This window comes from Tachypleus tridentatus, chromosome 13 (assembly GCF_004210375.1).
Source record: "Tachypleus tridentatus isolate NWPU-2018 chromosome 13, ASM421037v1, whole genome shotgun sequence".
Taxonomy (NCBI): Eukaryota; Metazoa; Arthropoda; class Merostomata; order Xiphosura; family Limulidae; genus Tachypleus; species Tachypleus tridentatus.
Genome location: NC_134837.1, coordinates 146,455,000 through 146,576,895, shown reverse-complemented (window position 1 = coordinate 146,576,895; position 121,896 = coordinate 146,455,000). Strand labels below are relative to the sequence as shown.

Sequence of the window (121,896 nt, the reverse complement as noted above, 5' to 3'; positions counted from 1 at the left end):
CTTAAAGTTAAGCTACATAAGAAAATTTAGGTTCAGTCAACCGAATCACGCACTCAGTATGGGGCACTGTCGTTTTTTATCTTATCAGAACGTGACCCAAATCTAAATATTACATATATTATACATAGTTACAAGAATGAAGACTTTTTAAATTTTCTACATATGTTTATTATAATCGCAATAATACATTGCACTGAGTTAATTTAATCGTAAATTTTTTCCCAATGCTTCTATATTTGCCCATAAAACTGAGTAATAAAACGTACACGGAAGCTAAAACTACAGTTACGTAGATACGAATATGCTACTTTCTTTGACCGTTATGACAATAAGGATATATTTTCTTGTTTGGAGATTCAGTGAATTACTTTTATTTCTGTGACCTTTTTTTTTGTTTTTGTTTTTTTCTTTCGTGTGCATCAGTCTCTTGCTGCGTTCGGGCGTGAAATTTCAGCGCTTGTACGACTCGATCTACCACGGTTCTTGAGTTTCCTCGACAGAATTACTGTTCCAAGAGTTGGACCAGAACTCGTGTGATGAGCCCCAACCGTGCCCAAATCCCACACTGATATGAGCCTCATCTGTCAAGCTCGGCAGGAGCGTGGAGCGAGTTCACGCGGTTCTCTCCGGGCGGACAGCCAAGGAATATGGTAGACGATCTATGGTAGCCCTCCTAACAACATAAACCCTCTTGAAAGACGGCAGAAAACCCCAGGTTTCGGCTCTGCCACGATAGTTCTGCATTCACTGTTAGAGGTTTTCCGATAACTACTAAAACCTTTTTCGTTTAGCTAAGACTGGCTATATAAACCATCTCCAAGCCATCTCTTGCTTACTTGAAATCACTGTGATAGATCGGTGTAGGTGGATGATGAAGTTGGGCGTTCTTTTGTAGGTGGAACGTCTGGACTATGTACAGCAACAGTCGACGCTATTTCTAGCAATATCACAAATTAGTGTTATTTAGTGAAAATATTAGCTACTTGACTTTACTGCAGAGTCATTCTAAATGACATAAAACAACAACTATGGTTACTGATAAGATATTGGACTGAAATAATGTGCAATGTAACTGAACAGAATTTATAAGATATATGTGCTAACAATACAATGTAGCACAATCGTGTAGTTATTTTCTTATCGTTTTACTCGTTGCATATGCTCTTAGTTTGTTTTTTTTCCTTTTATTACTCCACCATAAACCCTTTACACGTACATTTGTTCCACTATATCACTTACTACTTCCTTATTTTGTTCAACTTTTTTTCTTCTAATTCATTTCTCTACATCTTTAGTTCTGATGCTAAGTTCGTATCCAAAAATTATCCCATGTTCAAGAAACAAATTTCCGAAATTAAAGAGTTGTCTTGAAACATCTTTCGCTTTGACTACAGCACGGAAGCTAGTAAGAGCCTTTTACCAACCATCAAACAACTGGTTTGCCATGAGGGGTAAGTTACAGTTATATGCATATTTTCATAAATTTAAGTTATTATTCTAAGTTACATATATTTTCTACAATTACATACCTGTACTGTCACTTCAAAGGGTGTGAATAAAAATATTGTCTGTTACTTAAGTTTCCGCCAAGAAGAGTTGTATTTTTAAGCATTATATTAATGTATATGATGACTTTTGTTTTCAAATAAAACAGGTGTTATCTTCTTACTTCTTGTTTTTAATCTAAATGACATATTATAAATAACTTTATATATTTGGGATTCTTTTCGTTTCAAATGAGAAACTAGTAAATGCAGGACATTTAAACACATGTAATGAACAATCTCTTTGCATATTCCAGATATTAGATGAAGCATGTAGTTTGTTACTATTGTCAAATATTATAAACCCTAACATATGCTTAAGTTGTTTTTAACACTAACAAAAATGTATTTTTCTTTCATCAGTGTTAGTATATAATCTTATTTCATAAACTTAAAGATAAGATTTTCTTTGTGTGGTTCTTCATTTATTAATTATTATTTGTCACACAGCAAGAAATTTAAACGCTTAGATTTCAAATAACGTGTAAAATAGGTACAAGATATATTGCCTTAAAAAGGCGAAAAAACCTCAAGTTTTTTGTAATCACGAACACACATATTCCTTGTATGTGTTTCAAACCAAATTAATTCAATTGCGAAGCTTGGAGAATGAAAAGCCTTGATGAAACAGTATCTACAGGAAACTTTATGTATTATTTATCTCAAATTAGTATTATATTTTTCATTAAAAATATTAATACTTTGTAACAATGTCACTTGCTCAAAATTTCACACAAGCCAACATGCAGGATGTTCGAATGTCAAGACATTTTTCATAGAAATCCTAAGAATTAGTATGTTGAAACAAATGATAATTGTTTCAGTTATTCACATATCTGTGATCTCACAAAATAATGCAACAATGTCTTAAAAGTGATTTTGTAAAATAAACGAAATATTGCAAAAAGAGTCAAAATATTTTCTAATTTACTTTAATCACTATCATCAGATCTCGAAATTAACATTTTCAAATTCTTCGGTATGAAATAAGATTAATGTGCTAAAAGAAGCTAACAACCAAAACATTTTATTATAATTGTTATTACACAAAAACAGGAAGAATCAAACTTATATTTCATTACATAGTGTAAAAGGCATGGCATGGCTAAGCGGTTATAGGAGCACTCGACTCCCAATTTGAGTTGCGGGTCAAACCTCTTTACCGGAGATACCCTTTCAACTGGGGAGGAGCGTTGTAATTTTCGATCAATCCTACTTTCGTTGATAACGAATAGACTAAAATTTTATAGTGAGTGGAGCTGTCAAATTGCTTTTCTTCTAAACTATAATTTATAATTTAAAGACGACTAGTGTGGATATCTCAAGGACAGCTCTCACGAAATTCTACAAATTCTTGATGATGAGAAACCCACTTGAAATAAAAATGTATCTCAGAACAGGTGGTATAAGTATTAACTTTTTAATACCCATAGCACAAAGTTCAGGTATAAAACGTTCCAGAAAAGTTAAATATTGAATGTGAAACATTTTCCTGATGGGTATCTTACATTCCTTTAAAAGGCTCCGGCATGGCCACGTGGATAAGGCACTCAACTCGTAATCCGAGGGTCGTGGATTCGAATCCCCGTCTCACCAAACACACTCGCCCCTTTAGCCCTGAGGGTGTTATAATGTGATGGTCATTCCCACTATTTGTTGGTAAAAGAGCAACCCAAGAGTTGACCGTTGGTGGTGGTAACTAGTTGCCTTCCCACTAGTCTTGCACTGCTAAACTGGAAATAGCCCTTGTATAGCCTTGCGCGAAATTCAAAAACAAACAAACAAACTCTTTTATAGAGGCTGGTATAGCCTGGTGGGTATGGACGCTTGACTCACTACTAGAGAGTCACGAGTTCGAATCCCCATCATCGAACATGCTCCTTCTATATACGGTTGCCGACTGCGTCAGCCGAACGCGTCAAGGAATAGCCCAAGAGTTGGCTGTGGATAGTGATGAATAGCTGCCCTCCACCAAGTCTTACACTGGTAAATTAGGGACGGCTAGAACAGATAATTCTGGTGTAGCTTTACGCAAAAATTCAAAACAAACAAAATATTGTGATTGTATTAAGATAAATTTCAAGATTGATATATTCTAGAAGAAATCTCAACTTTTGAATCAATTAATTTGTCAAAGATTTACCGATAATCAGGCCAAGACACTCACAATTAACTAGGGCAGCTGTTCATTTTTTGGACCGGAAACAAACCCAAATATATACTCTCATTCCAAATAAACAATTCCTCTTTACTAAAATCCCTTTTGACGAAAATATTTCGCATATTTATGGCGCATATTTTGCACTTTACTACTTTGTGAAGATAACGAATTATTGAGGCTTCACTTTTTGTCATAAAAAAAGGGGTTTATCGTGCTTTATAAAAACTATTTACATATGGTAATACTGTGGTGGATATCGCTACAAATGCGATACATAGAACCACAAGTAATATTTTAGCACCTATTTATTTAGTTCACAGCAACTGTCTGACAATCCGATAGCACAATTCTGTCAAGAGTATACTTATGACCTGAGGATTATTTCACAGCCTTTTCCGAAGAAAGATATCCATATAATAAAATTATTAAAAGACGTAAAGGCATAAGATAGCACTTATAATAAAGAATTAAATATTCGAGATTCTCTATAGAAGTAGAAAAAAACTCCAACCGTATAGCGTTTACTATAGCAAAGGGCTTTGAAACTCACTCTAAGCAGATCCGAAGCAATATTCTCACCTGCAAAGCGAAGGTTATATTTATGATGAAGTTTCCGACTTAAAAATTTATTGTGATAAAACTGGACATATTTCTTTGTAGAGTTAACAACGCAATAAAGAAGGATATAAAGTTGAAGAAGGTTCCAGTTGAAGTAATTTGGAATCACACCAAACTCCCTTCTACCGCATATTAAGTTATTCAATAGAGCTCCAATGACTTTGTACCTTTGGTCTACTTATAATGGTCTTGTTAACCGAAGTGTATTTGCAGTAAAAGGTTTACAAAATGTTTTTCAAGATGTACAGTGTAAAATTACGTCGCTGCCCTTCGGAGAAACTTTTTAGAATAGATATTAGAGTATGTACTAGTGGGTATTATAGTGAAACATACAGAAAATAGTTTTATTTGTTGGTTTTTGAATTTCGCGCAAAGCTACAGGAAGGCTATCTGCGCTAGCCGTCCGTAATTTAGCAGTGTAAGACTAGAGGAAAGGCAGCTAATCATCACCACCCACCGCCAACTCTTGAGCTACTTTTTACCAACGAATACTGGGATTGATCATACATTATAACGCTCCCACAGCTGAAAGGGTAGGCATGTTTGGTGAGACGGGGATTCGAACCCGCAACCCTCAGATTATGAGTCAAGCGCCTTCACCGCCTGGCCATGCCGGGCCGTGAGAAAATAATTCTGGAGGGGATATGAGACCAGGAAGCTTTTTTTGTAAGTACGAACAAGCCTTATTTTCTACCAGTTATTATTAAATATTTATTATTCTTAGCATTTATACGTAAACTTTAAATGACATTAAAACTAAGAACATATTTCACAGTTGAAGTGTTTGTCAGTTTAACTACTCTCCTTAATGGATGGTGACAGAAATAAAAGTATCACCTATTTTAACAGTATTATATGTCGCTAAATAAACGTCATTAATGGAAGTAGTATTGTCGACTACGAAAATAGTGTAGAAAGTGTTGTTCAGTTTTTATATTGAACCACTGATAATTACTGTAACATTTAGGGGAAAGATTAATATTAGTCGTGGTTATCAAACATTAATCATTTCTGATGTGTAGGTTACAAAAAAGTTAAGTCCTTTCGTCCTTTGTTTTCTTCTTCGCTTTTTTCTAAATATCACCGAACATGGTAGTGTGTAGCATCTAGGGATGGATGCATATTATGTACTGCTCATTATAGTTTCAAATATTTCTTGTAACATTCTAAGAGGCTTTTGTAAACACATAACTTAGGTTTTAGAGGTTTTCAGAACCTATTAAGACCTCCAATTTAATCAAAACGCATTGTTAAGGTAAAAACTGGCGAGTAGTGTAACAGTCAAACGTTCTACTGATTATGGCATCAGAAGGGTTAGTTCACCAATTCTTAACGTTATTGTGATGATTTACACAACAAGATGTTGCATTTTAACTTGGGAAATGCAAAAGCAGTTTGGAGTTTTACTAGTTTCAACAAAAGGTGTCCATCTATCAAGACAACTCATTACACCAGGTTAAAACTATTACTTTCAGAGCGACTGCTATTCATTATAAAATATTCGTTAGACTATTTTACAAAACAGGGAAGAAAAATAAAAAAATAAAAAATAAGAATGATGTAGAAATGACAATGCTAGAAAGTACGAAAACAAGATATGGATGAATATACAACACCATAGAAAAATATCTACATAAGTAGCCACTGAGTTAGTGTTACAAACGTATGGGTATTACCCATTGCAAAACTTTATAGCATTATTCAGTTTTAAATGTTTTTATTCAAACCAAAACTTATTAAAATAAAAACAATTCAGTATTTAGTTTGTGGAATGATTTGGTTGCTTATGTGTGGATTTTTCTATGGTTTTGTTTATTTATTTCCAACTTATTTCTGTATGTTTTGGGATAGCCATCCCTACACTATCATTTTTTTTTTTTTTTTACAAATGAAATCCATTCGTAAAAAATAATTCCACAAACTTATTATAGTAAATAGATTTTGTTTTATTTACCTTTGAAATACAACCAAATTTCCAGTTTATTCTTAAATATCATATTCTATAGACATTTATTTGTTTATTAGAAACTGAGGCATTTAATATAATATAGGTTTGTCTTTCCATTCACTGAGACTAAAAACCAAGGTGAAAACATCTAGAATTACCAAAAATGTCATTATGGTTGATTTGCTATCTCAACATTACTTTTCCGAAATCTGCGAAACATTTGTGGTTAAATTAGTGTCTTTATTGCAACAGTAATTTGAATACAGGGTTTCTAGAATAATACAAAAGATATTGAAATTTATAAGTCCACTCGTCTTTGGTCTAGCTTTATTAACTACAGCCTGCATTTTATAAAATTGTTGTTTGGAATAAAGTTACACAGAAGGATATCACTCCCCTTACCACTACGGATATCGAACCCCGGCTTCTCATATTGTAAGTCACAAGCATACCGCTGTGTTACTGGGGAGTGTTTTATAAAGAACACAATAACGTGTATGCGTTTCTTTTACTTTAATTTAATTATGGCTAAACTTTACTGTACTTGATACTATCAATGAATAAACTTAACCTTATTCTGCTATATAACATTAGACATTTTGAAAAAAAACATGATAACCTTTTCATATGTTGCTGTACTAAATGTCTAGTGTATTTATATCTGCTGCTAGTTTACATCGAAATAAAATGTGCGCGGATACGTTTTTAGATAGTAAGATACGTGCGCACTTCCTGGATGAACAAAAAACTGAGTAATATTATAACAAATAAATATCTGGATTTGTTTATGTTTAAAGAGGCGTTGTATTACGCTCTGTTTTATTTTGTCAAATGTGCATCCGTACTTAATAACATAATCCCAGGAAATAACGGGTAACAGGTGTGTACTCGTAGTGTGGAACTGATGATTTTGGTAATAATTATTCGTAAAAAGATTCAACAAGATGTGAAAAATAAACAGTTAAAATTATGTAGCTGAAATAGTAAAGTAATGCACATTAAAAATGTTATATAAAATTAAGTGAGACCTTGGCTCAGAAACAAGGGCACAATTTTGCACAAAGACTCCAAACTACCAATAACTAAGAATTATTATAAATATATACAATTGAAAATCAAGACATATACATCATTACATAAAACAGCTGAAAGTAAACACAGTTATTCAGAGAACGTAGTATGAATGAGTGTTAGCATGTACGAAGTATAAATTACCTCTTAAAAAAACGATTTGCACGAGACTCGATGGGCAGTGATTGTAATATATTTAGACAAAGGCTAACAAAGTTTATCGTCTGATTTGTTCAAAATTATTACTAATTTGACGTTTTTTGTTCACTGTTGTATTATGCTTGTTTGGGGTAACCCACCTAAATTTATGAACATCCTTATTTTATTATGTTTTAGAAGTCAAATAGCGTTATCTTTTGAAGTTTACTGCCTCCTGTACAGACAAACATTTAAGTTGAGTTACACTAGGAAACATAGCGAGGTTTGAAAGACTGCTGTCATGTTGTGAAGCTGCTATCTTAGTTAGTTTGTTTGTTTTGGAATTTCGCACAAAGCTACTCGAGGGCTATCTGTGCTAGCCGTCCCTAATTTAGCAGCTAGTCATCACCACCCACCGCCAACTCTTGGGCTACTCTTTTACCAACGAATAGTGGGATTGACCGTCACATTATACACCCCCACGGCTGGGAGGGCGAGCATGTTTAGCGCGACGCGGGCGCGAACCCGCGACCCTCGGATTACGAGTCGCACGCCTTACGCGCTCGGCCATGCCGGGCCCGCTGCTATCTTAGAAATTATAACTTGTTTGTTTTTGAATTTCGCCCAAAGCTACATGAGGGCTATCTGTGCTAGCCGTCCCTAATTTAGCAGTGTAAGACTGGAGGGAAGGCAGCTACTCATTACTACTCACCGCCAACTCTTTTACCAACGAATAGTAGGATTGACCATCAAATTATAACGCCCCCACGGCTGAAAAGGCGAATATGTTTGGTGCAACGGGAATTCGAACCCGCGACTCTCAGATAACGAGTCGAGCGCCTAAACCGCTTGGCCATGCCGGGTCTAGAAGCTATAACCAAAGTAAGTAAAATTATTCACACGTATTTAAGCTAGTCTATGTTAACGTTACGATTTTCTCATCTTCTTCTCTTTCATTATATATAAAATGTATATAAGAGAAACTCTGGTAAATCATTAAGAAGTTTGAAGTCCTTTAAAAGATAATATATTACGCTATATTCGGATATCGCAATTTAAGTAGTAAATCAGCACACGGGTAAGGTTCTAATCAACCTCCATTGTGTAGAAGGAATGAAAAAGGAAAAGGAAAGAAACTTCAGTCAGCAGTTCCTGATCTGTGGAAATTGTTGTACTGCTGTTTAATTCATGGTTTGGTTATGACATCCTACAAAAAGACCATACATCATCTCCATTCATAACATTTCGCGCCTGAATTGGCAGAAGGGGGGAAAGCTAGCCTTCACTGAGAAAGGGTCGGGTGGTGGTGGGCTGGAGGTTTACTGGGTGACTTCCCGCTGTTTTCTTTATCTACCGCTAGACTTATGAAAACCTTTCATATACGGCCCCATCGTTTCCGTTGGAAATGAAGCCCATTTGCGACCCCGATAACTCTGCTCGATTTCTTCTTCATAATAGTGGCGAAACTCCCGCCTTGCCTTGGTTAAACATGTGCTTCACGACCCTTCCCCCGCAATATTTAGTCATAATTCGCTCTGAGCTAGTCTTTTTGAAACGCTGCACAGACATTCGTCGCGGAGCTCCTTGCTTATCTAACCATGTAGAAGAGAAAAAAAAAGTCATACACAATCAGAACACATCGCACACAAATAAGTCTTTTCACTGTCTATTCCTCTCTTCTCTGAATTAACAAATCCCGAATACCAGGTAAACAAAATAAAATTGAAGTCGTGATGCACCTTTGTGCAGACATATTGATTTTTCAATTTTTTTTACCCATTCTGGCAGGATGGTGAGGGAGCTATACTTGCAATCTCATGGTCGCGGGTTCGAATCCCCGTCACACTAAGCATGCTCGCCATTTAAGTCGTTGGAGCATTATTCGTTAGTCAAATAGTATCCCAAGAGATGGCAGTGGATTGTGATAACTAACTACCTTCCCTCTAGTCTTACACTGCTAAATTAGGGACGGCTATCGCAGATAGCTCTCAAGTAGCTCTGCTCGAAGTTAAAAAAACAAACCATTTTCTCCAGCTGTATTCATGAAACCTATTATAATGTAGTTTCACAAATATTATATATATTTAGGTTTACGTATATCAATCACTTCGCATGCTTAATATATCTATCTATGAAATCGATCCCATTTCTAATACTTAACTTAAAAATACGCAATGTTGTCAGCAGACTGTGCAGTAGTGTAATATTTTTATTACAACTGTATGTACTTATATTTTGTGTTCATGTCAGAGCTAAGGTTATCCGCCGCCATCTTTAATTTTGTATTACTGATGCAGCCGTCAGTAGCACCCTACCAACCACCTTTTACCTTGACTTTCACACTTATTTATACTGCTACACAGCTTACAGCTTAAATTGCAGGAAAAATTATGGCTTCGCACGGTTTTGAAATTCAGAGTTCAACTACAGGCCCACCTTGCATCCCAGTGCCACAAGTAAAATGTATAATTTAAATATATGTGCGTTTTGATGTGACTAATAGATGGATCTGACCAACACATTTTTCGTGTAATAAATAATTAAATTAAATGATTAACTTTTTCGCCCCATGTGACTCGCTGGAAAGTTAGAAAGTTCAGAACTCTAACTGCAGGAATTTATCTCTGAACATCCTTATATGTAGCTTTGCGCTTAACAACAAATAAACAGACAGAATATCCTTCTGCTTTCCTTTTTAGCCAGTTTTAAAGAGTTCATTAATACAATAAATAAATAAAATGAGTTTACATAATTTCTGTTTTTATATCTTCACAAAATATCTTAAGACAGGCGATTGTATGGAAATGTACGGTAAAATTTCAAACTGATTATGAGGTTTATCCAATGTTCGAATATTACATAGCTCTTATTAAAAAACTACCATTTTATTGTGATTATTTCATAGTTATAACATTTCGTATCTATGAGAATTAACATTCAGACAATAGAAACATAAAAGCATACAAGTGTTACGAAATGAAAGTATAAATATTTGATGTATTTCCAGACAAAATAGATGCATAATAAGTACAATAATAACATAAATTGCTATACCAGCTGAGATATACGGGATTTATTTCTCGCACAGTTCTAGTTAGAAAGTGGTTTTAACCAAGCTGAAACTACAACGTAAAGTAACAAGTAATTGACTGATATTAGTAGCAGAAGAAAGGTGGAAAACTTTTTTATTAACACATAGCCTGTTGTAAGACAGTTGTTTTAACTAAGCTGAAACTACTGCGTAAAGCCTTAATATAAATAATAGTAACAACTACCAGTTGAGAGGTTGGAAAAGTTCTTTCAAACATTGGCTGTAGTAAAATGGTCGCGTGGGACCCACTGGTTACTGTACCCGGACTGTGAATTCGACGATTCACCTCCTACTGTCCCAAAATTGCTTTCAGCATTTTGTACTGTGTGTGAATATAAGAATGATGTTCAAATTATACTGTTCAGTTTGACAAGAGAAGCCTAAAGAACTGGCACTGGGTGCTATTGACTTGCTACCTTCCCTCTAGTGCATCATTTCAAAGATAGGTACGCCTATGCACAGATAGTCTTTGTGTAGCTTTACGCAACATTATGAAAAAAAAAATACATAAACAAACCGTAGTAAAATAGTTGTTTTAACTGAAATAAAAATGTAACATAACGTACTTAAACAATAACAATGGAAAGTTTCTTTTACACGTAGACAGAGAAAGGACAAAACTGGGTTTTGTTAAAGTAACTATAAATGCTTAAAGAAATAGAAAATTAGACAATGATGAAATTTCACTGTGAAAATCTTTCACTGATCAATTAAAATTTGGTTAGTGGAACAGATGAAAACAAAAACAAAGTAAAGCTGTGGTCGCTTACTTTTAACTTAATGTGACTAATGACGATAGATATGGCATTTAAAAAAATTACACAATACATATGAAAATGTTTTTGAGAAAATAGTTCCAATCGCATGCAATGTTTAGTTAGTAGTGTCAAAATATTCTATTTAGGTTTTATAAGTATTTCCAAGAATGCATTAGTTATTAAAATCAGAACTTGTCTACTGTAAAAATTAGTGTTATTTTATTTCTGAATTAATTAAACTGTTTGTTTGTGTTAGAGTTTCGTGCAAACCTGAACGAAGTGCGTATTGTTCACCTACTTTTGAACTGAAAAGCTAGTGAAAAGGTAGGAAGTCAATAATATTAATCAACTTTTTACCATCTCATAGCTACCCGCATAACGTTACTCTTATAGCGCTCCACCCCAAAGTGCAGAACGCATTTTTGTTTGTTTCTTGACAAGCAATAAGCTACTCAGCGAGCTGTTTGCGTTGTAGCCATTGCGAGTATCGAATCGAGATTTGTAACACGATAAACCCTCATACCCGCTGAATCACGGGTACTGGAAGTAGCATGCGGCAATGGGATGCGAATCATAAACCCTTGGAATCACAGTTCGGAGACGTTAATCAGAAAGTCACGACCGCCCCACAAAAAGATAATAATAAAATAATAAGTGAAAACTGTCGAGTGGATTATACTGTCCTTCTATTACAGTTTTATTTTACAACATCGTTACTTTTAATTCTTGCATGAATGGTTTGTCCTGGCATGGCTAGGTTGTTAAGGCACTCGACTCTTCATCTGAGGGTCCCCGGTTCGAATCCCCATCGTACCAAATATGTTCGCCCTTTCAGACGTGAGAGCGTTATAATGTGACGGTCAATCCCACTATTCGTTCGTAAAAGAGTAACCCAAGAGTTGGCGGTGGATGATGATGGCTAGCTGCCTTCCCTCTAGTCTTACACTGCAAAATTACGAGGCTACTGTGAGCCCTCGTGTAGCTTTGCGTGAGATTCAAACCATGAATAATTCTCATTCACTTATCTAAATTTATGAAAACACACACAAGTAATTAACACAATTGTATAAAGTACAAAATATAATTTTAGTACGTTATTCAGTTTCTTCAACAAATACAGCTTAAAAGTATTATCTGACTACTAAAAAGGTACCACCCTTTCTGCTGAAATAATAAAAAACAAAAACTATCAAAACAATCCTGAGTCTTTCTCATGTAAATTTATTTTTGGTACATGATATATTTTAGAAAGAATTAATACTAATAAAACTAAATAAACAAAATAACAAGGAAGGACTGCGTTACAAACAGCAAATATAAACTTCTTACTTATTATATTAGTTTGTTATAACTTAAAAAAACCCTAAACAAAAATAAATTGAACAAAAACGCTGCACTAATTGAAAAGATCCCAGGGTACAAGCTATTATGTGGGATATAAAATGTACTCTAAGTTTTGGAGGTGACTATGGAAAAAGAACCAACATTGCGGCGGGGTTACACCGCACTCAGTCTTTACTTCCATTCGCCAGTGTCACATAAGAAATAAAGGAGTCGCAGTGGATATAGAAATTAGGAGAGTGAGATGTGGATGCTCAAGTCCACAACGTTCCATATTTATATCACCCTTTACTGCCTGCAGACAGTTGTGGAAAGGTGACTGCTCTCAAAACTAAAAAATTAATTGAAAGAAAAATTTGAGGGTAAGTTAAAACTTACCTCTTGAGGTTAGCATTCCAGCCCCTATTATGGTAGAAACGTACTAATTGGTAGTCCAAGAAACGAATTATACTAGTACGAAATGTCCCATCCAATTATTTAAATAAATTAGTATAACACCCAACCACCACCTATTTATTAAGTTTACTTTGACTATCATGCTCTAAACAAACCTTTATATGCGGCAAGGTGTACATCCGCATAAAGTAGTGCCAAGTTGTTAAATGACCTTATTTATAACTAAAAATAGTTATTAGAAATTTTAAGTAAAATTTCTTTAATTTTATTTCTTTACGTTTATTTAATACATTCTTATAGTTGTTGCGGAGCAATTTAATAATTTAATTTAAAGTTTCTTTATTAAATCTATTAACTATTAATTTTTGTATCCGTTTTTCGATATTACTGATAAAATATTCTAATTTATTACAAATTTTACAATATATGAATAATTGGGAAGTTATAATACTTATAAGAAAAATGTATGGTACAATACTATTAAAAGAAGGTTTGTTTTTGCGCAAAGTTACACGAAGGCTATCTGCCCTAGGCGTCCTTAATTTAACAGTGTAAGACTAGACGAAAGGCAGCTGGTCATCATCATCCACTGCCAATTCTTGGGCTACTCTTTTACCAACTAATAGTGGAATTGATCATAACATAATGCTCCCACGGTTGAAAGGGAAGCATGTTTGGTGTAGCGGGGATTCGATTCCATGACCCTCGGATTACGAGTTGAGTGTCTTAACCACCTGGCCATGCCGAGCTGTGGAAAGAGGGTAAACCGTAAATTGGAAAAGCAAAATATTTTCTTTTATCAAAAATATTTACATTAATATCCTTATCAATTATTGTAAAATCTAAATTTAAATAATGTACTCAAACTCTTTTGGAAAAAGACAATCTCAAACTGTATGAAAGCTATGAAAATTTTTAAAGAAATGTTAGGTGGTTTCTTTGAATCTACAGGGACTTATACAGCCTACGTAGTGCCGAGTAGAAAGTTTAACTGAGGCTTTATCTAAGGTCCTTAGATAAGAATAAGCAATTTTGGATATGTTGTTAGGGAGAATTAAGAAAGTTTCAATCAGATTATTACTCTCTTTTCCGCCGAGAAATGTAAGTTCAAAAACAGATCTAATGTTTAAAATATCATAAACATTTCACAAATGTTTACTTTAATAAAAAATAACTTGCATCTGAAAAATTCTATAGAACTTCAAACTTGTGTGATATATAGGAGAGAGCTTCAATTTCGGCAGCACATACCGTTAACTTCTGGGTTACCATGTATGACCGAGTAGTGGGACTTGACTGTCATTCTTATAACTTCCCCATAGAGCCACGAATAATTTGATTTAAAGTTTAGCAAAGTTAACTAAAGCCCGGCTCTATATAAAAGAAGCAAATTATCCCTTCTGTCAATAAGTTATTAAACGTTAAAAACGCTTCATTTATATTTTTGGTTAAAGTAAGTTTTTTCTTTTATGTTGACTTCCTTAGAGCTATTTTCATACTTTGAACTGTAAAACAGCAAATTATTTTCAAAGTTAAACAGTAACTGAATACTCATCTTAGGAAAGTGCATGTGTGAACTAGCGATATGATACTTGGAAACATCTTGACTGATAGTTTCTTCAAGTGCTCTTATCATAAGGACAACTTAAACTACAATTCATTCGACAAGAAGTAGATTTTTTTGTACAGAAAATCCTCAGCAAACAATATTTTTTGACCAAGTCCAAAACTCTATAACTTGAAATTAGCAAAGAAGGAGATGATCCCTTAAACTAGTGTAACTTACTTTTAAGATGACATTCCTCAAACCTGTTTTAGCCAAAGTTTCTAAGAACCGCACATTATTCCTTGAAACTAAGTTAATCCAACACTCACAGGCGAAGCTAGTACAGTCAAACATCGATATAAGGCGCTAGTTGGGGTCCAAAAAATTCGACCGCGTTGTATCTGATTGCGCCTTATACCGATTTGATTATACATTTTTTTGACCCTCGGGGTGAGCGATAATGCAAAATTTACGCGTTTTGTAGTGAAATAAAAAAAAACAAAAAACTACTTACACCAAAGATATAGCATTTTTTTATTTATTTTTATTTATTAAACTCAATTTTAAGACTGAAATTAAATGTAAAAAGCAGAATTCTAAAGAAATTTATCGAATTCATTACTTTGATGGGGGCTGATATTCTAAAAGTAGTTCCGTCAGAGCAATCATGTGATCGTTTTTACGATTAGACGCTGATTAAAATTAGTTCAATTTTAAAAGTTAATACATATAGTAATTAATTTTGATAATTTATTTACTAATTATTAAAATCTAAGTACAAACTGAAGTCAAATAATTACCAGATAAAAAAATGTCATGGCAAAGTTTAAAATACGAATTCAGTACTGAAACAAAAACGGATTTTTCAAAAAATTTAATAACAATAAAATATAGTAAGCACATAAAACAAGTTGAAATGCACAAATTTATAGTTACTCAGTAGTCTTCTTTCTTTCAAAAGCCTCCAAAAGTGTCTGTTGTCTTCCTCCTTGGTTCCGCATCCTCTTCGCAGTTCTCATTAGGTCCTGGATCTGTAGTATCTTGCAAATTCCTAGATTGTGGTGTTCTGCCCAATATAGAAGTTGTTCTGTGTACTGTACTGCCTGAGTTAAGGTAATGCAATTCCTGAGTTCTTCTGGAATGGGGTCATCTTCTTCTTCTTTATCTGGAGTGGTAAAATCTGTGGGTGCTGCCGCTGGGTTCTCTATTGCTTTCTGGATCTCTTCATCTGTGAGGGGTGGCTGGGTAACTGGTGCTACTTCGTCAATCTCGGCCCACTGCTTCACAAGGGTTGTCAAGGGGAGTCCATCCTGGTAGTCTACAAACTTCCTTTCTGCCTCTGCTACTTCTTCTGCTGTAAATCCATGGAAAATGTCATATTTTTCTTCTATTGGTTCTGGTTGTGGTTCTGGTGCTGCTTCTTTGAGTCCTTTATTCCAACAATTGATGATGGTGTTCTGGCTTATCTTGTTCCATGCTATGCTGCTCATGTAGATGGCGTCCTTGATGGTCATCTTCTTCAAGAACTCTGGTACGTTGCTAATATCATCGACTATGGTCTTGACCAGTTGAGCTCTGTATTCTCTCTTGAAGCTGGCGATGATCCCTTGGTCAAGTGGTTGAATCTTGCTGGTGGTGTTTTTGGGTAAGTAGAGTACGGTAATCTTTCCATATCTGCTGGTGAGGTTCTCTGCCGGCGGGTGTGCTGGGCAATTATCCAATAGTAGTACGGCCTTCTCTTCTTTCTTCTGTGTTCTGAGGTGCTTTCTGACCGCTGGGACGAATTCCTGATGAAACCATTCTTCAAAGATTGTTGCTGTCATCCATGCGTGTTTGCTGCTGTTGTAGTCAAGTGGTAGTGTCTTCATGTTGAGGTGAAGACCCGATCGCGCCCAACTGATTATCGCGCTTTATCGATGCGTTTTATATCGATGTTTTCATTTTTTATTTCCTAAACCGACTTAACTCTTCTTTTGAATAGAACTGTAAAGTACTTCGTAAGACAGATCTGTAGCTTAGTGGTTAGCGTTCCAAGAATTCGTAGTTTGCGATCTTTACAGCAAAAACCAAGATCAACAACAACAACAAAAACACTCTTTGGAACGTGGGCGTATTATGAGCATAATGATTACGTACAGGTATTACGTCCAAGAAGCCTAAAAGCAGATGGTAGGTGTTCTTGACCAGTTGCCTTCCGTCTAGTCTATCAGTAGTTTCAAATTACGGTCGGTTATGCTCATGTAATATAGTTTTGCGTGAACGTATCAAACACAAAGAGTCAGGTATAGTTTTCTTTCGAGCTGTAACGTTAGATATTGCAATATATGAATGTTTAAAGACAGAATATCCATACGTATATCTTACAATAAAAAATGATACATTACGTGTGAGTGTGTGTTAAGACATTACACGGAGTTGGCTGGCTCGATTACCGTAATGTTTTTGTTTGGTAACTTGAAACTCTATGATATACACGAACTATTTTGTTTTAACACTTCTGTCTGAGAATGGAATAAAACACTGCGAAATAGGGCGCATTGTTACATTTTAATATGCTGTTAGTTTTGAATGTAACAACACAAGTAATTAATCAGTTAAAGTAATTAATAATTACCTTCCATAAAACATCTAATGAGGCCTTTAGGGATTTAATGACAAAAAAAAGAAGGAAGGGAATGAAATATTATATAACATTGTTTTTTATGTAATTTTCGCTTCCAGGAAGAGTTGCCATCAAATAATTTCAATTAACGAGAGATGAATACGCTAGACATTGCATTTAACTATTTTCTTCTTTACTTAAATCGACATTGGAAACCATAATGATAAGTGTTTTAATTTACAAAGAATTATTTTCTGCTGAAGATGTCCTTGAGGAAGATAAGAATTGGGGATCACATTGGCTCAGTGGTGTCGTGCTTTGATCGCGTAGTTGGTTTGTTGCAAGTTCAAAGTAGATCCACATCATATTGATGTGTCTTTGAATATGACCATTTGCCTCACTTTTTCTAGTTTACACAGCTATATGATGAGTTTCAGTTGTTAGCTATAGGTGCACCTACGATCGACTGAAACTTGTCATCATTGTCGTTCTGCTGTGCCAATTAAGCTAGAGCTCAACACCGGATTCTATGCGCTATCTTGGAATAGGAGGGATTTAACTTCCCTAATGCTATGACTACAAAAAGTTCATGCCAGTATAACATTAAAAAAGAAACATGAAAACCAACTGATGAGAGATTTAATCATACATTAAACGTTTCATTTTATGGGCTTCTACCTTATTTATCAGTACCATCCTCACAGCTGTTTTTTATATTCTTTAAAAAAACATCTCTCTCTATATATATTCTTATGTGAAAATCTATAGCTTTAGATCATATCAGTTTGATTTTTGTCGGACATTTTATTTTAAATGCAGTATATTTAAGGGTTATTCATTTGTCTTTTTAGTGGTCCACTGCATTGATATTTAGATGAGTACCACATGAGTTCAAATGAAAAATGGCATACTGTATAGTATATATCTATAACATAATATGGTGTAATTGATAATCTATATTCATTCTATTGTCATTTATTTCCACTTAAATCTAAAGTTATAGCCTCGTAATTATGTTGAACGAGGAAGCATTTTGCCGTCTTTGAATTAAATGACATATTAGACACAGGTGACTGTTTTTCATATTATTTAGTACGGCCAAATGCTATACGTGAGTGATACCTACCATAGCTTTCCACTCTTTCTCAATGTCGAAAAGAAATATGACTGACAGTCTCCGGCTCTAGCTGCAACTTGGGCAAAGGAAGTATGTTGCGTGACAACCACGCCACCTGTAGGCTGGCAGGGGTTAGGAATTACTTAAAGATATTATGCTACGTGCTTCCGATCAGCGTAGAGGTTCGTTATAAACCCACGCATTTGGTTCTACCCGGGTGGAAAATTACCTTGAATTTTGTAATGTAACTCGACAGGGTGCTAATGGGATTGCTTCTATATTTTGAGTAAAAGTAAACTGCGCTTTATCCCTATTAATTAGCAAGAAAATAAAGTTATGCTAAAGAAAATCTTTAGAACATCCTAACCAACGTCATTCACCATAGGAATGAATGCAGTAATTTTCAAAGAATTAATTTTTTTTCGTTTAGCTTAGGAATATTAATTATAGAAAACGTTCGGAGTCGCAAATGGTAATGTATCCTGTCGTTTCTTGGTGATAAGTTCCACTTATTTAGTCATGTGTGTTACGGCGTGAAGATGTAGGAATTTGTACCTTAACGTATATTTAATTGCTTGCCTAAAGTTGATGTCTATCGAGATACAAAAAGGATGGAAACAATGATATGAAATACACGTTTTCCTCAATGAACGTCTAGTCAGTTGAGACCTTGATGGTGCAGGGATGACTGAAATTGTTAATACATGAAAGCATCTGCCCTTGTACAGCCATACAACGTTTGTTTTAATATTTTCCACAAACACTCCAAATACTATATATAAATAAAAATGTTATATAGAAAGCTTATCGATGAATAAATCCTGAAGTATATTTTACAACTATTCTCACTTGTTAAATATGTTTATAGTTAATTTCGATTTTCTTTGTAATAAACATTTACAACATTTAAACCCTCTAGTATTTTAAGAGATAATACAATTAATATGAAGTTTGAGGGAAAAAAGATTATGATAATGATGTGTTAAGAAAGATTAAATCTTTTGCTCAAAAATATACGGATCAAGTTAATAAAGTTGAAATAGATTATTTAATATTTTTTTCTCAGCTACAGATATATTTTGTGTTTTACCAAAAATACATAAATGACAAGAAATTATTATCTCTTGTTCTAATTTGAATGGTGATTACATAGAGCTTGCTGTAGATCTGACATGACTCGCAACCTGAGGGTCGCGGGTACGAATCCCCCATTCTAAACACGCTTGGCCTGTCAGCCATATGGGTTGTTATAATGTTACGGTCAATCGCACGATTCGTTGATAAAAGAGTAGCCCAAGATTTGGTGGTGAGTGATGATGACTAGCTGCCTACCATCTAATCAGTCACTGCTAAGTGAAGGAGAGCTGCGCGAAATTCAAAACAAACTTAGCTTGCTGAACCTTCCTGTTGCCCTGGAGACCTATTATAGAAAGTCAACGCTTCACGCCGTATTAGTTATTTTGTGAATGAACTGTTAAAATCGTTGATCACAAAAGTTAAAAGTTACGTGAAATATTATTTAGATTTGGTATCAAAATCTGTCGTAAATGTAGTCTAATTACACTAGATGTATTGCATCTTTATGCACTAATATTCAACATGAGTTTGGAACAGCAGCAGTTAAATATTTTAATGAATGTTATCTAGAACTTTTACATGAAAAAATTACTAAAAAGTTTTGAATTGAACTGTTTGTTTTTGAAGTTGAGCACACAGCTACACCATGGGCTACATGTACTCTGCCCATCACGGGTATCGAAACCTGGTTTATAGTGGAATAAGTTCACACACATGGCACTGTGCCACTGTTGGGGAGCTGTATTATTTTGATACAGTGACTGAAATATCTGATAATGGCTCTTTAGAAAATGATATTTGTTATAATCCGACAAATTCCCAAGATTATTTAGATTTTAAAAATAACCATCTTGAATATCGAGAATATGTTGCCCCGACATGGCCAAGTAGTTAAGGTGCTCGAGTCGTAATCTGAGGGTCGCGGGTTTGAATCCCCGTTGCACCAAACATGCTCGCCATTTTTGCCTTGGAGCGTTATAAAGTGACGGTTAATCCCACTATTCGTTAGTAAAAAAATAGCCTAAAATTTGGCCATGGGTGGTAATGACTATCTGCCTTCCCTTCTAGTCTCACACTTCCAAATTAGGGTCGGATAGCGCAGATAGCTCTCGTGTAGCTTTGCGCGAAATTCAAAACAAACCAAACCATATATGTTAGCGAAGAGAAATGCCCATATTGTTAGCAATGAAGAAAAAAATTAGTATAATTTTTTTTAAAAGTTTAATATAAATTATCCAGGGGGTCTAACTGACAGCTACATATTTTGCGCCAAATTATGTGGACCAAAAGCTATTTATATGACAGAAATGTAATCGGTCGTCACTATGTATACCCACTATGTTTAATTCTTGTACATTTATAGCCGTAAGCAATACCAATGATATTGTAGCTCATAGAGAGCCAAAATATTAGAACCGTTTACTTTATTATAAATGTAAAACTTAAAACAGACAAGATGTCATTTCTGTAATCCAGGCTTTTCTCATTAAGACCAATATTATTAAAAACATAGATAAAACCAATATTTTTAAAACCAAAAGTTTTTTTTCTTATAATTCTAAGAACTGTATTTATATGTTAAAATGTTCAATAAACTTTGAATGTTACATTCGCCAAGCTGAAAATTTAAAATATAAACTGAATCATGCGTATCATGTCAAAATTCCAAGAAAGAGTCAATTAAAATGCACTGAATTTTATTAAAATTGTATCTTATGTACACATGGTGTATTGTAAAGACCTTTGTTTTTCTGTTTCCCATTTTGGCAATTAACAAAAAAAAATATTACATGAAAATTATTTCATAAAAAACCTTTGAAGTAAATTGAATGTTACGTAAATAATTTGTGAATTTTAAAAATATTTAGTTTGTTGTATTTCTATATTATTTTATTAAAATACATCTGTAATTATTGAGAATACAACTACGCAACTTGCTAACTGTAGTCTGCCCACCATGAGTATCGAATCCCTATTTTTGGTAGGGGAAGTCCCGCAAACATACTGCTGGGGGTAGGAGTATTTATAATATTATCCTTCTTGAAATAACATAAAATTAATCTGTATTTTTGATAATATATATTTTTTACTAAGATGTATTTATTGTATAAGCATTTTGATTTTGTCAAAAGGTATTAAGTATTCTGTATAGTTAGGTTGGTTGAGGAGTAATGTAAGCTGTGAAAGCGTTTCCAACCAATTAAAGATATTCAAAAATACCCGCATTTCGAACCTGATAGTTCTTTTAATGTTTTTGATATGTTACGATGTTGGAGAAGATCACTCCTTTTATATCTATATTTACAGAAGTATATGTTCATTTTATGTTTTTGATAGATTTGAATAAATACATAATATCACCATAAGTCAATATTTCGTTTGGTTTGTTTGGTTTGTTTGGTTTGTTTTGCATTTCGCGCAAAGCTGCATGAGGGCTGTCTGCGCTAGCCGTCCCTAATTTAGCAGTGTAAGACCAGAGAGAAGGTAGCTGGTAATCAACACCCACCGCCAACTCTTGGGCTACTCTTTTACCAACGAATAGTGGGATTCAACGTCATATTATAACGTCTTCTCGGCTTAAAGGTCGAGCATTTTGGCGTGGGATTCAAACCCGCGACTCTCAGATTACGAGTCGAGTCCCTTAACCATCTGTTCATGCCGGACAAAGTCAATATTATTAAAACTATTTATAAAAAGTGATATTAAAATATTTCATACGATAAATTGATTGAACATTCCAACAGATGGCCTACTCCAATCAAAGAAAATCTAACAAATATTGTATTTTAAGATAATAATAAAAGTAACAACGCTTTTAGTCGCTACAGCGTAAGATATCATACAAAAGAGTATTATTTTCTGTAAAACGCACAGCGACCCACTGCTGAAAACTTGTTATGTTTTAGGTCATAAGTACAATTTAAGTGACTAATTGAAACTGGAAACAAATTCAGAAGCGAGTACTCCTTTGTTTCTATGTAACAGTGACGGCTATCTCTTTTCGATATGACTTTTCTTCAAATAAATTTTCTTCAGTTTAATTTATTTTCTCCAAGGTACTTTAAAGAAACCAATGCACACAAGTCATATTTCCATAAAAGTTTGTATAAAATATAAATTGTTTGTTTTGAAATTTCGCACAAAGCTACTCGAGGGCTATCTGTGCTAGTCGTCCCTAATTTAGCAGTGTAAGACTAGAGGGAAGGCAGCTAGTCATCACCACCCACCGTCGACTCTTGGGCTACTTTTTTACCAACGAATAGTGGGATTGACCGTAACATTATAACGCCCCCACGGCTGAAAGGGCGAGCATGTTTGGCGCGACCGAGATACGAACCCGCAACCCTCAGATTACGAGACGCACGCCTTAACACGCTTGGCCATGCCGGGCCCAAAAATATAAATAATAGCCTGAAACAAATTTGGTGGGTTTGTATTAACAGGACAGTAGAAACATTTTCCAAGACTAATAAATCTTTTTACATTTAAACGAAAATTGTTATGATGTGTTTTTAAACCTTGAGAAGTTCGGCTTACCAATAAAAATCTGTTGTTGAAGTCGTATATATATATATATATATATATAGAAAGCTGCTTATTTTCTAGTGTACTGAATTAATATTGTTTTTTGAAATAATTTATATACATAAGTTACTTATCTACTCTTCAATGTAGGAGCATGAATTTTCGGTTTGTTTGAAATTAAATAAAAAACGGAGCCGAAATATCTCTAGTAAAGATATTCTTCTTTATTATCCTATAGAAGGGACTGTCTGTGCTCTGTCTACCACGGGTATAGAAATCAAAACCTGGTTTACAGCAGTGTAATTGTTGTTGTTTTGAATTAAGCATAAAGCTACTCAATGGGCTATCTGTGCTCTGCCTAGCACGGGTATCGAAATCCGGTTTTTATTGTTGTAAGTCCACAGACATACCGCTGAGCCACTGGTGGGTACTGCAGTGTAAGTCCACAGACATACCGTTTGTGCCACTGGGAAGGAAGGGTAAGGCTAATTTTATTATTTTCAACCATACATAGTTACTTGGTATCGATAATTTCGTTGAACTTCATCTCAGAATTTGGATGTTAATAACATTTTAATATCCATAATTACGAGAGGATATGATTGCGTAATAGCTTTTGATTTAATGTGCATTCAAATTGGACTTCAACTGTATATCAGTTACATTTCCATTGTTTAAAATGCTTGTACATTGATGCCAGCTCTCCGAACTATGTAAAAATTATTATTCAAGTTGTACAGAGTACATTTCATCTAAATGTATTTGTTGTTTTCAGAAGTGTTATTTTTACACCATATAAAAGTGTATTTGCATGTTACGAGTCAGTTTTATAATCATTCATGTTTTATGATATTCTTTTATCTAAAATCTCAAGTAGCTTTGCAATATTCATCCTTTTTATATATATACATATTTATATACTTTCATGTAAGGTACAGGTTAATGGAAACTGAATGTCTTTTACCTACAAAAGACACCTGGCTCGGCAAGGCCAAGTTCGACTCGTAATCTGAGGGTCGCGGGTTCGAATCCCCGTCGCACCAAACATGTTCGCCGTTTCAGTCGTGGGGCGTTATAATGTGACGGTCAATTCCACTATTCGTTAGTAAAGGAGTAGCCTAAGAGTTGGCGGTGGGTGGTGATGACTAGCTGCCTTCTCTCTAGTCTTACACTGCTAAATTAGGGACGGCTAGAGCAGATAGCCCTTGAGTAGGTTTGCGCGAAATTCAAAACAAACAAACAAAAGACACCATTCACGTTCTTGTTTCATTACCATATACACAACAGTAGGTAAATGATGCTTCGATCACAAAATTTCACACGTTATTACTTGCGGGAAAATATTTGTAGAAGACGAATTAGATGGGTCTATAAAACTCATAATTCCGTATAACTTTAGAAACTATTGCATGTTGTTACACTTTTTTTTTTATAACTTGATGGGAAGTATAGCTATTTAGAAAGAAAAGCAATTAATATATATGATTAAACAGCACATGTTTGTAATAAGTTTTGTGATTTTGAAGTCTGTTTTAGTACTAACTTATATGTACAAGTTTTTCAACCTTAAATTAACTAGAATTTATCGTTGTTTACAACGCTGGTCGAGACAGGTTTTACTCTGAAGCGTGATATCACAGGTTAATTGACTCCAAGCTAATTGTTCGTGTAATTGGCTTCTAACTCATACTCAGATAATTTAGATTTAGAAACAATTATTATTATATTTACTTTATGAAAACAGTTTAATATAAGCGATTGTATATGTATCACAAAAGCGGAAAGGAACAAGACTGAAGAAAAATATGTAAATTATATATTGTTTGACGTATTACATGCATATTGTGTGATAATTATTACCCCCGCTGGTACACCGGTAAGTCTACAGATTTACAACACTAAAATAAGTTGTTCGATTCCCCTGGGTGGACTCAGCAGATAGCCTGATGTGGCTTTGCTATAAGAAAACACACACATTAATAAATTACTAATCAGAAGAAACTTAATCATAAGCTATGATTTCTTTAACTATTAATGTATTCAATTATCTTTGCATACTATCAGTTTAAGTGGTATGAGAACACATACCGTTTATCGTTAGCTCTTATTGCAGAACGAACAATTACAAATTTAATAATAAAATAATTACATTTTTTATTCTTTAACTTCCCATACATGCAAACTGTTATTATTTGTTTGTCTATTTGTTTTAGAGCAAAGCCACACTGGGCTATCTACTTGTGTCCATCGAACCCCGTATGTTAGTGTTGTAAGTTGTAAACTTACCGCTGACAGCCAGAGAATTGGTTTGGTTTCTTATGAATGTCGCACAAAGCTACACCACGGTTATCTGCGCTAGCCGCCCATAATTTAGCAGTATAAGACTAGAGGAAAGTCATCATCACCCACCACCAACTCTTGGGCTACTCTTTTACCAGCGAATAGTGGGATTGACCGTAGTATTATAACGCCCCCATGGATGAAATGGCGAGCATGTTTGTTTTGGTAGGAACTAGAACCCGCAACCCTGGGAGTACGAGTCGAGTGCCTTAACCACCTGTCCATGCCGGACCCAGCCATAGAAAGACGATTTTGTTATTTAGACAACGTGCAGTTCTTTGAAGTAATATACTTGAAATAATATCAAAATACTCAGTTTTAGCGAAAAACTCTTCTGCTTGTTTGTTGGCAGGTTTCAATTGGAATGGACCTTTATATTTATTGTAACCTGGATATTAATTACTGTTTCTTAGCTTGCGTTGATATAACATCTAAGGAAAATCTGAAAATTGAAGCGGGCACGTTAACCAAAGAAGTCTACAGAACTTAGTGACAAAATATTTTAATGAGCTTATATAAAGAACTGGTTATCTAACTTCAGAGGCCGGGTTTATCCTAGTTGTTTGCGTGCTGAGTTGTGGATCGCATGGTGGTAAAATTCGAGCCTGAGATATACCACTGAACACGCTCTGCATTTTCAGCTGTGGGCACCTCATAAAAGTGATAGACAATGACATTATTCGGTTAAGAGCAACCGTGTAGATGTTAGGAGCTACGATGTGGTTTCCCTCATTCTTGTAATGCCCCCCTCCCCAGTGACACAGTGGTATGTCTACAGACTTATACTGCTAAAACTGAGTTTCGATACCCATGGTTGGCAGAGCACAGATGTCCTTTTGTGTAGATTTGTGCATAATAAAACAAACAAACAAAAAGGCCTTCTGGTAAGCAGTTCTAAATTACTCATGTCGATGCCGAAATCTTAAGATCATTCGTCTGGTCATTCAGCTTATGTGTCGCATAAAATACTGTTCAGATTGAAGATAGCAGATACTGCTTAATTTTATAAAATATAGGCAATGAAAAAAAAATAGAGAAATTAAAACAGCACAATGGAAGATATACAAATTATTATTAGTATCTGCAAATTATCTTCATTATCATTATTGAAACGTCAGCTTTACGCACTTCATGGGTATTAAAAAAACGAAAAGAAGTAAATTATGTTACAGTTAATTAAAACTTCAGAAACAATTTGTGGTGATGTAAATATGCTGTAGGCAACATTAAATCAATTTGAAGTCGAATCACATGTATATCCTGCGCAAAATACTTTGATTTATGTATAAAAGGTAACATATACATAACAAAATAAAATATTTTGAGGAACATAGTACTTCAATGTGTTTATTAAGTACTATAGTTAGGGAAAATGGCACAAAAAAATCACGGTTACCCCACCCTAAAAGAGAAAACCAAACTGAAGACCACTGAATCTGGTTATTGTATTTGTTCAAAACTGGTCTATATTTTCGTTCTTGTATAATACTGATATCATCAAACTGAAGATTGACACCTGAAGAGATGTCATCATGAAGAATAATTCGGTTTCGTGGATTGGACAAGACACCGGACTCCTGGGGTTGCTTGCGCAGACTAAAGCTGGTTGTCAAGTCTATGGGGGACCACATATATGTATATATATTTAAATACATGCTAGAAATTACGTGCATACAAAAATGTATACATATTCAAACCATGACCACGTTTGGATAATCGTTTTTCTTCTGGTTTTTGTTTGACTGTTAACATTTTCTCAACTTTAAAGTTATTCTTTTGTCAACTTGTTTGAATATAATACATTATATATTTATATCAATGAACTCGTACATGCTTTTTATATCTGCGAATTCTGCTACTAAAACCACAGAAATTAAAAACTGTCAAAGGTTAAGTCAGAGTAAAAAAAAAAGTTAAGGATATGTACTTTACCTCATCCAGCTGTAGCTTCGACGTGTACTAATATTTACAAGTTTATCAGAGCTACAAATGTAACAGTAGAAGCACAATTGCGCAATAATCCATTCAAAGACTTCAGGTGTAGCTTGTTTTGCTACTCATCACTAGTTTAGCAGCGACAGACTAGATAGACCACCCACCGTCAGCTATGGGTCTACTCCTTTGCCATCGATTAATGGGATTGATCGTAACATTATAACGCACCCAATGTTGAAAGGACGAGCACGTCAGGTGACGAAGATAGCGAAACAAGTGTCTTAGCCACCAGACTACGATAGGCCCTAGTGAGATCTCTATTACGTGTGTCATGTTAATTATTTGAGTGCCACCTATAGAAATTCATTCATTACGATTAATTATCGTTTTCGGGATTCTTAAGTCACGTAAATTAGAATGCAGGCTTACTTCTAAAAAGAATTAATATATCACACCTTTTTAATATATGTCTATGATTTCTTTTGTTTGTTTGTTTTTTTAATTTCGTGCAAAGCTACACGAGGGCTATCTGCGCTAGCCGTCCCTAATTTAGCAGTTTAAAACTAGAGGGAAGGCAGCTAGCCATCATTACACACCATCAACTTTTGGGTTACTCTTTTGCAAACGAATTGTGGGATTGAACGTCACATTATAACGTCCCCCCTGCTTAAAGGGCGAGCATGTTTGGTATAACATGGATCCGAACTCGCGACCCTCCGATTACGAGTCTAGCGCTCTAGCCACCTGGGCAGGCCTGGTCAGGCGTTGGTAAGAGTAACCCAAGAGCTGGCGGTGGGTGGTGATGACTAGATACTTTCCTTCTAGTCTTACACTGCTAAATTAGAGAAGGCTAGAGCCCGTAGCCCTGGTGTAGTTTTGAGCAAAATTCTAAACAACAACAAGAAATCTAACTGTGTAGTTTCTACCTTTATTTGGTGAGATAAATTATACGCTGTAGTTAGTACTTTAGTTTCGTTTGTCCTCTACGTGTGATGCTTTTCGTTTTTAGCTTTTACTAGTAAAATACTTCCAAGAAAGGCCTTTATAAACCTAAATTATTTATTTCGTTAAATTATACACTTCGCTATAAGCTGACTTAAAAGTATCGTTGTCGATATACACGAATACATATATATTACATATGTATTACTTGTACGCTCCTTTTGGGGAAAATATTGTTGAATTAACGTATGAATAAAGACCAGGAGGGCTTTGGAGTCCTTCAGTACTACAGATATAGTTCACTATATTTTTATGTATGGTTTCAATGTTTCATTTTGTCCTAAGATCAGTGGCTGAATCAGAAATATATAAAAATGCTCGCCCCACACTTCAGCACCTGTTAGCCCATTGTGTGGTCTTTCTTATATCCACAGGTTTCATCTTCCACTCCCTAGCACGACTGACTGCTGCTTTGCTGCACGAGGATGACATGACGTGCAGTCTGATGGATTACTGCGTGCCACTTCGCAGCGAAGCGCGCGCACTTTGGCTCGATGTCGCTGTGGTTGGTTGTCCATTTTCTCCGATCAAATCGGACATCAGCTACACGCGCAGCCTCGCATATAGAGTAGTATATGAGACTGACCACTGAGAAACTTAATTAAGCCTTCATTTTGCAGCCCGAGGACGGGTATGACAGATGTGCTGGTCTGGTCAAATTGACCTGCCTGATCGAGGAATAATAGCGATCAAAAAAGGTTATACCTCGGTCACCATAGGGAAGAGGGGAAATAATAACTCTTACTGTAAAATTCTATAGGTTCCCTGTAGGTCATAAGTTAGGGAAAGAGTCTTTCTTTCTGTCATAGCTCTTATAGATTCTTTCAGCAATTCATCTTACGTTGTTTCACTGCAGTAGAATTCTCAAATTACATACTCAGCTCCGACTTTCTAATTAAACCTGAAGGTCATTTCTAGTGGAAGCAGATATTGTATTTTTGTACTTTTTCTTATATTTTAGTCAACCATGTGTTTGCTTTTTAACACTTGTGCTCTTAATATTTCTTTTTCATTTCAAAATCTAATAGTAATAACAACGGAAGGACTGAAATTAGAAAATATTTCTTACACGTAGTGTGAATGATTCTAAGACGTGTCTGATCTGATGTTTGTAAGTCTGAGGTTTATTGTATTCACAGTTATCATAAACATTCATTCGTATTTAGTTACCTTAACGACTGTTACTCAAAATGACAAGATATGACGTCACCTTTACAAAATGATTTCTTGCGTGATCTAAGGCTTTTTTTTTTGTTTAATGCTAAGTGATTTACGATAACATTAAACCATCTATCTATCTACTGTATCGAAAAACTTTTTATAGAGAGCCATTTATAACTTTTCCATTTCGTTTAATATAAAGGTTGATATTTGTAGAAAAGTGGAATTTTATAAAAATACAGACCTCAAATTTCTGTATACTTTTATTTATGGAGAAAAAAAATATTGAATATCAACAAGCACACACGCAGCATTAAAGGATATGAAATATATTCGTAACATTTTAATTGGTCAAAATGATTCAATCTTGTCAGAAAAAAGAAAGGGAAAGATGGGTTCTTTTTTGAAAGTGTGAATGACAGCGTAGCTCAGTTACATTGAAACCATTCATGTTTCAACGTATACAAAGTATGTTTGGTTTTAAAAATGCTAATTTCATCAAAGGTTCTAATAAAGACACCCGCTAGTTCCAAGACGGTTTGTTGTTCTTTTTTATCTTTCTTCAGTAGAAACCTTGAATAACTGTAACAGAAACCGTCAGTTTCAGTCAACTATTAGAGGAACATGAGTATTCCAATGATGTTAGAGGAACATGAATACTCCAATGATGTTAGAGGAACATGAGTACTCCAATGATGTTAGAGGAACATGAGTACTCCAATGATGTTTAAGTTAATTAGTTACCCTAGCCACACCCATAATCGCCTCTTCTGTCAAACCGACCAGCCTCCTTTGTTCTTCTATTGATCTCTAACCTAAACTCCGTCTTTTTTTTTTTCTCACTGAAAAAAAAAAGAAATACATTTAGAAGAAATTGACAAAATTTCACAATTTTCTAATGGAACTTATGAAGAAAAGAATGAATATTCCGATATTTTGAGATATTTCTATTCGGAACGTATTAGATGAGAACTATTTGATTATTATCGCTGTCGCAGTTTAATTTATTTTATTGTTTTAGGTATCATCTGAGTAGCAAAGAACCAAAAAGAATAATTTTCACACAGCTCGACATTTGAGTTTTTGGTCATTTATGGAATTAAACGAAACATTCGAACCTGGTAATTTATTGTAAGCGCTTATATATCATACTTTTTCGTATCACTAATAATCTAAACAATTGTTTATGTATTATAGAATGAAGAGTATTTCGTGTATTTTTTCTGAAATGGAAATTTAAACCAGATCTTGTTTATCTCTATGGTTTTACCTAAGATTTATAAATCTCTGTTTTTAGAATTAGAGAGGCTTAATTTTGCTTAGATATTAAGATTTTTATAAAATTACTGAGGCTTACAACATAATAATATTATAAATTAAATTAAAATATATCATGTATATTATTTTATTTTATTCGATCACTCTATGAGAGCATTTAGTTTTAAATATATTTTCATCATTTCTAGGATTTACCTATTCTATGTTTAAGTATGTTGAAAAGAATGAAGTATTTGGTTATTCTTGTATAGTCTAGTTTGGTTTGTTTGGAATTTCATTTCGCGTAAAGCTACACGAGAGATCTCTGCGCTAGCCGTCCCTAATTTAGTAGTGTAAGACTAGAGGGAAGTCAGCTAGTCATCACCACCCACAGCCAACTCTTTTACCAACGAATAGTGGAATTGACCGTAACATTATAACGCCCACACGGTTGAAAGAGCGAGCATGTTTAGTGTGACGGGGATTCGAACCCTCGACTCTCAGATTACGAGTCGAGTGCCTTAACCACCTGGCCATTATCCTTGTAAAGAACGAATGGTTAAATTATTGCTGTAAAGAAGCTATAGGTACAATATTAAATAAAAAATAATCTGGTAGATTTAAACAAATGAACAAAAATACTTCTGAATGGATAACAAGTAACCTGATATAGCTTAACAATCTACTTTTTGACCTAGAATGTGTCCTCTTAAAATTTTGTACATAATGGTATTACGGTTGGTTGGTAGCATTTTATGCACGTACATGTCAATGTTAATTTTAGTTCTATGATTCATGCATATTTTTAATTATCTATGCTACATTTAACGACGAGAAAACTTACATAATATGCTGACAAAAACATATATCATTTAATAATGAATAAACTCTTAACTTCCTTATTTAACTCAAGTAAACGAGTAGAATATTGTGTATTATAGTCAGTTTAGGTACAGAGCTGAGGCCTCGAAAAGAGGTGGTAGAAGGAAAACTTTTCCATATATTTAAAGTTTTGTGTTTACCTAATAACTCTAGACACAAATGCGGCATCATTAATCCTGTGCGTATATAAATATTAATAAAATCAACTTCGTCGTAGCTTGTTTACATCAATAACGCCCTTTTCCAGCATATTAAAATCTATAAAAAAGTGTGAATAAGATTATTTTTAAGCACTATGTATTTTTTATAGATATTGAACTAAGCGTCTTATAGTTTTAGTATATACTCTGTATATACTAGAAATAAATTATTTCTTGTTTATTACTCTAAAGAGGATATAATTTTCTTTGTACATGTCACTGGTCAGGCTACATTTCGAATATTGTGTTCATTCGTGAGCTTCTTGTCTTAGGAAATATATTGAATTATTGGAAAGGGTTCAGAAGGGCTACTGGAATGGTGCTTGGGATTGAGAGGGTGTCATATGAGGGTAGGCTGAAATCTCTCAAATTAGTTTCTTTTAAAAAAACAGAGTTAGGGTGGACTTCATTGAGGTGTTTAAGATTGTAAAGGGTGTTGATAGTGCTGATACATCATCTTTTATCATACAGTGAGATTAGTAAGTCTAGGGAACACAAATATAAATTCTGGCAGGGTAAAGCAATTTTATCTTTCTAACAATGGTTGGCCTTTGGAATGGGTTGTCTTCGAATGTTTAGAGGTATAACTTTAAACGAGTTTAATAAAAAGCCTGATAAGTATATGAATGATAAGACCTGGCTTTAATATTTTATTATTATTTTAATTTAGTTTAGAGAATGGAACAGCCGAGATGGACCAATAGATCCCGTGCTGTCACAAAACGTTATGTTGTTATTAGTGTTTCGTATAATAATGCCGCCATGAATCCTATCAAGTCTAAGCTGTAATTTGTGTGACCATTTTTGAACATTATACGTAATCTTTTTGGAACCGTTTTTCAGCCGTATAGTTCCCCAGTGGGTCAATAGTAAGTTTACGGACTTCCAAGTTTAAATATGGGTACGATTCCCCGTGGTGAAAAAAAACACACAACTTATCGTGTAGCTTTGCACTAAAACAAACAAACGTCAGTTATATATATTTTGATCATGTATTGTTCCTCTGAACATTTTACATACATTTTACACAATGGTTTCGCCAGTCACCCTTCAATGATTTATATATATTTTGATCACGTAATATGTTTATCTGATGTTTAATCTCCTAACGACAAAAAGTAATTTCGTAATGTAATCTCAAGTCGCATGTACGTATCGACTTTTATTTTATGTTTTTTATGTTAAAATCAATAAAATGTTTAAAATATTTTAGCTCTTGAATCATTAAAATAGTTGTCAAGATTCCAGACCTGATAAAGATTGAAAGACTGTTTTCAAAAAGAGGTGAATAAACAACGTTAACACTTCTAAATTAATCATAATTCTTCACCTAAATATTATTTTAAATTCCCAAAATTGTCGCATTAAAAGCAGGTGTTTCCACAACATACGTTTATTACTATCTTTACGAATCTGTTTATCAGAAAACAGTGTCAAATTATTTTGGTGTATCCCTGATAATACTTGAAGAACGATAAAAGGTACAAAGATTATTTTTGTTTTAAATAAATAAACGCATGTTTGACTATTGAATCGATATATTAAACCAATATTTATTGATATTCAAATTGAAATATCATAAATAAATACTGCATAAAATTATTTTAAGGAATAACAAATTATAGAATAAAATAAAATATGATGCGAATCAATTGAAAGACATGAAAACATATTATTGAATGAAATAGACAACCAATCTGTTAAATTCGATTGTTTTCGTGTATCTCCCCATGAACCCAGCAAACTTTAATATAAAATTGGGCAAAGACCCATCAACAGGAAATGAGATAGTGGTAAAAAGAAAACGCACGTAAAAACCGCAACACTGAATATTTGTACGTATCTTCTCAAGGACTCAATGAACCACCGTATCAAATTTGGTAAGGATCCATCATCATCCTGTGAAGTAGTTACATGGATCTACAACAGACAGCACTATTATATTCGTATAGTGATATTTTACTTCATTGTATAGCACTCTTTCCAGTATCTTATAATTTATAACATAATCATTGTACAATAAAGCTATAAGTGTGAAGTGCAGCATTAATAACAATTTTGTATATACTTTTATATATAAACTATTAGTGTTGTCTTAAGACGACACTTTGGAGCCGTTGATGCTCTATGAGAGTGAAGGTCAGCTTAGACTATTCACTCAGGTTAAAGTATCTCAAGAATTATCAGCAGGTTCTGCTGACTAGCTGCCTTCCCTATGATATACCAGTAAAATCGTTATAATATACAGTATATACATTTATTGTAAATCTTTCATGAATAATTACTTACATTATTAAAAGAATAATACTTGGTAGTTATAACAATTTTTAGATATAATAATTGTAAGCTATAACATTTACAAGGTATTGTTCCTGTTTTGAATTAAGCACAAAGCTACACAGTGGGTTATCTGTGCTCTGCCAACCAAGGGTACCGAAACCCGAATTTTAGCGTTGTGAGTCTGCAGACATACCGCTGAGCCACTGGGGGGCTATTACAAGCTATACTAGTTGTTAGATATAATAATTGTAATAAATAGTAATAATATTAGTGTGTAATAATTAACTGTGTATAGACTGATGTTATAAGTTCAATTGTTAGTAATTTTTAGAGATGTGTATGTTTTTTGAAAACATGAAAGCTTGATGGTAAACAGTGCAATATCTTCTGTAATCACAAACATTCTAAGGCAAATGATGTGCATAGTGATTTTCTAGTATTCGTTATTTCGTGTGAAAGTTGTATATAAATTTTGGGATTATTCCTAAATGAGTTCGATGAGAAACATACAATACAAAACGTCAATTTGAAGTAATAAATGTTTAACGATAGGTTAAAATATTAATGTTGCTTGCATCGTTCGTGTTCCCTTGTTGTGAGGGAGGGGCACGAGAGAAGTAGTAACAATCCAGGTTTCTTGAGTGATAATTAATGCAATATTACCGACACTGATAGATGTAACTAATCACTCTAACTGAATGATAAACTAATAAAAGTAAATCATTGTCGATTATAGTCTCCTTTATTTATGGTTTATTTGTTGTTAAGCTTAAAACCACCCAATGGGCTAACTGGGTTCTGCCCATCGCAGGGAATTATTTACTCATGGTTTGTGTTTATTTATTAATAAACTTTTTTTTACTCTTAACCCGCTTACATCTTTACCTTAAACTATTGTCTTAACATTTTTTCTTAAAGGGAGCTCAACACGTTGTTTCAAGGCATGTTTTTAACACTGAAAAACTGGGTAAAATTGATATGTTCCTCAATTTGTGATATTGGGAATCTCACGTCAGATCTATATATCGACTTACATCTAGAGCATTGATAATGATATATGACTCTGGCCATCTGCCTTATTTTGTCTTTGTAAACTTAAAAAAACTCCTTAATCTTGACGGTCGGTATCATTACATACATCAGTTTAATTTGATAAAATGCCTTTTTACTTCGCCTGGCATGACCAGATGGGTTAAGGCGCTCGACTCGTAATCCGCGTTCGAATCCGCGTCACACCATACATGATCGCTCTTTAAGCCGTAAGGGTGTTATAGTGTTACAGTCAATCCAACAATTCGTTGGTAAAAGAGTAGCCCAAAAGTTAGCGGTGGGTGGTGATGACTAGTTGCCTTCTCTGTTGTCTTACACTGCTAAATTAGGGACGGCTAGCGCAGATAGTCTTCGCGTAGCTTTGGGCAAAATTCAAAACAAATCAAAGAAAGGTCTCAAAATTGAACTCGTCCTAATGAATTTTTACCAGTGCATCTGAAGAAGACAATTTAAATTTTTCTTCGTGTTCTACTGAAAATTTATATTCTTATGTTTTCTATTTAAATAATGTTAAAACCTATCAATTTGATCTTTTCTGTGAATAATAAAAGTATCATATACAAATCTGTTGCAGTAGGTGTGTTTACATATTCAATACATTCTTCCAACTAAAATTTTTCAAGGTAACATAAATACATATTTTCCCAAACGGATGCTAACCTCGGCCCCGTTACTACACCATTTACCTAATGAAATACTTCATCACTGAATATGTAATGAGACTTTTAGGTGGATAAATCTGAAAGTTTCCTAAATACTTCTTTCAGAAACCTGTCTTTATTATCATCATTATATGGCTAATTAACACATAAAACTAATGTTTTCTAACAGTATATTTGCAAAATGTGATTCAATGTCAAAACTAACACAATAAACACTTATCATATTTTAAGTAATTTAATCCATCTACAGCGTAAAAACTGCCTTTAATAATTATATTTTGTCCACGCATAGCTATTGGTTTGATGTAATCAACCAAAAAATCCTGCTAAGTTATGATTGTAACGCACTTGTACCCCCAACCCTTAGTAGTCCAGAAGTATGTCTGTAGACATACAACCCTAGAAAACGGATTTCGATACCCATGATGGGCGGAGCACAAATAGATCACTGTGCAGCTTTGCGCATAACTGTAAAAAAAAACAAAAAACACGTACCGATATTCTATAAAATGAGTCTGATCGGACACCTCTCTTTACGGATTTTCGCTAACCCATGCGTTATGTTCTGGATAAATGTATGTAATTAATTATCCTTTTTATCTTTTTTTTTCATTTTGTACAGTGAAAGGTTTCAAGATTGTAACTTGAGGTAAATGTGTAAGCTTGGGGCAAAATAAAGTTAATTAATAAATAAACACAAACCAGAATTAAACAAGGCTAACAACTAGTGACACTGAATTACTTTTATGGACAATGTTAAGTATATCTGAAATAAAAAACCCCGGTGACGAACATGCTCGTCCTTTCAGCCATGGGGGCGTAATAATGTATGATCAATCTTAATATTCGTAATAGTAATACAAGTGTTGGTGGTGAGTGGTATTAGTTAGCTGCCTTCCCTTTAGGCTGTCACTGCTAAATCAGGAACGTCTAGCGCATATAGTCCTGGAGTTGCTTTACGCTAAATTCAAAACAAAGTAAATCCAGTAACGAGTTAGGTATTCACTTGTAACAACGGAATTCTTTATCTAGAAACGCAAAGAAAGACATAAGTAAAATCTGAACTAAAATAAAACCCAGCAAACTCTGAGCCAACATGAGACGACGATTACAAACATGTATTTAAAAGTAACTCATCTTGAAGGGAAGATGTTTGATGGTAGGGTGCTTCCTGGCATAGTGATACTGTTTTTTTGTTTTTGAATTTCGCGCAATGCTACATGAGGGCTATCTGTGCTAGCCGTCTCTAATTTAGCAGTGTAAGACTAGAGGAAATGCAGCTAGTCATCACCACCCACGGCCAACTCTTGGACTACTCTTTTACCAATGAATAGTGGTATTGACCGTCACATAATAACTCCCCCACGGCTGAAAGGGCGAACATGTCTGGTGCGACGGGGATTCGAACCCGCGATCCTCAGATTATGAGTCGAACGCATTAACCCACCTGGCCATGCCGGGCCACCCTAATGATACAAATAAAAAATTAGGATTTATTTCTTTGGATGTTAAAGGAAACAGCGCTAACAATATTTACTGCTAACTAGAAACGCTTAATCAGTTTCACTCTACTGCTCTGTTTAATTTCTTTGCTTAAGACCATAAAACGTTTGAAATTTTGCTTCTATTATAACATTATATATATATACAAGTCATACCTTAAGATACATTCACTCAAACTCTCATATAAAGAACTCGGTGAAAATAGTAAATCGTGGAACTTAATAGCTTCATAAAATAAACAAAAGGTTAAAAACGTACTGGCGAAATAATAAACAAGGTTGTTATAGCTTTCAATTATATGAATATATATTGCAACTCACAAAGCGTCAATTATTCCAAATGTTCCCAAATTACAGAAACATGAAAACCTAAAACATTTAAATCACCGAAGGTTAATACTTTCTATCAAATGTAAAAAGGACTATTTACATTCATATAAGAATGATATAAGCATGTATCCTTTAATGCATTAACCAATCATTATATGCTGTTGATCAAACTATAGATAAGCGTTAGAAAGCGCAACCCTAAAATCCGGGATCAACCCCTAGATGGCATGTGCAGTTTAACTAGATGGTATAAACTAGTTAGGTGTCTCATACGTGCAGTGTAGCATGCATATGGGTTGTATTTACAATCATAAGTAAACCATTATTTATTTATAGGTACGAGTAGACAGGTCAAACCGTTTATCAGCAAAACCTGATCAACGTAAATTTGAATAGCCAGATAGATGCTTGTAATGTTTTGTAGAGTTGAGCCTGGCAATTTGGGAAGAAAACACGCCTTATCGTTGCAAAAGTCTGGTAATAAATTGATCAGAAAATAACTGTATGGCTGAACTTATTTTAGCTCACTGTATACCTACGTATATCCTGATCCAACATTACATAACAATGGTAAACTCGGTCTTCGTAGGTGTATCGTACACTTGGGTAATAAATCAAGTCGTGAAGAAAGAGAGAGACAATTTCCATAATGTTTTAATGCTTTCGTGCCTTATAGTATCTAATTAAATTAACTGCTAAATTGAAGAGAAACAAAATAATTTTGAAAAATGATTAATATTATAGTAAAGGACCGTAATAAATACCATTAACAGGATATTACTTTCTATGCATTGCACGTGACCATGTGCATGTATGTGTTTCTCTGTTCTCCACCACTTAGCCCTTTCATTTAACTTTTTCCGTTATGAATGAGCCATGTTAATATTACGCAAGGATGTATGTATTTTTCAAGTTTATTTGGATGAGAACTTAAGTTGTGTACGATATGAGTTAAATATTATACTAATTTTCATCTTTTTCTTGTTTCTGTGTTTTCAAAACCTTGTTTCTGTTTAGGTAAAGTCCACTTTATTAGTAATATTTCATCGATATCCAGGACTGGTATCAGTGATAACTGGAGCCACTGTAGTTATTTTATCTCAAATTCTTCTTGCTACATGTACAACCAAATTTACATGGGATAAATATAATGGTACACGGAGTCTATTTACACAGACCGTATTTTGACAGTTAATTCAGCGTAGGAAAGTAGAGGGAAGTAACGTTTTTCCTGCTATTGTTTTTTTTCAGTTTCAAATGTAAAACTTAAATCATTACTAATTTTTCATCTATTGACGTTATAAACAAATAAAAATGACCAAAATACATATTTGCCACTTTACCGCTTGTTTGTTTGAATTTTACGGAAAGCTACACGAGGGCTATCTGCCCTAGCCGTCCCTAATTTAGCAGTGTAAGACTAGAGGTAGAGCAGCTAGTCATCACCACCCACCTCAAAGTCTTAGGCTACTCTTTTACCAACGAATAGTGGAATTGACCGTCCATTATAACACCTCCACGGCTGAAATGGCGAGCATGTTTGGTGTGACGGGAACTCGAACCCGCGACCCTCAGATTACGAGTCGAGCACCCCACCCACCTGGTCATGCCGTACCCCCCCCCTTAATGCCATGAAACTTTCACTACACTTTTAGATTTTTTTTTGAAATTAACATCTTGTATTTGACATTCTACAAAGAACCGTTTTTTTGCACGCTGAAATTTCTTTCCGAATTTCATATCTTATTAATGAACCTTTTTAACACGTTCTTGAGATCTGTTATATTTCTCAAATAATTTTTACAGAATGTTTCTTCGTATTTTAAAAAGTGTGGGGCACCATTAATAAAGATATAAAGTTCAAATCTTACAAGCAATTGGTATAACTGTTTTCGTTTCCTTTTTGTCAGCTCCATGAATTGTGTACGATCTCATACTTCACAAATGTAATTACAAATGCTTTTTATAAATATTGAGTCCTGCAAAAAACTCAAACATCTAATTTTATAAGAATTTCATGATTTCGATCGGAGCACATTAAGTTACACGAAACCTTGCGATCTGAAACAAAAAGTGTGCATTCAGTATGTTTCTTCGACATTTCGAACGTAAGAAACGATTACTACTAAGTTTTGTTACAGCAGAAAAAATATAAAATTTTCCTGTAAATTTTGTTGTTATAGAAAAATAACAACTTAATTCTACCTGATTTTCTATACATGTTACATCACTGCACTCAAATGTTCAATAGAAACTTTACTGTGTACTGTTTGAGACAAGGAAATATTGCCACACATAACAGCATTCATATATACTTACAAAATATTATTGACAGTATATTAGTTTTACTGTAGTTTCCTTTATAATGTTGACAGGCACGCAATATATATGACGTAGGCGTGCGAATAGATATAATTTTATAGACGTAAACTTTATAACAGAGTGTGAAGTTGGGCTAGAAGCTTCCCTATGATTGATACTAGTCAAGTGCATCCGCTCCGAAATATATTGCTCAAGAAATTAGATTTTCGATTCGTTGGCGCGATGTCGGCGCATTTATTTCACATTAGAAACTGCGTCAAAGCTAGGTTGAGATTTGTCTTTATGGGTTGTTTGAGAATGATGAGTTAATACAGAGAATATCTTCATGAAGAGACATGATATCTCATTCTGGGGGATATATTATAAATATCTTCATGAAGAGACATGATATCTCATTCTGGGGGATATATTATAAATATCTTCATGAAGAGACATGATATCTCATTCTGGGGGATATATTATAAATATCTTCATGAAGAGACATGATATCTCATTCTGGGGGATATATTCTCACTCTCCTTCGTGGGAATCGATGAAACATTCCTATAGCTTACGTTATTTAAATGTTTGTACTTTCATTATTTAGCAACCTACTTATAAATTACTGTATTGCATGTATGCTAATACGATGATCGATACAATACAAAGCCACTGTTACACTCGATTAATCCAAAAATGTATGTTTGTTTGTTGATTGTGTTGAATTTCGTGCAAAGCTATTTATCCCTAATTTCGAAGTAATAGGTTAGATTCAGTTGAGGAAAGATAAATAATCAAAGGTATCAAATACCAATTCTTGGGACACTCTTAAAGAATAATAAGATTTACCTCACTTTATAACGCCCCCACAACTAAAAGGGTAAGCATGTTTGATGACGGGATTCGAATCCACGACCAGACAGGTTGCGAGTCAAATGCCCTAACCACCAGTTCAAAAATGTAAGAAAAATATCATGTGGTTAATAATGTAGTTCGGCACAGACACACAAATAGAAATCTAGAGCACGTGGAGAAGAAATAGTGGGGATTCTGCTATCGCCGTTTTTCTAGCGATTGAGAAAAACACATTACTTTTATAATGCATCAAATCCTTACACATCTTTGAGACACTCTGTAGCTCAACAACGTTTTTCTACTTTAAGAAATAAAATTATGGTTTGTAAGCTGATTAAATATAAAAAAGAAAGGTTGTCTACATCTCCCTTTATTTGTCTATCAACGTATTTAACACCAAACGTATTTCACACTACGATTGTTTATTTCGAAGCAGATTTCTTAGAAATGAAGTAGATTACATTTGACTTACCTGAAGTGTATTGGTATTTTAGGTCACTAAGACATAAGGTGAAGACATTACTTCTAAATAACGGCATTTGCGATGAAAACACTACTTTCAAACTTTTGATAATGCACTGAATATTACAGATGTAGTGTAACTGATATATATATACTTTCTTATTTCACTCATAAGTTGTTAGAAATATAACTTACGTTTTAATTCACTATTCGTACTTATTATTAATCATATATCGATACTCGTGGTAGGTAGAGCATATATATTCTATTGTGTAGCTTTGTTCCAAACAAACAAAACAGACTTTATTATAGTATATATAGTCTATTGTGTAGCTTTGTTCCAAACAAACAAAACAGACTTTATTTGTCGATACTCGTGGTAGGTAGAGCATATATAGTCTATTGTGTAGCTTTGTTCCAAACAAACAAAACAGACTTTATTTGTCGATACTCGTGGTAGGTAGAGCATATATAGTCTATTGTGTAGCTTTGTTCCAAACAAACAAAACAGACTTTATTTGTCGATACTCGTGGTAGGTAGAGCATATATAGTCTATTGTGTAGCTTTGTTCCAAACAAACAAAACAGACTTTATTTGTCGATACTCGTGGTAGGTAGAGCATATATAGTCTATTGTGTAGCTTTGTTCCAAACAAACAAAACAGACTTTATTTGTCGATACTCGTGGTAGGTAGAGCATATATAGTCTATTGTGTAGCTTTGTTCCAAACAAACAAAACAGACTTTATTATAGTATATATAGTCTATTGTGTAGCTTTGTTCCAAACAAACAAAACAGACTTTATTATAGTATATATAGTCTATTGTGTAGCTTTGTTCCAAACAAACAAAACAGACTTTATTATAGCATATATAGTCTATTGTGTAGCTTTGTTCCAAACAAACAAAACAGACTTTATTTGTCGATACTCGTGGTAGGTAGAGCATATATAGTCTATTGTGTAGCTTTGTTCCAAACAAACAAAACAGACTTTATTTGTCGATACTCGTGGTAGGTAGAGCAAATATAGTCTATTGTGTAACTTTGTTCCAAACAAACAAAACAGACTTTATTTGTCGATACTCGTGGTAGGTAGAGCATATATAGTCTATTGTGTAGCTTTGTTCCAAACAAACAAAACAGACTTTATTATAGCATATATAGTCTATTGTGTAGCTTTGTTCCAAACAAACAAAACAGACTTTATTTGTCGATACTCGTGGTAGGTAGAGCATATATAGTCTATTGTGTAGCTTTGTTCCAAACAAACAAAACAGACTTTATTATAGTATATATAGTCTATTGTGTAGCTTTGTTCCAAACAAACAAAACAGACTTTATTATAGTATATATAGTCTATTGTGTAGCTTTGTTCCAAACAAACAAAACAGACTTTATTATAGCATATATAGTCTATTGTGTAGCTTTGTTCCAAACAAACAAAACAGACTTTATTTGTCGATACTCGTGGTAGGTAGAGCATATATAGTCTATTGTGTAGCTTTGTTCCAAACAAACAAAACAGACTTTATTTGTCGATACTCGTGGTAGGTAGAGCAAATATAGTCTATTGTGTAGCTTTGTTCCAAACAAACAAAACAGACTTTATTTGTCGATACTCGTGGTAGGTAGAGCATATATAGTCTATTGTGTAGCTTTGTTCCAAACAAACAAAACAGACTTTATTATAGCATATATAGTCTATTGTGTAGCTTTGTTCCAAACAAACAAAACAGACTTTATTTGGGCTATTAGGTTAAGATATCAATCGTGATAATTTGAAATAAAACTGAAGAATCACTTCTATATATCTTTTAGTAGGTAAGTAGCTGTATAAATTGTGTAGTATATACACGATGTTTGGGTGTGTTCATGCAATATAGTAACCATCTCGCCGGCTGCGCTACAGAGATATAAAAATATTGGATGAAGTGGCAAAGTCCACTGACAAACCACACTCCATTTTCATGTATTTTTAATTTATTTTTTTGACAATGAATTAGTCTCAAAGCACAACATTTTAGCGACTTTTATGCGCATGTTGAAATTGAGACGGATGTTTATTGTTTCTGTGTATGACATGCCTGTTTTCTTGAACCGGATATGAAATACACATACTATTTATTTTTAGAGTAAACTACCAAATAACTGTAAATTTAACCTTTTGTTATTTTGATCCCCAAAAACTGTCAATCCACATAGTATTATAAAAAAAAAACTTCTGAGGGAAAGTTTCTTGTAAGTTTGTGAATATATTAAGGTTCATAATGTTTGTGTATTTTTAAGTTTCTTATTAATTTCTTAATATATTAAAGTTCATAATGTTTGTATATATTTAAATTTCTTGTCAGTTTGTTAACATATTAAGGTTCATAATGTTTGTATATTTTTAAGCTTCTCGTTAGTTTGTCCATATGTTAAGTTCTTAACGCTACATTCGAAGGATTCTTTAGCTTTCATTGTCGTGCACTAACATTGAATCGATCTCTTGCTGTCGACAGTTTATTAGGTGCTTACTTCAAACCCTTTGAGACGTAATATTTACATTCTGCACATGCACCATGCAGTGTCGTGATGTCACTGTAGCACTGTTTCTCAAGCTTTTACGTCATACTGTTCATAATGGCGGATGAACGATGAGAGGAAAACATGTGACGTAACCCTGTCCAAAGTTTAGCTAGACAACTGAATAGGTTTAAAACTTTATTTCTAAGTCAAAAATTTAAATGTGTGTGTATACATCTAAAATTACACCAAATCATTTTTATGCCTGAAGAAAAAGAAAAGACCTACTAAATGATAACTTGTATCACCAGCCTATAGCAGGGCTAGTATTTATTTCTTTCAGAATTTTGCGCAAAGCTATCTGTGCTAGCCGTCCCTAATTCAGTAGTGTAGAGCTAGAGGGAAGGCTGCTTGTCATCACCACCCACCTCCAACTCTTGGGCTACTCTTTTCTCTTTTTACCAACTAACAGTAGGACAGAGTATGACATTATAGCGCCACCCAAAATCGAGCATATTTACTGTGACGGGGATTCGAACCAGCTCCCTCGAAACATGAGTCGAACGCCCTAATCATTTGGCTATGCTGGGCAGTAGAGTTACTTAGATGTTAGCCATGTCGGGCATTAGGGTTATTTAGACTGTTAAAATTATAGTTCTCGGTTGGCTATAGTTTGCGTTTTGTGACCTCATATGAGCTCGTTTGTTTTTAAATTGGATATATATGTACACGTTAGTGAGTTTAGTGTTCTTAAGACACTTTGAAAATGGCACTAATCATCACCGTATTATGTTTCTGTTTAAATTCGAGAATGTGTACAACAACAAAACTTGAATAATTTTATCTTCTAAGAATAAAATAATAATGAGGCGATTAAAAGAAAACTATAATTACAGGTATGCATAGTTTTATAAAACAAGCTTAGGCGAGTAGCATATATATAGATATAAGCGCTTGTTTTAAAGAGTATGCAACAGTATAATTTTCAGTAAAGAAGTTTTGTAAACAATTAACAAATTATGTGTTTGTTCGTACTCAAGAAATGAATTAATAAAATAAAAGGTTAGGTAATAAATAATATTTTGCTAGTCTATTCCATAATATACATTAATAGTACTGGTTAACATATTTTAATTTTTCTTCTGTCCCTTACAAAAGATACTGTGAAGCTTATTGCCTCTATCAACCTGAATCTAAAACTCTAACGGAAAGTTTTCTATCACTTCTGGATTTCCAGAAATCATGCAATTAGTTTTGTCTTTGTAGTAATTCATTAGGCTTAGTTACGAAAAGTTTCCTGGAACAAAACTACAAAAAACAGTCTTTTAACAAACAAGTTATTGAATGTATTAAAAGCAAAGCACAAAGATGACTTCGTTCGCTCTTACTGTGGCACGTACGTATAATGGGAACGAGTTCAGTAAATATAACAAATTAAAACTACAGTGCCTTCGTCTGAAAAAAAAAAAAAAATGTTTTGTCGAAACATGCATTATGTTCCCCCTAAAATAAATCACTTTATTACATCTATAAGTTGATAAACAACAAATTATAGGCACATCGTAAAAAAAGAAACATAAGATTTTTTTTCCCCTTTCGACACATCTTGTAAATGACGTATAACTCTCTTGGCAATTCCTTGATCCTATTACAGTGTTATGATTAAATTGTTTTAAAATGTTACGTTTTCTACAGTTAATGAAAAGAAAACGAGCTATCCAATTAATTTTCAATTATTACCTGAAATATCAAAAAACTTCTACCCATTCTAGTAAAAACGCTGCACTAAACACAACTAATTTTTCTACAACTAACTATATCAGGACACGTTGACCTATTTTTGCAAATTTGCCCTGTATAACTGCCAATGTTAAGCGTGTTTGTTAATATTAGTGTGAAAATGAATTTGCTCTGTATAACTGCTAATGTCCAGCATTCTTATTTATATTAGTGTGAAAATAAATTTGGTTTGTATAACTGCTAATGTTGAGCATGCTTATTAATGTTAGCGTAAAACTTTACATAATATGTTTTACTTTCATATTAAATAATTATAAGTTTGGATTGAGACAATGAAATATGGTAAGCATTATGATGCTACGCACTACAATCATGCAGTTGTAACAGCCCTGCTACACAGCTTTACTTTGATAAAATCGTAAATGTATAGATGGTCAGACTACTAATAACGAAAGTTTGTGGACGTCGACTTAATTGTAAATAATAGATGTGAAGTCATTTATGTAAGAACAACTTGCGCGAACTGCCATATTTTTAGGACAAACTGAAGGAATTACAATATTAAAAAAATACAGTATATCTTACCTCGTTTAAACTGTTTTTTAAAAATATGTATGTATAAGGGATTTCAGTTAAGATGGCTGTCAAACACAAGTGTTAAGGCACATGTAATGATATATATATATATATATATGCTTGATCCTAGGTTTTTTCATCCCAGTGGATCTAATAATATTCGTTAAATTAAAGATATGTAATACGTTAATTAAAATTTAAGTACTGATAACTAAAATGAATGATACTGATAATGACAGGTGGTTAAAGCACTCAACTCGTAACCTGAGGGTCGGGGTTTCGAATCCCCGTCTCACCAAACATACTCAACCTTTCAGCCGTGACAAAAGTTCATGATAAATTAAGGTATAAAGCTAGAAGAAAGATTCTAAGCTAGGTGACTTTCTATGAGAAATAAAATGCATTTTTTCCTCAAGTCATTTAACAGCGCCAAACATTATTAATAAGAGATATAATAGAAGAATGTCTAACACAATTTACAGTGATTGAATACTACATTTGAAGTTTAAAATGTTACTCTTTTGAATATATACAGGATGGCCCGTAAGTCCCTACTCATCCATATATCTTATGTACCCTCGAGTAGCTTTGTGCGAAATTCAAAAATCAAAACAAACCAGTGTATCTGTGTGCTGTCCCTCATTCTCGCTGCATAATATTATGCGACGCCATGTTCTGCGAGACATTTTCCTCAACATAGCAGAAGTTTTTGTTCCAAATGTCGCGGTAACAGCTGCCTTCAACTCATCATAATTGAATATAACATATGGATGGGTAGGGACTTACGGACCACCCTGTATATGCATACAAACAAAGAGATAGAGTAGTTTCTTTAAATTTGAAAATGAGCTTTAAGAAAGGGTTTTCTCTTCTGTTTCAATTTAAACCGAATAGTTTTCTAATAAAAATTTAACTTGACAGAAAACAGTAAAGATATATTCATAAAATATAATGGAATGTATATTTATTTATATTTCAGACATTTGGTTTATTATTGATTCTCAGCTTTAGTCTTAACAAGTTGAATTAAAGAGAAAAGTGTTCGTTATTTGTTTTGACACAAATCAATATAACTTGTATATCTACGGAGGTTTTATTCGTGTTTATTTGCACATCTGCTCACTGATTCTGTATTATTGAACAAGCGACATCTGAATAGCTGAGGTAGACTGCTCATTTAAGAGACTACCTCCCTTCCCCCTGTGATCAGCAATGGTTTGTGTCTAAGTTCTAACCTGACCTTCAATCCTTTTTTATGTTTATGTTTTCCGCCCCTCCACATTATTTTCACAAGACTAAGTTTTCAAATGTTGATAGTTTAGCCAGAACAGAGATCAAAGTAACGTGAAAAGCAAACAATGCCTTTTAAAATAAGTGGCGTTTTTGGTAGCTTACGTGTTGTTTTTTTACTTTTTATTGCTTTTGTTTTTCGCACAAGAGCTGCAAATCGTTTAGAATGTATTGAATACACTCACTATTTTCTGTTATACGTAAAATAACACAGATAAAAGGGTTATTGTTTTACAATAAATATGAATGTTCATTTTTAAGCCCCAGCTATAGAGTGGGTTGTTTACGCTGTGCTCGTTGCAGGTACTGAACCCAAATTTTAGCGATATAAGCCCTCAAGCGTATCGCTAACAACTAGAGAGTTCGCTAACTAGAAACACAATATCTTAGAATAGAAATACAAGTTGCACAAAAGGTGTGCGAACATTCCAATGCATTACCATATGTAATAATAAGTTCATTTTAATGTGATTGAGGCCTTATTATAAACAGTCGATTTTTATAGTTAAGAAATACAAAGGATGGTGTACAAATACAATACTCCGTAAAACTTTAGTTTTTATTTTGGATTAAGCCTTTTCTTAACGTTGTTTTAATCTATTATGGCGCTTTTATCCTAAGTAGTAGAAAAACTCCTACATTCATGGATAGCTCGTATAATAATGTTTGAAGAAAGGAATTATCAATTATAACGAATTTTGAGCTTTCTGTTTATTTGAAATTAAACTCAAAGCTACAAAATGGATCATCTATACTCTGCTCACCATGGGTATCGAAACACGATTTCTAGCGCTGTGAGTTCGCAAACATGCCGCTGTGCCACTGGAGGGTTTGAGATTTCGGAGAAGACAGCTAATTTTCGACGTGGAAAATGACCACCTCTCTGCACTGACCTATTTTTCTCAGATTTCGAAAGATGTTAATTTGCATAGCAGGTGTTGAATGTCTTTCATTGATTAGATTCATGATAAATAGTTTTCGTGTCACAATAATTCTAGTTGAAAATAATAAAACCACATTAATGAAGTCGAATTGTATATATATATCGTTGTTCAAAATATTTATAGTTACTTCTTAGCTTCATTCTAAACAACAAATTCAAGAAACATGTTTATCGTTTTATTATTGTAAAGTAAAAATAGCAAGATTTGAGAATAAAGATAAACCGAAGAACTAAAAATCTCTATTATAATTCAATAGTTTGTATTCTATAGTCTTTCAATGACTTTAAAGTGGTAAATAAATTTATAAGCCCGTCATGGTTATTTCAAATTTATATATAATAATATATTAAACCATTTCTTACGTCTGTTAATATTATTCACAGTGTATAGGAGAGAAAATGTAAAATTTGAGCAAAGAAAAACAAATACCTATGCCGCTCCCCAGAGTTTAATCAATTTGTAAACACAAAACCAATGTTAATTCAAGCAAAAATAACACCTCCCCTACTCGTTTCATCACTTAGCATCTACAGAATCTGAATACGGGACAATAGTTAGCATGTATTATGATTAAATGTTATTGCTCATATCAGCCTCAGTAGCCGTACATATCTTACCGTAAATCTGTCGTTAGCTCGTGCTAAATATTGACTTGGGACGTTTATCAGATTAGTTGACAGTGGGAGACGTGTTGATGCATCTCGAACAACGCTCAAGACAGATTAGTACACTAACCAAATAATGTTGTGGTAAACCACGCGTCCGAATAAAAACCAGTACATATAACTGATACAGTCAATAAAGAAATGTTAAGGGATACTACATCGTGGGAAAACGCGTGCCCGCAGTTTGTAACATGAAATTATTATTAATATAGGCCACGTGCCACTTATGTTTATCTCTATAAACGTGCGTATATGAAACAATATAAATTACTTTAAGAATTTATGAAGCTATCTACTTCCCAGATTTAATAATCAACGATTGATGGCTTTATTTGGAACAGTTCATATGGAAATGTTATTATAACCAACTTCGCTTGAAGTCGATTAAGACAAAATATTTATGTTCATTATCAGAACAAAGCATTTTCTTATACATAATTCACTCCTTTCTTACTAAACCCTGACCCAATTGAAATACAATGTTCAGCACAGTTAAATATCACAAAAGCTGTAAATTTCATTATTGTTTGTTTTGTTTTTATTTATGAATTTTGAGCAAAGCTAAACGAGAGCTATCTGCGCCAGTCGTCCCTAATTTAACAGTGTAAGACTACAGGAAAAGCAGCTAGTCATCACTACTTACCTTGGGCTACTCTTTAACCAATGAGTAGTGGGATTGACTGTAACATTATAGTGCCCTTATTGGTCGAAAGGGTGAGCATGTTTGGTGTGACGGGGATTCGAACCCGCAACCCTCGGATTATGCATTATTGTTCAGATAAAACTGTATTAGCATTAATTTCTTATCAGGTCAAACTGCAAGGCTTGTGTGTAATAACTTGACTTCATTAAAATCTCGGAAAAAATATCTTTCGCAAAAAAGGCAAAATGCCAAAGATATTTGAAATAAATTGTTAAACACTACAGCAAACTAAACAGTGACTTTAAAACATAATTAGAAGCTTGATAACAGTCGAATAACTTTTCAATATTGTAAAGTGACACGATTCTTTAAACGAAATATCTTTGAGTTTTTGGTGGTAAAATTCAATAATAAATGGACAACACACGATCCACTTGGTTTAAAATAATATATTCAAAACAAGACAAACGTATGTATAAAAAATTCATTACACTATTGGTCATTACAGTTGGATGTATAGCTTTCATAATTAGTCCTCTTTTTTTTTCTTCCAAAAGTCCACACAGGTTGGTTGAATTACTTTAGAACCCAACTGACAAAACGAGTTATTTCTCCTTTTCACAATACAATCAGTAATAAATTCACTTACGTTACTTCTACATTGCTACAGGGGCCCAGTATGGTCAGGTGAGAATCGCGGGTTCGAATCCCCTTCACACTAAACATACTTACCCTTTCAGCTGCGGGTGCGTTATAACGTCACGGTGAATTCCACTATTTGTTGGTAAAATAATATCCTAAGAGTTGGCGGTGGACAGTGATGACTAGATGCCTTCCTTGTAGTCTTACACTGCTAAATTAGGGACGGCTAGCACAGATATCTCTCGTGTAGATTTGTGCGAAATTCAAAACAAACAAACATTACCACAGTTGTTTTCAAAATTTAAACGATTCTCTTTTACGTCAAAACTACATTCATCCTGGTTCAGTTACTTTACAACCCAACTGAAAAGACAAATTATTCTGTTTCTGACACACAGTTTAACTTTATTTTCACTAACTTATTCTTTCTTACACATTGTAACTGCACATATTTATAACATGCGCTAGAAAACTCGAGAAATATCTAGCTCTCTTGTAACAACAACATTACATATAACAAGAAGTTTATAACCTTCGAGTAAGATGACGTCAACAATATTACAAAAGCTTAGTACAAGTAAACTATATATTCAACATACGACTTGTACAGAGTCGCGTAACGAAACTTGTTACAACTACCTTTCTCAAAATAAACTTCTAACACTCTTGTTATAAAACTAAATAATCATCAAATACCAAATCGCCAAACAAACTAAATTATAACTCAATTCAACAATGTTGTATATCTAATATTCAACAAACAAAATGTGAATAAAATGTTTTAGTCACTTTCCGCGGGTTCGAATCCCCGTCACACCAAACACTATTCATTGGCAAAAGAGTAGCGGTGGGTAATGGTGACTAGCTGCCTTCTCTCTTCTCTTACACTGCTAAATTAGGGAAGGCTAGCGCAGTTAGTTCTTGTGTAGCTTTGGCAAAAATGAAAAACAAACGCTTTGATAAAACTTTCAGTAAGGGTTTCTGCCCAGTTGTGCATTTTGTATTTTATTCATAAAGAGGAGCTGTGGCTAGAGTTGAGGTTAAGGTTATTCGTTTGTGTTTTAATTTTTCCTTGTTGATTTGTAGAAATAAATGGTTCATGCTCGAAAACAAGAAAGACAAATGAAAGATAATTCGAGGTTTAGTTGTTTGTACTTTAATGGCTTCATTAGTTTGCAACATCTAATATTCTAACTTGTTTATTTCGTCGACGGTACATTTTGCTATGAATTGTGTTAACCATCCTGTTAATGTTCACAATAATACTACTCAGTTTTAAATTCATTATCTACGATGACGGATTTAAACTTGACACGCTATTCACGGAGGTATATGTCTATAATATCCAAGTTTCCTTTCTTTTACAATGCGTTTTATGGTTAAGGAAACTTAACGACTTTAAGAATTAAGTGTTTCAAGTTGTGTATTTACTGGTAATTTCGTTTCGTCAAATACCTCTTACTAATCAATACAGTCTGATCTCAATGTTTATGTCTTTCAAGACTGAGGAATTACTCCGGACACCCATCAAGAACACATCCGCGAAATGGCGTTTCCTAGCTTGGGTGAATCGATTAACCGTTGTCACACGTACATAACTTGTAAAAGCAAAGTACGTCACAAGAGACACGTGCAACATCCGTCACATGTGAAAGTTGTCATAGCATATCTTCGTTCAGTATTGTCTTCAAACAGAGCCATTTCATGTCTTTATATCTGTATTATTACGATCGAAAAAGCTTACTTACACTTTGGTTCTTCATAAATTCAAGACACATTGTTTAAAATTAATATTGTTATCCTAAATTTTCAAAAAGAATTTTAAGACTTCTTTGTTGTTACAAGTGTTAAAGTTTTGCTTCAGTAAGAAATGGTAAAAATTCCCAGATTTTTATGAAATGAGAATTATATCCTGTTGTTATAATGAAGAAAAATATTTGATGGTAAAATAAGTACTCCTTCCGTGAAAGAAGTTCTTGGAGCAAACATTATGCTATTAGTAACTTAAGCTAATCTTGTGAATTTGCAGGCAGTATGGGTAAATAAAAAAAAAAAAAAGAACCGAATTAAGTTGAAAAGTTATTAATACTAAATCTTTAAAACTTGAAGTGCATTCATTTCAATGTATTTATTTCATCCTTGTTCTTTTAACATAGCATATTTTCTTTGATTTTCCGAATAAGTTCGGCTTTTATTTTTGGAAGAAGTTGAATAATAACTTGTGATTATGAACGCATCCTGAATAACGAAACTTGCGTTTCCAAAACAAAAAATGTAAAGCGTTAAAAAGCTTTGTATTAACACAAAAATCTTAGACTTCACATTAAGAAATCCTACTTAACAAGTGGTGACACGTAGCTACCGAATCTCGAAATACTTTACCGATAAAATCAAATAAAATTATCTTAAGATAATGGAAACTTTATGTGAAGTTTGACTCAAACCAAATGCATATTTAACTAGTTACATATAAAGCATTAATTAAATAGGATGTCTTTCATTCTTCTAAACTTTATAGCATTTGCAGAAATGTTTGAAAGCTGAAAAGAAATCTTATTTCAAGAAATTTTCCTTCCTCAACAAGCATGTACAAATTATTTGTAGTTGCGCAGAAGAGATATATTTACATACATGTAAAACTCAAAACCAATAGTAATTGATTCATACGTAAAACTAAAGAAATGAACCAACACATAAACAGAGGTTAAGTGTGTTGTTATAGCGAAATGATTTTGGTGTCTCACCAAGTCCTTATTGTCCATATTCTCACATCCAGTGGTGTTCTATTTGGCAATCGTGAATCTCAACACTATAGCTGGGCGCTATAGTTCCCACTATAAAAAAGTTCCAGAGTAAAACTGTCGTGTGCAAAGCAAATATATACACAAATATACACTTCTTACCTTCCATTACCCATCAAACTCACGACGGTTTCCCAGTAGCCGTTTCAACAGTTCAACCATACAGAAATCCACAGGCGTTATGTCTGCATGTGGAATAGCATGAATATTCGTTTCGTTCTCCAGTTGCTATGTTTGAACACTCTAGATGCAACTTGTTTTGCATTTCCAGGTATAGATCCTTCTATATTATGTTGGGTACATGCAGAACTTTGATTTCATGGATTTTTACGAACAATTTTTCTCGGAAGGAGATACATCATACCCTTTCCAAAAGTGATACATTTTTATAACATTACACTACTTACAAAACACCTAACATTATGAAACGGTAGTACTGATGCATGCCGTTTCACTGCGAGTTTATATCGACTGTGATTGTCACATAACTTACTGATTTGCATATTCGAAATCGTTTTAATATAAGTACTAATTCCTGCGTACAATTAATAAATAAAGTTTGGGTGATATGTTTTGATAGTATCATAAAATGTTTTGCTAAAATCTTTCTTGTATATTTATTTACCATAGGTTATAGAAGAAATCGATATGAATCAATAAATTTACTGCTAAATATGCTGGACTATGTGGCGCTTTACACTCCTTTAACTCTTTCACTTTGTGGTATTTGAAATATTGAATAATACATGTCTTTGGTATCAATTTTGTATTTAAATGTTTTGAATATATAAATTCTAAAGTCTCAAATATTGAAACGACTTTTTTTTCATAAAGAGATACATTAATTTTCACGTTATACTTTCGCGAATTATTATTTATAAAAACAAACGAGTTTCGATTATATGAGGTTAATATTTTCTCTATGTTGTTTGTTTTATGGATATTTGTCTTACATTCTACTTTTAATACAGTTGTTAAACTAGTTGAATAATAAATTGAAGCAGAAAATGGTTCCTTCAAATAGTGAATTATGTTTCTCATGATCCAGACAATTAACGGAAGAAGATGCTTTTTACAGATTAAGTTCAGTTGTTTACCCATCGTTGACATAGAACATATTATTGTATATCTCACACTCATAAAATACGCAGTTCTGTGCTTTTGAAGTAATGATATTTTAACACACTTTAATAAACAGAAGTTCGAAGCACAACATTTTAGCGACTTTTATGCGCATGTTGAAATTCCGACGGATGTTTATTATTTCTGTGTATAACATACCTATTTTCTTGAACCGGATATGAAATACCCATACTATTTACTTTTAAAGTAAACTACCAAATAACTGTAAATTTAACCTTCTGTCATTGTTATTTTGATGCCCAAAACTGTCAATCTACATAGTATTATAAAAAAACTTCTGAGGGAAACATTATCAAAGTTATTTTTAACGTATTAAAGCTGATGTTTATCTTACAATAAGATAAGTCAGTTCTCATTAAACACACACTAAAGCGATTGTATTTGTAGCATAATACTTGGTTTATGTCGTAAAAGAAACATTAAAACTTAGTTATAGCATTTTAACAGCATTTTGAGGGGGGGGTGATATAGTTGATATAGTGTCCAGTATTTTTTTGTTTTTATATCTTAGCTACTAAAACTATATATAGCCGTCCCTAATTTTAATATATTGACGAAAGTGAAAGTAGCCTTTCGTCAACACCCTCCCAACCATCCACCATCTACTTTAAAGAATTGACTGCATTGTTATAACACACTTACAGCTGAAAGTGAGGGGAATATTTTGTGCTATTGTAGAGAATCGAACGCGGCTCACCAACTCCGAAATAGAGAGTTCTAATGCTGGGCGAAAGTTTGTCCAGTATTTAGTGAAAACAAAACGTGCATGCAGTTTACGAATGAGAAAAATCTAAATTCTATGCAGTTTAAAAATGTTCTGATAGAAGTATGAAACAAAACATTCATATAGTCATAGAGTGAACTGAGCATTCAAATCTAAGTTGAAATCTGAATTAACGTTGAGTGCAGTACGTGTTTTATAAATATTAAATGATGAAATATGTTCCAATGGTCAAAGCTGTTGAAAGTTTGTAAGCAAGAACATAAATATAAATATATCCTCTGTTTCTCTAGGTACAATAATAACAATGATTATTAATATTTCCGAGTTTTTGATTAGTTTATATATTGTTCATAACGTATACATATGCTTTAAGTTTCATGTAAGTTTATTCATATGTCACAATTCATAATGATTACATATCTTCAGGTTTGGTTTTAGCTTTTTCATATCTGAAGTATAATAATTCTTGTATATTTTTAAATTTCTTGTCGGTTTGTTAATATATTAAAGTTCATAATGTTTGTATATTTTTAAGTTTCTTGTTAGTTTGTGAATATATTAAGGTTCATAATGTTTGTATATTTTTAAGTTTCTTATTAATTTGTTAATATATTAAAGTTAATAATGTTTGTATATTTTTAAGTTTCTTATTAATTTCTTAATATATTAAAGTTCATAATGTTTGTATATATTTAAATTTCTTGTCAGTTTGTTAACATATTAAGGTTCATAATGTTTGTATATTTTTAAGCTTCTCGTTAGTTTGTCCATATGTTAAGTTCTTAACGCTACATTCGAAGGATTCTTTAGCTTTCATTGTCGTGCACTAACATTGAATCGATCTCTTGCTGTCGACAGTTTATTAGGTGCTTACTTCAAACCCTTTGAGACGTAATATTTACATTCTGCACATGCACCATGCAGTGTCGTGATGTCACTGTAGCACTGTTTCTCAAGCTTTTACGTCATACTGTTCATAATGGCGGATGAACGATGAGAGGAAAACATGTGACGTAACCCTGTCCAAAGTTTAGCTAGACAACTGAATAGGTTTAAAACTTTATTTCTAAGTCAAAAATTTAAATGTGTGTGTATACATCTAAAATTACACCAAATCATTTTTATGCCTGAAGAAAAAGAAAAGACCTACTAAATGATAACTTGTATCACCAGCCTATAGCAGGGCTAGTATTTATTTCTTTCAGAATTTTGCGCAAAGCTATCTGTGCTAGCCGTCCCTAATTCAGTAGTGTAGAGCTAGAGGGAAGGCTGCTTGTCATCACCACCCACCTCCAACTCTTGGGCTATTCTTTTCTCTTTTTACCAACTAACAGTAGGACAGAGTATGACATTATAGCGCCACCCAAAATCGAGCATATTTACTGTGACGGGGATTCGAACCAGCTCCCTCGAAACATGAGTCGAACGCCCTAATCATTTGGCTATGCTGGGCAGTAGAGTTACTTAGATGTTAGCCATGTCGGGCATTAGGGTTATTTAGACTGTTAAAATTATAGTTCTCGGTTGGCTATAGTTTGCGTTTTGTGACCTCATATGAGCTCGTTTGTTTTTAAATTGGATATATATGTACACGTTAGTGAGTTTAGTGTTCTTAAGACACTTTGAAAATGGCACTAATCATCACCGTATTATGTTTCTGTTTAAATTCGAGAATGTGTACAACAACAAAACTTGAATAATTTTATCTTCTAAGAATAAAATAATAATGAGGCGATTAAAAGAAAACTATAATTACAGGTATGCATAGTTTTATAAAACAAGCTTAGGCGAGTAGCATATATATAGATATAAGCGCTTGTTTTAAAGAGTATGCAACAGTATAATTTTCAGTAAAGAAGTTTTGTAAACAATTAACAAATTATGTGTTTGTTCGTACTCAAGAAATGAATTAATAAAATAAAAGGTTAGGTAATAAATAATATTTTGCTAGTCTATTCCATAATATACATTAATAGTACTGGTTAACATATTTTAATTTTTCTCCTGTCCCTTACAAAAGATACTGTGAAGCTTATTGCTCTATCAACCTGAATCTAAAACTCTAACGGAAAGTTTTCTATCACTTCTGGATTTCCAGAAATCAAGCAAACCCGGAAACGTGACTGTTGTGACAAACAAATCAAATTAACGACATTTTTCACATGACGTCATATTCTTTGTTTATGTTGTAAAACTGGATAAATCATAATGTTTAAGACCGTTGGTAACAAAGGCGTACTCGTACACTACTTGCTGTTTGTGAGAATGAAAGGACAGTTAGAATGGTTCACTGATACTCTCGCTAATTTAACTGTGTTGACACATTTCATTGTTTCACTCTTGTCCCCTACTTACACTGCCCTTCACCCCTGGGGAGTTGAACTCTACAAGCCCTCGAGCTAGTTAAGTTGTTCTAATACATCAAGATTATGCAAGGCAGGTGTGACTGTCGCATTTCATAGGACGTGTGTTTTTACTTGAGATTGTAATTTACTTTGTGTAGTAACAGATGACATTCGGTGACCGTGTGAAGGACACACCTCGTGCACTCTTACCTAGAAGAAAATTTAATTTAATTAAACACTGTAGAGATATTTCAGTTAAGGACTTACGTATCGTCAAATTATATTTTAAAGCATAATTTCTGAGTATGCGAGTTAAAAGTTATCTATATTTAATGTAATAGTTTAAATTACTGCTCGAACCACACGGAAGGTGACAGAAATGAAACAAGTCAGGCAGATCTGGTTAGGTTTAGGAGAGGCCACGATATAACCGTGTCACTGTAAAACTATTTGAATATTTAAACACTATTTGTATACTTATTTACACAAATATATTTGTATTTATCCAAGATTAGCAGATTCAGTTTCTAATATGCCATTGAATTTAAACTTGCCTTTATATTTCCAAGTTCGTTTAAAGTATTTTCCTTAAGCGAGTTTTTTTTTAAAGAAAAGCTAGAGTAATATTTCCATTACCACAGTATGTACTAGTTATATAGTATTTAAAGCAATAGGGTTGCACGCATTAGTTTTATAGTTGCTGTGATATGAGACAAGTTTGAATTTCACAGAACGTCTAAATAAGTTTCAATTTATTAGTTTAAAATATAGAGCAGAAACATGACACAATTGTTTTAACTTAGAAAACTTTGATCTCAACACTGATTGACAGTCACCTACTGTGAGCCACGCCTATTGACCATGAGTTGGAGGGTATAATGATTCGTCGATTTTAAATATTCCAGCCTACTTGTGTACTTTTATCCAATCAAAATATAGCTTCCTCCTACTTCCTATTCGACGCGACGGAAGACCAACTGACAGATCAACGAGGAATCAATTCGCAAGCACTTGTAGAGTACAGAACTCAACAAAACTTGCCAGTTGATGACGCAGGCTTTAAGTAGCACGATTATGGATCATGGGTTTAGTAAACGGAATTCTGCACTCCGCCTAGTAGACGTGGCCTGTTCGTACGTTCCGTCTCATGCCAGTCTTGCTCACTCACACCCAGGATTCAATGGTGTAACGGCCGGCTACCCTCTGAGTCAGGCCGTGGTAGCAGCTACACAACACCGCGGACCTCAAGAACAAGGTGCAACAGAGATGTTAAGCCCCTTCATGGACACAGCCCACATGGGCGCCATCAAATTATCCCCACCTCATGCCATGCCGGGAGACCTTTCGACTCAGGGAAACCACCAGTTTGCTGCCCAGACCAACGGCTACGGTGTCCCTCCTTCACATACACATCATCACCACGGTCACGTTAGTAGCTACGCCGCTCGGGAATTCTTCCTTCGCCGTGATCACATGCCGACGCTAGCTGGCAGCTTAGCTTCTCATGATGCTCTCAACGGCAACGGTCCAGCTCATCACGGAATGTTTGTTCCATCCTCAGCGACTCTTCACGCTGCTCATCATACAGGCGATCCCACATCCTCACATGTATTGTTTCCAGGTTTTGACCACCACCCGTCAGCTCATCACACGGGGCACATGAACGGCCAGATGAGATTGTCTCTACCTGGTGCAGACATGTATGGACGCCCTGATTCTTTCAATCAGATGACCGGGCCGAGAGCTGACCATCTGACAGGGACTTATAACCCCATTAATATGGGGCACATGAACATGGGACCTCACGGTCCTGGAGCCTTTTTTAGGTATATGCGTCATCCTATCAAGCAAGAAATGACGTGTTTATGGGTCGATCATGATCAACCAACACCACGAAAAGCATGCAATAAGACGTTTTCTTCAATGCATGAGATCGTCACCCATCTAACGGTGGAGCATGTTGGAGGACCGGAATCCAATTACCATGCCTGTTATTGGCAAGATTGTTCTCGCAATGGGCGGCCCTTCAAGGCCAAGTACAAGCTGGTCAACCATATACGAGTCCACACGGGTGAAAAGCCTTTCCCTTGCCCTTTTCCCGGCTGTGGCAAAGTATTCGCCAGGAGTGAAAATTTAAAAATCCATAAAAGAACACACACAGGTTAGTTGTTTCCTTTGCGTTCCTAGATATAGATTTTAAATGTTTACATTATTATTACTTATTATTTGGATACGACAAATGCAAAACTCTTTAATTCTCTTTCGCCATATTGTATGTTTACTTTAAGTTTAATATCCGGCTCAAAACATCCTTATATTGTGGACATAACATAACTAGATAACCTACATCAACACTAAGTAGCCTGTCGAAAATAATTAACCGACTATTTCATCATTGCTAAATACGCATTCAAATGTTTTACCTCATCACACTACGTAAACACAAAACTACCACATCCATGTCAGTTTTCCTTATTGTATTCAGCATACCAAGACACCATATACGCGACATTGTTGTGCAGTTAATGTTAATGCGAAAAATTTCCACTCCATTCTTACCATAAATATTTTAAACCTGACAGATTTCTAAGCATTCTATGTACCGAAAACAAACAAAACGCACTCAGTAACAAAGTTACAGTTGATGGGAACTAAATGTGCAAACTAAGTGAAATCTAAGAATTTATTAAAAGTACATGTAAGGGTTACTCGAATTTAATAGTTGTAACAAATATTGATTTCTTTTAACTTAGTATCTCGTTATTTAAAATTCGTTTGTCTCTTATCCAGTTACACCCATTAAGTTAACAATGAAGCAGTTGTTTTGACATCTTAACTGTTAATAAAATTGGATCTTAAAAATAGATTTATTATGAGAATAATATTATAGTTATTCAAATTAAAGTACACTTTAAGCAGTCTTTAGTCTGCTAGATTACTTGCGTATAGTCGAGTATGAGTTTAGGTTTGCTATTTTTGTAATGTCGCATATACATTAGTAAATTCCCTTCCTATGAGATGGTATTACACACAGAAATTAAATAGGTCCACACTTGAAAAATTTTCAACCAAATAATATCTAGCATGACTGAACCAGTACAGATGAAAGTATTAAAGCGCATGTCAAACAAATCTTTTGTTTAGAAGTTCTCTCTCTGGTAGCAACAGATCCAAGTATCGTAAATCAAATATTATTGATGTATAGAGAATAACTAGCACTGTCTGTATATAGATGACTGACTGCGATAGCGCCGTATGTCATGACAGTATTTATAACATCTGGATATGTCATTCCTAGTGCTGACAGTTCTTTACCCTCGTGAGGTAGCGTTACTTGCACGCGGTCTGTGAAGAAGGAATGCACATATTAATCTCATTTTTTGATTTATCATCGCCTGTAGAGCATTGCTAAGCATACAGTGAAGTAGTGTTGTTGTTTTACCAAAATAATCCAAGTGTCCATTGCATGTGTAAAAGATTCAATATATATAGACGAGTGAGATGCATTTCGGTTTAATGGCCGAAACTTCTAGCAACGAGGGTACCTAACTGATAACCTAGGACAAGATGATCGTAGAAGGTTTCGTAGTTTACCTGTTACTTTTAATTAAAACTATTGTTGAAAAACCTTTGGCACCTCATCTCTTGCAAGTTGCTACATGTACCTAATTCAAAATGTTTTATTGATACTGAAGTGCTTTACATTTTTACGAAATAAATCTCAGTGGTGTAAATTTACCAACAAGTTTTTGAATCCTATACTTATTACAATGTAGGTGTGGTCAAATTCAGATACAAACTAAGTGAATAACAAGTAAATACAGTTATATAGCATATTTTTTTAGGAAAATATAAAGCAATCGTTAACATCATTTTAAAGAGAAAACAGTATTTGTAATTTCGGCCAACCGAATCTTGTGATAAAAGGGTGTAAAGCTATTTGTCGCTTTAGTGATAGCCAAGTATATTATGTTTACAGATTTGTAACATTAATAGCTGTTAATGTGTAAGATAATTGTATTAATCCTTATATTTAAAATTGGATTTATCCTTATAATTACGATCAAGAATATTTTTAAACAAGTTAGTAACGTGATTTAACAAATCTAGTTACATATGCACGTACGTGTGTTTTGATGGGTCGCTGACTGCTGAAGACAAAATTAAAATTAGTTTAATTGTACATCTCTTTGTAATTTCTAAGTTACAGACGCTTGAGTTTTTTACATCTTTAATGTCACTTATTTTTCACAAAACTAGTAGGAATTATTCTTTAATAACTTGAATTTGTTAAAATCGTAAACTTGTATTGCTTCTAATTATAGATAAATCTTTTACACAAGTGTCATTTTTTAAAATTATTTTTTCTTGCTATCGACGAGCAGTGTTTTGCGATTGAACAGTGAGGTGTACTGGTCAGTCCTGAAGGTTGTGCCATACAGACACCGAAACCTATGTAGTCTATCTTAGAGCAAGTCCCTCTTTTTAATAATTATTGATTTATAATGCTTTGAAGTTATATTGCTTTTAATTGTAAACGAATCTTTTAGAGAAGTGTCGCTTTTAAATTATTTAACTTGAATTTGCACATAAGTTCTAGTTATATTCAATTTCATTGTGAACAATAAGGTTGTTTGTTGCTTTGCGCGCAAAAGCTACCTCAGGGTTATCTGTTCCTACATTTTAAATGGTAGACTAGAGGAAAAGTAGCTAGGCAACGGCACTCACCACCAGCTCATAAGCTAGTCTAATCAAATAGCAGGATTCGATCGTCAATCTTAAAGTGAATCCTCGTCACCATGGTGGAGAACGGTTTGTCTTTTCGCTAAGGGTAGACGAAACCTTGGATCCATATTTATTAGGCCTAAAAGAAAACTTAATCATCACGTTTACACTGAATGTTTATTTGGGGGAAACGTTGGATGTTAATCAGTATAAATTGCCCAGATTTATCCTGAAAATATAGTAGGTCAAAAGATTGACATAGAAAAGTTATATGGAAGAAGTTATAGAAAGATGACCAATTAATTTATGTGTCGAGGTGATAGTTCGATAATTTACATCAATGCTATATAAACTTACAATCGTTATAAGTAAAGCTGGTATCTTTAAATCAGTACCATGTTAATTTATCCTCGATGTTAACAACAGTTAACTTGGAGTCACTATCATATTGAACCAGTTTCAATGCTAATAACTATAGTATATTAATTATTTATACAATATTGTTTGTAATGCTATTAAACGCCTGTTAGTTTCAGCACCTTACATGTTGTAGCTATTTGAAGGACTTCGGCTGAAAACTGTGGGCTACCCTAACTCTTGGTAACTTTTAAACCACTGCCACATCAGGGCGTCTTGGCAACAGTTAGTGAATTTAACATAGGTATAAAATTAACGATTTTTTATTTCAATTCACCTCTAATTTTTATCCACGATTTTAAAATGCAAACACTCGCTGGGCGTATTATTATTAATACGTCTTTTCCACGTGGTAGATTAAACCATAGAGAAATCTTTAAACCACCTTTTGAAAAAACAAAAAAGATGACAGACGATAGCCAGTAATAAAAATGTATTTTTTATGTGTATAAATTCAAAGCGTAACCATGATGGTTTTTAAAAGCACTTACACGAAATTATGAAACTAAACAAATAAACCTTAAGGTGTACTGTTATGATAAACACGCACTTCAAATTGCGTTGGTTATGCACGTACACGTTTGTAATACTGCACAGCTTTTAAAGTACTATTGTAATTAAAAATGAGAGGCGATATGTTTAGAATAACTTAGGCATAAATTATCTATAGTTTGTACTACTATGTTATCTCAAACAAACGTCACTTCTGAATGTTAACTACGATAAATTCCCTTAATTCTGAACTGAAAGTACGTATGTGAGAGTTTATGTTTCATTCAGTAAGTTACGTACAACTGTTCAGTTGCCTAAAAGCGTAAATTTTGCTACGTAGATTGTTATAGCCAGGAGGTTAGGGCGCTCGTTTTGCAATCTGGGAGTTGCGGAATTTGAATCCCCGCTTCACCAGACATGATCACCTTTCCAGCCGTGGTGGCATTATTATGTGACGATCATTCCCACTATTCAGTGGTGAAAGAGAAGTCCTCTAGTCTCAGACTGCTAAATTAGCGACGGCTAGCGCAGATAGCTCTTGTGTAGCTTTGCGCGAAATTCAAAACAGGTGGTTAAGGCACTCGACTCGTAATCTGAGGGTCGCAGGTTTGAATCGTCATCACACCAAACATGATCGCCCTTTCAGCCGTGGAAGCGTTATAATGTGACGGTCAATCCCACTATTCGTTAGTAAAAGAGTAGCCCAAGATTTGGCAGTGGGTAGCGATGACTAGTGCCTTCCTAGAGGGCTTACACTGCTAAATTAGGGACGGCTAATGCAGATAGCCCTTGAGTAACTTTGGACGAAATTCAAAACAAACGAACAAACTTGTGTGTGGGAAGGGAAAAAATGTCCATACGAACATTTGTATTTCAGTTGTTACAGCACGTTATTCAAAGCCACTGTTCTTCGCTGTTCTGTAACAATTTGTTCTCTGCCTGTATTAGAAACGTAACTTAAGATGCATCTAGTTTGCTGGATGTTGAAAAAGAACTTTATATTAAAGTTTATTATTAAAGTTTTATATTAGTTTACGTCAAATACCTACATACACAAGCTGTACTTATGCATATGCTTATATGTTTTGTTTTCCCGATGCCTGCCACATTTCAGCTGGTTCATGTAGGCAGAAACCAGTATGATGTTTTGTCTGCAATATGTTCTTAGCTATATTTCATGCTGAAATGTTATTATGTTGTTCTATAGTACGAATGTTAGAGATGATCAATTCTCTTTACAGTAATTTCAAATACAAGGTAATCAAAATGAAGTTTCCGAATCATGTACAATTTGCGTTGTTATCTTACAGCGATAAACTTTTATTATCATTTCGCATTTTCTAGTGAAAGTACAGAATAATGAGAAATCTATCAAAAACACCTTACAATTCAATGCAGCCTTCTAACTGTACGCGTATCGTGATGATATGGTATGTATTATTTAGATAGATTAATCACTTAGTAAGTACATTAAGTGTTATTGGTTGATATGCATATTCTACGCGAATTATTTTACCTGCTTTAATCTGTTTTTATTTTACCATGTTTTAAAGGTTAAATATTTTCTTCTTTGTTCTGTCGCTAAAGTTTAGATAGGATGTGTAATTTTATTTTAAACTTGTATTATTAAGTGCTTGAAGCTTAATTCAAACAACAAAACAAGAAAAACACATTTGAAAGACCAAGACGAAACGTAATAGTAATAGCTCTTTCTTTTCTGCTCGTGTATATATAGATACAGAGATCAGGAAACTGCTTGATATGTTCAACTTCATATGGTCTGAACTTAGGTCAGAGACTATTAGGGTTAATTCATAGCCGACTTTAATTTGAGCTGCTGACCAAAGGATAGGCAGCCAGTTAGTAACATCGCTACAAGTACGTCTGTCCTTTACAGAATAGCATGATGTACTATCTTTTTTAGTAATGCGTCCACAGCTGAAAATGCGTTTGTGCATCGTATGTTTGAAACACAGGCCTTTTGGTACGCAGCGGGCACTAGGCTACGCCCATCCATTATAGAGAGAGACATTGATAATCGATTCTTACAGTTAAATTACTTTTATTTCTTACACGGGATTTTGATTAGACCTATATAAACAAGACATATACGTATTTTATAACTGATTTAGATCAATGCTCTGAAACAGTTCAATATACTTCCTAACTGGATTTCATACAACTCTTGTTTTGACTCTTTGTTACCAGATAAAACATCTTTCGTTAGTTCATACTGCTGATTTATCTTTTCTAGACAATTTCCTTGGTTCGTATTTGATGGACAATAATAAATCCAGTTTTTTGTTTAATAATAAGCTGTAGCACGAACTCATTTGTTCTAAGTAACTCAATATTCCTATTAAGAAATTTTTTTTCAAACCTACAAATAATAATCCTTTACTGGTATATTGAGAAACCCTTCCATTATTTCTGGTGTGCTCTTAGAGTATTACTTCTAATCATGTCGAAGATTATATTTTACTGATTACATAATCTAACAGTCAATTGACATAACTTCCAATTAAAGTATTCAGCTAAGTAAAGTATAACATGGACTAATCCTACTTGACATACCTAGAGAGAGTAATTTCAGAAAATGTTTGGTAACATGAATGTTGTTTATAAATTCTTCCCCAGTTCGTATCTGTTACTCTGATCTTCTCACTTCACATTCATCGTTAACAATATACCTTGAAATAATTTAAATATTTGTATCAGCTATGCTGGTACTAATATTTATAGCCAAGCGTCTTCTCGCCTAGCCATACGACACAAGCGAAATAACTCAGTGGTTACGATGTCCTCGGGGTTATAAGCCTTCTCCTTTCAAGGGCAGCTCAAGGTCGGTTCATGGTTGTGTAAAATTTAAAGGTAATTGGGGATAATATTGTGTAATCGTCACAGTGACACAGACAGATCAGTTGACAAACGGAACTAAGAAGCCTACAATGTTGCGAGAAATGAAATACTTGATAACATAATTTGTATTGAAGTCTTGACAATCACCCCCTCCATTATTTTAGTTCATACAGTAAGTAGATGGTTGATAAGAGACCAACGTCTATCATCAACGCCACTTGTTTCGAACGTACTGCTGTCAGAAACATGGTTTTGTGTTTCCTAACATCACATTTCGTTTTCACCCTGTCGTATTAATCAGCGTACTCGAATAACTAATGTGTTCTACAAAATTATAATAAACTAGTTGCAATATAGAGAGGTTTAGATCGTTTAGACTTTCGTACCCATTCCAGGAATAACCACAACTTCTTTCTGAAACACACATTCATAAGGATATATGTTCAGCTGACACCACCATGGGTGGGCATTTTGCACTGATGATGAAACCACCAGCGTATTTATCTTGTACTTTAACCACGTTTAAAAAAATTGTTTTTAACATTATATTTTCTGCACTACTATGCAACGAATTATTTCTCGATAAGAGTGGTGCTTATTGTAACTACTCTGCGTTTTAATTGTTAAGAGGAAAACCATAACCTGAATTATTTCTTGCCAAAAATAAATAACAGGCGTTACTTTACTTTTAAATGAAGGAAAGTCTATTTTCTTAATGTATTGGAATTTTTTTTAAAAACTGAAATGTTCTACTAGTATCAGGAGTTCTTCGATTTACAATTAGCCGTAGTGATTTACTAGAATAATTTCTACGGTATTTCTTGACATAGATGGAGAAAAAAAAATATTAACCAAAAGACATATGATTTTAAAATGGACCTGGATATTTCAAAACCGTAAAAACAGGATAGGCTCTGAGTCCTTTATATTGTCTCTAAAATGTTTCGGAATCGTATTATAATTCAAAAATATATTCTTACACAGTACAATGTAAGCCCGTGTAATGAGCCTATGCAACACACCTAACGTTTTTTAAATAAAAACGCAACGTGCTTACGAATTTAATTTGAAAACTATGATTTATAAACATTTAATGTTTCAAAACTATAACTGTATTTCACACCTAACAGATGTATATAATTTAATAAAACATTTTAAACTGGCTTCATTTCAAGGTTCTCTCTAATGTTTGATATTGTTTAAATCATAAAATAACCAAACAAACGCAGTTTCACCATTATATGATTAAGTTTCATATCTGTTGTTGTCGATCTTTGTTAATTTTTGTCGCATTTTGATAATTTTGAATAATTGTTTGTGTCAAGCAAATATGACAGAAGTTGTAATTTTTATGGGTATTTTACCTCTTGTGCCTTGTAGTTGGTTGAAATCGGTCATCTTGTTTTTATACAATTTAAGAGATCTGGCGTTTCATTCAGGGCAAAGAAAGATTCTGTACCGGAACTGTATAGAATTGTCAATATCCAAGTCTTAATGAAACTCGCGTTGTATGCGCTGTTTGGATTATTGAATGTTATTTCAGTAAATCACTAAATCCTCACATCAATAGTTAATTAGCCTATGTTTCGGGATACACAATATCGAGAATATTACAGCTAACAGAATAAATATATAACTTTACATGTAACAGAACAAACGTGCATAACTTTAGAGTCTATGTGAAAACTAGATTTTATAAATAAATTCAAGAAACTACAAATTTAAACTAAACCAAATCAAGAGTGGAACACCTATATATTTTCTTCAACAGCATAACGTATTACTGATGCACTTAATTACACCTGAAAGAGTACGTCTTCGGGCGCGTAAGTAACTAAGAGCTTAACAGCCCCGTAATTTTGTCCTTCTGTCACCTCGTATACTATTTGATGTTATTTGAAAGATCATGTAAATGCTGGAATATATTTCTTATAAATGAAAAGTATTAAAATCTTTAATTTTATACAGTAGAAAATTCTTCATTAGTCAAAAAGTGTACAAGCATCCCTAACTTAGTCATTCTTGACTCTTCTCTGAATAGAACCCTTCCTACAGTCACCACACAGTAACGGTCTGAAAACGTAAATGTCTATACAGATACAAACTTTTCGACTTGTATTAATTACGTTTTAATAAAAACAGACTGTAAAAGTTCAACTCTGAAAACTGTTAAATACAACGACTGGTTTTGTTTATATAGTAATCCATGAAAGGAAAAGGTTTGTGTGTAGCTATCTAAGTGATTGAATCCAAGACTAATTATGTTAAATTATGTGCAGCAGACGATCACACAGAAAAATTAGAATTTTAAGGTTTTGCGTTTAAATAAATATGGAAATAAAAGAAATTTATTTTTGTGCTGGTGTACTATTTTACTTTTAATTAAACCCTTGTCTACAATCTCACAACTAGCCATATCTGTAGCATCATCGTATCCATCTAATGTATTTGACTAAGTGAATCTTGTTCCTAAGTTTGAACACTTGCATATACATTCATTTATAATATTATATGCTTATATTGAATTTGTTAATGTATCTCATCTTTCAGGTGAAAAACCTTTCAAGTGTGAGTTTGAAGGATGCGATAGGAGGTTCGCCAACAGTTCTGATCGCAAAAAACACTCGCATGTTCACACGAGCGACAAACCATACAACTGTAAAATTCGAGGATGTGACAAGAGTTACACACACCCGAGTTCCTTAAGGAAACACATGAAGGTTCACGGCAAGTCGTCACCTCCACCAGGTACCATTCCTCCGGGATCGGCTGGGAGCACCAGCTCCGGTTCTGGTTACGAAAGCGATACGCCAAACAACGTCAGTGGGAAGTATGCTAGCCGTAATAGTCTAGTCGGATCAAGCGTAGGTCCCGGTGCTTCGGGCCATGCGGCTTTACCCCTGAGCCAGTCAAATCCACCGCATAGTCTAGGTGGGGGTGGACCTTCAACCAATTTAAGTGAATGGTACGTGTGTCAGTCAACAACAGGCATGCCTACCCCACCCAGCAACGAACACTCACCCCTGGGTGGAGTTGGAGGCCACAGTCACCATCTTCACGCTGCTTCAGCTTACTGACCACCGGTCACTCCCACTAAGGTAGGAAAGCCTTTGTACAGATTAGACATTTCGTTCCAGTTTTATGCACTTGTATGAACTGGAACAAACTGTATTCATAGTGTTGACGTGGATATTGTTTGAAAAAAACTTCACGACAACTGGTCCCTTCGACCACGACCATAACGAGTCGATGTTTTCTCTTGTATAGGTGACGTATTTATAAAATACATGAACTGAAACCTGTTTGTATATGCACCAGGGAAATGTTCTTTGTACGCCAGGTGTTCAAGTACCAGATGCACTTGTATCATAGTAAAACTTGAATATAATTTTATCAAAGACCACCTGTTTTGTTGTGTTTGTTATTGCGAGGCTATATGTATGTGTAGAAATCATCCTCTTGATAACCTAACGCACATCTGTACTCGTCAGTCGATAATGAGTTACTTTAAATATCTAAATCTTGATATGTTTAAATCCTGTTGGGTTTATAATAATTTCCACGCATCAGTTTTGAAACAAGTACAACTTGCCCATTTCACACATTTAATTTACACCTGGGACTGTATCTAAAGATGGGGTGCGGTTTGTTTGGTACCATACATCACAATACAAATATTTAAAACTTTTTTATCTTTGATAATCTCGTTTTGTTTTTTATAATGTTTTGTTACACTGACTTTTCCAATAATCTTTTTCTTTTCTCCCATTCACGTCTTAAGTACTATTGTATGCACTTACATGACCATTCAGTTGAGTGAGTGGGATTCCAACTGACATTTAAACAAACATCATGACAAGCGGGACATGATTACACAGTTTTAAGAACAGCAGCACTTTGAACTTGAACAAGGAGAAACTTGACTATTTCCTCCAGCTCTTTAAAGGGCAGTGTGAACCAACAAACATTCTGTGCCCTCTTCCATATTCCTTTTTTATGTGATTGAAACGTTACCAGACAAAATAAAATCAATCTATCAAATCCGCTCACTTTGAAAAATACAAGATTTTAATGCTAATGTTTTGCAAGTCACTTACAACTATTTTTCCTTCTACTGGTCAGTTAATGCGAAAGACAAACTTCAATTGTTTGTATTAATTAAAAAAAGCAACGCTTTATTAAGCATGAATTTTATATTATGTTCAATATCTTAAGCAATAAAAGATATATTAAGTAATAATTATCATGTATCTAACACATTTGTATGACACATTTTATGATTTGAGGAATAAACTTCTCATTATTAAGGTATCAAATATGCTTTATGGATGACTCATTGAGTCGTATGAGTAGTACATTGTGATATGTGGAAAAATGATAGAATGATTAATCATAAGGCGTTAGACCTATGTTGTTAACAAATGTGTTTTAGATGCAAAACTACTTTGGATACGTGATTAATTGTATAAATATATATTTATAATTCTTATAATTTAGAAAGTAGTGAATAACACATCCTTGGTTATTTCACCTAAATTAATATTGTTTTTTTAAGAAAAATTAGTATTTTACATCATAAAATTTAAGAAATAACATCGAATATAATTTTCATAAGTTAATTTCCTAAGTCACGAAACTTTGATGTTTTAACCTGAAAAAAAGGTTCTTAAAAAGTAAAAATGATAAAATTACCAAACAGGTATTTTATGTTTCAATGTTCAGTTATCGTGAATGTTGAACGAATCAATAGTCTTAACTGTATTCTTGTACTCGCATATTTATTCTTATGAAATAACTAGTGTAATTTTTTACAGTATTGTTATTCATATCGAATGATAAAGATGTAATTCATAGGGACAAGTACAAAAACTCTATGATCGTACAAAACAACACAAACTGTTCTGTATCTAGACAAAAGTAAACTAATATTAAACATTAAATATTGATATGTTGCTTCGATAAACGAACTTCTTAATACTGAATATTCACGTAAATGCCATGAACACGTTTCACTTAAATGCTTTTAACCAAACTGAGTATGTCTGTCATCACCTTTTAAATAAATTTACCATTACTTGTTATTTTTACATTTACGTAATGACTAAAGTATAACGCACGTTCCTTTAATATATTAAATTATAACGGAAATTGAGCAAAAAGAACTCTGAAAACTAGGATGAAAACCTCGCGCATCTTTTTCCATAAAACTTGGATTAAGCATTAGATGTTTATTATTAAACTAATGTTACGAACCATCCATGCTTCAATATAATGGTTTCTGTAGTTGCCCTGTAAAATTTGGAAGACACCCAAAAGTAAATTATCGAGCCTCTAATCTAGAAAATATAAGTAAACTAATGAGTCTGATATTGAATATATACCTATCAGCGAGCTGTTTAATGGAAATGATTACAATCATTCGGGTTAGCTGAAAAGTCGCAGATGAAAAATTATAGTAAGATTTAATAAAGTATTATTTTATTTTGGAGACGTCCCCTGCTAGTACAGCGGTATGTCTTCGGATTTGCAACGCAAAATCAGGGGTTCGATTCCCCTCGGTGGGCTCAGCAGATAGCTCGACGTGGCTTTGCTGTAAGAAAACACATACGTATTTTGGAGACATTTGGTTGCTAGGCAACTTATGCACTTCTCTAGCGGAATTTTAAGTCTTACTTAACCCTTGCATCGATACCAATTCAAATATTACCCAAAGCAGCCTTTTCAAGAGTGTTAAGAACTCTGTGCTTCCAATCATTGTAACTAAAAATGTATTAATCAAGTGCTTCTAATTTATGTAACTATATCTGCATATTGCATAACAATTAAAATCATAATTATTATATTATCCTAAACATCTTTGTGAGTTTTTGCGTAAACACTTTATGTTTGTATTAAATATGCTTTATTGTGAAATACACACAAAAAGAGTATATTATCGTGGCTTATTAAGCTACTTAGATAAAATAGGTTTCGTCTTGAAATAAGCTTGTGGATAAACTTTATGTGCCTGTAATCAACAAAATCCGTTTTATTTAAACTTGCACACACCCTTATCCTGCTCCTACCTTTTGTTTTTTACATTTGATTATTCATTAGTACTTAAACTATGAAAAAATGAATACTGAAAAGTAGCTCCAGTTCCACTTTTCTGCTTGCTTTTATGTGATGGATTACGTCTAATTAGAATTTATGCCCTCACTCAACAGCATATCAAAAAATAATAACAATGGTATAAATGTATGGCCATTTTAAGTTTTCAAAAATAATAAGATGTTTTCCTCACTAACAATGCAAAATGGGGAAAAAAATCCAGAAAAGTTCAATAGACAAATTCGATATTTAAAGGATTTACGTGATAACAAACACGAAACGTGCAAAATAGCTTAAAGCAAGTTGTGCCAAAAAAAGGGATAATGCTAAAAAATGTTCTAAAATTACTTCATAAAATACTGGTAAGAGTGGAAACAACTCGGCAGAATATACACAAAGTACTCTTTGAGTCACTCTGTACACATAAAAGTTTTACTGACACATGAAGTTCTCGAACTGGGCTGAGTTGGGACGTATCCAGTCGCAATTTTCCATACTGGTGAGTTAAGCTGTAGCAGGCAGATGCTTGCTCTTGTGCTCATCATTTGGTAGCCAGATGTAGGTGGATAAACGAACCACACTGTTTATATATAACTTGAACCATCCCTTCACGTATTTAGTGTCGAAGAGTTCCTAGCAGCAATATTTTTCTTTCACCAGAGAATAAAAACATTGAGATGTCAATCTGTCACTCAAACTAATATTGGTATGGATTATACTATTTATGAAAAGACGAAGGTTTAAACATTTGGAATATATGCTTAATAAATCTTGTTAAAATAGATTTTACTTCCATTCGTAAAAGTCTCTCTGTTTTGATAATACATAAACGTTGTAGTCGATAATATGTAAGAGTGTGCGTTTTATATACCAAAGCCACATCGGGCTATCTGCTGTGTCTACCGAGAGGAAATTAACTTCTGATTTTAGCATTATTTGCTTCTCTCACTTGTATTTTAATTACCACCTTATACATCAAACTCTTAGTTTTAGCTCGGCTATATTAATCAGTTTTTAAGAGTCTGTAACCATTTAGTGTATAGGCAATCTGTTTTTCTTGACCAGAGGGCGCTTGACTCGCACTCTGAGGGTTGCGGGTTCGAATCTTCGTCCCACCAAACATGTTCACTCAGCTGTGTTATAATATAACTGTCAATCCCACTATTCGTTAGTAAAAGAGTAGCCCAAGAGTTGATAGTGAGGGCGATGACTAGCCGTTTTCCCTCTGGTCTTACACTACTAAATTAGGGAGAGCTAGAGCTGACAGTTCCTGTATGACTTTGCTCGAAATTCGAAATAAACATCAAAACAACCAATTTTTCTTTTATTTTAGAAAATTTAATGAAAGCCCCTTACTGATTTTTTATTTATGAAAACAATTTTTTTATAATCACTTTTTGGAATAATCACTTGGATAATATTTCATTTTATATACAAAAAAATTAATTAAGAAATATTCTCTAAATACCAACAACCTCCAATGTTTTAAGCATTTCCATGATCTATAGAATCAGATACTTTAAAATAAAATATTTTTAACCTCGTATCTGTATGCAAATTGAAATAAGTAATCTTCATTGAAATCTAGTGAGATATTTATTGTTTGTTTGTTTTTTTTAATTTCGCACAAAGCTACTCGAGAGCTATCTGTGCTAGCCGCCCCTAATTTAGCAGTGTAAGACTAGAGGGAAGGCAACTAGTCATCACCACCTACCGCCAGCTCTTGGGCTACTCTTTTACCAACGAATAGTGGGATTGACCGTTACATTTTAACGCCCCCACGGCTGAAAGGGCGAGCATGTTTGGCGCGACTGAGATGCGAACCCGCGCCCCTCAGATTACGGGTCGCATGCCTTAACACGCTTGGCCATGCCAGACCCAAGATATTTATTAAATCTTGGAATGACTTAGGTATGATATAAATGTAAAATTTTGAGAACTTTTGTTAAATGTAATTGTGATGTCTCTTTTCATGTACACTTTGGGTTGGCTTGCTGTGGTTTACTCAAAATGTTTTAATAAGTAATTTTAAGATATAACAATAATTGCTATTTAAAAATAGTCGATGACGCGATGAAAAGTACAGTTTAACAACCCTTTTGAAACATGCAGAATAGGTAGGAAAAAAAGACTTTGGCACTTCTGCAATTTCTAGGCTTTGACTGTACATTTAAAATCAAGTACAAATAGACAGTGATAATAAAAATGCACAAGCAATTTTCGTGAATAGTGCCTTGAATATACAGGACACAACATTAGGGAAAGTCGATCCACTTTCCTGTGAGTACCGACAATTTGTAACGAAAAGAAATGAGGAATTACGGTATGAGGAACGTATGATTGGTCCCCAGCCAGTGTCTGTTTTCACGCATGTAAACTTATTTGGAGCCGCTTTAAGTTTTCAAGTAAATCATCCAAGTTTCCTTGAAGTACACGGTTGATGTTTTCTGACCGAAATATTTATGTATAAACTTGTTGCATTCGTCTATTCTATACGTACAGACTTGAACCACCACACTAATTGGACTTGTGTTTCTATTGGATGTGAACCACTTACACAGACATGTGAAGGTTTACACCTGTATAGAAAGAAAATTATACATGTTTGTTGTACTACCATTCACATTGAATGAAGTAACAACATAGAATGGTCTTACAACTTTTCAACTGGAACTATTTTCAGTGAGGCTCACTTTTCAACTACAGTAACTACGTATTCTCTTGTAAAGTATATTGAGTTAGGGTTGAAAATATGATCGAAACTGAAAAAAAAAACAAAATTCATTTTTTATGTATATGTACTCGTGTTTGCAAATTTCAGCATACTGTTTTGTCGTAAACACTAGACGGAATATATTTTCATCTGTGAAATTTTCTCTTATTCTAATTAGAACGAAATTAAATCAGGCACACAAACACACCAATAACGATATTACGTACAAGATAACTACTTTACACTTTACGTAAGAAATCGCAAGCAAACCATGAACGATTATACAATCGTAATATGCATCGTGATGAAATTTCTAGAGATTTTATTTGCGTCAAAACTTTGATTTGTTTCACTAATTTGTATAAACCTGATGGAGTAGTCAAATTTTACAGTAATTATTTTAGCTCACCCAAGGCCCAATAAGGGTAACGCATATTTGTGTCAATGCATCATGAACGTTGACCCTTCGATGTAATTGGTCCGATTACACTAACCTATAGGTCACAATCGGCCAGCCAGATACATAAAATTCCTGTGGATTAAATGTTTTTGTAATTACCTGTAGCTGATTTAAGATTTGCAGTATTTAAAAATATACAGATTAGAGTATTTGACTTTTAGCTGTGGGGGCATTTTAATGTATTGTTTAATCTCACTATTCATTGGTGAAAAGATATCTAATTGTTGGCTTTCTACGTCCCCTTTAGTCTATCACTTCAAAATTAGCCAGCTAGCGCAGATAGCCCTCGAGTAGCGAACATTCTATTAATAAACAATTTAAACGTACGTCGTTAAAATAGAAAACAATATTACTGTCTACCCCTTTAACTGAAGTATTTTAGCAAAGTTATTAAGGCTATCTACGGCTGCTCCTAATCTTAAATTACTGGTCAAGGAAAAGGTAGTCAATCACTAGTATTGTACCACCCACTTATCTGTCATTCATGCTGAACAATTTACTGTTATTCTCATAAGTTAAAACGCTCTCGTAGCTTAAAATGCGGGTGATATTTTGTGATTTTCACATATTGAAAACCGACTTGCAAGCTACGAAATCTAGAATTTTATTACAGGGCCGACCTATGCCCCAAACATACGGAGTTTGATAACATATATAGAATACATCTACATTTATGTCATTATCTGAAATTTCATTGAAGACAAATTCGAATAAATATTTATCAGTTTCAGACCATACATGTATTGAATAACCGATATTTTTGACTGAGCTTATATATATGTATAACATATACCGATACATTTACTTATTAGTACTTATATTTCTGAATATATTGTTGATGATACTGGAAGGGACTTAAGATATAACTCATTTAGTAGAATAGGCGATTGTTACTAATTTATTATATGTTGTAAGGAAGCTATAAATCGTGCTTACACATCTATGTGTAAATTATTAGCAGTTCCCCGCTAGTACAGCGGTAACTCTATGGGTTTACAATACTAAAATCAGGTGTTTGATTCCTTCCGTGGACTAAGCAAATATGCCCGATGAGGCTTTGCTATAAGAACACACACACACACTTACTAGTATAAAAGTTGACATAACTGTTGCACATTAGTATGTTTTAAACACACTGTCTTTATATCGTTATTATTAAATATATCGAACATTAATACAGAAAGTACGATTTATTTCAATACATGTTGCTTGATATGAAATCGAAATGAAAAATTGCTGCGATCGAAATAAACCAAAATCCTTATTTTCAAATTCTTTTTCCTACATATACTGAAAAGTTTGTCAAAATTATTCCAGTCTTTAATCACTACGCTGCTTTCAACATTTAGTGTTAGCTTGTTTATACAGTAAACGTTCGTGGACACTAGCACGCACACATACTTATCCACATAAAAAACATTTCCACATGCTCTAACTCCTCGTACGTGGTATACTCCAAATCTTTAAAATCTTTAACTTCAAATACGTCGCAATGATGGCGGTATTATCTGTAAATGTATTAATTTATTTAATTTGCTAACATCATTAAAAAAAATTGACAATAAATATTAAATCAGGTTTAATTACTGGACTGTTCTGACATCACATAATCAGTCATTTTAAGTTTGAGGAAAATGACCAATATCCTGCTACAGCACCAGCCTTATTTACGACCTGCACTCTTGTGTGAAACTATAAAGTTTACTTCTTTTACATTTTAAGCTGCAGATATTTATTTTGAGCTTTACTGTTTTAAGTTATGATGATAAAAGTTAGACTAAATAAGATATTATCATACAAGTATATACATATATATATTGTTATAAAGCAACTTTACTGTGTAATAACCTCTAATAGTCATCCATATCTGTTGTAAGGCCCTTTTTACCAAATGCACCATCTTCTCTACCTTAAACCACAATAACTACAAATAAAAAAAATGAATATCGCTATGAGTCTTGTTGATAGTTAACTTTTACCCTAAAAATCCTTTAAAATGTTCATTACCTATCGATATTCTTGCTTGTTCGGCATTATTATCTTTCTTTTGCTTATATAGTCTTATTTATGTGTACTTATAACACTACCAGTCGGTAAAGCTTTTTGTTTCTATATTTAGTTATTATGTTTCTCAACTTGGATATTTTTATATTTGTTTGTTTGTCGAATTCCGCGCAGAAATTCTTCGCTAGTTGTTCCTCATTTAGGAGTGATTGACTAGAGGGAAGGTAAGTAGGTAACATTACAAAGCTCCCATGACTGACGGGGCAAGCGTGGCCAGTGAGGGGATTCGAACTCTCAACTCGCAGATTGCGAGTCGAGTGCCCTTATCACTAGACCATGTCAGGCCTCATTATATATTAGTATATTTTCTAAAATCACATTTAAATAAAATTAAATATTTATACAGAAGAAACTTTTCTCTATAAGTATATCGTTTTGGGAACAATGAAGAAAATATAGAACTCTTAAAATGTAAGTTACCTTTTTTTTCTAGGCGTGTTTACAAAGTATAAACGAAATGTTTTACCAACAGACAAAAGATAGAGGTTTATGTCAGGACTAACAGAAATCGTAACTTTCCTCTAATCTAAAATTTTCTTTAGCAAAATTTCCTCACAATTGTTTTGTTTTTACCTGTTGTTGTTGTTCAGTTTGATTTTTAACACTGAAATACTGGAGCGAAACCAAAAATCTGATTTTAACTAACTAATAAATAAGGTCTAGCGTGGTCTGATGGTCAGGATGCTCGACTCGCAATCTGCAGGTCACTGAATCGAAACCTGTCGCCAATTGTGTTCCTTCTTTCAGCCGTGAAGGCGTTATAAGGTGACGACCAATTCCATTATTCCTTGGTAAAGAGTAACCTAAGAGTTGATGATGAATGGTGTTGATTACCTGCTTTGTTTCTAGTCTTATCACTTAGTAAGTATGAGCGGTTAACACAGATAGTCCTTGAATGGTATAGCGCGAAATTCAACAGACAAACTAATACCATCAACAGGAACTTGCTTTGCATTTAGACCAAACACAATATAGATTTATAAAAGGAATTAAGGAAGTTAATTTCGTGATATAAAGGGTGTAAAACAAAACACTTTTCAGTTAGATAAATCTGACTGGCATTATGTCTTTTGAAGTGGAAATTTGTTTCTATTCCTCAATTCTGAGAAAAATTTATTCCTTAACTTCATGCTAAATTTTTTTCCACAAGAAGAAATTTTAGATGAAGCTAGAAAATTTTAAAACGAAGAGGAAATATTTGGTCCTTTTGGCCAAATATTTCCTCTTGACATCATGAGAAAGTTTTTAATCTTTGGGATGAAATATGTTTCTCGTTTCCATACAATCAGGACGGCCATTTTTACTCTCATGGTCTAAGGATATAATAAAGGTGTAAATACAGAAAAAAACTTTTAAGTTTTGTTTTCACGTAACCTGTTGGTAAAATTAAATATTTATAATAATCACGACAAAGATATCAATAGTATATATTATCACAACTGAATTACCAGGTTACCAGCACTATGATTATATTTGTTTAATTGCATTTAGTTCGTTGTTTGATAAGCATTGTTCCTTTGATGGATTATACTCATATTAGCGATATGTACTGAGGTTTCTCTATTCGACATATGTTGATATTGTTTGAAGCTGTGGAGTTTACGAAATACTTATTGTTAAATTTTACATAGTTTTCGCTCGTGGATGTTGGCAAAGACAATCAACGACTTCTTATGAAGTAAAATTTTATTGTTTTAATTATGAAACTCAAAGGTAAAAATAGCTTATTTAAACTTAATATTTAAATATCCATTGTGTCTCGCGTATACAGTCCTGTATATGAAAGTATTCGATCTTTTACAGCAACGCTATATATATGTATATAACAGCCTAAGTTTCGTTCTTGTTGTGGTTGCCCTGTTTCTGGGTGGCGTGTGGTTGCTATGGAGATTATTGACGTATTTCTTGTATATTAAGTTTAGGAATCAAGTAATAACGACATACTTTATATTAAGTTGTTGCAATGTTCGAAAATTACGCATACTATATTTGTGTACTGAAAACTTTACAATTTTAACGAATTCACCTCTAAATTGACTAGTTAATCCTTAACTTATCGGCTTGTTTTATACGATTTACTATTGATGAGGTCCTCATGTTACTTTATATTCTAGGATGTCACGACACTATATAAAGTGACCAAACAAACTAGGTAGAGTCATTCATTTTGTTCGTAAAATTAACAAAAACTCCAGTAGTAATTAATAAGATTAATTTCAACATACGTGGCATTTTTGTTTAGATTTTATGGTGTGACTTACATGATGATATTAGGGACCTTGTAATAATGGCCTCTTAGACTTATTACCATTTTATGCATAAATATTAAAAAAATATATATATTTCGATATGTAGGACCCACAGCGATAACATTGGTAGTTCTAAGGTTAAGATGTAGTTTCAATAGACTCTTCTTGTGATAGAATATATAATCTTTTATATGACAAGAGCATATATGCTGACACACAGAAGTAATGGTATTCTATTTTCAAGTTTGAAAGGATATATATATATATATATATATAAATCTATAATTAAGTTTTAAGTTAAATCTTCATTGAATTTGTTGTCACGCTCTATCAAGGGCACGATAGAATGTCTACAGTAAAACGATTACAACTGAAAGCATTTTGTCATATATTAACCGTAGTTACAAAAAGGCTACATTTGCAAAACTTCCGTGGTTTTCTAAACGCCTATATGCACATGCTTATAATAAAATATCATCGAACATTAAGTTTAATTAAAAATAGAACTTTAATATACTTCATGTTTATTCAAACACCCTTGTTGTTTATGGTGGTGACACTACAATATTTCTCAGCCTACTATTTTATCTCTGTTCACAATGAACGTAATATTCAGACACATTAGTTACATGTAGTGTTGTGATCTACCTTCTGATATATATGAGATGTCTGTTTTGATGTTAATGAAGCGTAGAATAAGTTTAGGTGGTATTATATCACATGTATAGTGAAATAATCTGAGGGTCGCTGGTTCGAATCTCCGTCACACCAAACTTACTCGCCCTTTCAGCCGTGGGGGCTTTATAATGTGACGGTCAATCCTACTATTCATTGGTAAAAGAGTAGCCCAAGAGTTGGCGGTGGGTGTTGTTGACTAGCTGTCTTCCCTCTAGTCTTACACTGCTAAATTAGGAACAGCTAGCACAGATAGCTCTCAAGTAGCTTTGCGCAAAATTCAAACCAAACCAAACCAAACCTTACGTGTGTTCCAAATATGAAATCTGAACTATTAACGTTTCATACTTGAATAACTTACTAAATATTTCAAAATGCTTAATACAACATCAGTAAAGATTGATTTTCATAGCATTTCAAGTATAATACTATCCTTATATCGACTGACTAAAACCACCAATGGTCAAAAGTGACAATTTGCAGAAATCAAATTAATAATAATATTGCAATTAAGCAACCAGGGGTTCAAGAAAAAAAATCGTTGGTAAATTATGATAATTATGTTTAAAATTATAATCACTTCTAGTATATTTTATTTTCTTCCATTAAATAAACATTAGGCTATTTTTAAGGCCATTTAAAAAAACAAATCAGTACAAAACCCGTATAGACGAAAGGCGTAGTTATGCTCTGAATAAAAAAGAAATAAACAAATGAGTATAAGACAACGCACCTATACAAATGTGAAATCTCTTGGTACACAACTGAAATCTTAACAATATTCGAGTAGTTCAACGACATGAGGCCTTACTTCGGAAGTATTAGGAACGATGATGTTAGAAGTTGCGTTTGCGAGACACGACTTCCTTTTGCGGAACATGTCCATATCCCTAGGCGAGATTACGTAAGACTGACTAGTTGAATATTTGCGGGAACCAGGAGCAGAATAAATAATTATAAGAGGTAAGTGAGAAGTAGTAATTACTACTAATAATAATTATCATTACCTTAGTAAGTATCACTAATGAGTCGATATAATTCGTTAATTCGTTGGTCTCGAAAATACTGGAGTAAGACCCCATATAACTGAACAAGTTGATTATTGTGCGTGTCATGTTAGGGTTTCAGTTTTGCATCAACATTTATATTTGCATATGTATACTATCTTACATTCATTTCTCTGTTTTTCTTCAGAATTTTTTCCGCTATGGTTTTGCAATAATGAATACAAGCTGCGGTAACCATTTTTATTTAATATTACTTTACATATAATGCTTATTTGTTACATAACAAAATTGAGATAAGATGTGAATTATGCAGAGAGATAAGTACAAAGTTGAGAGTTATGTTAAGTTAATGAAGTCTGAAGGTTAGAATAAAACGCAAATAAATGTTAAATTATACCTGTCCAAAATACCCAAAGATAAAAGGAAATTAGCAATATACATATAAGACAGACAAAAATTAGAATCAGTATTTTTAGCAATTCACTGAAACAATAAGTCATTCATTGTTAATTTTAACATTCAGTTCAAACATTTCCGTGGCAAAAAGTAATAACAAACAACAATAGGCCCGGCATGGCCAGGTGGGTTAAGGCGTTGAACTCGTAATTTGAGGTTCGCGGATTCGAATCCCTGTCGCATCAAACATGCTTGCCCTTTCAGCCGTTATAATGTAACGGTCAATGTCACTATTCGTTGGTGAAAGAGTAGCCCAAGAGTTGGCGGTGGGTGGTGATGACTAGCTGTCTTCCTTCTAGTCTTACACTTCTAAATTAGGGACGGCTAGCGTAGATAGTCCTCGAGTAGCTTTGTGAGAAATTAAAAAACAAACAAACAACAATAACGCGACGTATCTAGTTATTATTGCAGGATTTCTCTCTATTGTACGCGTTAGACTTTTACTTAAAACTACTTTTTCTTGTTGAATCTTTTTTAACCAGATATATAGTTATATCCAAAACTTATATCAGGAACTTGGGAGAATTTTAACGACCTGTCAAACAATTCTGAAGAGATTAGTGTCTTGAAATAATATTATTTAGTTTCATTCGATTCCAATCTATATAACGCAGTTGCAGTCTTCAGACACGAATAATTTCAACAAATATTTGTTGTTGTTGTTTTAAGATATTTTTTATGGTAAAGATATCACAAATCTAGTTTTAAAACTCCAAGGTATTACATAATACTTTTTATCATAATACATTTAATGCTATCTCTGTTCTTAAGGTTTTTATTTACATATATTTGTCATTCTGCGAAAACAAACAAAGTTCACATCTGTCATTTTGCAAACTGAAATAAAACAAATATACGTATAGATATCTTTAATGCTACAGGGCACAATAAAATTCACATATGCACACATCTGCCATTTTGTGAACCAATATGAAACAAATACATTCAGACATTCGCCATTCTACAGAACAAAATAGATCTAGTTTGAGCACATATCTGCAACTTTAAAGGCAAAAAAGACTCAAATGAGCAGGGTGTATCTCTTGTAGTGTGTGATAACAGTGCCTGATCATTTCATTATATCAAGTCACGGACATAAAAACAGAGTTAGCAATCAAAGCATAATACAAACAAGTTTTTCAAGTTTTAGTTGTTAAGTATTTCGCAGAAACTCGAACCAAACCATTTTTGTAAAGATCTAAAAAGGTTAAATACTTGTTTTAAAAAGAAGTGAACTAAACCGTCAGATGCATATGCCAACTTCGTCGTTCGCTAAGGGATCCTTTGGTTACTCGTGTCATCCTCTAATAGTTCAATCCTTGATGATAATGGTCGTAGTTCATAATAAGGATGTTTTGTTCTATTGTCTAAAATAGACAAACAATCAGGTATGCACCATTTGTCCATGGTATGTTTTATTATGATTTCATTATAAAAAACACCGATATTGGTATCAACGAGGGTAGCTAACCTCACCTGAATATCCTAACTTTTTCTATAATAACTAAACAGTTTGTGTTCAGATTTTTCTAGGGGGACTCTTATCAGAACCTGCAAACAAAGTTTATAATTTGTATTAAGTTTGTTTTGTTGCAACGGCTGTTTTACAGTTAGGTAAACAGCAGGTTTGCTCATTTGCGTTATTTACACAATATAAAAACAACGTTTGTAATGACAAATTTTATACTGTATGCATAAAAGAGAAACAAGCGTGTGAAAAATATGTTGAATATGTATTTAATGTTTAACTTGTATTTTTTTTATAGAAATAACTAAGTCTGTAAGACAAATGTTTAAAAACATTTAAGAGCGGCTAATACCAATGTAGTTTTTTAAGTAAGTTTCGTTGTTGGTGTAACGTTCCTAGGAGGGAACTATGATATTTATCGAAACATGGAACCACTTTTTTAGGATGGATTTTCGGATGTTATTTGATCACTAAATCAGACTATTTATTTCAAATATAGGTAGAAAGTTATCACGTAAACAAATTCGATAAGGTACAAGTTTACATTGAACCACTGTTACTGGTTAACAAATGCATTAACAAAAAAACTAAGTTTAAATGTTTACTTAGTTTAGATGTCTTTGTTTCCCATATTTGTTAGACCGAGTTAAGAAGAATTATTCTTGTTATTATTTTGTAACATTTTGATCGTATACGCAGACATATATGTATTAAGACTGTGTTTTACTTCCCAATTCTAAATGTGTTGTTTACTTGTTGGGTAAAGATAATAAATGCACCTGCATTTTTCATAATAATAATAATATATGGTTGCTTTAGTTCAGTCTTAATTTCTTATAAACTCGTCCCCAAATGGCTCAATTGTAAAGCTTAAGACTTATAACGTTAAAAACCAAATTTCGATACCCGCAATAGGCACGTTACTTATAGCTGAATGGGTAGCTTTGTGTTTAACAATAAACAAACAAATAAACATAACGACGCTCAGTTTTAGTTACGTTGAATATAGTACATATATGAACTCCAGGACAATAAAAAAAATAGTTCAATAGTTCGGCAGTCTGGAATGCAATATATATATATATATATATATATCAGAGCTACATAAAGTTTAATTTCCTTGAATTCTGAGTAACTTCTTTAGATCAAAGGTTAAGTATTAAAAGAACAAATATTTAAAGCTAAAATACATGGATACAAAATTAGTTTTCATACAACTATGTACAATAGTTTGTCCTCCGGTGGGTCAGCGGTAAGTTTACGAACCTATTAATTACAAATCTGAGGTTCAGTTCCCGCAGTGAACAGAAAATATTTAGAAGCTTTAAAGCAACAACAGCAACGTAATAGTTTATTTCTCGGATAAATTAGATACTGAAATTATACAATTTTTACACATAGTAAGTGCATGTATCATAATTTTCTCTTCATTATCTCGCCGTCGGTGAGTGAGGTGTACGCCAGAGTAGAAGAGGAAAAAATATCCCCTTCCCCAGTGGCACAGTTGTTTGTGCTTAACTACAAACAAACAAAACTCTTTATTGTATATATTTTAATACACTTACAGGATCATAACCCTGGCCTAGATCTCGAGAGATACGACCAACAATAAAAACTGGCACACAAGTGAAATGTGCATTTGTATCTCTCACTCCAATACTAAATGGTGTAGTTCGATACTTGAATATATATCATGATTGTAATTATTCAATTTTTAATAAAGTTTGTATTTTTAATTAAATTTTCTTAATTATTTATCAGTGAAAGCGTACAATGCAGTTTTTATAGGATTTGACATCCTATTAGGAAAAAAACTGTATTGTACACTTAATGATTTGAAAAAGTAATCACACAGTTTTGTTGAATAAGTTTTTGTTGTTGATTGCTCTTGTTTTAGAGAATGAATATTTCACATGTGTCGTATCGTACGATTTTCAATAAGGTTCATAAGAATCCGTTTCTTTACTATGTTGTAAAAAAAGATAGGAATCAGTGATAACATAATATGACTTTGTGCTTGTAACCATGTATGAAGACCATCCCTGATTTCACTTTATTTTCTTATAACATCGCATTTGATCATAGCATCGTGATGGCAACAACAGCCTTCATTCTAGCCATGTTAATACATTATTAAATATTATTCATGAATTGAGGTTTATCACTTTATTTGGAAGTTGCTGTCGTTTCTTTTACGTGAATAAACGAACATGTGTGATCATAACGTTTATGCAAATGACTAGTTTTACTGGGCCTAAATAAACTCTACATGAATACTGGGAATCAGTGAAAGGTTTCAAAATTTAATAAAGATATTTTAATTGTTAATTTTTAACCACACTAGAATACTCGTGAATAAATAACGGATCTAATCACTTGCCAACTGTAATTCGGATTCCTCATGCTCGTGCGTGCACATAAATGTGTGTGCATTTTCTCATAATAAAGCCACATAAGACTATCTATTAAGCCCACCGAGAGGAACCGAACCCCTGATTTTAACGTCGTAAAGCTGTAGACTTACCGCTGTACAACCGTGATACTCGTGCACATAAAATTCGACTTTACTTTTTCAAATATCGAATATTCAAACTTATTGCTAATCCAATAAACAACGCACAATAAAAAAAAATATTTATTTTGTTTTGTTTGTATAATTTAGAAATGAAGTAAAAACAATTTTGTTTTTTCATGCAATTTCTTTTTGAGTTCGTAAACTTCTTATTACCATTACAAACTCAAGTATTAATTTTTAATTATGCTTCAAACAAAGAAAAAATAAGGTAAAATATTTGCGCTTAGAATGGTTTCTCAAAATTACTTGCAGCTCTGTGCTACTTTGTAATATTTACATTTAATAGTTTCAGTTTGAATCTATCTACTGATTATAAGTATCAATGTTACATCTGTTACGCTAAGGAATTTGTTTAAACGGATATAAAACGTCATACTTGTTTCAAAAATATTCTTCCTTTCTGTAAAACATGTAACTTGTAATAAAATAATATTAACGTTTATAAAAGACAAAAATCTACTCTATTCTCGAGTATAAAAACTAACGAACAAAGGTCATTTCAAATTTATTTGTAATATTTGCTCTTTACTCAAGAAAGGTATTGAACAACTGAGTTTATTTCGTACAAATAAAGTGCACAAAATAAAACAAAAAGTTTGGCTTTAGTGATATTTATTTTACCTTCATCTGAACTGGTGCTCTATTAGAACTACACTTAAAAATAAACATGAAGAACATGAGATTATGTTCATGCAAGTGTTATAGTTTAAACGTTATATATTTGTATGTTGTAAAAAACAATGAAGTAAGAAAGAAGAACTAAGTTACATATTAATACCACCTATCTTTAACCTTTCAAGTTGAATCTTAACAAAGCCATCAGATATCTGGCGGGAATACGAACTCATTGCCACGTGCGTTCACTTGCTTGACACAGTATGGAGGAGTGAGTGCTTGGTTCTTTGTGGAGCTCTCTTTGGTAAAATGTCACAGTGACAAGGGTGGGACCTTTCACAACTATCTCTACTTGGTGGTCTGATGTGAACACTTGAGTTCCGTACTTCAGTAAATCTACGGTAGAAAGAATTAGAAGTGTTGATACCTGCTGGGTTCTACCACTTACAAGCCTTGTTCTCCCCATAGTAAAATCTTCTAGCCTGTTCGTTGTGTGGGCCCCGCCGGCGTAAAAGCTGGCCTAAACTGTCACTCCATTACTGGCCAAGAGCAATTTCTTTTCCTTCAGAGTTGGCCAAACGTTGGCTTAAAGATTAACTTAATGTTTCCTGTAGTCATTCACACAAAAAGTTAAGGTGTGGCAATAAAATATCCAGTGTGAGAAAAGATCTCTTAATCCATGAAATAAAGTTGTGCGGTCCGTATGTTTACCTTAAATATATCATTAGCTTATCACTGATATGAACTAGTTTGATTTCAAGTTTTAGAAAAACTGCTGCTTCATTTAAAACTATTTAGTTGTTTGATCAGTATTATTTAATGAAGGGATTTATGTTTAATTGGAAAATACTTGTAGTAGAAACTTTGGAAAACAAGAATTATCACAAACCTTGTGGTATACAGCATGTTTATAATCCACCACTGTAAACAGTAAAGAAAGTATTATAAAATAAACAGAAATTTATCCCACAGTTTTGGTTTTCTGAGATATTGTTTGTTTGTTTTATTTTGTACAGTACATATTGTAAATGAACAAATAAATAGAAGGTAGAAACATGGGAAGTTTAAAACGGTCATAACAAGTATTACTTGCTTTTAGAATTAGAATTTTTTCGCTTGCTTAATAAATTATCTATCGTTTGTCGAAAGTTACACTATTTGTTTTCAATATAAAGCTAAAACATATCAGAAAGTTATAAACGCTGTTGTTTTACGGGAAAATTTTATTGTCTAATGTAATTAAAGTAACATTATTAAAAGCAGGTGCCAATTATTTTTAGTTGTCAACAGTTTATATTCTTTGAAGTACATTTTCATATTCCATAGAGGCTTATAGACAGTTTGCCACCAGGAGTGTTTATTCTGTAAATTATTTAATCTTCATTTCTGTTTATGTAACATACTGCTTAATGTAATCCGGGTACCACCTGAAAAATGTAAAATTCTGTTTCATTATCTTGTTCCTTCTTGTGTAAATAAATCGTAACTATCTATTCTACAAGTTAAGTGTATGTATTTGCATGTATAGAAACTTAACACATTTTCCATTATTTTCCTGGCCCGGCATGGCCAAGCGTGTTAAGGCGTTCGACTCGTAATCTGAGGATCGCGCGTTCGCATTCCTGTTGCACCAAATATGCTCGCCCTTTCAACCGTGGGGAGTTATAATATGATGGTCAATACCACTATTCATTGGTAAAATAGTAGCCCAAGAGTTGGCGGAGAGTGGTGATGACTAACCACTCTCCCTCTAGTCTTACACTGTTAAATTAGGGACGGTTGGCGCAGACAGCCCTTGTGTAACTTTGCACGAAATTAAAAAAAAGAACTTTGCCAAAAGTCTTGTTTTATACACATGAAAGAAACGTCTATAAGAAGTTTATTAAATTATGCTTACATGAAATTAAAAGGGATGCAGCAATGAAGTTCAAAAGGGTAACATTTTGCATACTTCAAAAAGTAACATTGGTATTTATACAATATCGTTTAAAACAAATTTGATCATCGTAGTTCACATGTTCTGTTTGTTATTTGTTATTTTGAATTTCGCGCAAAGCTACATGAGTGCTATCTGCGCTAGCCGTCCATAATTTAGCAGTGTAAGAGGGAAGGCAGCTAGTCCTCACCCAGCTTTCCTAATTTGTACGCAGTGCCCTGAATAAGCTGTCGAATTGTTTCAATAATAGTTAACTGTTGTTTAAAGAGGAAGGTTATGAGTCATTCTCTGCTTTTTCCTTTCGAGGAATGCATTTGCTTGCTTTTTCTTCCATACAGTCACTCGTGTTTACGCAGACAAACGTCTTGTTAGTACGAAGTAGAACAAATCTAAGACATTACGAATATCTACATGAAATCCTTTGAAGGGTTCGTAGCTACTGATTTATTCCCTTACAGCTGCCCCCCCTCCTCAGTGGAACAACAGTATGTCTGCGGACTCACACCACTAGTAATCGGGTTTCGATACTCGTGGCGAGCAGAACCCAGATAAGCAGTTATGTAGCTTTGTGCTTAATTCCATACACTCAACCCATATAGATGAGTTCACTCTTACCTATTTCTTTTTACAATGTCTTTCATCCTTTCCAATACTTTCCGTGTCTTTTACGCTTGTTTTTGGCGTGCGTATGTTTGATTATAAATACTGAGTTATCGAACTCTGCACTGCTGGCCTTCAAAAATTGAACTGCCATGCTCCCTCTGTAAATTATTTTTTTTCAAGTTCTTCATCTCTTTATGAATATGTCTTCAGTTTGCCATTCTTTCAATAAATTGATTTGTTACAAAACTCTTAGCAAATACAAGATAAACTGAGCAAAATACAACATTTTGTTCTGCGCAGTAGGTCAGCTAGTTGTGGTTAGTTCCGCCCCCTTGCGTAAAAATATTTCTTTATTACGGGACCAATTATGTTTTGATTTGAAATATAATTAAAAAAACAAAGTAAAATCACGTTCTTCAAAATAGGCAAAAAGAGTAGAATGTAGACTTTTATTTGTTGAATTGCGCGCAAAGATACTCAAAGGTTATTTACGTTAGCCATCACCACCCACCCTCAAATTCTTGGACTACTCTTTTATCAACGAATAGTGGAATTGACTATCACATTATAACGCCCTCACGGCTGAAAGGGCGAGCATGTTTGACGTAAAGGGGATTTGAACTGGTGACCCTCGGATTACGAGTCGAGTGCTTTAACCACCAGGATTTATAGTTTAAAAGTCCTTTTTTTGTTTTTGGTCTTTTCGTTTTTGGAAATTCACGCAAAGCTACACGGGGGCTATCTGCGCTAGTCGTCCCTAATTTAGCAGTGTAAGACTAGACGGAAGGCAGCCAGTCATCACCACCCACCGTCAACTTTTGGGTTACTCTTTTATCAACGAATAGGGGGATTGACCGTCACATTATAAGGTCCCTTCGGTTAAAAGGGCAAGCTTGTTTGGTGTTAGGAGAATTTGAACCGGCGACCCTCGGATTACGAGTCGAGTGCCTTAAGCACCTGGCCATGTCGTGCCTCTTACATAAGTAAGTCTGTTAACGTTTTAACTACTCTGTTAGGTTTACAACATTGAAAAATCACAAATAAAACTCTTGCCAAATTATGAAGTAAATATAATAAATATTAGTTAGTTCACAATGATAAATTATTATTTGTTCGATTTAAGGATAGATAAAGTATATTTTTTTCCTTATGTGTTTATCTCTGACTAACACATTTTTAGTATACAAGTAGTTTCAAGTTTGTAATTGCACTGACAGCAGAAAATGTGCTTTATGAAGTTTAGAATTTTGTATTTCAATAATTTATATCCGTGGTTATACTGTAAAAACCCAATAGCTGCTTGTAATATTTTCATATATAGAAAAGAAACGCATAGGATCAGAAATATTTAAGTTTGCTTTGATCTCTAATGATACAACTATATAAAAGTCGCAGTTTTATTAATATTTAAACATTTATTTGGTGCATCATACACGCTACGTTAACATGCTTAAATTCTCAGTGCGCAAGTCAAAAGATATTGAGTAAAATGTCATTGTTCACCATAGCAGACGTTCGAACTAAACAAAACACACACGTTATATTAATACTATGAGAAGGAAACCCGCGGATCTACACAATATGTTTACATTTGTTTAATTTGCTGAAATTATGGACAGTACACATTAAATCAATCGATGAGAGGCAGCCCGTAATATCCAGACAACGAAGAGCAATCCAAAGCCAAGTTCAAGGGGTGGTACGTGTTTTTCTAGATTGTTGAATTCCTATACAATATTTATATTACAGTAAGCAATATTTAGAAAACAGAGCAAAGCGAGAGGCAGGAGCCAATGTTATGAGTGGAAGATAAAGAGGAAGGGGTTGATTTAATTCCGTTATAAGATGACTATATTTTTTCTTTCATTGCTGTTGTTGGTTTTTCAGCGCAGACAAACAAAATGGGCTACCTCCGCTCTGTCCTCTATTGAAATTCATATCATAGATTTTTAGCTTAGCGCTATCTTACAACGAGGAGATTTTGGTTACGTGGTAAAATACCTATTTTCTGTTTGTATAGTTCTATTCAATGTAACAGAATGTTTTAGCACACAAAGTATCAGTAGTTTGCGAAAGTTAGCACGTACAAATGCAATCTTCACGTCACAACTGTGAAACAGAGCTTTACATTATAGTTTGACTACAATGTAAGGATTACTTTAAGAATATGTTAGTCTTGGTAGACAACGATCTCTAACACTACAGCATAACCAAGATTACATATGTATGTGTGTGTGTGTGTATACTAAATCAATGTGTGAGTAAAAAATTGCGTGAACTCTAGTCGTACATCATTGGACTCCGATCTTCACAGGGCTTTTGGTATGAGTTAGGGTCCCTCCCAGTTTCCGTCTAAATAAACCAATGAACTAAAAACAGGCAGGCACCAAGTTAAACTGACATCTTATTTGATGAGAGAACCGGCCCAGCAAGTAAACAAGTGCCTGGACTCAAAACCAACTGAACACACTTTAAGAAAAACTGAGATGAAAACAGTCACATGGTATTATTGAATATTTTAATAGTCGTGATAACAGTACAAAAATCTCAGTCTCTACGTTTAAATATAAGTCGTCTCCCAAGGTGTGACATGTTGTAATAGTGAGTTTTATCTCTATGTTTAAAGTTCTTGATAGAGATTATTATATAAATTTTTAATATCTAAGAATATCCACTATTTTTTTGCTGATATTCATCGGTAGTTCCCTTATAATGACCATGTTACTGTGTGTCAAATTCAGGTTATTTTCTTTCTTACTACACTTACTCACTTGCAGGCTCGGACTTGTTACCTAGTAGCTCTGACAAAGGCGAAGGGGGTTTGTACCCTCAAATGTTGATGAGCTGGTCCTCATAAAAAAACCATAATAAAATACAGGGTAATTTCTTCCAAATTCATCAAATAACAAAGACTTAAAAAACCCACGAAAAATAAAATATTTAACTATACACTAAACTTTTGCTCTCAGAAACTTTATCTACAAAAAGATTGCAGTGTCTACTATGCTAGTAGCGGCTCCTTTCTAATCCTGGGCCAATCATATTGCAGAATTCTGGGTAAGTTTAACGACTTATATGACAAGGAATTATTCAAGGAAAATAAAGCAACAAAACCTTAGCAGATCAGTGCACTGTTACAAACATGCAAATATGGACTACGATTAGTTAGCTTGTCAAGCTGTGTATCAGAGGTTCCGTGGTTCGCGCCAAATTTCTGAAAGAAAAACATCACGCTTTGCATTTTTGGACCATATTATAAGTGACGCTAAAATCACATTATTCGAGTACAGTGGACGATACGCTGGTTTCGGGTGGTGTTAAGTAGCTACCATCCCTGTAATATATAACTCCAAAATTAGGGATGGCTGCCTTACCTCTAGTCTTACACTGCTAAATTAAGGACGGTTAGCGAACTCTCGTGTAGCTTTGCGCAAAATTCAAATACAAAGAAACGTAAAATAATTTCTACTTTCTCACAAGTATCACTGTTTGACTTTGTACTCACAGCGCTAGTTTCCTGTACCAAAAATTATCAAAATCCAAGAACAGCTGTTAAGTCAATTTTCTCAGTAATTAAACAATTGTTTTGGTGAACCAACTATCATCACATTTTGTTTTTCGTATAAATAAACACGTTCAGAGCTATAGTGTTTTAAGATAAAGACACTATTACATATTGAAAATATTTGTACTAAAGTTAACGTAAGAAAGTGTAAGTTAATACTTCTCTTGTGTCAGAAGTTGAATTGAGGAATAAACTCAACATTCTAAACAAATCCTTTAAAATTTATCCCTGACTTATTCTAGTTAAATCTGCAAAACATTTACTATATATTTCTATGTAAGGAGTGTCTTCATCACGATAAACTTACAGGAGCTGTTTAAAACGTGTATGTTTTAAAAACAAATTAACTGCGTACATATGAACAGTTGATATATGAGTGTTATAAAGATGGATATGCATTAAGAGAAGAAATAAAATGCAACATTTTTCAACTTATTTGCACAGTGTAGTAAGGATAACACGAGTTTCATGTATTCCACCTAGGATGAACAATTCAACAAGTGTCTCTGTAAATTGTTCACTAATAAGCAAAATAGCGGGCTGTAAGGTTACGTTACTGACCTTTACACGTTTGTCAGATATAGTTCACTTGTTTGTTTGTGAAGAGAGCTTGTAAGAAATGCAGATGGTGTTTCGTGAACTTAGGTATTCACTGCTATCGGAAAAGACATAAGCTAGGCAATCTTCTATGGACTGCGGCGCCCCGCGGAGTTTCACCCAGTGAATCCGTCTTTCCCTCGCCGTCATTCATGGCCAGAGCAGAGTCCGGAAGATGGACCAGCGGGGTTCGCATCCCTTTCCCCGGTCTAGTGCAGGTTCCCCGCTGCCATCTACAGACGTCCCCGTCATACAAGTTTAGTTAGTTACTGCAGCATAGTATATTAAGCGAATCTCTGCATGTGCCCGGCCTTCTCATATATATGCACTGCTTTCCAACATTATAGTGACTAGTTAGTTCACTATACGGGGTTATAAGCACGTGAAAAGAGATTTTTCTGTTCCCATATTTCTAGCATTGTGTATATTTGTGGATATTGATTTGGCTGATGATTATCAATATGCTTTAATCTTTACAATAGTGTGCAATATACAGCTTATTTAAAGCCAATTCACACGATAAACAGTAGTATGAACACACATAAACAGAAAGTTTTGGGTTTGTTTTATTTTTTTGCCATGAATAAGTTGGCTGTTTCATACCGTTTTAGATCTTGATTCAGTGAATGTTTTAGTGTAAAGTTGCGCAATGGGTCATCTGCGTCTTGTCAGCTGTAATAGAACCCCGAATTCCAGCGTTGTAAGCTTTGAAGCTTACCACTGAGCCATTGGAAACAAACAGTTAATTTACCAAAATATTCTCATACGTACAGAAGGTTCCAGGAGGTGGCGTCGGTTGATTTAATTAGATATATACCTTTCAAGGTAAGATGTTTGTAATTTGAAAACTTTTAGTGTTTAGTTATGTCCTGTCTTTCACGAGTAATTTCCATGCTATTTTTATTTTACTTTGTTTCATTAACGTGAATTTTATATAAACTACTTTAAAATATGAGAATCGTTAAAATCTGATTGTGAAATATTTTAAAATTATTCTGCTGTTTATCAATTAATAATTATTGAAATCAATTAATCAGTATGTGAAATGACTATGTGTTAATACACCGTAAATACGTACCTGAGAACAACACAATTAGACAAGTCATGTGCCGCTTACTAAATAATATTAATGAAATAAACGCATAAAGAATCTTGAATCACCCAAGTAATCAAAGTATAATTTTCGCTACTAGAAGATTTGTTGCATGTTATTTCACGGTTAACACTGGTTAATGACATAATCGTCGAGTTTTTGTAAATTAACTATTTTTGCATATTTTCTTTTTCTATGTACCTTAATCAACTTAGAGTTAATGAAACCTTTGGTAAACTAACACTTCTTTTCAACTACTAATTTCTTGCGTCGTCAGTTAATAAGTTAGTAAGCTAGCTAGCTTGTCTAGTAACCTTTCGACAACCACCACGTGTATGCAGGTGCAGCCGGCAGTATCAAGAAAATTACTAGTTTCAAAACAGGTGAGAAGATACGCTTTAATGTACATGATATATATACCTGGATTTTATTTAGATTTTGCAATACGTTTTGTGCTCCCTCTGAGTTAAAACACTGTATAAGCTCAGGAATATTTAATTACACCACCCCTTGTCAAGCTACGTATTGTAATCTTCTGTCAATGACACATTCGTCAATTGTTTGCTAATCTTCCTCACACAGTTAAGTACTTTCAGCCCACTTTCAAAACTACTATTTAATAACGTAAACGAGTTATCATATTACGGTTTTCAAGAACTTGTGAATACTATATTTATATCAAAAATAACGAATTCCTTCCTCTTTCACCCATCTTTATATTACGAAATAATTATGACAGGCATCTCGTAAACTTACGAAAAATTTAAACTATAAATAAAGATTAAGAACGAGCTAAAAACTAAATAAAAGTAGATTATAAACTTCCCCAAATGCATAAGACTGGATTTCTAGTTTTAAAATTTGACCCTAAAACTAATTTGTTTCTTTCAAAATTTTAACACGAAGCTTCCTAAAATTTATCCTTGTATAACCATCCCTAATTTCTAGCTGATACACTAAATGAGTGCAATTAGTCAACAGTACTCACTTGCCTCACTGAATAATGAAATTTGATCGTCACGCTTATAGCAAAGTAATTTGGCAGACAGAGTTAAAATCACAGACACTTGAAATCGTCTTTCATTCTGCACACACTTAAGCGTGCCCAAGCATTCTTCTGTTACACAATCTTTTGAGAAATCAAAATCTTACACGATAATTATGAGGAATAAAATCTAAAATATTTTCCAACTTGATCACATTACCATAAGATAAACTGAACAGAAAAAGGTCACTCAGATCTGGTATATAAAATAATGCGTTAATTTCTACTGTACAATATCAAAAATGTTTCAGTGTTGAAAGTTGTTGATATCTGACATCTTTTTCGAGCCATCTAAAGTATTATGATTCCAAAAAACTATTCATATACACAATTTTTTGTTTTTGAATTTCACGCAAAGCTGCTTGAAGGCTATCTGCACTAGCCGTCCCTAATTTAGCAGTGGGAAAGGCAGCTAGTTATCACCACCCACCGCCAACTCTTGGGATACTCTTTTACCATCGAATAGTGGGATTGACCGTCGCATTATAACGCCCCCATGGCTAAAAGGGCGAACATGTTTGGTGCGACGGGGATTCGAGCTTGCGACTTTCAGATTACGAGTCGAACGCCTCAACCCACCTGGCCATGCCGGACCTATACACAATTTACGGCAAATACACGCTTAAAAATTTAGTTTACCCTGACTGTGAATAGTCCTGCTGCCGCACAAACGTTAGGTTCTTGGGTGCGTTATAAAGGTGACAGTAGAATCCCACCATTCAGTCAGATAAGAGTAGCTACAGGGTGCCATTAATAAAAGTTGCCTTCTTCCAGTTTGTCACTTCAAAATTAGATATGTCTATGTGTAGACAGCTTTTTAGTAACTTTGTTCAAAATGTCAAACAAATAAATGACAAATAACTAATAAAATATTTCACTCTTTGTTCTTGAGCTGGACTAATTCGAATTTGTTTGATTTGTTCACATGTAGACGACTCGTTTATCATAGAACAAACAACAACACTCTATTAATTCTATAGCGTTAAATGGCAAAAAGGAAAATCCATTCTTAATTTATTACTCTCTCAGTGTTTCAGCGATTAGTCTGCAGGCTTATGACGCTAAAATCGGGTTTCGAGACTTGTGGTGAGCAGAGCAAAAACAGTCCATTGTTTAGCTTTTGGCTTAACAACCACCATCGAACCAAATCTTAATTTATTAATTAGAACTACCTACCATACATTCATAATAATTTTCGTCGGACTTGGTAATAAATGAATTATAAACACAGAAATCCGTTAAGATACTTTTGTGGAATATTAAAAATCAGCTGTTTTATCATGTAATCTTTGTATAATAAATTATGAATTAGACTAAGCAGATATCGTACAATGGGAAAACTATTATCACAGTGTTTAAACTCACTGTTGAGTTTTGGGCTTGATGCGTCAGCGTCATTAGATGATTGGTTGTGCTTAGAATTGGCCAGGAATGGTTCTATGGTCAGTGTACTGTACTATAGGTCTGAGGGTCGAAAGTCTGCGCCTTTTTTCTGCAAAAGAACGAAAAAAGTACTTCGAACTATGAGACCGTATAGGAGTGACGGTAAAGTTCTACTATTGACGGTGAGTCCTGTTCACGAGCTGCTTTCCCTCTAGTTTAAAATTACGATCAGCGAGCGCAGATATCTGAAACAAACAAGTAAGCAAACAAGAACAAAATTTGGACAGATAATTTCGCTTTCTCTTAAGTTTCTTTAAATAAAATGTAAACACAAACTTAAAGAATTATTAGTTTCTTAAATTAATTTTAAACGATACAGAATATTTTAAGTAAATACTTTAACCTAAGAGAAAAACGCAAAAGTTCTGAAGATCGACAAATCATATTTTAAGCACAAATATTTAAAGTGAATAACAAAATAACATGAAATAATCGAATTATTCAAGCAACATACCAAGGAAATCATAAGACTTCTGAAAAATACAAATTGTCTACAAATTCAAATTCATTAACCGGTAATTTATGCAGTTTCTTTCGAGGAGTTTCGCTTGTTCATTTTTTTTTAGAATTTTTTCAGAAAGTTATACAATAACTATCTGTGTATGTTCATTCCTACTTTTGAGTTGATATACTAGACTATTAAGCAGCTAGTAAATAGTATTCACTGCCTGCTGTTGTGCTACTCTTGTCTAAACAGATAGTGAGATTTGCCAGTCACTTTCTTAAGCGCACCTACGTTCCAAAGTGAGGAGCGCATTTTTGCGACAACTAGCAACGATTCATGAAATCATGGATTCACAATCTGGGCTCACTGACATATAGGCAACACTCGGCCTGTTTTTGAGTTGACATCGTAAAACAGATTAAAAAGATACTGCTGTGTATTACACCAACAAAATATGTTCAAATGAAACTCAAAATAAGGAAGACCCGAAATTTTTATAAACACGTAACAGTGTTACATAGAAGCAAATTATACATGGTTAATTTTACTACACGTGAAAGCAACCATTTTAAACTTGTTTTATCATATTTTAAGAAGTCCTAGTTTTTCTTATACGGTGCAACGCAACATTTACTCAGATATTTTATATTTATATTTTATCAATAAAATAACTGATTAGTGTGTAAAACAATGTTTTAGTCCAGACGGTTGCGAAATAACACAGTTTAAAAAAGTTAAATAATTTGGTACGCAGGAATTTTCATTCTTTGAACAGAACTGTGTAGTTAATACTTAATAAATAATGACGATAAAATAACAAATCTTTAGCTACCTTACAAATTTACAATACATTAATATTGTAGAAAATATTAAAAATTATTTTCAACACTATTCATTGCTATTCCTTAGATAAGCAAGGCCCGTCATGGCCAGGTGGTTAAGGCATTGGACTCGTAATCTGAGGGTCGCGGGTTCGAATACCCGTTACACCAAACATGCTCGCCCTTTCAACCGTGGGGACATTATAACGTGACAGTCATTCTCGCTATTTGTTGGTAAAAGAGTAATCCAAGAGTTGGCGGTGGGTGATGATGACTAACTACTTTCCCTCTAGTCTTACACTGCTAAATTAGGGACGGCTAGAGCAGATAGCCCTTGTGTAGCTTTGCGCAAAATTCAAAAACATATAAACAAACCTTAGATGAGCATTTAATACAGAAAATAATTCTTAGCCTTAATGGAACACAATTAGTCAAAAACCTTCAGTATCATGGTGACGCATTTCCTTGAATACAATATTCTAATTATGTACAAGTTAAAGGAGTTTAGTAACAGTGTTTCTCCATCTAACTATGGATTATCATCACAGCACCTTTGTCAATGGGCAGTCTTTTATTTTTAATCTTTCCCGTTAAATTTAACTTTGGTGGTTGTGTAACTTTTTGTTAGCACATATTTTACTTCCTGCATTATCTCTGGGATTTCTGAATCACGTGATTAATTCTTTCTAAATACAAGTCTTTTGTTTGTTTTGTTTGTCTGTTTATTTGTTTTTTAATTTCGCGCAAAGCTACACAAGGGCTATCTGTGCTAGCTGTCCCTAATTTAGCAATGTAAGACTAGAGGGAAGACAGCTAGTCATCATCACCCACCGCCAACCTTTGGGCTACTCTTTTACCAACGAATAGTGGGATTGTACGTTACATTATAACCCCCCCCGGCTGAAGGAGCGAGCATGTTTGGTGTGATGGGGATTCTAACACGTGACCCTCGGATTACAAGTCGAACGCCTTAACTCACAGTGGCTATGCCTGGCCCCCAAGTCTTTTGTCTATTTTGTTCAAAAAAATTCTATAGATGAAGAGCTCTCATTTGCCTTGTAATAAAAAAATTGTCAGAATTGTAGGTTTATCTGGGGATTTGATAATTTTATAATTATTTAGGCGTTATAAATGGAAGAACATGACTAGCATGACTATGTTTGTCTCAAAATATTTGTTGTCCTTACTTCTTCTATGTATCCTTACGGACTTGACATTTTAAACTGCTTTTTTTATCAGTTTGTTAAGTTGTAGATTTATAGTTTAATGGATGCTCCTGAGTTATATGTATTAGTTTTATAGTGTGTATTTCCCATTTTTCTAGAAAACCATTTCTTCCTCACCATCCTTTACGTTAGTTGAGGTTTTGGTCCTTGTTCCTGGTAAACGTTTACAGCTTCTATTAAAGGATTTCTATGTTTAGTGAAACACATACTTAAACTAAAGATATGTTAATTTCAGTGAACTTATTTACTTGGTAAGTAAGTCCTTTTCTTAGAAGTAGTATTTAAATATCAAAGTAACCCAAACTTAAGCCTGATTAACGAGCTAGTGAAGTGATGTGCTCCCTAAGAGTCTTTCAATGACATGTTTCCACTATCTTGGAATAAATCACTCAAAACGCTTAATGTTAAGGGAACTAACAAAGGCACAAACTATGGAAAGGCAAAGTTTTACGTGGGTATGGTCGAAGGTGTTGTCATCTATACGTTTTGCCTCTCGTACACTGTATTTTAATTTCTAAACACCTATACACATGCAGGTACATATATATTCAAAAGCTTTAACATGGCAAGCATTCTAAGTCAGGTAGGTGATATGAAGAAGCCACAAAATAAACTTTAAATGTGGTAAACGAAACTGAATATACTAGTATCACGTCACTTAATGTTTCATCTGTAGGCGAGACATTTAAGTGTTAAACATAACACGCAGTAACAGTCACACTTTCATAGATCTAACCCACAAAAGAAATACCAAAGTTTTATAAATCAAACAAAATCAACAGTGAAAGTATAACCAGATACACCATTATTTATACAGAGGAGAAGACCTCTTTGTAAAAAAAAGTTTAGGCCCGGCATGGCCAGGTGGGTTAAGGCGTTCGACTCTTCATGTGAGGGTCACGGGTTCGAATCCCGGTCGCACCAAACATGCTTGCCCTTTCAGCTGTGGGGGCGTTATAATGTGACGGCCAATCCAACTATTCATTGGTAAAAGAGTAGTCCAAGAAGCGGCAGTGGGTGGTGATGACTAGCTACCTTCCCTCTAGTCTTAAACTACTAAATTAGGGACGGCTAACGCAGATATCCCTCGTATAGGTTTGCGCGAAATTCAAAAACAAACAAGAAAAGTTTTTTTTTTTCTGTTTACATTCGAATATGTCTCATCTAAATATGAAACATTCACCAGTGACACATTTGAATGTTTTAGAAGCGTTATTATAATTAATGGTGCTAAAAACTAAATAAATCGTTTCATAGTTTGTTATCTTCGAAGTTGAAATATAAATTGTTTTGCCAAACTATTATAAACAATAATATTTACTATGTAGTCATTTTTAACAGCTAGTTAACGTCAAAGGTTAAACAATGAGTGGATTCCAGTTGTAGCTATAATACGCTGTGATTAATTAGAAACCAATGAATTATTCTAGAAATATTGGAGTAATATATGACAAGACCCTCTGTCTTGTCTTCTTTTTTAGTACACGCCATCCACTACAGAGAATCGAACTCCAGATTTTAGGATTGTAAGTCCGTGACCTTGCCACTGGCCCTTCGGGAAACCATTTTTGACGAAACACATGGCCTGTTTTACACATACTACTTACTTTTATAAATGCTTTTTTGTACGAGAAAAGTCTCTATTATAGTTACTTCGCATCTTTAATACACACTGAAAATGAGATGCAAATCTCTTATTTTATGTTACATATATATATATATAATACACACACAAAAAGGTTGTAACTTCAAAGCTTGCCCAAGACATTTCAAGGTTATTCAAGTGCTTATTTGTAAGACAGCGCGTTAACTTAGAGATTTAACAAAAGTGAAGACTGTATCGCGTAATTTGAATGAAATCCCATAGTACGAGCATTAAGATTCCTAGTGATGTTTTTACTATATGCCCAATAGTACAGTTTATTTTCTGCTTAAATTCCAAAGTCCAAGTCCATCGCAAAAAAGACATAAATTTTTTGTTGCCTAATATAATGTTTTAAAAGTTTAAAAAGATTGAATAAACTTGCAAGAGGACACTTCATTCGAGTGTTGAGACTCAAGTAGCTTTAAATACATGGTAAAAGAAGTAGTAACTGATTTTATATTATAATTTAGTGGTAAAATCCAATAGCTGTACAAATATTAATTGACAAATTTAGTACTAAACAACAAGTATTTTTTTACCACCACAGAAAAATTTAACTCCATTCGTTGAAGTGTTTGTTTGTTTGTTTTTAATTTTCGCACAAAGCTACATGAGGGTTATCTGCGCTAGCTATCCTTAATTTGGCATTGTAAAACTAGAGGGAAGACAGCTAGCCATCACTGCTCATTGCCATCTCTTGGGCTACTCTGTAACCAGTAAATACAGTGGGATTAACTGTGACACTCTAACGCTCCCACGACTGAAAGAGCGAGCATGTTTGGTGTGACGGGGATTTGAACCTGTGACCCTCATATTATGAGTCGAACGCATTAACCAAATGGCCATACCGAGCCTATCATTTGTTGAAAAGCCAGTTGATGGAACAATAAAGATTTAGACGAATTTTTACAAATTTGTACGAAACTGATATAATTATTTTATCACTTTGCATGAAAATAAGCAGAATCAAAAACACATTATTTCAATAAACAAAGGAACCGTTTTTGTTTTGAATTACAGAAATTATATCAGTACAAAAGATTTATGGAGCTATAAGATACAAGCGTCACCTATCTGGTGTTAGCGTACTTTTTTCATAACAACAATTGTGTGAAAACTTTGAGTCCAACTATTAAATGTTATGAAAAGTTTCTCGCTTAAAACAAATACGTTTTGTATGCCTAAAGATTGATGGGCTTGATTTTAACGTCAAGCACTAAACAGTATTAACAGTTCACTACCACAATTTGTTCTCATGCAAAACGTGAAAAATGAATTCAAATTCTTGTAATAAAAAGTAAATAGAGCTCCAGTGACACCATTCAGTTGCTTTGTTTTGATCAATATAGACTTTTACCTTACCAACTATTTAGGGTTTGAGCTTGCAGTTGAAAGACTCTGGTTATTAACAGCAAATTGTAGAAGGTTTCTTCCACCATATGTTACACAAAGAGCAAGGTGGTCCGAAAAAGAACACTTTATGTGATGGACTGGATTAGAGGTGGAGTTCCATTTTTCGAAAACCATCTACCTCAATGAACTATCATCAATTAGCTGATCTGAGGAGAACGTGACAGTTGTGACAAAAGGCTGGATGCTTGGTTAGTGTCAGCACTGGGGAAGTGGAACACAGGATATTTACTTGCCTTTCGACAAATAAGACATAAAGTATTTCACTGAAAGTTATCGTGGAGAGTAGAAGTAATTCATTTGTTGTCAGATACCTTCAACTAGCCGTGAATCTGGGTGTATTGTGAACATGCATCGTCAACAGACAAAAACCACAAACATCCACAATGAAATCCACATAGATATGTGCCAATATACTGGTAATGAATTTTTGCGCTATTCATAGTGGGTTTAATCTGTTTCTAATTTATCTTAGACGACATACATTGTAAATCCAATCCGTATCAGTACTTACACTTAGATATGATATATACTCACTGTGTTTCATGAATGGACGTACTCTTAAGTTTCAGTGATGAGGTATCGGTAGTCCAGTATCGTTTCTGCCCACTTTTAGGAATAAATTTATTATATTAATATCATAATTAGTAAAAAGTGCGAGCAGAGATTGTGGCACATTTCAATTAATAATACATTTCATTTTTTGGAGAACAGGTAATTATTCAATATTCTATGAATATTTCGGCAGCAAAACAAAACACATTTACCAATTGTAAATGAGATGTATTTGTCACTGATGGAATAAGGCAATAAGGAAATGCCATATTTTTTTTGCGATAACGAAGAAACGATTGTTTGTTTTTGAATTTCGCGCAAAGCTACTCGAGGACTATCGCGCTAGCTGTCCCTAATTTTGCAATGTAAGACTACAGGGAAGGCAGCTAGTCATCACCACTCACCGCCAACTCTTGGGCTACTCTTTACCAACGAATAGTGGAATTGACCGTAACATTATAACGCCCTACGGCTGAGGGGGGCGAGCATGTTTGGTGCGACCGGGATTCGAACCCGCGACCCTTGGATTACGAGTCGAACGCCTTAACTCGCTTGGCCATGCCGGGCCCACGCAGAAAAGAGGGATTATACAAATTTTCACAGTATCACAAATAATACAAGACAAAGGTGAACGTATTTAAAAATTGTGTGCGATCTTAAATGTTTAAACTTCTATATAAATATCAGCTGACACGTCTAATCTGCATTTAATTTTTTTCAAAGCAGAATAACGCTGCGAAGAAAGAAGGCGAAACCTTACTATTAACGGTAAATTAAACTAAATTCGTATAATATTTTGCAGAAAATGTTTTAAGAATGTAGATTTGATTGGTTTTGTTTCAAATAACCTTGTGATTTTATAATCTGAAAGAAAGTACGTGGGTGTGGCCATTTTCGTTTATATAACTAAAGTATATCATATAAGAATTGTTTTTATAACCCAATCAGAAGTAAGAGTTTGTAAACCAGAAATTACTGAAAAACTTCCTTTTTTAACGGTAGTTACTTACAGTTAAAGATTAAACCAATTAGTAATTTATTGCATCACAAACTAAATTTTATCGACACTGACATTATCGATTCGTTCTTATACGTCATTATACTGAGTCATTTTATGTGTTTGTCTCATACAACACTTAATGCAAAGAAATGATTAAACAATCAGGTGAAATCTCTCACTTTCTGAAGAAATTTCATTGTTGTTGTTAGTTTGGAATTAAGCTTAAAGTTGAACAATGGGCTATCTGTGCTCTACCCACCACGGGCGTTCTAACCCGGTTTCTAGTGGTGTGAGTCCACGGACATACCGCTGTACACTGGGGGACCACCAAATATTAGGCTACTTGTTATCAATAAAAATTGGAATTGATCGTAAAACTATGACACCCCTACCCATAGCTGAAAGGCCGAGTATATTCAATGAAAAGATTTGACCCACAATCCAGATTGCGAGTCGAGTGCCATTTGCAACTACTGAGCCATTTGCAGAGACATACCGCTATGCTACTATTTGTTTGTTTGTGTTTCACATATCTTATTAAGACATTGCAACCAATACCTTCATAGATTCACAAGCAATTTTGCGTATAAACAGTTCATAAAATTATGCTACATTCCGTTGTTAATTCTCATGTTAAAAGTATCACCTAAAGACTCATACCTTAATGATATAAGTTACAAATAAGTATTTTAGTGAATTAGAGCTCATATGTTGTGTGAGAGGTTAGCGAATAGGTTATCTCTCAATATGAATTTAATAAACGTTTTTATTTTATTACCCTACGATTTAATCTGCTAAATTGCGTAGTAGGGTAAAAGCTAAGCTTTTTGAGTTCACTTATAATCTTATTAGCAACTTTTAATAGTGTTTTACACCAGTTTCATGACCTGTCAGTAGCAAGTGTATTTCATCATGATAATTGAAAGAAAATGTATTTCAATTTATTTTCAAGTACTACAACATATGTTGACACATCTTCTTATTTATAAACGATATTTATGTATGGTATGTTAAATGCAGTATACAGATTTAAAACTGGTGACATTTCAACTAGACTTTAGTTCTGCCTATTTTTGGTCTTGTTCACTCGTAAGTCGTCGAAACCCCCAATCCTCTAAATATACGCGAGTTTATTACTATTAATAGGCGAAAAAGTAAAATAAATGCTTGTCACGTGCAATGTCAGCAGGTGTTAATAAAATGGGGGGAGAGAAGAATCTTGATGGATGTTTCAGACAGACAGACGAACACGAAGGTAGGGAGAGAGATCGTGATGAAGATCCGGTACGAGAAAACAGGTTGTGGTCCCTACCGAGACCAGTCACACCCCCTGACAGAGTATGACACGTGCTTGAGTCTCCACCCAAACCAATCACGTGACATTGACTATTTCTTCAAATTACATGTACCGAATTTGTCTAATCGGTTTATATTTTATCGCTTGTTTTCTTTTTCACCACTACTTCATGACAACGTGAATTAAAACTTCTCATTTTGTTATTCGTACAGTACTTATGTTACGTCGATATTAATATTTTAGGAAAATACAATTTGTAAAAATTTGATCAAATATTACCTATTCTCATATTAAATATAATAACTTGTGATATTAAATTTGATTCTAAATTTATCGCGATGTGGAAATCGTAGTTTGTATTCATCACATTGCGAACGTAATTTTTCAAGATCTTTATGCTTGTCTGAAGAAATACAAATTTTCAGCAGAAAGAAAGTAACAGTACATTTCTCACACTCTTTTTTTATATATAAATAACTGTAATGCTCAATTAATGATCTTTGGATTGATAGGAAATAAGAAAATTAAAATGGAAATCAACATCTTTATACCAGTCATTAGCGTTATCAATAGTTTTGTCTTTCTACTTGTTTGTTTGTGAATTTCGAGGTTTATCTGAGCTAGCTGTCCCTAATTTTGAAGGGTGAGACTGGAGGATAAACAACTAGTAAGTATCACCCACCACTGTCCCTTTGGCTACATTTTATCAACAAGTATGGGGCTGACAATTACTTTATAACATACCGAGACTGAAAGGGCGATCATGTTCGGTGATGGAATCTGAACTTGTTTTTGTAATGTTACGAACGTAGTAGTATATAAACGCTTGGGGGCTTTACATTCATAAACGAAACTTTACAACTTAGCATACTTCACGGAAACGTCAACGATTTATGGATATTCTTAGCTCTGTCAAAATTTTCAAGCATAATGACTTGATTTTAAGGCCTTTGACGGTATATAAATGCCACGCATGCTCTCAATGCAAAGCTCAACATTATTTTAGAAAATACGAGAAAATAAAAATTTGGCGATGAATGTACTTCGGTTTGTACAATATAAAATCAAGTAATTGAAACTACTCATTAAAATAACGCCACAAGGTTCTTAATTCAATTTTTCTACCACATTAACATATATCTAGAGCAATTCTGAACACTGCGTTGACAGTATCTGCCCTCAACTCGTAATCTGAGGGTCGAGGGTTCGAATCCCCGTCACACCAAACATGTTCGCCCTTTCAGCCATGAGGGCGTTATAATGCGATCATCAATCCTACTATTCGTTGGTAAAAGAGTAGCCCAAGAGTAGCCACTGCAAAATTAGAAACGACTAGCGCAGGTGGCCTTTGTGTAGTTTTGCGCGAAATTCAAAACAAACCAAATCAAATAGTATCTGCCATAACAAACATTATGAATTACCCTGAAATGTTGCGTACAAAACTAATGTAACACAGTGTAAACCAGAACAATGATCTGTCACCAGGGAAACAAACACGAGAAGTGTTTAAATTCTGAAATTACTCTCTATATTGAAAGCGTTTAATGAATTTAATGTACATTTAATGAGTTTCTCTTTCACAGTTTGTTTTGCTCCACTGAACTAGGGCTACCGTATTTCTGTTTTTGTAATAAAATATTTACTGAATTTAAATAAATCACAGAGGACGTTAGTCGTCTATAACACAATTTAAGAGTATAAATAGCATATTATATAAAATAAATGATGAATGATTTATCGACTGTTTTAACTTCCAGCTCTAACGTCTTGGTTTTTATTATTTTAATGTATGTACAAAAACTAATCTCTAGTAGCTTTTAACAATAAAATTTGATCTGGAAAAACTGTAAAAAAAATTCTCCACTATCTTGGTTCACACGAGCTCCTTCCGCGTAATGTCGCTCAGCAAGTTCAAATTAAGCCCATGTTTATTTTAAATGTTGTCTTATTTCTCCTGCAATGCAGATTATGTTACGCTGCTGATCAGCTCTAGCTTATAAGTGAAAGTTCAAATGAATTTCAAACTTAAGTACTGTTATATTGAGAAATATATTGCCTATTCGTTTACCTTGGTTCGTTGTCGACGTGCACAAAGATGACAAGAAGTTTTCCAAAAAGTAAAACATGTAAAAAATAATTTAAAACATTGAAAAAAACATATATTATAAACTTAATTCCCTTTCATGTGATTATGCAGACAACCTTTGGTAGTAACTAAATGGTTAAGGACCTCGAATAGTAATCTGAAGGTTGCGGGTTGGAATCCCCATCACATTAAACATGCTTGCCCTTTCAGCGGTGGGGGCGTTATAATGTTACGGGCAACCCTACTATTTGGTGGTAAAAGAGTAATCCAAGAGTTGACAGTGGGTGGTGATGATTAGCTCCCTTACCTCTAGTCTTACACTTCTAAATTAGGGACAGCTAGAGCAGATAGCCCTTGTGTAGTTTTGCGCGAAAATCAAAACAAACCAAACCAATCTGTCGTAGACCGTTGTTGTACACTACATACAGTTGTCTTCCCTGTAATAACTTTAAAATAAAAAATGTCCAGCATTAACTTTACGAAAATAAGAATAGTTTTCATTTTTTCCAATGGTATTTGTGAAACAAATCCATTTTTATTTTAACGTTTAACCAGGGGATATTAAGGTTATTCTCATTTATGAGAACGATGTTTTAGATCCATTTTGCCTTTGGTACTATTTTTGTTCCATCGTATTTCGTGTTCCTACTGGTGACCGTGTTAATGTTTTCTTAACCACCACTTTAATTTTCATTGTAACGAATTTCCACAAAGGATTCCAAAACCATTCTTTTATCACTTACTTTAACAAACTTCCGACAGATACATCAACGTACATAGACATTAGCTTCGAAGACCACGTTTAATGACACTCAAGGCACAGAAATTTATTAAAGACGTGTAGAGAGAATTTGTAGGTATCTGATGAAATAGTTGTGATTCCTTTAAATCACTCCGGATCAGCATCATTATCCACAAAATGAAGGCTGTGGTTAAGTATTTAACAAAAAAAAAAAAACTGTCTAGTTCCCAGAGAAACCATTTCCGTGAGGCTGTGCATATCTCTTGCTATTATTAATAAGATGATATATATACAGATAAATATCAACAAGGAATTTGTGATGGAAAAGTCTCACAAGGTTCATTTTAAGATTTAGTTGGAACTTTGTTGGTTGTATATTCCGTTGCTATCCTAAGTATTTTGCCCTGTGAGTTTTTCCACTTCTAGAACATTGTAAGATCTCTTCTTTAAAATGCCTTCCAGTGGTTTATTTGTGGACTTATAATGCTAGAAACCAGGTTTCGATACCCGTGGTGGGCAGCAGCACAGATAGTCTTTTGTTTAGATTTGTGAATAATAACAAGACAAACAAACTTCTTCAAAGTGTTGCGCTTTTTAATTTAACATCGTTTAACAATTTCACTGTATGGATATTTCTCTTCAGAATTTTTTTTAAAATATTCTTACAGCCATAAGTCTAGCTGAGACACTATTACATTGTCGATAGTCGGAAGTTCGCTATAAATAGTGCTAAAAATGTCATCCATGGCGTCACGGCTCGCATTTGAGACGACATGCCGATGAATACTCATACAAATAATTCATACTAAGTTATTATGGATTTATAAGCCTTATCTTAGATCAGTCCATCCAGGCTGGTTTAATGCAGCAAAATCTAACTTGGCTAGGATTCTAATCGTCTCAAAATTCAACATCAAACTCAGGATATAGAGCATGTATAAATACTATGTGATGAACATTTCTGGGCTCATACATTTTTTTAGAAAATTACAAATCTGTAAGTCTAAAACCTAAGTAAGTCAAAAACGTACATTTCTTGAAATTTGTAGCTCGGAGCGAAAACATTCACAAGACTAAGAGGTGTAATAAACTATAAACAAATACCAAAAACATTCTTATTTATATTGTCATTACTAAACACTAAAACTCAAAGTCAAATGACTGTTGTTCTGTCACTAAAAGTAAACTTGTTACAAACACATGTTCAAAGATAATGTAAGAATGATTGTGATGTAAATTTTAAACTGACCACCAGGGTTACCTTGCGTAAAAAATTCTTAGAAAAACAGTTTCTCTACATACTACTAGTTAGCGAAACCAATATTTAAAAGTGTTGGTGCAAAGGTAAGTAAGAATATGTGTGTGTGTGTACGTGTTTTTTTATGGCAAAGCCACATCAGGTTATCTGCTGTGTCCACCGAGGGGAATCGAACCCCTCCGGGGAAGATAAGTAAGAAACTGATGTAAAATTCTCACCGTATCACTTTCGCAGAAACCCGATAGTTATTGGTTAGATATATATTTAACAATTTAAAATTCAATTTGTTTGTTACATTTGTCCCACCGACTGACGAACGTACATACCCTAACAGTCCCTAATTTCGAAGTAATAGCTACTTAACATTACTCACTGTCAACTGTTGGACTACTATTGTCACGTTCAGGAACGGATTAAAATGGCTCAGGTGTTGCCTAACGTATCGTGTGCTGGTATTATTGATACAGTTCACAAATTAAACACAAATACACTGTGCAAACATTTACATTTACAATCTGACATTTATTATCCGTCTGGGTGAAGTATAGACCCATGCGATTGCAGTATTACATTAATTGAAATAAACATTGAAATAACTTTAAAAGAGTAAGGCAATTAATTGCTTATTGTATATCCACGATGTAAATCATTAATTGGAAATTGATCACCCGACTAGGCCCAATTTAAATACTGTTTAAAAATTCGCAATCCTTTTGTAATGGACTGCCAGCCTAATCTGTCCTTGTTCAGATTGATTGGTCGAATTTTCACTGTTCTGTATATTATGTACCCACATTTCCATAAAATAAGTCACTTTTTTTTTGTGGGGTAGCGTAAACCACGAAAAAGCTCCACAATCCGGCACACTAACTACACAATGAAATCCAGAAATATACTTTGTGTTAGTGAGTCGTATCCCGTCTAAAATGGTTCTTACTCTGTGATGACGAGAAAACCCACTTGTAGAGAAAAAATATATACGTAAAAACGGCTGGTATGGGTAGATGACGATGACCGAAGAAGGTCAAAACGTTGTTCGCTCCTCTATATAGTGCTTTCTCTATTCATACCAGCTGTTTTTACATATATAATGGTTCTTAGTGTTTGGCTTATTGGTATTTTCAAACTGAAGAACATCTTGTTGTCACATGGACTAAACAACTATGTCAGAGACTTTTGGGATTTAGGCATAACATCCTAATTTTGAATTGCTGATGAGAGTGAAAACAGCCATTTAGAGACAGCTTTTACTACATGATATTTACTTGGCCTTGAATTGACAGATGGAAATGACTGGCACTCTTATAACGCGCTGCAGCTGAAAATACGAAAAGTGTTCAGGTGAATCACAGTACCAGTACAAGCCTTGAACTTTGCGACTAGTTTTTTGTTTGATGCAAGAAAAACTTGACTAAACCTGATTGCAGGTTTGTTTTAATATTTCATTGGTCAGTTTATAATACTAGTATTCTTTTTATATTGAGTTGTATAATTTCTTTTGCTATTTATCACGTTTTCATTTGAATGATGTTAATATTTTCAACTCAATTGATATTGTTACAATATTTAAACATTGTACGTTATTTTTATTTACTTAGATACATTTATATTTGTGCTTCAAGCTTTACAAAATATATCTGTAATATTTCTTAAATTTAAAACATAGCCTTTTATATTTGATATTGATGCACTTACTTTTGATACTTTGTTAACTTTTATAGACGTTACAAAGTTAAGCAATATTTATTCAGGGGTGTTATATTGTGTTCAGGTTGATAAATATGTGTAATAAGGATATAAGTTTCCATAGCCTGTACTTGACTCATCCATTGTTCAAGAACATAAATAAAAAACATCCAGGCAGGTCAAAGGACTGAGTTTCCTTTAAGGTTAAACGGTTTTAAACCAATCTGTTTTTGCTCAATTAGATTAATTTTTATAACAAAAAAGTAATACACTGAAATCATCGTCTGTATCTGCTCTGTACATAAGGCATTTTGTTAATGAATATGTATATGTATATATATTCATGCTATACATATTGTAACATGAATGCAATCAAATACTTTCATTATGACGGGTATTTTGAGTGACACGTGGAGTGAAGCAAAATTACAAAAGTTAAAGAGGCAACAAAAATTAGACAATATTTCGCCATTGTGTTTTTGCTCATTTATCAAGAATATTCGAGGTTTTGAATCGCCTTTAAAGCTTTTGTAATTGATGTTATGTAATACGTTTTAATGCAGCAGCTGCTAAAATTGTGTACGCTAATTAGTTACCAGTAAATACGCTGAAGTATGAGTATCGGACATACTAAAAAAGGTTTTTCAACACTATGCCTTTAGTCGTCAGATAGGTACCCTTGCCGTTAGTAGTGTTTTGGATTTTAAGGTTTTACAGTTATACATGATAGGTATAATATTAATTTTACTAGTAAAAGAGCCCGTGAAAAATGACGGGAAACTGTTGTTGAATGATTAACAAAAATTATAGAATTCAAGTAAAATAAATTTCTTCGTATCTCCAAAACTAACATACTATTCACTTAATTCATCAGTCTTGAAGTAATTCTGTAATCAGTAAAACTATGCAGAAAAATGAAACGTCATCGTGATACAAAAGTACGTGTGCACTGTGAAAGAACTGAAACAGCACTCTTGACCCTTTTCACTGTATTTTAGGTCAGGAAGTAGAAAATTCGGATATTTTGACATACATTTTCAACTCTTTCAACTGTACAAAGGATAAAATATATTTTCTAATAACAAAAGTTTAGTTTTCTTTATTTTTTAAGGCCGAGTAGATAATATATGCGTTGAAGTACTCAAATAATATTTATTAATTATTATTTATTCATCACTTAAAACGTTTTAAACACTGACTCTATAAAGTTAGTAATAGTAATTCTATTTATGGTTTAATATAAACATTAGGCCTTACGAAAAAAACGTAACGTTAGCCTTAGCTGAAACATTATTTGATAAATTTTATTTTGCTTTTGGCCAAACTCAGTGCCTATAAAACTTCCGAATTAAACTGTTTTATCATTACATCACCGAAGTTATCTAAAACTAAAGAATGAAAAACAAACCTTTCTAACAATTCAACACGAATATCGAGGATTCAACACAAACCCTTAGGTGATCTAAAAACAATCAGTTGGCAGTTTTTGTTGTTAAGCGTCGATGTCTACTGTTTTAAGTATTACCATAAAGGAGCATGGAAACGTTTTCAACAAAGTGACAACAGGAGTAATTCTTTAATAGTTAGTGATATATAAAGAAATTCAAGATTATTTTGTTCCAAAGAATATAGTCATAAAAAGTAAAATAACTGCACATCACCTAGAACATTTGATAGCAAAACGAGCCAAATTATACAGTGAAACATGCAAGCAGGCTTCTGAAACATTACCTGATTGTACTTGTATACAGTATAGGCTACTGTATCTTAATTTTTGAAATAATATAGATAATTAGTTACGTAAGACAGTAGATTTAATTGTAATGGAGACAATAGAAAAATTCAACTTTGTGATTTACGTTGATTGTTACCTATCTGTTCAAACAGATATGCCACAAAGCACAACGGTTACGTACAATAAGTAGTTCTAATATATCTTCTAATTGGCTGCCTCCAGTAAAAAGAAAAACCAATTTTTTTATGAAGCATAGCCTGCTAATTTCTCTTTACTGCTATCTTCCTGGAAAACAGACGAAAATGTATCACTAAACATATATATATATATATATACAGTATAAACCCAAATATAATTCTTTATGTCAATTACACATTTGTGCTATCTGTACATTTTGAAAACTTTCGCTATAATGATTTTCCGTCGTCTCATGCGGTTAAGTCGACAATAATGTTTTATATATATATATGAACTTCCACTAGGGATGAAATAATAATAATAAAAGAAGGCTATTGGGGTAAATCAGGTGAGGTGGGGAGAAGGAAGGAATACAGCTGATCCCTCTGTCTCCTTTTGTAGATCTTGGAAAAAGACCAGTACATTGTGAATGTTTCTCTGTAGGGTGCTTGATATGGTTTTGGCAAGATCTTCTTTTGAGAACAATACTCGATCAGAAATATTACTTCCTTTTTACGTGATTTTTCGTTACAGTAATTAAGGTTGAAGAAAAGATTATTACAGATAGAATTGTGTTTTTTGTTATTTTTTTAGTAGTGTCATTACCTGTGGTTTCCTGTTGTCATAAAGGTGTTTCTTTAGATCAGACGGTTTTGTTTTACAGTTCTTATTTTTAGTGTTAGCAAAAAGAATTAATAACTTTTACTGCATGTACGGGGATAGAGATTGATAGGCTCTGTATAAACTGTTTGGTGTTAAAAGCATTTGGCGAAAATTAAAATCTTTCCACTCTTAAGTATCGACAGATTAATATTTATCTATATCTACCTTATGATAAAATAATTACTTATATATTGCTTTTTAAAATTCCACGTGTCAGAAGAACAAAATTCCAAACATTTCCATTACTATTGAAACTTATTCATACCTTAACATTAAGTTTTAGAGCTAAAATAATGTATTCACAAAACATGTACACGGTATACGTAACAAACATTAGTAGAGCAGTTGTAGATTGTGTGATATGTGTATCTGATAAAAACAAAACCTTGACAATGCGAAGAATTATGAAATAATTGGTAAATATATACACATATATGAGTAAAGCGCATTGCTTCTCTACTTTATGTCCCCGTCACTTCAATGGTTGGCGTTGACAACGTGGATAGTAACTGTGTAAGACAACGTGGCTTTATCGTTGAAACATCATACTACGAAAGGATAATAAAAACATAAGATTTTACTCAACCGGCTAAACGCAACAATTGTTCGTACACCTGCGTTGATATTGGCCCTGAGGATTCTAAACCACGATAAGTTATTGTCAAGCACAGACAGAACTACGACCCTGCTGTGTTCACGTACAAAGGATTTATAAGATGACATCTAAGATAAAGAGGAACCAAAAGACATACTGTGTCATTATTTTAGTTGTTTGACGTCGAGGTCGAGCCGGCTGATCAAACTGGGAATTCATTTCGGGTGTACAGATGCAAAGTATGTATTTGTCAACTTGTGTATGTTCTGGTACTTATGTGGTTTGATGTGTAGTTTTATAGGTCCTTATATATTTAGAGGAACTTTCGTTTAAACGGCAACTAAATTCCTTTAAAGGGATAATCAAAGGCTCAAGCAGTTATGTGTATCGAATTTTTAAAAATATTACTATACAAACATCCTAGCATAGTGTTATTATCATTAAGAAAACTTTTGTTTCTGTTTCTGATGGATTAAAATAAATACTCAAATTAAAAGGGCATCTTTGTTCACGTCTGTCTTTATTAGTTTTTATATTAAAGATTAAAGTGGATTCGCAGTTCTTACAGTGGCTTTCAATAAAGAAATGAAGCAGTTTTTTGTAAGAACGGTTAAGTCTCCGATTATATAGATAAAAATTCAGATTACACGATGTCTCAGTAAAGTCATGAAAATTGTATAAAATGTGTTTGGTATTCATAAAACTCAATAACTGTGACTGCTAAGCATGCATGATCTTAAAATGAGCTATAACTGTTATCTGAAGACAATGTTGTCAAAACGCAATACGCTTTCATAGGTTTAAAATCTTCCACTTCTATCAACGTTATATTGTTTCCTGCTTGGTATGTTCAGTGCAAAACTGATGGTAACTTATCAACTTAGTAACAGTGACTTAAACCCGACCCCAAGTAAACTTTTTCTTGTTACTGCAACAGTAGCTCCTTGTTCCTGGGAAATCCCACTCACTGAGACTACGTAATCAAAAATATTCTAATTGAGATGATCAGTACTTTATATTTCTGATTTCCCATTAACCTAAACAATTTTGGTATGGCCAGTGGGGGATACAACCCCTCTGTATCCATCCCTGCTTATCAAATGATTGTGAGAATCTGGTCAACCGATAACAATGAAAAAAAAATTAAACACAACCCATATGAACGAAAACCATCGCGACGGGTTAATATCAGATAAAAGCTGCTTATAGTTTGAATAAATTATAAGATGTCTGGAATATAAGTGCAAACAGTTAACTTATTCATTTTAAAGTCGTTTTATTGTCCAATAACCCAATAGATATTTGTTATGCAAAATAGTTTTTTTTTAAATAGTGGTGCGTTTTGTTTAAATAATTCAAACAAAAATCATTATATATATATATTGTCGGTTTAACTTTTGAAAAATGAGTTGAATATCAACAAGATCAAATAACATTCAAATATGAACTGATAATATTTTACGTTTACTTGTGATGCAGTTAGTTTGTTTTGAATTTCGAGCAAAGCTACTCAAGAACTATCTGCGCTATCCGTCCCTAATTTAGCAGTATAAGACTAGAGGGAAGGCAGTTAGTCATCAATACCCACTGCGAACTCTTGGGGTATTCTTTTACCAACGAATGGTGGGATTGACCGTCACATTATAACGCCCCCATGACCATGTTTGATGTGACGGGGATTCGAATCGGCGACCCTTGGATTACGAGTCGAGCGTCGTAACCACCTGGCCATGCCGGGCCCACTTGTGATGCATCATGTCATATGTTTAGTAACAGGTTGATGTATTTTGCTACATGCAGTTATGTTAACGGAACAAAACGTATGTCTACCCAAATAATTAATTATATTTTCCATTTCAGTATGTAATGTATTTTGAAATTTAATTAAAAATAGTTAGTTAGATCTATTTTTTCAATGTATATATTATCACTGATGCTCTGTTCTTGGTATAAATGTTGGATTTTCAAAACATTGACATTTGTTAGCAGTAGTTACCTATTTTGGGTTCAATTTTTGAAACTAGAGAAACAGAGGTGCACAAGCTTCTACTTTCAGATAACTGCGAATCTCACCTGCACTGAATTCTAATAAAATATTAATAATTGTTTGATTGAAATATTGAATGCTGTAGTTTACCACTCAAAACAGTGAGGATATTCTTCAGTGTGTTCTTGTAAACCAGGAAAAGGTGATGTATTTTTAAGATGTATCTAAATTAAGACAGAAAAAATTGCATGAAGAAACGTGACTTGGGGATTTGCGCTTTCTGAAACTAATAAAGAAACAAAATATACTATAATGCAATACATGGAGGAGAAACAAGATGTATTCTACCCCCAAAAAAAACCAACAAAAAACAGATGTTATAAATATAAGATAGAATAACAAATATATACAAACAATATTTTGTATCTTTAAATTCAACCAATAACAATAGTTTATAATCCGTATTTTTTCTTTGTGTAAAGGTCAGAGCCATTTATTTCGGAGCAGTATTTATCAATTATCTTAGTTACGAGTATATGTGCCAGCTCTTGATGTGAAAAAAAAAATTAACTCTTTGACTTTTTGCACACGATGTTTCGCAGTAACAAGATACTAAATTTTGTGTATATGCGCGTTATCTGGAGCAATATTTTTAAATATTGTAGACTTAAAGTCATAGAAATTATAATTAAAGAAGTTCCTAGTCCAGTTACACAAAATATACTTTAAAAAATTCTTGCTTTGTGACCTCTCAAGGAAATGCGAGTAAAGTCACAAAGGAGGCTCTATAAATGTTCTAAGCTGTTAGTTTTAGCCGAGGAGGTTGAAATCATTCATTATGGAAATTACGGCGCGTAATGGTTGAAACTGCGTTTTTGAAGAGGTTTAGCGTTTCTTACACATAAGTAAAAATACATTATGTTATACAGCTGTACGCTCAACCAACTCACAGGTACTGATGTTTTGCGATTCAATAAATGATACATTACATATGTGTGAGTTTTTAGATTAGAAAATAAAAGAGTTAAAAATGTTTGGTATTGGTCGTCTCCTACACTTCTTGCTCTGTTGCGTCTCCTAACGGTCGGAACCAAGTGTTTTCAGACATACAATCTTAAACATTAAAACTGTACTTTCATTTTTTTCCGTTTGTGGTGACTTTTGTTATCTCTAAGTCAGAAGTTTGTTTTGAATTCTGCACAAAACTATACGAGGACTATTGCGCTAACCCTTTCTAATTTAGCAGTGTAAGACTAGAAGGAAGGCAGCTAGTGTTCAACATCGATCGCCAACCTACGACCACATAGATTACTAACGAGCGTTCCTAACTACCTCGCCATGCTGGGCCTCTAAGATAGCATATCAATAACCTTATGTACATTCTCACACCAATCACATTATATAATAAAATTCCAAATAAATGTTGAGAACTAAGTTTTCTGTCGTCATTGTTTTAAAAATGCTGATGCTATGAGATGATTTATAGTTCGCGCTACAACTATAACTCTTATATTAGGTTAAAAAGATGATAGGGAGAATAGTTACAACTAGATTTATGTGTTTTACACAAAATAAATGAGCCCACTATTCTTCAGCGCTTCAGGTGAGACAGCAAAATACTGCCTTGTATACTTATTTAATTAAGATATTGTATATATATATATATATATTAATATATATTCAGTGAAGTGGTCTGTAGCACACTATTTCAAAGCGTTCATGTTTGTGTTTTCCTCGATAAATATTTACCAGTAGATGACTTTACAATTTAATTTAAGTATCATTGAAGAAACCCTTACAATTTCGCATTGTTTTAAATTAGTTTCTATATTAATCACGACTTTACTTTCTAGAAGACAGCAAATTGATTTATCAAATGTACCTCAATCTTTAAAAAGGAAAAATTGAACGTTTTGCCTAATTTACGATTTATAGAGATATAAATTATTGATTCTGTACTTACTAGTTCCTCAGTGGCTCAACGGTAAGTCTAAAGACTTATAATGCTAAAACCTGAGGTTCGATATACATGATCCCCCGCTGGTACAGCGATAAGTCTATGGCCTTGCAACGCTAAATTAAGTGGTTCGATTCCCATTGGTGGACTCAGTAGAAATACTAATGTGGCTTTGCTATAAAAAAACACACACACACTCGATATCCGTGATGAACACAGCACCGGTAGCACATTGTGTAGCTTTATACTTTGCAACAATAAAGAAACAACAGTAACTAAAACCTCAACAAATAAATATTAATAAACCTAAGTAAATAAGGTATCAAACAAAATAAATATAGAGGCATTTAGACTTTTTGTATGAACTTAACAAACATTTATTTAAACACCTCCTGGCAGCATCCTGGGGCACGTACAAATACAAATATCAATGTTTTCAAAGCCAAGAATTAGGCTTACATACTTCTTTGAAATTTTATTCTGTTTGATTCTGAACCATTTTAATAAGTACGGTGTTTGAAAAAGGTTACAATTATTAAAATGGTAAACTAAATGTAATACACAATCTACTTTTAGTTTCTTTTTCTCCAACGCAGTAACTCCTAAAGTGAAATTTCTCTTCAATTTTGTTTTCGATTTTTATTTTGGTTTCAGTTAATTAAGAAAATTATGGAATATCCCACTGATGTGTTGTATATACTCAGATACTTTAATGTCCTATGCTGGCTGAAACGGCTGAGGAAAGGTTTAGGTTTGATTAGTAAATATTTTATCACTAATGTGAAGGTTTTTGTGATTAAAATTGACTTAAATTTGATCAAAAACAGAGACTGTCTTGTGTAAGATAAAGTGTTTGGATGAACTTCATTAATAATTTGGGCCAAGTGTGACCTAACGATTGGTATACTTGGACTAACAATTAGAGGGTTCATGGTTCGCCTATCATTGCTGTGAAAACTCTCTCCACACTTTAGAGCTGTGTATTTCCATTAAGAGTAAGATTCAAATCTGATTATTCAGCTAGACAAGAGAAGTCCAAGTATTAGATTTTTTGTCGCTGCACATAATAAAAACAGAGGCAAAAATATTTCGCTTATTAATAAATATTTAACTTGAAAAAAAAGTTCAATAACTAATTAAGGTAATGGACTCCACACACGACTATTGACAAAGTTTGGGGGAATTTGTTTAGCTGTAAATTCGGTTGGTGTTCAGTATAAAAAGGACTATATTTTATTATCATCCAACATTCTTGGAAGTGTTTTAAAAACTTTCTAAATTCAATTTTCACTTCTGAATATTTACCCCATACAAATATTTTCGAAAATACGTTCTAAAAATTGACTGAGTCATTAGGTTAGTACTCAATGACGACTTTCGTGTTAAGATAAGCTATTTGTTTAGTTTTTATATGCACAACCATTTAAACTGGACTTTTATTATGAATACGTGGTTGAAACTGCCTAACCTCCCTACCAGATTTAGCACTCAAGGTTTGTCCACCTTTCTCAGTAAAGCTATGGAATGAAATATACTTTTACTTTGTATTAGATTGTAACTGATATTCTCAGCAACATGCGAAATATCCGTTAAACACCCCGTGATACAACTTCGCTTTTCAATAATTTTTTTTTTTAAAAGGCGCTTAGGATGAAGGTACAGCTAGAATATGGAAATCAAACACCATATATTTTTTAAATATCGTGTGATTAGTGAAACAAAACCTTGAAATCAGTTAAAATCATGGTAGTCCAGACGTTACTCAAATTAAAAATTTGTTTTTTAAACTGAATAAAAATATACTTATCCGAGTCCTTTCAAAACGCATTACTTAATTTTAATTACTTAAAATGTAATTACTATTACTGACAATATCAATACATTTGCTTGTCGTTAAATCACGAAGCTCCATAATAGGCTATTTTTACTGTGACTATTTCAGAGAGAAAGACCCGAATCCCAGTATTATAAGTCCTCAAACCCACCGCTGGATATAAAGTAGCTGATTGATAAAAATAATTAAAATTAACCTTTCTGTACTCTCTTTTAGACATTAACCTGTTTATACAAAATATTTAACCTCCCTTCCCATTTGATGGGCACGACTCATATACTTACAAAGTTAAATGAAATTTGCTACAGCATGTTTCTAATACTCACTCGTAAATTTGTCGCTCATTTTAAGTGCATATGGCCCTTTAGAGCAGCACAGACCAATATATGATTATTGAGCGCTAGTCATTAAATCATTAGTAAATAACAGCCTAATCTCCAAGGGACCAATGAAGAGGTGTTGGAACCTGTCTTAATAGCATGTTACTCCTTAAATAGGAGGGTTAGCACTATTTGTAGGTGGAACACTTTACTTTAATACTGCCTTTAAGTGAAATATACTAAAAATTATATGTCTAACCGAACTTGGATCAAAGTGAATAATAAAAGACGGACGGTACGCTAGGGGAACGGGGCCAAAGCTATCTGTATAGTATCAGTTAAATTAGACGATAAAGATATGTATACAACTCCCAGGGAAGGAGAGGAACGGGAACTAAAACTGACAAGGAAAGATATAGAACATATGGGAAGAGCTTATACTTTGTAGTAGTTCACACATATCATAGCTTGTGACTAATATCAATACACTTTTGGCTTCAAATATAATTTTCTCATAAGTCCTTTGAATATAATGAAAATAGGAGGGAATAATTAAACTTGAGTTTTTAAGTTATCGAATCTTAAAGTTAATATTTTTAATCTAGGAACAATTACTTTCCATTCTAAAGGTAAAACTTTGAAAAATAAAAATTACAAGGCATATTCCGAAATAATACATTTGTGTTGTAAATCTACGCAGAAATACAGTTTAAAAAGCCATTCAAAGTTTCTTAAAGTAAACTCATAAGCAATGTCACTTAAACAATAGCCAAAATATATTTCACTCTAAGGTCTTAATAACTAACTGTTGACACAAAATGCTTTTTCAATGTGAAATACTCAGATTCACAGCAATAATAAGTAAACAAACCCAACAATGAAACTAATAACCAAAGAGAGTAAACAATCTTTAACTATTTCTTAATTAATTTGACGTAGAAAGTTGACATCTTTTAAACTTACTTTTAGCAACTATTTAATTTATGTACGAAATATTATTCAGTATATAACATGTAACATTCAAATCGGGGTCCTGTTTTTCGCTAGTTTATGTTTCGAGTCTTAAATAAAAAAACACCAATATAAATTTATCTCAATGAATAATCCTGCATACAAAATATCCCCACATTGTAAGCCATACCAATACAATACCATATTAAACCAAAGTATAAAACTTTCCGGGTGAAATTAAGTGCAAATAAATAAAAGAATAAAAATTGATTTAATCTCTGGCGGTGGTTTTGGTCATTTGATTTGCTCCTTGAGATTGAAGTGGTTTGAAAAATTACGCGAATATGTGAGGGTATAGGAGTCGTTTTATTGATTTGGTATACTTGTGTGTGTGAGAAGTTTACACTGAAAAAACATTCTGTGTGTAGGATTTGTTAATGAAATAAATGAAGCGCTTTTTAGAGTCACACCATTTATAGAAAAGTGATAGAAGGCCCGAACTAGATTGTTATGTATTACACAACGCTTCGATATTTCATTTAGAGATGAAGGTTGAGTAATTTGTTTTGAGTTCGTTTAAAATTTGTGAACTTTTTAGGTGATAATTTAAGAGTTATTAAATGGCAAGAAGGATTATCCGGAGAGATAAGTTCCGTTTACATGAAGATATACTATTATTTCGATACTATAACAGCAAAAAAATATGTTTTTCAAGTTTCTAAGTGCATTAACTTTAAAGCCAATCTCTTCATATGTAATTTATTGCTTATGAATTTCCTCTCTTGGGGTGGCACCACCAATCATAGATATATTCAACAATAATTTTTACACTTTTTCATTTATAATACTGGTACATTTAAAATAGTACATCTTTACCACATTGTAAGAATATTCACCATTAATATTTTTTTTGTTTGGCACAAAGTTCATTTACATTAGATTATAAAATATTTCATAAGGTTTTTTGTTGTTGTTTTATTTTACCTTCGGAATGACGTATAATTTTTTATGGTAAAATATTTATTCAAAAGTTGATAACTTTAAATGTTTTAAATTTAGTGGTTAACTATATTGTATTAAAGTTAAAATAGATACATCATAAAACTGGTCACGGAAAACTGTATTATTATGAGTTGCTTAATATTACCTGCTCTAAGTACATCTATCTACATATTTTCTAGGGGGGAT

At 33.6% G+C, this 121,896-nt stretch overlaps 1 protein-coding gene and 1 long non-coding RNA gene across 2 annotated transcripts; one reads left to right on the top strand and one right to left on the bottom strand.

Annotated features, from left to right (window-relative positions):
• Positions 1-530: 530 nt before the first annotated feature.
• On the top strand, positions 531-69,067 carry LOC143238576 (zinc finger protein ZIC 4-like). Its single transcript, XM_076478931.1, has 3 exons — positions 531-1,451; positions 57,975-59,332; positions 68,215-69,067. Exons 2-3 carry the CDS (start codon positions 58,219-58,221, stop codon positions 68,739-68,741), a joined length of 1,641 nt encoding a protein of 546 aa, XP_076335046.1. The 5' UTR covers positions 531-1,451; positions 57,975-58,218; the 3' UTR covers positions 68,742-69,067.
• Positions 69,068-81,230: 12,163 nt separating this feature from the next.
• On the bottom strand, positions 81,231-86,611 carry LOC143239394 (uncharacterized). Its single transcript, XR_013021157.1, has 3 exons — positions 86,203-86,611; positions 82,594-82,745; positions 81,231-81,726 (listed from the first exon to the last, which is right to left on the bottom strand). It is a non-coding gene; the product is annotated as an uncharacterized LOC143239394 (long non-coding RNA).
• Between the last annotated feature and the right edge of the window lie 35,285 nt (positions 86,612-121,896).

Coding starts and splice junctions, on each gene's coding strand:
- LOC143238576 (XM_076478931.1), top strand. CDS start 58,219: ATGACGCAGGCTTTAAGTAGCACGATTATGGATCATGGGTTTAGTAAA. Junction 59,333..68,214: donor CCATAAAAGAACACACACAG/GTTAGTTGTTTC, acceptor CTCATCTTTCAG/GTGAAAAACCTTTCAAGTGT.